Source organism: Sceloporus occidentalis, unplaced genomic scaffold (genome assembly GCF_023333645.1).
Source record: "Sceloporus occidentalis isolate IW3139 unplaced genomic scaffold, rSceOcc1.0.p SCAF_144, whole genome shotgun sequence".
Classification (NCBI taxonomy): domain Eukaryota; kingdom Metazoa; phylum Chordata; class Lepidosauria; order Squamata; family Phrynosomatidae; genus Sceloporus; species Sceloporus occidentalis.
In genome coordinates, this window is record NW_028317124.1 from 794,205 (window position 1) to 938,383 (window position 144,179).

General features: G+C 41.0%; 1 protein-coding gene across 1 annotated transcript; it reads left to right on the forward strand.

Annotated features, from left to right (window-relative positions):
- Positions 1-2,901: 2,901 nt before the first annotated feature.
- LOC149280877 (phosphatidylinositol 3-kinase catalytic subunit type 3) lies at positions 2,902-92,298 on the forward strand. Its single transcript, XM_089499984.1, has 26 exons — positions 2,902-2,969; positions 4,897-5,085; positions 5,690-5,833; positions 8,466-8,595; positions 12,223-12,249; positions 15,434-15,520; positions 16,309-16,404; positions 19,935-20,006; positions 20,134-20,238; positions 20,901-20,993; positions 21,778-21,963; positions 26,135-26,283; positions 27,254-27,338; positions 27,635-27,702; positions 28,291-28,396; positions 30,362-30,478; positions 30,808-30,939; positions 31,833-31,961; positions 32,206-32,275; positions 32,782-32,846; positions 33,782-33,866; positions 34,570-34,644; positions 43,701-43,869; positions 49,156-49,246; positions 61,133-61,258; positions 92,227-92,298. The coding sequence occupies exons 1-26, from the start codon at positions 2,902-2,904 to the stop codon at positions 92,296-92,298; spliced, it is 2,736 nt and encodes a 911-aa protein (XP_089356110.1).
- The last annotated feature ends 51,881 nt before the right edge of the window (positions 92,299-144,179 follow it).

Sequence of the window (144,179 nt, forward strand, 5' to 3'; positions counted from 1 at the left end):
AAGGGCACCCGTTCCTGTCCCAGAGTGTCCCCTAGGTCACTCCAGTGTCCCGGTAGAGGCCCCTCTTACTACCTCTACGTGTTTTCCTTGTTCCCCGAGTGCCCCTGGCCCGATCAGCAGGGCTTTCCTTCCATGCAACCGCCCTGGCCTGGCAGCTGCCCCAGACTCAGTTCCCAAGACTAGGGAGCAAGAGTCTCCAGGTGCCCCTGTTACCCTGGTGAGGGGGATAGCCATGTGCCCCCGGCTGAGCTGGGACCGTCCTCCAATTCACAGAGGACTACTGACTATCCTTTTGGGCGACCAGGGCCCTGGCCCACCTTCTCTGGATGCTTCTGACAAAGGGGGCCATGAACTAAGGCCTGCACCTTTTGAACTTTGTCTACTCGGACAGCCTGCAGCAGACCCGTGTGGATCTGCCTGGTCTGCCGGACCGTTGGTCAAGGGGGAGATCTGTGACAGGGCCAGGCTAGCTGGCTCATGTGTCATATGAAGTTTAGCCGGGTCACGGAGCGCTTTTGTGTCCGGTTCCGTATACCGTGACCCGGTGATATATTATATTGTGTATTATTGTGTGACCAGCCCAGGGACTGATGTGGCTTCAGCTCCAGCCTTCAAGGAGACAATCCTATAATCTGGCTGGGGCTCTTAATCAGCCAGCACAGCCCTGTCTGCCCAGACGGCACCCGCACTACAGGGGGGATAACACAGGTGGGGGAACCCATTGTATTCTGTAATCCCCTCACCTGATACATCCCCTGTATACTAATGGGATTTGTGATGGGATGTGGCTGATGGGATTGGGGGTTGGGTTCGGTACACATTGCATTGAGATTGTATATAAGTTCTGTGTGTTTGTAATAAAGAGAGTTCTTCTTGGTTTGCTACGAATGGTGGTCTGGATGATCCGTGGATAGCTGAGTGCTATCCATATGAGGGACTGACTGGTGATTCCTCAGCCCTCAAACAGGGGTACCCAGCCTTGGGTACGGTGACCCTGTAACACAACCGATTTCACAAAGTCACGTGTTCCACCTTCTCAGGGCTTGCGGCTAACTGCCTTCTCTCTCACCAAATGCCTCCAGAGGGAATGCTGTGCAGCCTTGCAGTGTAGGTTATTTACACACACCTGATAGAATCTGTTAACCCTTATGATACCGCAAATAAAGAGCACCCTAACTGCTACTCAAATAAAGAGTACCCCCACGTATACTTACCTCCCTTCACCTCCAGTGCTGTCTCTGTAAACTCGGCAGGCAGTGGTCTTATGAGACCCTGTGCGCATGAGCGGAAACACACCCATTGATTTCAAGGAAAGCAATTCCCTACCACTGATTGGCTGCTTCTCCTCGGACCACAGAGCAGGAGAGCATCTGCAGCTTCTACCCATGCACTTTTTAGGATTTAATATTCATTCTTCTTTAGTGACCCTGTAAAATTTCCCTTTAACCGCACACCCTGACATCAATGGCGATAATGGCCATGGCTAAAGCATGATGCCGTTATTTGCCCATTTTTCATGTTTCTCCATATTTTCTGCAACCAGGAAGAAAATATTGCAATACTTTGGGAAATGGTGTGTGATGTCGTTACTATTTCAGGACACACATACTCATAACGTCAATGACAACGGGGTGGATTATCACATTTATTGTGAACTGGGAATTCTAGAATTATTTCTCTTTTACATAATAAAATGAAATCAATGAACGCTCAGCATTCAAATACGGACAAACTTTACTAGTTTAAATTATGAAGTTTATCAAGAAAATGATTTATGTTAAAAGTAAGTTTGTACAGTCAAGGAATTTAATAAAAATGAACCTTGGACTCCTACTTTATTTTGCGTGCTTTTGGGAAGTTTTGGGCTCCGGCTACCCGGAGCCTACCCTCGCGGGACACGGCCAGGACCACCGGCTACCCGGAGCCTACCCTCGCGGGACACGGCCAGGACCACCGGCTACCCGGAGCCTACCCTCGCGGGACACGGCCAGGACCACCGGCTACCCGGAGCCTACCCTCGCGGGACACGGCCAGGACCACCGGCTACCCGGAGCCTACCCTCGCGGGACACGGCCAGGACCACCGGCTCACGCCGTTAGGGCGGACCCACTGACACAGCACATTTAATCATTTAAGGGGGGCATGTCAGGACCCCACTTCCGTAACGGAAATTTTCAAGGGTCAACCTGGAGAAGTGGTGCTTCTCAGAGTCTCCGGGTCAAAGCCAGAGAGCTCCCAGGTATCCACACATATCATTCGTGGTCCACTTGCCATAAAGTGCTTAAGGATCGAAACGAGTATCCTTTGCATTTTTTTTTTCTCAAATGCATTACTCATCACAAATAATTATAAATAGCCCACAAAGCCACATAACCGACTGTGTAGTATATATACGATTCATGGAGGCGGGAATCTTTCCAGCCAAAACAAGACCACCGCAAACGTTCTTATGATGGCGTTTGCCAGTCACAATATGGCGTCGATCATCACCCTGTTCTGAAACACACACGCAAGACTCCATATTAATAATGTCTGTTTCCGTTTACCAACCACTTACGCGAAGTCATTTCGCAAGACCGTCTCTTATCCTTGGTATCTTGGAAAGCGGCGCCTAAAAATACTTTTACCGGTGACACGTTTTATGTCTCTAGTGTCTGGCGCTCATCATAAATCTACGCCGAAGACAAAAGCCCATGTGGGCGGGGTTAGCTCAATATGTGGTGCGTCGTTGCGTCGCTCTTGTTGTCGCTATGGCTACATACTCAGCGAGAGCCAATCGGGAGAGTTCTTCCGGGTCGCGCTCTGACCCTGCGTTGTTGTTATACCGACAGATGCCGGAAGTTTGGGCTCAGCATCCTGCGCTCGCTGACAGCTCCCTGACGCCTCGTCTCGGACACCGACATGGGGGAGGCGGACCGGTTTTTCTATGTGTACAGCTGTGACCTGGACATCAGCGTGCAGCTGAAGATGTGAGTCGGGGGACGCTCTAAATCGCCAACCCTTACCCGCTAAGCCTCCGTGCTCTGTTCAGGCAGTCCCTCTTTTCCAGAAGCTCAGAGTGTTTGCTGGTTATGAGGGCATCACAGCCCTAAAAGCCTCAATACCATAATAACACCTGATCAGCCTGATTTAGGTGGAAGATAAAAATAGGTCTCTGCTTATGAATTTTGGTAGCTGGTGGGGGGTGAATTCTGTAGCCCAGGAAGTGGGCACTCAGCACATTAAAGAGACAGTTTCCTGCTCCTGAGAGTCCCTCTAAGGAATAATACATATTAAAGAGAGCACTTCATGAAATAATATAAACATTATTACTTATTTCTGCCCTGGGGTCTGACTGGCTGCTTGAGGCAGCATTGAAATCAATGGGAACTGCTTCCAACGCATGCGCGCCGGGGTCTGAATGGACCCCCCTGCCTGCAGCGTTTGCCGAGCTGACGGGGGTAAGTATATCGTGCGTTAGGAGATGTGTTCGCAGGGGTTATCAATGTAAAGGGACCGTGTAGCTGTCGTATGCGTTAAAGTTCATATGATGGCTGAACTGTGCCTTTAACAAATTCTCATCCTCGCTTAGTGAATAGTCTCCTCTGTCTTCTCTTTGCCGACAAGTGGGGGGAAAAACACCCCGCAGGGCCAAATTACGTCACATGACTTTTATTCATGTCTGAAAGGACGGCGATCATTATATGTTTATTATACTCTGGAGAGCGTTCAGAGGAGGGCTACCAACATGGTAAGGAGGATAAAAATGATCAGGAAAATCTAGGTTTGGATCTAGGAGCCATTTTTTTTTAAATTTTTTTTTATTATTATTATTATTACTCCCAATCATGTTTTTATTTTCATATATTTAAAAGTTTCGTTCGTATCTCCCGTCTCTCTTTAAAGGTGATGCTTCACCATCGTATGTCCCTTTAATATATAAATGTATAGCATGTATATCGTTAAAAAAAAAAAAATACATCCTGTTCTAAAGATAATAAAGATGTCACAAAATATGTGTAATCAATAGAAAAAGTGAAAATTTCATTTAAAAAAAAAAATGTATAAATAAATTGGTTAAAAAACACATTAATCCATTAAAATATCTGGTAAATCAAGTTACTAATTAATTGATGAATATTAATTGTACCAAACATACATTTACACTCTAACACCGTACGGTTAAAGACACTAATGCATATACATGCTAATGCCATACACTCACTCACACACACACACTCACACTCACTCAAACACTAAATGCTGAAATACACTCACACACTCACACTGTATGCTGACATACACTCACACACTCACACTGTATGCTGACATACACTCACACACACTCTCTAACATTATATGCTGACATACACTCATACTCCCAGGTGCCAGGTAGTGATTTCTAGTTGCCATGGTGACCTGGCGCCCGGAATTTCTCGAGCTCTGGTCTGGGGGATTATTAATTCGTCCGGCTTGGGGGAGAGAAGGGTTATAAAGGGCCAACCATAGCAAGCTTCTCCGATGAGCTTGCCTTGTATTATGTGTTATTCAACGAGACCTTGAAGGCTCTCACCAATAAACTATGAGTATGCATCATCGTTTAACAACAGCGGATTGTGCAATGCGATGACATCATAGGTAAAATAAGTTCAGGTCTTGTCTGAATTGACCTACAGAGAGTAGATGTTGGGAACATACATGGTGACGTTATATGTAACAAAACGTCATTCAGTCTTAGTCTTTTCCCCAAAGTTTAATGGAAGCTGTCGGCCAATCAGGAGGCATCTGGGGATGTAGTTAAAGGCACGTGAATTAACCACGCGTTGGCTCGATTTCAATCTGCTTCTAACACAGCAGGCTCTCGCATGTTGTGAACTCTGCTAAATGCAAGCACTCTGTCTGCTTTTATGTTTGCAGAGGAAGCTTAGAGGGAAAACGAGAACAGAAGAGCTACAAGGCGGTGCTGGAAGATCCGATGCTGAAGTTCTCGGGGCTGTACCAGGAGGCCTGCTCGGACCTGTACGTTACCTGCCAGGTGTTTGCCGAAGGAAAGCCGCTGGCGCTGCCCGTGAGGACGTCTTATAAAGCATTCAGCACCAGGTGGAAGTAAGTGCGCTCCCTCCGTCCTGACGGAGCGTAGCAATCATTGTCATAGGGGGTCACTCCTGGGGGGTCCGGGCGACCCGGCGACCCCCCCCCCCCCCCGCTTCTTTGGAACGTTTTGTCATGGAGGTTTGTTTTATTGCTGATAATGAGAATGCACAGGATGTTTTTAACCTCTTATTGACCGCAAATGACAAGGAGCCTTTAACAGTATGAGTATGAGGCTCTACAACGCTAAAAGCCCCCAAAAGAGCAGGGGATTAAATTTGTCGAATACCTTTTAAAACGTTAAGGTTCAATAATTCATAAAGCATAGAACAACGTGTAGTTATCGAGGTTAGATGTATACTTTTTTTTTTATTGCCATATGACTGGAAGGACGATGTATGTATATAATATTTGTCGCAGAAGATTGTTTTTATAGTAACTCTAGAATTTATTTGGATGTTTTACGTACGTTCTCACCTATCATCCTTGAGAAGCTCTCGGCAATCGGAGCGCGGCATTAATGAGGTCTCGTGCCACGCAGGGTATGCTGTAATCCACTGAAATATTTATGCCACAAATGACACGTTTATCCAACGTTTTTCCTTTTAATCATTTGCAGTTGGAACGAATGGCTGAAGCTTCCTGTGAAATATGCAGATTTACCAAGAGGGGCCCAAGTAGCGTTAACAATATGGGACGTGTACGGGCCGGGGAAGGCCGTTCCGGTCGGTGGGACTACCGTGTCTTTATTTGGAAAATACGGGTAAGTCCATTTTGAACGTAATTGCACAATGAAAGGGTTAACTATCGGTGCCCAAAAGCGGGACTGGCCCTGGAGTCTTGAGGTTGAATGTACCAACGAGACTAAGGACTGATCGGGGGTTAAGTCATTGGTAAAATCGCAGTCTAGATGGGCGGAATGGGTCTTATCTGCCAAGAAACTTTGTTTATACAGGAAGGGACTGCCCTGTATAATGTATAGTTAGATCAGTGAGATCCTTCAAGGTCTCCTCACCCATTGAATTATACATTACCCGGGGGCAGCTCAGCCCTTCCCACTGGAGAAACTCTGCTAGTGTCGGCCCTTCATAATTAATAATAAAGCGAGAGAGAGAAACCACTACGCTCCCTTTAATGCGTTGCTCCAAGATCATTGCCTCATTTGCCTCATTCAGCAAAAATCAAAAAGCTTCTTTGTGCGTTTTTTTTTATATGTTTTTAAAAATGAGACGATAAAAAAGGCAGATCCCTTTAACAAGAGAATTGGGTTAATGGTTGTCTCAATGAAGCAGAAGCTTTGAACCTCCACGCTGGTGTTTATTTTTTGTAAGAAGACCGTTATTATTGTTATTTATTATTATTATTTTATCTATAAAAATCCTTTGTAATCTGCGGACTTGTGACATATAGCTGTATATAATTCAAGGGGAGGTAAAGTTATTTGTCAATAAGGAAGGAACACGCCGTCTATAATAAGCACGCACGTTAAACCAAGAAATATATCATTTTATTTCAAATCCGCCCCATCCGGCCCCCATCTAGTCACCCATTTTTCCTGCTGTGAAGACTCAAACCTTAATCAGTCTTTATTCTTGTCTTAGATTCTGGAGCCGTTTGCCTATCCCATGCATGTTTAAATTCTATTACTGTATTAGCCTCTACCACTTCTGCTGGGAGGCTGTTCCAATTATCTACCGCCCTCTCAGTAAAGTAATCAATGTTCAATTGATGTTGATATCATTAAAACGACAGTGAAGTTAGCAAAATGTAGAAACGACGGCTGCTTCTTGGAATATGCTGCCTGGATGTTTAAGAGATGATTGTATAACCCAGGAAAAATAATGGAAGAAAAATGTAAAGAAACCCTTTAAAGCTTTAAAGGTTTGGGGTCGCTTACAAAGTTCCTTTTGACTACTGTAGCTGGAAACGGCTGATTTTTAATGGAAACTTTAATTATAGTCATACAGAGAACCTTTATCACTCCCATCACTGCTGTGTTCCAATGGCCCTTTATCACTCCCATCACTCCTGTGTTCCAGTGGCCCTTTATCACTCCTGTGCTCCAATGGCCCTTTATCACCCCCATCACTCCTGTGCTCCAATGGCCCTTTATCACTCCCATCACTCCTGTGCTCCAATGGCCCTTTATCACTCCTATCACTCCTGTGTTCCAATGGCCCTTTATCACTCCCATCCCTCCTGTGTTCCAATGGCCCTTTATCACTCCCATCACTCCTGTGTTCCAATGGCACGTTGTGTTCGCTGATCCAAGTTTAAGTTTAAAAGGCTAATTGATAGTTAGAAACCCTTTTGTAATTATGTTACAGCCAGAAATGTCCTTGTTTTCCATAAAAACAGCTGAGTGACCCCAAACTTGTGAATGACATATATTGCATACACATACTCTATGTAAATATAAGGATTAACAGATATTTAATTGTGCAAAGCGTGAACAGTGGTCTTGTCGGTGCTTCCTGCATTTATTTTTGGGATTATTAATGCATAAAGATGGATTGTCTTATTTGTTGCTGAAACTATGATTGTGGTCACTAGAGGGCGCTCACAAGCCACACACTGCCCTCCGTTACAGGGCTCTTTCTGTTAAAACTGGCATATTTTGTCATTTGGCCGATTGGATCTGTAGCTGCCAAACATCATCTAAAGCTGCGAAAAGCACGATGTGGGAAGCGGTGATCCCTGCACTGTCGGTGAAAGAGACCGACGACTGATTACGGTTTGAGTCTTTACAGCAGGGAAAACGGCCGACTAGGCGGCCAAAAGTCTGATCTCCCGGCAGATTCTATGTTTCTGTCGGTGATACCTTTATGGGACCAACACCGAGACCGCGTTATCTAGGAACCTTCCGGCTTCATCCTGCTTCCGTGAAAACAACAACAAAACACTGACATCGTTTTTTCCAGTATTAATCTCATTTGGCCCGATCTGTCTGCCGGGGATGGGCGGCTTCCTGGCTTTTACTCTGTTAGGCTCTGATTTGTGGATGAGAGCTGTACAATATGACAACTTTCGGTGTTTCTGCTTTTAATCAGTCCCGTAGCGGAAGCAAACACACATACTAAGCCCTTTTAAACCATGTTAAAAAAACAAATAATACATTTCCAATCCGTGTAGAGTCGGTCAGAGGTCTATACCTTGCCATAAATTTAAGGATTAACACGAGCGCCACTTTCTGCATTCCCTATGATTAAAATGATTTCTTATATATTTAAAATTGTTGGGAGTACCTCCATGTTTTGGGTAAAAACCCTATGAAGTGGGGACCCCTTGTCTTGGCTTTATAGGCACCCCTAGGGACTGGGCTTTAACAAACCTCGCTTTAGGTTGATATTAAAGCGTCGTACAAACTCATACAATCATGTATGTTGTGTTTTCAGGATGTTTCGCCAGGGAATGCATGATCTTAAAGTGTGGCCCAACGTTGAAGCAGATGGGTCAGAGCCAACAAAGACTCCGGGCCGGACAAGCAGCACCTTCTCTGAAGACCAGATGAGCCGACTGGCCAAGGTACAAAAAGATTTGAATAGATATGGACTAATTCAAATAAAATCTAACTCTTTAATGTATCACTAAGTATTTGATTCTTTACGGACCTGTACCTGATACCTTGATACTTTGAGCGCTTTGACGACAAAAGTCCTGGGGAAATATGATGATTTGTAGAGCATAACGGCTTAAGGTAGATCCAACAATGTCTTCAAACATGGAGATCTTTGAAGTAGAGGCGGAAGCCCAGAAAGGAAGAAAAGGAAAGCTGTGGATACATGGGTTGGGTGGTGGCAGAGGTGGAACTGAAGGACTCTGCTTGGTGGTGGTGGTGATGATGATGATGATGGTGGTGGTGGTAGTGTTTGGGTGTCAGGCAGACTATGCTGGTGAAGAGTGGAGGGCAGTACAAGGTATGGGATGGAATAAACAAGAGTTGAAGACGGTGTCTCGTGAGATGAGTGCCCAGATAGCGACTATTGGCGCCCAGAGTAGGACGGAGGTAAGAGTGTTTTGGGACACTCCCAGATAAGATTTCCAGTTCCAAATAATGTCATTTCTAGATTATGTATGAAATTAACACCCCCCCCCCCTTCAAAGGGAGCTTCCTGCATTTCTGAATATACTAACAAATATTTTATGCGGGGTTAAGTGGTCCCCTCCCCCTTTTTATACATTTTTCTTTCCTAAATGTAATTGTACCCACAGACCCACTACACTTCCGAGAGATGATACCCTTTCGACTTTTCTATTGCATCATGGAATATAATTAAATGTTTTATGACGGAAATCTAATTATGTGCGGCTGTCGGCCGGCTGGTTTCCTGGACAGCAGGTCTATAATTCAGCGACGTGTTTACATCCGATTTCCGTGGCTGGAACGGCGGTCAGTTGGCATATAAGGAATGAAAAGGATGTTGTTTTCCAATAAAGTATGATGTAATGTTACCTCAGAATGCATCTGATGCGCAAGCAGGATATTTCTAAAAGAACTATTTGAGTGAATCCATCTGTTTTCCAATTGATGTATTCAGCAGTTTAGTATATTAAATATACCAATGTATATTGTATAATGTAAATATACCATTTACAGCAAAACAGCACATATATACTAGACTTGTGAATTTGTTTTCGGGCGAACATGAAAACGAACGCGAAGGGTGCGTTTTTGTCGTTCAACCCGAATACCGAACATGGTGGCGACAAAATGTATGCAAAGACAGACAACATGAAGAATCTTCCTGTTTGTCTTTGTTTACTAATCTCCCTGGTCCCTTCCCCATCTAGCCCACCTTATCTACGCAGCATCGCAGGGGTTAACGGAAGCGGAAATCCATAGGATCGCTTGAGGAGTTAAAGGTCTGTGCGAGCGACTCTATTGGCCGTTCGTACGGACCTTTAACTCCCGGAGCGGGGAGACCAATGGACTCCCCAGGCCAAGTTCCCGCGCCAGAAGTCAGAGGTCCGTACGAGCAACTCTATTGGTCGCAAGCAGGGGGCTCAGCTGCACTTCATTGGCTGATGGCAGAGGAGGCCCCTGCCGGCGACCAATAGAGTTGCCTGTACGGACCTTTTAAAATCCCGACGCCAAAGCTGCTGCGTACCGCATTAACCCCTTCTAAAAAAAACAAACACGAAGAATGTACACAAATATTCACCTGAACCCGAAAACAGGAACGGGTGAATATTCGTGGAATAAGAAGATTTGTTTTCCACATGAAGACGAACAACAAGATGAACACGAAGAGCTGGCCGGTGCCCCTTTTGCCTTCATTCTTGGTGGCAGACTTTCTACAAGGTGCTGGAAACATTCCTCAGAGATTTTGGTCCGTATGGACGTGATGGCGTCACGCCGTCGCCACAGATTTGTCGGCTGCACATCCATGATACGAATCTCCCGCCCCCCCACATCCCCTGTTGGATTGAGATCCGGTGACTGCAGAGGCCGTTGGAGTTCAGTGAACTCATCGTCACGTCCAAGAAACCAGTTTGAGATGATGGCTTCTGAAACTCTCAGACCAGCCCATCTGGCACCAACAGCCACCATGCCACGTTCAAAGTCGCTTAAATCCCCTTTCTTCCCCATTCTGATGCTCGGTTTGTCTAAATGCATTGAGTTGCTGCCATGTGACGTAACGACCTAAACAGAAAGCCAATAGACAAATGAATAATATGTCACGTTTTAATAATGCTGTCACATCGGACCCCGCTTATTGAACCCCACCACCGCCAATTTATTTCCAATGATCCTTTAAAATCAATTTCAAAAGCACTGGAATTCTTTTTTTTTTTTTCATGGCTGTAGCTAACTTGTTTTCAGAACGCTAGATCTTTGAATGGTCTTGATTTTTTATTTTTTTTTTTAAATAAATACAACACCCAGTATCTCACATTATATTGCAATTAGCATATTTTTCTTTGTAATTTTTATTTTTTTTATTTGGGTTTATTGGAGAAAAAACCATCGAGGAGACGGCTTGATGCTATAAGTATGTCTGCCGTTTGTGTCTCTGGGTTATAATACCCATAAAGCCAGGCCTAGCTTCCATGTTTTAGCTGCCGGTTCGCCATCTCATTACAAACGACCTCTGTATGTGGCTTCTGATTAAAAAAGATTTATTGGTACCAAAGGCAGGGCCTTGTAGGTAGGAGGAAGCCGCTCTGCTTCCATCCAATATACGACGTTACAATCTCTCATAAATGCATAAATGCGGCTTCTTTAATAACGGTTTGGGAAAATGATTAAGCCAGTGCCGGACCTGGGATCTAAAAACTAAAACTAAATATTTCCTAAAACTAGATGGCTCAGGGAATCTAGTCAGGGCCATGTTGGCCCGTCCCATGCAGCTGATTCCACACCTAGATCACCCCCCTCTCTCTTTGTAGGGCAGGGTCGTTCAGGGGCTGCCATAATGATCAGATCACTCCTATTGGCCAGGAGTGATCTGATCGTCATCAGCCCACTTTGATTGGTTCTGCAGCAGTTATTAAACTCACAGCATTTGACCTGGAAGCACCCTGGACTTTCAGGTCAGTGCTGTTTTTAAAAAAAATAAAATATATATTTTAACTCTTTCAATGCTGATGCTCCCTTGAAGCACAGCATTGACTGATATTAAGTCCCCACCAGCTTGTGGGGGACTAATATTAACCCCTGCAATGCTGCGATGGGGGTCATACACAATCGTGCCTTTAAAGGGGTTAACACTCCACGATTGCTCTTAATTGAGCAATCAGGAAGCAAGGGAGGGGTTGGGGAACCCTTTCTCCCTGTCCCTGAAGCTGCCTCTGGCAGCTGGGACACAATCTCCTGTAGACCGGAGATTGCAGGGAGGAGTGGGGGCTTGTGGGGGCTCATTTTTACTGTTGCTGGTCTCCCTGGTCTTTTTTTTTTCCCACATAATTCTAATAATTTAATTCTATTAAGAGGGATGTACTTTTTTTCTCATACAGGGTGTTAGTTGTGCGACCCTGTAACAAACACCTGAAATCATTTGTAATATTGTAGTCTGGCTCAATATGGACTGAGTTAATAAGATATTACCTTTTTTTTTTTTTTTTTTCCTTTGAGCCATTTTTTTTATAATAATTCTTGCGAGGCTTACTAACCGAAGTGATCATTGGTTAATAAACTCCTTTTTAATACAGGAGCCCGACAAGGAACGGCTAGAAGAAGTAAGTAACGAACCAAAGCCCTTACTGCATGTCTGTGGGCTCTACCTGTCACTGGGTGATATCTTGAAATCCGTAGCCCTGATTTAGCTATACATTGTACAGGGCTAGCTCCGGCATTCCCGATTTAGGGAATAACCAGTGCCGTGTGTCCTGAGATATGAACTGGAAGGAACAGCCATCTTGTATGTTAACATTTAAGCTAGAAAAGTTTGAAGAGCCACAAAGTATAACTGCTGGAGGAGAACAATAATAAGAATAAAATAAAGAATAAACATTATTTATACTGTACTGTAGGAGATCTATATGGGTCAACTAAACTATATAGAGGTGTCGGCTATTACCCCGGCAAAAGAAACTCGTAAATACTAGTTTATTTCAAATTTATTTTTCTGGACATATCTATACTACAAAGAAAAAAAAAATAGTTAAATTTTATTAAATAGTTTGCTTCTTGAATAAAAAGGTTTTTTTGTGAAACCTGTAATTTTAACAATTTTAATCTTGAGTGTTTTTAATATATTCATATCATATATAGATATATGAAACGCAAAGATTTTCATTCAAGATGGCTGCCACCTGAGGCAGTTATTAAAAATATTTTTTTACGTGTGAAAAGGGAAATTCCATCAATGTACTTGTAGTGGTGATAGAAGCCACTTTAAAAAAACAAACAAAAAAAATAATTCAAAATTTGGTTTTACATTTTTATTTTTAAGAAAATTTAAATTGAAAATTAAATTTTGGTGTATTCTCTCCCTTAATTCCCTAATATTATCTACTAATTTGACACTCTAGCCCATTTTGCCCATAGATGGTGCTTTTGTCTGGTGAAGGGTATTTAAAAACAAAAAAACATTTTTAAGAAAATGCGCTGCTTAACATTTTTCTCTTGAATACTGATGAGAACTATTTTTTTTTATATTAATTAAACAAGAGCTTTTATAACCTCCAAAAAGTGATTATTTTTTTTATACCTAAAATGAAACATTGCTTTGATATGAGCTCTGAGGCTTTGACCCCGTGCATGCAGTAGCGTTTGGTGTGTTGGGTTTGTTCTTGCTCCGAACCGTGTGTGTAGTTTGCCGTTTTGGCCTTAACGTTTTATGGAATTTTGGCCTGGATGAAGCCGCTTAAAAGGTACGCGTGCATGTATTTCATTGTTTGTTTAAGTGGAAGAGAAAAAAATATGGAAAAAAAATTTCCAGTGTTTTTCCGCATTTACTGCCATGTTCTAAAGGTTGAACCACATTTTTCATTATTTCCCTTGATTTTTAACTACCATTTGCCAGTGGTGCAATCTATTCCTTACCTGACGCTTAAAGGGTTAATTTTCTCCACCTGATTTTTCAGCACATTCTCTTATCCACATAGTAACATGGAATTTGCCTGCCATTTTTTCCTGCTGTAAAGGCTCAAACCTTAACGGCTTGATCCACAGGTACATCCACCGATAAAGTGACATGATGGTCCTTATGACGTAGCTGTATGTCCTGATTTATATATATATATATATATATATTTTTTGTATTTTTTTTTTTGCAGAGGGGTTATCTCCCTGTCTAATAACAGCCTGAACTCTCCCATGTTAGCAGAAGCTGGTATTACTGGCTTACTGCCGACAGGTCAGTTGTAACAATGCTTGGTACGAGCACTAGAACACCTCTACGATGTGAATGCCTTATTGTGTGATCAGGCATTCCCCTCTGGTAAATGTGGATACTGACGCCAGCCGGATCTCTCATTGCAATCTGCAATGTAGAGCTGGGGAGCCCTGCTTTGCTGATCAGTGTGTGATCCATACCGGGCATATCAGAGAGAGAGAGGGGGAAAAAAAAACCACAAAACAAAAAAATGAATTATTAATTAAAAAAAGAAGAAAATTGAAAAGAAAAAATATTTGAAACCCAGTGAAGGTACCTTGACACCACAGGCATCCATAACATGTTGTTGTTTTTTTTTGTTTTTTTTTAAAAAGTGATGCAACTCTTGAGAACATTAAAAATAGTATCTGTGGTGTTACTGTTATCACACGCTGTGTATTCTTGTTATTCTAGAACTACATTTTAATATAGGGTTTGTTTTTTTTTAAACCTAGTTTAATGGGTTTGATTGGATATAAAATGAAGGAAAAGCCTATCACGTAAATCAAACATTTTGTTAATTTCTTATTTATTTTTTGTTATTAGGTTCCAAAATTCCGATTTTATTTTGCACATGTAAACCAATCCGATTTTCTTCCTAAACATGTTATCATTATTACATGCGCAAAACCAGGCGGTTAAACCTTAAAGAAAACTGGTGTTTTGTTTTTTTTATTATTATTTTTAGTGATTAGTCCGTTGCTTAAGAGCATCGCGCCAACAAAGTATACTCTAAAAGTATGTACGCCTGTGTTTTTGGCTTCTTTTGGATGTGTATGATTGTATAAAAGAATAGTTAGAGGGTTATTCTCTCTAGCTGCCTCATGGATTATTTACCATATTGCTCCATTGTCACAATCCTAATAGCAAGTCTCACTTTACAGCCTGCTGTTCACTGGGCGGGGCCTGAGTGCTGAGTGACAGCATGACCTGATAAAACACCCCCGAGGAGCTGATGTCTTGTTATCTCTTGATTTTTCTCTGTGGAATCTGCCCCTTTTCTTTCTTTTTCTCTTGCCCCTAGCAACACCTGCCCCTAGTTACCAGAACAAAGCAAGTTCAGTATGTCTGAAGCACTGAGACATAAAGCAAGGCAAATGTGCTGTGCTGTTGTGTCGTGGGGGGGGGGTCCATAACATTTCCTAAATGGCAGTAAAGTATTATTATTAGATTTTGTTACTAGGAAAGGTTACACATTATTATATCAAACGTTATTGAAAATGAATATTTCATTGTTTTGGAGTTACCGTCTCTTTAAAGAGAGAGAATCATGGATTCACTGCCCCTCCCTCAGGGATGAATTTATACTAATGTTGTTGTTTATAATAATTTCATCGTCTCTGCAATCACCTGGGAAAAAACGAAAAGTGTTTTGTTTTTTTTTTCTAGTCCTGAAAAATATTAATAAACTACTAATGTGCCTGGAGCATGGCTTTTTGGGTTTGGTGTTCTGAAACGGTGTTCAATTCCCAAAAACGATTTCATCATTGTTTTGTTGCAGATATTAATATAAGTGCTTGTTTCTTGTCTAATTGTTCTTGCAGCTTACCAAGGCTCATCGTCAGGGGCACATGGTGAAAGTGGATTGGCTGGATAGATTAACTTTTCGAGAGATCGAGATGATCAATGAGGTTAGTATCCAAAAATCCGTTCTCTCTTCTCTTTTTTTCCTCTCTTTATCTCTTTCTTCTCCTTTTTTTTTCTTTCTCTCTTCTCTCCTCTTTTTCTTTCTCTCTTCTCTCCTCTCTTTATTTCTCTTCCCTTCTCTCCTCTCTTTATTTCTCTTCCCTTCTCTCCTCTTTTTCTTTCTCTCTTCTCTCCTCTCTTTTTCTCTCTTCCTCTTTCTCTTCTCTCCTCTTTCTTTTTCTTTCTCTCTTCTTTCTTTTTCTCCTCCCTCTCTCATTTAGTAATTACTATTACTAACTATGACTGTACAAAACTCCTATATAAATAACCCTCAATATATATATATATATATATATATATATATATATATATATATATATATATATATATATATATATATATACATACATACATACATACACAATATTATTAGTAAGTATTATTTAGTGCTCATTAATTATCTTTTCCTTCGGTTGATTTTTTAACTGTTAACAATGTGACCTGCTATTCCATCTGAGATCTCCCTGTTTGTGACTTGGCTTTATCCCTTTACCCTCGCTGATGGAGAAGCAATTATTACCATGAATAGAAATATTTGGAGGCTGAAGTAAATAAGGATCTGCGTCGCTTTACCAAGAGAAGTAGCGATCTACCACGTTGACTCCCCACAATGTATAAATCATTTATGGAAATATCTAGAGTTAGGAGGCAAACCGCGCATGGGGTAATACCCACGTTCGTGTTAGACGCACGTCTTGGACGCCTCGATTAACGGATCCACTTTTCTTTCTAGAGCGAGAAGCGCAGTTCTAATTTCATGTACCTGATGGTGGAGTTTCCTTGTGTGAAATCTGATGAAAAGGAGTATGGCATAGTTTACTACGAGAAGGTAAGTAATGAGTTAATGTGGTTTGTAGAGGCCATTGAAACGTTACATCTATGGGCAGATGAGACATTTGGCCCATCTCATCTTCCCATTTTCCATAACCCTTGGATGTCTGTCCTTATAAATAACATTATATAAAACATTATATGTGCTGTTATTTTTATTTTATTATTATTTTTATTTATTATTATCCCAAGTAGTAGTAATTAATAAACACATTCACATAAATAAATAAATATATATATATATATATATATGTGTATGTATGTATGTGTATAATTACCGAGCTTTATTTATGAAAGTAAAAACTTTATAAAAAGTTATAGATCTACTTTTAAGTATGCTTATGTCCCTTTTTAAAGAGCTGTCAAGTAGTGTTTAGAATGGGTTCCTCGCTATAAACCCGTTTTCTCATTTGATACTGTCATGGTAGAGTGGATTTATTTCATGCCGGGTTCCAATAAGGCGCTAGAAGATAAGTGAGCGTGTCTTAGATTTCTGCGTGTGAGCAGAATTTTGACTTCGCTGATAAATCATACGCCAAGAGGGAAGCTCTGCTTACACGGATCGACTTGGTTCTAAATGGGGGGGGGTTTCTGAAACAGCTTGAAATGCCTTTTCTTTAAAAAAAATGTTTTGCTTATCTTGTCCCCTTCAGGTAGATTTTTCTGCACCCCCCCCCGCTGTTTGCATTAATATGATGATGTTTAGTCTACATTGGGAAGAATGTGATTATCAACAAAGATGCACAAAAAGATCCTCAAACCCCCCCCCTCTAATTATCATTTGTATTATTCACTTAACCCTGTTAATTGGCTTCTCAAGTCATTTTAACCCTTTTATAACCAACTGCAGCTTCGTTCCCACTTGTGTTGAACGCCCAGACCCTTCCTAGGGGTCATTCGTGTAAAATTGGGTTTGGTTCATGATTGATAGCCGGGAATACTTGATTTACCACGTGACCAAAACAAGGAGGAGGCTTAGAAACTAAAACCACATTTATTAATAATTATTGATTCATCTTTTTTATTATGACCGTACGGTACCCAGTTTGTAGGCTTTTTGTTACTTGAAGCAGAAGAGAAGTAAACTTGCAGGGTGTCCCTTTTTTCTTTGTGATGATTATTATTGTTTTATGTAGCGCCATCATATTCCGTAGTGCTGTACATTTAATAAATCCAACCGGGCTTTGGACGCTAAGGTATGGCTAGCTGAAGCCCGATAATTAATTCTGGAAGCGATATCCGTGATGTATTGGGATACGTTCTAACGCCCCCGAGTTTAGGTGCCCAGGAAGACCGATAAAACCGCACTAAATCATTATTTCTCCCGTATAACACATTTTCTTTTTGTCCCGTTTTGTTTTCAAATCTCATTCACGTTTTTTTTGCACGTACCGATCTTTGAAACATCGCTACCCCTCCCTAAACGAATCTTTCTCGTATTATGATGTCTACAAACTGAAGAAGTCCTTTTATCATTAATAAGAAACGTGCGCCCGATATAATAGTCAAAGCTCCAGGGTTCTCCATCAGCCACCCCCCCCCCCCCACCGTCGGCCCTCCGCTTTCATTTTTGTTTAGTAACAAATCGTTTGCGGGTGACGCGATGGAGAGAATACTCTGGGACAGTAACAATTAACCTTTGTTGACCTTCACAAGCTTACTCCTGGAAAACTTCTATCATTTATCACGGTGAGGAATAGAACGCGGTATGATTAGTCCGCCGCGATGCATTGCGAAGCGGATGAGTAACCGATACCTTCGAGAGTCCTGTAGATGTCGGTCGCTCGGTGAGGAGGTAGTTTTGTGTTTTTACAAACTGGTGTCGTCTTCTTTCTTTTTGGGTTTTTTCCTATCGGTATAAAAGTAAAATATTTTATAGTCAACTTTCCCGGAATGAGTAAGTCATTCTACTGGAAACAGGTCTCTGTTCTATCTTCAAAACACTTTCATGTATATTATTATTATTATTATTAATTGATTTGTGCTGCACCATCCTGTTCCGCAGCACCGAATATCTAAACAGCCTGCTAGCTTGACGAGAACTTGGCAACATTTTGGCAAGTAAGCTGTGTATGTTTTGGAACTTGTAGTACATGCTGAGGCGGCATCGACATCCAGTGTTGCCTCCTTCTAGCCGTAGATCCTTCTTCTGTGAAGTTCTCGGTTCTTACGTTGCAACATTGTAGCCCCGTTTCTACAGGGGGGGGGGTCGATGGGTCGTGGCCGCCAATCTTCCTGGGTCAGGAGGTTTTTCCTTGGTCCGTCCCGCCATTGACACCTGTCTGTTAACTTTAAACTCAAACAATTGTGGAACAGTGACACATCTACTGTTTAGACTTTGGAATTTCACTGTATTCGGGAAGCAGATATTTGTTTAACACCCAATGCTGTCTGAAATGGTAGATCGATGGTGTGTATCCAATAGCCCCACACAACCAGATTTTATCAATATGCAAATTCCCCCCCACACACACACACTAATTGGCTATTTGGTTCACAGATGAGGAAGAATAAAAAGCTAAAACTATATACTGAAATAAACAACTATATAAAATATTATATACTAAAATCAATAACTATATAAAATATATACTAAAATAAATAATATTAAATACTGAAATGAATAACTATATCAAATATGTACTGAAATCAATAACTATTATATACTGAAATCAATAACTATATAAAATAAATAATATTAAATACTGAAACGAATAACTATATAGAATATATACTGAAATCAATAACCATATAAAATATATACTAAAATCAATAACTACGGTATATAAAATATATACAAAAATAAATGATATGCTAAAATCAATAACTATTAAATATATACTAAAATAACAAATATTATATGCTAAAATCAATAACTACGGTATATAAAATATATACTAAAATAAATACCTATATAAAATATATACTAAAATAAATAACTAATATTATATACTAAAATAAGTAACCATATAAAATATATTCTAAAATCAATAACTATATAAAATATATACTTGATGGAAGATGAATGCTATGTGGCCGATTGAGCCGGTTTCCTTTTTCTCGGATCTGGGATAGCGTTATACGTACTCCATGCGAGTTTCAATGCTCTCTGTGTTAATCACTAGAAAGGGGGTGACTGAAAACATCTATACATCATGCCTGAACCCCTTTCCTTCCACACACTGGCTTCTTATGCTGGCATTTCTCATCTTGCTTTTTGAATGCCTTCTGTACTATGTTTAACCCTTTGAAGTAATGTCGGCGCGTAGATTGTGTAATTGCTCTATATGCTTGCCGAGGTGTGCACGCTGAAGATCTCTTTACTTGTAGCGGTGTATGGGGTAATCGCAACCAGCCGAGCGACGGTCTGGTTATAAATGATACACGGGTGCCAGCGGGCTATTTTCAATGTCCTGTCGAAATATATTCCCCCGACCCATCCATTGCTTTTATAAAGGCTACGACGCCAAGGAGGGGCATTAACTTATTAAGGGAAATAATAATAAATACATTCTTATTATCTTGCAGGATGGTGATGAATCCACCCACATTTCTACCAGCGCAGAGATTGTCCGAGTTCCCGACCCACAAATGTCTATGGTAAGCCCCCCCCCCTTTTGTCCTCCTTTTTTCCCCCTATTTCTCTTTTCTTTTTCCTCTTCAAAATATAGCTTGAACTGCAGATACCATTATGGAGGTTAAATTTGGCTGCTGTTCTACTTTCCAGGAAAACCTAGTAGAGAGTAAACATCACAAGTTGGCCAGGAGTCTGAGAAGTGGTCCTTCCGATCACGACCTGAAGCCTAATGCTGCGACCAGAGACCAGCTCAATGTAAGCCACGAAGGAACCCAGTCCGCTGTCAGGTGCCATGATTACGGGGTTTTCTTTAGAACGAGTTCTCAAGGCGAGTGTCCAAGATAAACGCTCCTTTGGTGGTGATTGTGAAGCTTCCCTCTTGAGTTTGAGGGCAAAATATTAAGCAAAGAACCCTTAGTAGATCCGCCATTGAATTCTTTCCTTGGAAGGTTTGATCACATAGAGTCTGCTCAGATACATTTTACTTTAGTCATCACAACGGATGGGATGTTCGGTCTGGTCGTCACACTTGTCCATCGCCAACAATGGCCAGAAAGTCGCACTTTCTTTCCCGGAGCAGCTCTAGTGAGAAGAGGTTTCCTTGATGATACATCGCATGGCCGCTCGAGTTATCACAACTGAGAGTTGAGTTTCTGCTCCTAGGCTTCACTATATATCATAGAAGGTCCATCTCTAGTGACCTTCTGCTGCATGGAGAGCTTGGCTGACCCTGTGTAATGTATAGTTAAATTGGTGGGATTTTTTCGAAGTCTCCTTAGACATTGAATTATGCATTATACAGGGCCTGCCTGCTCTGCTCTTCTCTTCTCTCTGGAGGAACTTGCTAGTGTTGGCCAAGGGAACTAAAATCCTAACTCTACGTCTCAACGACACGTCTTATTTTTGTTCTCCTTAAGATAATCGTCGGCTACCCGCCGACCAAGCAGCTGACGTCCGAGGAGCAAGACTTGGTGTGGAAGTTCCGATACTATCTGACCAACCAGGAAAAGGTGAGAATCCTTAATGATCTTATCTTTGAACGTGTAAGTGTTATGCCGAGACGCTAGCAGATGAAGCGCGTCCCAGGCATCCCCTGTAGGTCCACTGCGGAGCGATCTTCATATTCACAGAGGGTTAGGAGCCCAGGCGGCCACTTAATGAGAAGTCATGTAGGAGGCAGGTTCCGTTTCCATTACGACCTGATGTGTAATATAACCGGGCGTTGGGTATTGTGACCATAAGGAGAACCCGAATTAATGGCCGCTTTGTCTTATCTTTAAAGGGACGGTCCGCCAGCGGGGTATTCTGGGCCGCAGATCCAGAGGCTGGCAGCAGGGAGTCAGACGCCGTACATTCTGCTCCCTGTAGCACGACTGGTCGATGGGAAAGTAGATTATGAGCTTTCAAGGCTACCTAGATCTCTCCTTCAAGTATAATAATTGTGGAACTGCTTTCCAGCAGAAGTGGTAGAGGGTAATACAGTAAGGGTATTAAGCAAGCATGGGATAGACCTACGGCTCCTGAATCTAAGACAAGACCAACGAAACAAGCCGACTAGATGCGGGGGCCGGTTGGGCTCCATGTTCCTAGGTAGTGGCGAATGCTTGCAATGCTTTAGAATTTCGTTAAGCCATAAAAATACCATCTTTACCAAATTTGCCCTTTTTTTCTTTCATATTTGTTTAATGTTGAGACATTAACCCCCTACTAGTGATTAGAGATTTTTTTTTTTTTACAGAAAAATGTATTCTAGGCCTAACGCTTACTTTTTTTTTTTTCCTCCCCGTGCATTAGGCTTTAACAAAGTTCCTGAAATGCGTCAACTGGGATCTACCCCAAGAGGCCAAGCAAGCTCTGGAGCTGTTGGGAAAATGGAAGCCGATGGATGTTGAAGACTCTCTGGAGCTTCTTTCTTCTCACTTCACCAACCCCACCGTGCGCCGTTACGCCGTAGCTAGGCTCCAGCAAGCAGATGATGAAGTAAGACCCCATGTTCCATGTTCCTGCTAATAAGTCCCTGCGTGCAGCTTGTCCCTCTTGCTGATTGGCCGCTTACTTTTTTAAATGTTTTATTTAAATCTTTGTAATGTTTTATGGTTGATACAGGATGCAGGAGATAGGAGACTTTGTATGAGTGGCCAAAGTGCCCAAAACCTCGTAACGAGTGGGCGGAGATCTGCAGAATCTGTGAAAAATAGCTTAAATTTTAATATAAAAAGGGAGAGAGGAGGTAAAAAAAACAAACATTTAAATAGATAAAGGGACTTAAAGTACAGGAGCGAAGTTTATTTCAGAGGAGAAATGTTACTATAAGAGGCTATAATCTAAAATTCAGAGGCTTAGATGGAATGTAAGGGGGTTTTATGGAGAGGGTGGTAGATGAAAGGAACAGCCTCCCAGCAGAAGTGGTAGAGGGTAATACAGTTGAGGGGATTAAACACACATGGGATCGGCATATGGCTCCTGAATCTAAGACGAGACCAACGACTGATTGAGGTTTGAGTCTTTACAGCAGGAGAAACGGGCAGACTGGACGGGGGGCCGGATGGGGCCAATCTGCCGGCAGACTCTGTGTTTCCGTGTTTTAATTTGAATTTGCAGGTTAATAATAATCTGCTCGCTGGTCTGGCGCCGCGGGGCGTTAGGATGAGAGAGTATGGGCAGATCTGTGACCTCTCTGGATAATCTGATAGAAGTTCCGTTACTCGCTGGGAGAATATATCGATCGGGGGCGCGGGGGTCTCGCCGCTCAGCGCCCCGGCTTGCAAGTGGCCGTCAAGATTCAATTTATTTGTTACGTTTTGCTGTGACCTTTCGAGCTCCGGATCGCACGGCCGTCTCGTCAGAACCAAAGGCCATTTCTCTGAGTGAAACTCGGGGCCGAATAGCCGAAAGAAAATTGAAGATGTTCTATTTAAATAGGAGACGGAAAACACTCAATGGAGTCTTTGTGTTTCTATAATAAGACAGGGATCCCCCCTCCCCATTTTCTTTCAATCGAATGGCACTTGGATTGACCTACAAGTATTTTTTATATGCAAGGATTTTTATTTTTTTATTTTAACTACAGTTAAATCATTCAATTATTTTTATTTTTTATAAAAAAAAATTTTTTTACCGCTAATTTATTTATTTTTTGCAAATATTACCTTATTAAATATAAAGTTTGTACGCTCGTTATCTAAATGTTTTTAATTATAGAAAAAAAAATCCTTTTCTTAGAAGCTGTAGAGCTTGTTGTGACCAAAACTACACATAGGGGGCAAGGACCTGACAGCGCATGTAGGATCGCATAACGACCTTAGAAACCTTCTCATAGTGAGTAGTAAGGTCCGTGTCTCTAAAAACCCTTCCAGCGGTTCTCCCTTACTTTGATCTCTGGAGACGAGTCTCTTCCTGGCTCCTAAATGAACATGTAATCGGTTATACATACATGAGTGATGACGGGTGATGCTTCTGCAGTAATTAAGTGTATAAACATTTAGTATATGATTGCAGAGTGGGTGGTAGATAAGTGGATCGGCCTCCCAGCAGAACGGGTAGAAGGAAATGTGATAAATCGCCACCCGCCAGATAACACTAAATGATGATAAACGTCTGGATGCGTCCAGTCCTTCCTCCTCTGTCTCCCGGGTCGAGGACTTGAAGCGCGGTCCGTCTCCCGTCTCCCGTCTCCGGTAGATCATCTGTATTCTGTCCGTTGCTCTCGCTCTGCGTGTATCGATTCCGTGGATGTATTTGCAGTCATAGATCTCGTTCTATTAGCGTCGGCTTGTTATGGATTTTTCCGGTACATGTATTTAATTGCATTCCTTCTCGTTTAAAGGTTGACTCATTGCGGACGCCTCTACTTATATATAATTACCCTTTTTTATTATTATTTATTTTTTTATTTTTTTTCACGTAAACGGTCATTTTATCCCCGCGATGAGCAGCCATATTAGAAGAATTATAAGAATCTGTCCGCCAAACTACCTGGCAGTAAAAGTAGATTAAATGTCATTGTCGTCGCCGACACTCGATTGTCTCTAACGCCATGGAGCACTCAACATTGACGATGAAAAGGCCAGACACGCAAGGAAGGGAATACCGCGATAAGCGGCTCGTTCTGTCCGTGTCCCCGACGGACAGTCAGGGTGAGGATTCTGGTTAAGTGGTGGCTCGATAAGTCTGGGGAACAGACGTATGGTGGGCCCCAGAGGACAATGCAATCAAGACAAGATGGCCGCCTCTTCACCGCATGAACGGAGATGAGAACGCGGAGCCGTGATGGAAAGGAGCCACGTCTTACGTCTCCCGCCATGGAGAATGACTCTGATCGCCATCGCGGCCCGGTCATAGCTGGCTGCAGACCTTTGTATTTATTGAGCTAGCCAGTTGCTTTAACGGACTAAGAGATGTCCACCAGACTACTCTAAGAGGGCAGATATGGCAGACAGAACCAGAGAGATAACGTATGCATTAGAGGAATGCGAGAGGAGATAAATGCAGCTTTATAAATATCTTAAAGAAGACTTTTGGGATCTGGTAACGCAATATTCCAGTTTGGAACAGCAGTTTGAGCATCTACCACTGGCTACTTCATGAGACGTAGTGGCCACCAGGATCCCTAACCTGATACTGGAGAATTATAGACCTGTAAGCACAAAAAAAAAAGACAAGGTTACAAGAATACTGTCGCTATTTTACATAACGAAATAAAATGCCATACAACTTCTGGTTCTACACAATAATCAATGCCAGGGTTCGTATGAAGGTTCTCATGAGGTTACATACAATAATGGGGCACAATATCAGGGCCACCTCCCCAAACCGCTCATATAAGCGGAGAGAACCTCTAATCGTGCGCTCGGGATGTAACACACGATGCACTGGAATCTTCTGAGGGTAAGAGGCTGGCGGACGCCGTTAAATGGTCTCTTTTGTGGAGCCCTGGAGGTTCCATGACTGTTTTAGTTGTAATTCATCTTTTTTGCCTGGTGGTGGCAGCAGAGTTCTCATAGCTGGATAACAAGCTACAGAAGACCTTCTATCCACTTATGTGTTTTTTTTTTTTTCCTTTTCTTTCCCCGTCTTGTGGGAATACACTTGGTTTCGGGCTGAGACAAATCTGCTTTTCGAGAGTTTGGAGGCAAACTTCAAAAGCCACAAAACTTTTTGGGCTTGAGATCGGACCCTTGGGCTTGGCCTGCTGGGGCGATCTCTGATCCCTGATCACGATGTCAGCTATTTTGTAACCTAAGGACTGTAATTTGTATTATGCTGCTTTCCGTTGGATATCGTTTGGTATATCTTTTCTGTAATTTTGTGCCTTACTTTGCAATAAAGCGATAAACACGTTTCCATGGCAACGTACCGTATAAGAGGTATATTTATTCACTTTGACGGTTTACATCATTTAGGACAAGACTATATTTAGCGTCGTGGGTGGGAGAAATATTATCGCTTATCACAGGTACTCGCTCCAGATTGCCTGCTAAAGCAAGAGACGCGTGACTGCCACGGGCAGACGGAGCAACATGGAACCTGCCGTCAGATCGGCCCCATTCGGCCCCCGTCTAGTCTGTCCGCTTTTCCTGCTGTAAAGGCTCGAACCTTAATCAGTCGTTGGTCTCGTCTTAGATTCAGGAGCTGTGTGCCTGCCCCATGCATGTATTAACCTCTATCACTTCTGCTGGGAGGCTGTTCCACTTATCTACCCCCCTCTCAGTAAAATAAAACCTACTTCAATTCCATCTCAGCCTCTGACCCTCTGTTGTTATGTCCTGTCTACCCATTGTACAGCGCTGCTGAATCTGATGGCGCTATATAAAGCAATAAATAATAATATAAAAGCTCAGAGGTGCCTTCTTCAGATAACTTCCAGGGATCTGATGTCACAAACTTCTCCAGTCTCTCGTCTCTTGGACTAATGTGTCGATATCAGGCCAGCAGGGACGTGGATGGGAAGTAGAAGCTCGCAAAGGGTTTTACCTGCCCAACTAAAGCACAAGAGAAAATTAATAGAAATGTAAAACATTTTTATAGAAAAATAATACTTAAAAAAAAAATGGATTTTCTAAAAATACTTTTAAATCAATCATGGAAAATGCTTATTATTTATTATTGTTAATAATAATAATATTGTTATTTTATTATTTTTTTTCTCCAGGATTTGCTGATGTACTTGTTGCAGTTGGTTCAGGCTCTAAAGTATGAGAACTTTGATGACATAAAAAGTGGTCTGGAGCCGACAAAAAAGGACAGCCAGGGCCTGATGGTGGACAGCACGTCCGGCGCAAACCCCACAGATATGGACAGGTACGTTTCCGCCGAGAGAGAACAAAGATTTATTTTGTTTTCTTGGACTAATGCCTCGTCTTATGACGTAACTCGGCAGTGGCGGGACCGGTCGAAGTCTTGACGTTATGTTTGGCTACTAAGGGGCTTGCAAAGTATCATAAGATTGTCCTAATGTATTGGTTTGTCTTCGTCTTTTTTTTTTGTGCCAGATCCTGACCCTTCACCCCCACCAGTTTTTTTTTTTTATTACCAGTATCAGAAAAATACAATTTAAAAAAATTTTTTTTGTAACTTTGCCCCGTAATATAATATTTTCAGGCAGCTGCATATCAGCCGTTTGTACGAGTTCTCGCTCTGTTATCTGTGCCCAGTCTATGTTTGTACAGGAACAGTAAATGTATGTAGGGAGAAAATATAACCCTTTGTAGCCATGTTCTCATTTAAAAACATTGCAAGCATTTGCCATCATAGATACATCTATATTAAATACAAATACACGCATATCTTCTTACAGAGGCCATTTATCACTCCCATCACTCCTGTGTCCCAATGGCCCTTTATCACTTCTATCACTCCTGTGTCCCGATGGCCCTTTGTCACTCCCATCACTTCTGTGTTCCAATGGCCCTTTATCACTCCCATCACTCCTGTGTTCCAATGGCCCTTTATCACTCCCATCACTCCTGTGTTCCAATGGCCCTTTATCACTCCCATCACTTCTGTGTCCCAATGGCCCTTTATCACTCCCATCACTCCTGTGTTCCAATGGCCCTTTATCACTCCTGTGTTCCAATAGCACACTGTGTTCGCTAACCCGTTTAAGTTTAAAAGGCGTATTGATGATTAGAAAACCCTTTTGTAATTATGTTACAGCCAGAAATGTCATCGTTCCTGTGAAAACAGCTGAACGAACAGTAGTGTTTATGTATCTGTTTGTATGTATATATATATACCGTATATAATAATGTGTTATTTATCTTTTTAACAGTTCACAGATCGTAACTAGTAATCTCCCGGCTTCCCCTGCGCCCACATCTAAAGCCAAGGATGGATTAGAAGCGGAGAACCTAGAAGTAAGTTACAGCTCAGGTCTCATTACTGTTGGTTCTGAACACCGTTTAATTTTTAAAGCCATTCCCTGCTGTTTCTATACGCATTATCGGGGCTTTTAGGGCTGTAGAACCCTGCGATCCCCTCATACCCAGCAAACATTCTGACCTCCTAGAAAAGAGGGGCTTCGGGGGAGGAAAAGAGGGGTGCAGGGATTTGGGACCTAAAAATGAAAGGACTCGCCAAACTAAACAGGGACACTTGGAAGCTATTGACTATATTGAATTGAACGCATGTAAGTATTTTCTGTGTTTTCCAGCAGGACCTCTGCACCTTCTTGATTACAAGAGCCTGTAAGAACTCGACGCTGGCCAACTATTTATACTGGTTCGTATAACGGACTCAGGCGGGGGGGGGGGGGGGGGGTAATGGTTTTGCGCGGTTCCTCTACATCCGTCTTATCGCTGTATACAGGGAGCTTTCGGATCGGGGTGGGGTCCGCGTCCCATAAAATGTTTAGTTCTCCTGAGGCGCCTCCGGATGTAAAACGGGAGAAGGTCGGCCTCTGAAATGTATCACAAAGCTTTTATGCGCCCCGAGACTCCTTCACGATTTGCAAGGTTAGTAGATAAGTGGAACAGCCGCATCCGGCCCCCATGGACAGAATAGACCGGGATTGCTGTTACGCTGCCGCCTGTCCTATGCTTTATATCTAAATATCCGCCAAGCCGTTACGTTGAATGACCAATAAAAAGGTTGAGTAATTGGTGGTATCGCTATAGTGATGGCGGAAGCCTAGACGGTGCCAGTTGTCATTCATATAGCGCCATCCTATTCTACAGCGCTGTACAGTGGGTAGACGGGACGTGGCAAGCAGGGCATCACGCGAGGAAACCAAAAGCGGCCCCTGCTCTATCCTAAACGAGCTGGATCCCTCTTCTCTCTTAACCCGCGTGTGTCTTTACGTCGTTTAAGGTACGTGATAGTGGAATGTGAAGACCAGGACACCCAGCAGAGGGATCCAAAGACCCACGAGATGTATCTGAACGTCATGAGACGCTTTAGCCAGGCGCTTCTAAAGGTAACGACAGCCTTTCAGTAACCGCGCTCATCGGTAACCGCGCCCATCGGCTTCTCCGACTCGCAGACCCCGAGTAAGCCGTGCTTCACCTGGAGCCCCCGAGTTAAACCCCGAGAGAGAGAGTTCTCTGGTATGATTGAATATATATGCGAAATGTTTGTTGTCGTCCTCACTGGAGAGGATGTGGTACACAAAGAGCTCTGTCTCATTCTTATTTTCACTGGTAGGTAAGTGGAGGAGCCTCCCAGCAGAAGTGGTAGAGGGTAATACAGCGAGGGTATTAAACATGCATGGGATAAACATACGGCTCCTGAATCTAAGACGAGACCAGCGACTGATTAAGGTTTGAGTCTTTACAGCAGGAGAAACGGGCGACTAGACGGGGGCGGGATGGGTCTGATTTTATATTGTTGTTTTTTGTTTCGGGCCCCCCCCCTCGCCCCGTAATGTGTGGTTTTTATGCTCTTTGGGTTCTTACATTCCGTTTTACCAGAACAGAGCTCACCAAAGCGTCAAATAGCCTCTTCTTTCTAAATTATCCTATGGCATTATTTTAAATGGATTCCTTCCCGGATAGCGGGGGCCGCCGGTTCCACCCGCCAACTCGATGTCACAAAATGAATATTGAAATGAAACGCACAGCTCGGCGGACGTGCCGGATCTCTGCGTTGCTGTTGGTTTACTCCGTGTATCATCCAAAGTTGAAGCAGATCTGTGACTTTTCCGACATCCTAGATCTTTGCATAACGTAAATCCAAGCATCGCTTTATACATATCTGAAATAATCAGAGGCTTAGATACAATGTAAGGAAGTTTTACTTTACTGAGAGGGTGGTAGATACACGGAACAGCCTCCCTGCGAAGGTGGTAGAGGTTAATACAGTGAGGGGAGTAGGAGGAGAATGGAGAGAACTTCAGTGCAGGATATTGAATGGATATTGATAGCTTTTATTTAAAACAATGCATCTCCGAAGCATCGCGTACTGAGTATGTTCTTTGACAACAATGAAGTAGCAGGCATGTCACCAAAAAACAATCCTTTGGGACCGGTGACGTACCCGGTCACTGGCTGTAACATAATTACAAAAGTTCTTTCTAACAATCAATTAGCCTTTTAAAGTTAAACTTGGATCAGTGAACACAACGTGCCATTGGAACACAGGAGTTATGGGAGTGATAAAGGGCCGTTGGCACACAGGAGTGATGGGAGTGATAAAGGGCCGTTGGCACACAGGAGTGATGGGAGTGATAAAGGGCCATTGGAACACGGGAGTGATAAAGGGCCGTTGGAACACAGGAGTGATGGGAGTGATAAAGGGCCATTGGAACACGGGAGTGATAAAGGGCCGTTGGAACACAGGAGTGATGGGAGTGATAAAGGGCCGTTGGCACACAGGAGTGATGGGAGTGATAAAGGGCCGTTGGCACACAGGAGTGATGGGAGTGATAAAGGGCCATTGGAACATGGGAGTGATAAAGGGCCGTTGGAACACAGGAGTGATGGGAGTGATAAAGGGCCGTTGGCACACAGGAGTGATGGGAGTGATAAAGGGCCGTTGGCACACAGGAGTGATGGGAGTGATAAAGGGCCATTGGAACACAGGAGTGATAAAGGGCCATTGGAACACGGGAGTGATGGGAGTGATAAAGGGCCATTGGAACACGGGAGTGATGGGAGTGATAAAGGGCCATTGGAACATGGGAGTGATAAAGGGCCATTGGAACACGGGAGTGATGGGAGTGGTGAAGTGTACGCCTATGAACAGATTCCATAAAAAATTTTACTTTAATGGAAAAAGTCTGCTTTTCGTTCAAAAACAAGGGTTTGACCCCAAACCTTTCAGTGGTAGTGTGTGAATGAATGTACCAATTATACTATACCGTGGTTGCGAAAGGGATTGATGTCTGTACGCATTAAGGGGAAAAGGCTTATTGATGTCTTCCGCTCTCTGTTCCCCGGCTCAGGGTGATAAGTCGGTCCGAGTGATGCGCTCGCTGCTGGCGACCCAGCAGACGTTCGTAGACAGACTGGTCCATCTGATGAAAGCGGTGCAGCGAGAAAGTGGGAACCGCAAGAAAAAGGTGAGTGTTTGCTCCCGCTCCCCCGCCTGCTCTGTTTGTTTCATCGCATCGGTGTCTGTCGGATTGCAGCAAGATAATAATTATAGTCAGACAGATAATTATAGTATTATTTCTGTATATAAAAATATTTTTTTTAAATTATTATTTTTATTTTATTTATTATTCTATTTTGGGGGGGATTTATTATATCCCCCCCCCCCGGGATAAGTAAGTGATTTATGCAAAGAATAAACCATTTAAATCAGCGCATGACCGTATATGTTTCTACGATGTTAGATTTAATTCTGGGAGATTTATTGGGTTAAACTTTTTGCGCCAATCGTTTACAGAACGAGCGTCTCCAGGCTTTGCTGGCAGATAATGAGAAGATGAACCTGTCGGAGATCGAACCCATCCCTCTGCCGCTCGAGCCTCAGGTGAAGATCCGAGGAATCATCCCCGAGAAAGCCACCCTGTTTAAGGTATAGATTATATACTGAATAAAAAAACTGCTGCTCTGTGTTTAATTTTATTTTTTAAATAAAGTTTTTCCTTGTTCAGCATGCGTTTATTTAACGGGAAAGTTAATAGTTTCAGCTTTTCTTTTTTCCCCCCTCAATACTGAAATCGTAAGTTTTTGGCCCGTTTCTGTAAGTAAGTCTTGTATGGTGCCAGCGCATGCACGCATCACTTTGGCTGCCCCCTGGGCCAGAATAAGCTCCATAAACTCATTCTGAAGCCGCGAAACCGTCAACCCATCCATCTCCGACGAGCCGCAGTTTATTTTAGGCGACCGGTTCGCTTTAATAACCCAACGGAGCTCAATTTAAACGGACTGCCGCTGAACGCGCGTCGGCGGAGAGGCTCATCGGGCCAGACAGGATTAGTCTGAAGGCATCCGGGTTCAGACCCGCGCAGAATGTGTAATGAACGCCGCCGACGCAGCGAGAATTTCCATCCACATCCGTCTGCCGTGCACACAAAAAATAAGCTAATCAGGCTCGGCGGACTGCGACTCCCATCATGCTGCACCCGTGTACGCTCAGCTGCAGGGGAAGCCGGATATGGGCCAACGAAACTGCTCTAAACTACAATTCCCATCATGCTGAGCAACTTTTTAACCCCCACCTCTGTCCCAGCACCTCCCCCCCTTTCTGATTCTCTGCCCCATGAACTGGGGTAATAATAAAATACTTTTTTATTATTTTTTTTATTATTATTTTTTTTTTTTAAAGCTCCCGAGCGGGACCCTCTTCCCGTGTGAGTGGGTTTTGGTTATCGTCCGGTGACATGTTGTCGGTTGGAAGGATATTGTTTGTTTTCTCGGCTGTTAACGGGATTTGATGCATCTCCCGCTTCGTTTTTGCTCCTTTAGAGCGCGCTTATGCCTGCAAAGTTATTCTTCAAAACTGAAGACGGAGGGAAGTACCCCGTTATCTTCAAAAATGGCGATGATTTGCGTCAAGACCAACTGATCCTTCAAATCATTTCATTAATGGATAAGGTAATAAATATTAAGAGGTGGAATGCGTGGCCCTCGCTGAGATGCCGTGGCTGCAAATCTATTTCTCGCTTTCTCATTCTCTCACTCTCTCATTCTCTCACTCTCTCACTCTCATTCTCTCACTCTCTCACTCTCTCTATCACTACTCTCTCTCTCTACAAGTTTATTGTGCACTTTCCTCCGCCGATAATGATTTTTGACATTTTTTTCAAATCCATAATATATATATTTTGTTTTTTTACAGCTGTTACGCAAAGAAAACCTGGATTTAAAGTTAACGCCGTACAAGGTTCTGGCTACGAGCACAAAGCATGGTAATTTTTTATTATTATTATTTGTTTGTGCGTTTTATGTATTTTTTGGAGCATTTTTCTTACACAAACTTTTCGTTAACTCTTTAAGTGCCAGTTGGGTCTGGTCGTAGCCACATTTAAAACTGGCACGATGCCAGTTTGGGGCACCAAGGGTTAAAAGCTGATCTTACACCCTGCCTCATTGATGTGAGGTTGGAAGGGGGGTGCTGTGGTTGGCGGGTGCTCTTCTTTTTTTTTATTTTTTGGCCCCTGTGGTGAAGACGGCCCAGGCAGGAGGAAGTATCCGGGGTTGTCCTTGGATGGAGACCAAATGTCTGCGGGTTTGGCCGGGAAAGCTTAGCCTTCCTTATCTCCAGAACTATATTCTGCGTGAGCTGTCGCTCCGGGGTAGATGGTCGGCGCCGCAATTTCTTCTTGTTGTGGACGGCAGCGTGATGGACGGGCCGGGGCGCTCGGGAAGCCGCGTGCCGAGATCTCTGACACACGCCGCGTCGTTTCTCTTGCAGGGTTCATGCAGTTCATTCAGTCGGTTCCGGTGGCCGAAGTCCTCGCCACCGAGGGCAGCATACAGGTAACTTCTGTGTGCTTTTACATTGTATGCGTGTTACTTTTCCTTTTTGTGCTGTAATCGCTGTAATGTGTGTGTGTGTGAGTATGTATGTATGCGTGTGTGAGTATGTATGTATGCATGTGTGTGTCAGTATGTATGTATGCGTGTGTGTGTCAGTATGTATGTATGTATGAGTGTGTGTGTGAGTATGTGTGTGTGTGTGTGTGTGTGTGTGTCTGTATGTATGTGTGTGTGTGTCGGTGTGTGTGTGTGAGTATGTATGCGTGTGTGTGTGTGTCGGTATGTGTGTGTGTCGGTATGTATGTATATGTGTGTGTGTGTCAGTGTGTCTGTATGTGTGCGTGCGTGTGTGTGTGAGTATGTATACGTGTGTCGGTATGTATGTGTGTGTGTCTGTGTGTGTGTCAGTATGTATGTATGTATGTATGCGTGTGTGTGTGTGTCGGTATGTGTGTGTGTGAGTATGTATGTATGCGTGTGTGTCGGTGTGTGTATGTATGCGTGTGTGTGTCTCTGTGTGTGTGTGTCAGTATGTATGCGAGTAAGTGAGTGTGTGTGTGTGTGTGTATGTATGTGTTGGTCTGTATGTAAGTATGTGTGTATGCATGTGAGTGTGTATGTGTCTGTATGCGTGTAAGTAAGTGTGTGTATACATGTGTTGGTATGTATGTGTGTTGAAAACTGCCCTGCGCTGCCCCGGGGTGGGCACTGAGATGAAGGTTTTGAGGTCTGCAACTTGGCTTCATGCAGAAAATTGGAAAGTCAGACGGTGGCCGTCCGTGCCGTGCTCAACGAGGAAAAATATCACCGTTTAGTATAAACCGCCATTTACCGGTAAAGGAAGCAGCATTCCCGTATTTTATTATTTTTCGTTTCTTTACACCTTCTCACAATCCCTATTCTATCTGGGGTTTTTTTTTTTAAATTTGTTTTAGAACTTTTTTAGAAAGTATTCACCGAGCGAGAAGGGGCCGTACGGGATAAGCGCCGAGGTTATGGACACGTACGTAAAAAGCTGCGGTAAGTACACGGGGTCCGGCTGTACATGAAGGGGTTTTAATGCTGTAGATGAAGCGCCTCTCGTTTCCAAACTCTCCACTTTCTTACATCGTGGATTTCACGTGAGCCCCAGAACTTTCCTTACGGGGGCTTCATTAACGTGATAGGACCATCAACATGTTTAAATCTAACGTGTCTTTCTACAGGATACTTACTAACGGGAATATTATAATATTTGACTCAAACGCCTGTGTGCTGCCATTTTGGAAGACTTTAGGGGGGGGTTGGCTTCTGCCCGCGTGACTTCACAGCACTTCCACCTCGCTTTATGACCGTGGGTGTTTTAGCAGATAAACCCGATGTAATGTAGGAAACGGAGAAGGGAGCGAGCCGCTTACAGACCGGGGAATGCTTTTAAACGCGTCGGTCGCTGGCTGTAGACGCCACCCTCCTCCTAATGAAAGCCGGACCACCAGGCAGGATGCGAGAGAACGCGCTTTATTGTTTATGCAATTACATTCACCAGGGGAGGAAAAAGTGACAAACACAGGAAAAGTTTCACATCATTAACACACAACGCAATGGCAAGGAATTACGCTGATGGCACCAGTGACATAGAAATGGAAGTTAAAGGGTTAAAGCGTTATAACTGTAACCAACAAAACCAATCCGCTGTCATTTATACCTAAAAACACGCTCACCGCCGTCCGCTTTGTCGTTGCAGCCGGTTACTGCGTCATCACCTACATCCTGGGAGTTGGCGACCGGCATCTGGACAATCTCCTGCTCACCAAAACAGGTCTGCTATCCGTTCATCGAGTGCATGCATGCATGCATGCGCGGAGCCGATTAACATTGCGGAAACGATGCGGCCTCGGCGCGCTGCTGTTAACACTTGCCATCCCTTGGCGTCTCTCCTTCCATGGGTTTGGGGCAAAAACTTTTAAAAAGCCCTTTTTTGTTTCCCTGTGAACAACACCCCCCCCCCCTCCGTTACTGCTTCTGGGTCACATGACAATTAAGCATTCCCTGTAGAATTGTGAATAAGGCAACATTTTACGCGATGAAACATTTTTCCCCCCCATGAAAGGCTCGCGCCTTCGGCAGCTTGGGAGTGATGTCTTCAACGCGTCGTTTAGCTACCAAGGTGTTGCGTTCAGTCAAGTAGGCGGAATGTATAAAGTTTGTAGAGGGCCGTTTCGGTGTCCACTTGGTCTTCATGAATTAAAGGGGGGTTTTTTTAGGGTAGGGGCTCCACGTGTCCCCAGGAAGAGCTCCCACGGTCACAGTTTACGATTTTAATAATGTATTCTCCAGTTTATGTCTACATTATAAAGGGCTGATTCCAGGGGGTACCTCCTGCAGGACAGCCCTGTACAATGGATGGTTATATTGGCAAGCCAGCCCCGTACAATGGATAGTTATATTGGTGAGCCAGCCCCATACAATGGAAAGTTCTATTGGCGAGCCAGTCCCATACAATGGATAGCTATATTGGGGAGCCAGCCCCGTACAATGGATAGTTATATTGGTGAGCCAGCCCCATACAATGGAAAGTTATATTGGCGAGCCAGCCACCTTCAGTGGATAGTTATATTGGGGAGCCAGCCCCGTACAATGGATAGTTATATTATTTCCATGTAATGTAGTTTTTGGATTATAAAATGGGTGATAAATGCCATTTATTCCACCTGTTGTCATGTAGAACAGCGATGGGACTATAATCCGGATATTGTGACGCAACCTATTCAGGGGTCCTGGCTGCACTATCCCGGGGAGCCACTAGAGGGCAGTCGAAGCCCACTCATGTAGATCGTTACCTGCGTGTTGTTTTCTGGCCGCTCCAGATTCCAAAAAAAAATCAGTTTTTTCTCTTTGAAGTGTAACGTTCTGGCCGCGGAATTAACGTCTTACTGAACACAGAGCTAGGATTAAAAATGGCTTTAGTGAGATAGCCGGCATCGAGTATCGCTGTATAAATAGGATCACGTTTAATGTGCTTTCGCCTCCCCGTTTTCCCCATTAGCAAAGTGTCTGCTATCGGTAACGATGACCGCATCTTTTTATGCGGGTCGTAGATCTGATCGAGTCTTTGGCCCTCCGTACGTCTCGCGAATGGAAACTCGCACATCTTTCCGTCCGTCTTGGTTCCTGTTTCCATATACTTTAGCAATCGCTGTTGGCGGGCTTCATTACGCTGTTTTGTTTTACAAATATGGACTTTATTTTGGTTTGTTTAAATCATTTTAATTTTCAATATCTTTGGGGGCTTTCGACATCGTTCAAACATCCACATATATTTTTTTTTTCTTTTTTCGGGCTCATAATAAATATTAACCAAGCTGAGTGTTGCGTAATAAATACATCTCTTGCATCATCTGATGGCGCCACGTTGGTCTCCATTGGCCCGTAGCAGTTGCTAGCATGGTGTCATTAGCATACCTTGGATCATCTCTATCTCTTAACCGTTGTGGACTATTAACATGACCATTCAAAAGTTTGGGGTCACTCTGTTGTCATAGAAAACAAGGACATTTCTGACATAATTTGCAAAAGGGTTTTCTAACCATCAATTAGCCTTTTAAACTTAAACACAACGTGCCAATGGAACACAGGAGTGATGGGAGTGATAAAGGGCCAATGGAACACAGGAGTGATGGGAGTGATAAAGGGCCAATGGAACACAGGAGTGATGGGAGTGATAAAGGGCCAATGGAACACAGAAGTGATGGGAGTGATAAAGGGCCAATGGAACACAGGAGTGATGGGAGTGATAAAGGGCCAATGGAACACGGGAGTGATGGGAGTGATAAAGGGCCATTGCAACACAGGAGTGATGGGAGTGATAAAGGGCCATTGCAACACAGGAGAGATAAAGGGCCATTGGAACACAGGAGTGATGGGAGTGATAAAGGCATAAGAAGAGATTCTGTTAAAAATATTTTTTTGTTTTGTTTAAAGTGACCCCAAACTTTTGAATGTTCATAGTTCATAGTGTATCCTGTAGAAGTAATGGTAGGCAAATCCCAAGACTAAGGCTCTGAGAAATGTGGCTGCTAATGGCCGTGGCCGCTTAAATGTGGTCTAGAATTGGGTTGCAGTAGAAGTTACTTGTGCATATCAAAATTTAGCTGCAGTCCCTCATGTACTTTGCTTTCATACCTACATATACCCCGATGTCATCCGGTGAAACGAATGAATGAAGATATTTCTGCTAAATAATGTCATTGTAGAAATTTCATTATATTTTACATTTCCCTAAATGTCCAAAATACTGAATTCACAGATGAGTAACAATGTTTCTGCACGGTGAAGATTTATAAGATTTTTTTAATGAAATATTTTTAATAAAATAAGTAATATGTATGTATATGTATGTGTGTGTATATATAATTTATTTATTTAGAAAATATTTATAATCATTTAACAATTGCATCAGCTGGCCTTTAATAAGCTAGTCAACCCCCCCTCCCCCCAAATTTAGGATAAACCCTGAGTTTTTTCTGGATTGATGGACAGAATTATTGCACGGGAAGGATAAAAATGAATATGGACCGAAGCTCTCCGGCCCTTTTTCCTATACAATGCATTTTAGAGTCCATTTTTTTGGTAGACTCTAATAGCTGAAGGATATCTGCACGGATTTACGTGCAAAAAAATGCCCTGGAGTGAATTCTGCTTCATTTAACTCCTCCCCCTGCTGCCTCTCCTGAAACCAGGGAGCGTACCTAAGTATGCATCGTGCACATGCTCAGTAACGCTCCCATCCTAGTTAATAGAGCATGTGGGAGGAGTCTACATGTTAGTAGAGGCAGCCGAGGGAGGAGATAAATGAGACGGAAGTCTTATCGTCCAACACCGATAAATAATGTACCCTCCAATTACAAAATTAACATAGAATTACGGGGACAAGGAAGATTCTGAGGGTCCACGTAGATATTTTATATTTTAAGTAGGGATCATAAGTTTTTGGGTCTTGAGTGAGGTGGACTAGACCTACATTCGTCATCTCAACCAACCTTCTCCGGCCTCTAATACGTCCCGGTGAATAAGCAGCGGGGAGAGCGCTTCGTTTCGTTAAGTAGATAAGGACCATTCAGCCCGTCTAGTCTTGGCCGTATTTAAAGTGCGGTGTCCCTGATCCCGAATGGGTTCCTTCAGTGTTTCCTCGGAATCCTCCTTGTCCCCCGTAATTCTATGTTAATTATGTGATCGAAGCGTACGTTATTTATCGGTGTTACCTCCTCCCTCGGCTGGCTCTACTAAGAGCACGAAGTGTTAATATTGAGGCTCCTCTCAGGTCGGGCCAAAGATCCCTTCGAAAACCACAGAGACACAAATGAGTTCTGGCCGTTCTGAGATAAATTGCCTCCTTCTGGTCACGCAGGGGCCCTCTTTCTTTACTTTGTTTTTTTTCTTTATTAACATCCGAGGCCCTAAATCATGCGCGAGTCGCCGTGCTTTACAAAGCATACAAAGGGAATAGATGACTACCCTGTAGACATAACATAGAGGCTGCAGGCAGATCAGACCCGTTGTGGACCTTCCTTGGTCTCGTCTTACATTCAGGAGCCATACGTCTATCCCATGCGTGTTTAAATCCCCTCGCTGTATTGCCCTCCACCACTTCTGCTGGGAGGCTGTTCCACTCATCTACCACCCTATTAAATGTTCCTTAATGCAGATGTTGGGTCCATTTCGGTGACCAGAGAAACAATTACCAAATCTGTACCGACTTGCACCCGATTATCTGCTTATTGTGCAGAAATACAAAGGTCTATGTCTGCTAAGTTGTGGGGAATGGGTAATACCCTCCCAGCAGAGATGGTAGAGGGTAATACAGTGATAGAATTTAAACATTACGGGATAGGCATATGGCTTCTGAATCTGAGACTGGACCAAGGACCCAGATTCAAGAGCCATATTAAAATTCCTTCTGCTGGGAGGCTGTTCCACTTATCTACCACCATCCCAGAAAAACTTATGTCCATACAGTGGGTATTTATCCTGTGTTTATCACGGGATGTAGAAGTACACATAGCTCTCCACCAAGACAGACCGTCGTTAAGACACTGAGTCATTCCGTGACTCAACTATAGCTTTATAATTAAATTATTTCTCAGAGGAAGGTTGGCCAGGACTTCTGCTAGATTTATCGAGGATGACGAGGCAGTCTGCATGGAATATCACTAGCAGTTCCCAAACGCTGCCTTTTTTTAAAAAATATATAAATAATCGGGCATATTTTTGCCTGATTTTAACTAAAATGTCTCTCAGATGCCGTCTTATAGGTCATGGTTCCACCAGCAATCCTGGATGATGGGTGAGGCTTGTAACCAAAAAAACCCATTATGGAAAGTTCAAAGTTCTAAAACTTCATTAGACGTTGTTTGGCGGAGTTTGTCTGTAGATATTACATGTAGATTTGAATTTATTCGTAACTTCCCATCTGTAGCTCTTCAAGGTCTGTTTAATCATGTCGTAGCTCGACTGGTTTCACAACAGAACCCTCGAGAACGCAATAAACCGTTTCCACAAGTGCTGGTCTGGTAGGCAGAAGCATAGTCAAGACGAGGACAAATTCATGGTCCTGGTGGCCGACGAGATGACCGTCACAAGCAAGAGGTCAACGCAGGCAGCAATGAGGAATCATACAATGAACTAAGCAGGGTCCTACAAGGCAGATCAAAAGAGCCACCTGCTAGCCCAGCAAGCAACTTTAAGCAGTAGAGAGAATTCCAAATAGAGACTTGCTTGGGTTCCATTATACAAGGAAAAAGAGGTCATCTTCGGCAGCCATCTTGGATGAGGCAACAGTTTATGACTAGGGGGACACCTGCTGGTTGGAGGTGCAAATAGCATGCATTTCTTACACATGTTAGACAGAGCCTCACATGGCTGGTGTTGGGAAGAATTGGGACTGAGAACCAAATCCTATAAGTGGCTCCTGACTCGGCGTGAATTTGTTTGGAGATTGTAAATACTTTTATTGTTGTTATTATTTTTCAGTTAATTTTGAATAATTTATTGGCAGCCTAGCAATGAATGGAAACAGAGAATTTTACAAGATTGTTAGAAAAACAAAGGATTTTATGTTTTCCTGATCAAATGTGTTTGTTTATACCGGGAAACCGAAGCACGTGTGCCTCGTGTAAGAGAGACTTCCACGGACATATTTCCAGCGGGTAGCAAAAGCCAGATTTAATTCGCTTTCGTGTTAAACCCAAATTTTACTTTTTACTTCCTAAATATTGATTTTTATTTTGAATCCCTGGGATTTTGAGCCTTGGCATTTCTATATTTATGTAAAGTAAACACAGATGTTCATAGATTGGATCTGAGCGCTGGTAATGTGCTGCTCTTTGTTTGTTAAATATGCCTGATTTTCACGTCATTGCAGCCGCTCGGTAAATTGAGATTGAGAGCAGACATAATGTGTCCCTCTTTTAAACACGTGAGTACAGGCTGTACGTGACAAAATGAGTATATTACTGTATACAGCGCTGGGGGGTTATATTACTGTATACAGCGCTGGTGGTTATTACTGTATACAGCTCTGGGGGTTATATTACTGTATACAGCGCTGGGGGTTATATTACAGTATACAGCACTGGGGGTTATATTACTGTATACAGCGCTGGTGGTTATATTACTGTATACAGTGCTGGGGGTTATATTACTGTATACAGCGCTGGGGGTTATATTACTGTATACAGCGCTGGGGGGTTATATTACTGTATACAGCGCTGGGGTTATATTACTGTATACAGCGCTGGGGGTTATATTACTGTATACAGCGCTGGGGGTTATATTACTGTATACAGCGCTGGGGGTTATATTACTGTATACAGCGCTGGTGGTTATTACTGTATACAGCGCTGGGGGGTTATATTACTGTATACAGCGCTGGTGGTTATTACTGTATACAGCTCTGGGGGTTATATTACTGTATATAGCGCTGGGGGTTATATTACAGTATACAGCACTGGGGGTTATATTACAGTATACAGCACTGGGGGTTATATTACTGTATACAGCGCTGGGGGTTATATTACTGTATACAGCGCTGGGGGGTTATATTACTGTATACAGCGCTGGGGGTTATATTACTGTATACAGCGCTGGGGGTTATATTACTGTATACAGTGCTGGGGGGGTTATTACTGTATACAGCGCTGGGGGGTTATATTACTGTATACAGCGCCGGGGGGTTATATTACTGTATACAGAACTGGGGGTTATATTACTGTATACAGCGCTGGGGGTTATATTACTGTATACAGTGCTGGGGGGTATATTACTGTATACAGTGCTGGGGGGTTATATTACTGTATACAGTGCTGGGGGTTATATTACTGTATACAGCGCTGGAGGGGTATATTACTGTATACAGTGCTACAGAATCTGCTGTCGCTATATATATACATGTAGTGTGAGAGGGAGTGAGTGTTAGTGAATATGATTAAGTGTATGTAAGTGTAAATATGTGTAAACATGTGTATGTATGTGAGTGTGTCAGTGGGCACATGGCAAATTGCCCCTGGGGCAGAAGGTGTCAGCCCTCCCCTGTATACAGTGCTGGGGGGTATTACTGTACACAGCACTGGGGTTAATGGTTAAGCAGTAAAATATTTTTTTGCATGGGACTTCTTTCTTTTAGAGATTCGCTATTAAAAAGCAGAGTCGCTTATCTACTCAGTGTCCTGGTCGCCTACAGTACGTGCGCGGGCAGCCACCATCATGTTTCTTCCATTTTATATATATATATATTATATATATCTATATATATTTATTTTTTAACTGAATCTTTCGAGATTCCGATAATAATATTAACAAACTGTTAAAATTATTTAAAAATAATGAATAATGATAAATGCTTTCCTGTTTATTTCCCGCAAGTCCTTAAATACAGATTGTGTTATCGCGTCCCGTGAAGCCCTTTCCTTTATCTTTGTTGGAAAATGGCTGAAAGTGCACATTGGAATGTATCCCATCCTCCCGGAGAGATACGGCATGAATTATAAAGCGAGATGTCTTGTTTGATAAGCGTCTCCCTCTCCGTCAACACCTTTTGCTTATAAAGAGAACTCCCGTGACTCCCGACCTCTGTAGTCTCGCCCGTCTAAAGCTGATGACGGTGGCTTTTGAAAATGCTGACAGTGACCGCTCGGAGAGAAAGCTGGCCGACTCCAAAATCTGCTGTCCATATAATAAATCTATCTACGGCATCTTCGCCATGGGTTAAACGTTCTTTATGCTTTCCCTCCTGGTCACATTAACCCCTTAAGGACAATGGGCGGTCCCTAAACCCATTGAAAACAATGCATTTAGATTTGTCATTAAGGGGTTAAATAATTACTTGTTTGGGTACGCTAAGAATGTGGTGGATAAATGGCAAAAAAAAAAGAAAAAGTATATGAACCCTTTTGGAATTAATGGGTTTTCTGCATTAATTGTTCATAAAATGTGATCTGATCTACGTCACAGGTATACACCGACACAATGTGCTTCGGCTAATAACACTCGGACAATGATAATCGTTCACGTCTTTATTGAACACATCCATTAAACATTCACACCCTTGGATTTAATAACTGGTCGAACCTCCTTGGGGCAGCAATAACCTCAAACAGGCTCTTCCAGTAGCTGCGGATCTGACCTGCACAGCGTTCAGGAGTAGTCTTGGGCCGTTCCTCCGTACAGAACTGCTTAAACTCTGCCATATTCCTAGGACGTCTGGTGTGAACGGCTCTCTTGAGCTCATTCCACAGCATCTCTAATGGGTTAAGGTCGGGGCACATTGTCCTGCTGCATCACCCAACTTCTACTGAGCTTCAGCAGGTGGAAACCCACCCTGACATTATCCTGTATGATATCTTCATAAACTTGGGAATTCATTGTCCCTTCCATGATGGCAAGCTGTCGGGGCCCCAAAGCAACCCCAAATCATGATGATGCTTCCACTGTTGTTTTTATGTAGGTATGCGGTGCCGTTTTTACACCATACATAGTGTTGCGTGTACTTCCCGAACAATTAAACCTTTGTTTCATCAGACCACAGAACTATTTCCCAGTAGCGTTGCGAAAGGGACAAGGTGCTCTTTGGCAAGCATCAGATGAACGGCAATGGGAGAGCAGCGGCTTCCCCCGTGGTCTCCTGCCATGGACTCCATGCCTGATCAATATTTTGCTTATGGTAGACTCATGAACAGAGATATTAACCAGGGATTCCTTCAAGACTTTAGCTGTTACTCTTTTTTTTTTTTTTTTTTTTTTACCTCATTGAGCATTCACCATCCTTGGAATCATCTTGGCTGGGCGCCCACTTCGAAATAAATCTTCTCCCTTTATACAAATCAACAATTCTTGATCTTCTGAGATTTCTTTGTGAGGCATGGTTCACATCAGCAGATGCTTCTTGAGAACAGCAGACTCAAAATGTTTGAGTGGTTTTTCTTTTAGGCCAATGTAGCTCTTAAACTCGCCTCCAATTCCATTTCATTGATTGGACTCCAGGTTTGCTAAATCCTGACTCCAATTAGCTTTTGTTGAAGTGATTAGACGGGGGGGCTCACATACTTTTCCAAACCCACATTGAATGTTTGAATGATGTATTTAATATTGACAAGAACAATACAATATATATATATATGAACCTCTTTGCATGCCGTATTATATAAAATCCATTTATATTAAGACGTTATTGATCCGTTAATCACTATGGGTCTGAGTGCGTTAGTCCACTATGGACGTCTTTACCATGAAGTTGTTTAATATCTGGTTCTGGTTCCGCCGAATGTCCGTTGGAAGACCTTTTCAGAATTCTAACCCTGAGCTCCCCCTCCATGTTTGCAGGAAAGCTCTTCCACATCGATTTTGGATACATTCTTGGAAGAGACCCCAAGCCTCTGCCTCCCCCCATGAAGCTGAACAAAGAAATGGTGGAAGGAATGGGAGGAACCCAAAGCGAGCAGTACCAAGCGTTCCGCAAGCAGTGTTACACCGCTTTCCTGCACCTGCGCAGGTACAGTACCTTGTGAGAGATTAAAGCCCATTGTGTGTGTTTCCCAGTTGTAGATGGTAACTGGCCAAATGGCTAGCACATGTATATGTCTGTCTGTCTGTCTATAGCCCTTAAAGCCCCAAACGGCTTCACAAATGAAACTGTGTAAATAAAATATTATTATTCTTCTAAAATGTTACATAAATAGTTCTTTAAGTCCAGTACGTCACATTAAATAGTCCTAATAAAGCCCCACCCCTAGTCACGCTGTTACCGCAACCCCCCCCCAATATAACTGTACTGTTCAAAAGTTTGGGGTCACTCAGCTATTTTCGTGGAAAACAAGGACATTTCTGGTTGTAACATAATTTGAAAAAGGGTTTCTAACTATCAATTAGCCTTTTAAACTTAAACTTGGATCAGCGAACACAACGTGCCATTGGAACACAGGAGTGATGGGAGTGATACAGGGCCATTGGAACACAGGAGTGATGGGAGTGATAAAGGGCTATAGGAATACAGGAGTGATGGGAGTGATAAAGGGCCATTGGGACACAGGAGTGATAAAGGGCTATAGGAATACAGGAGTGATGGGAATGATAAAGGGCCATTGGAACACAGGAGTGATAAAGGGCTATAGCAAGGGTGTCCAAGTTGTTTCTGCAGTGGGCCACTTCATCAGAATTGTATCCGTGCGAGGGCCGCACTCATTTTTCACTGAGAGAAAATATGGCCTTTAATAAAATATGCAGATTAAAATAAAGTAAAATGACGCAAAACCTTTACTTTTCCTCTCACTGATTTCTGGGATTTCTGGGCCTAAAAATTCAGGATTCTGGATAAGTAAAAATAAAATAGTTCTATTTATTTTAGGGATGCACTAAAATGAAAATTCTGGACCAAAACCGAAAATTCAGGGTTCACTTAGCCGAAACTGAAAGTGCCCCCCCACACACACACTTTTAATAAAAGTAAGTCACCCACCAAAATTGTACAAAAAATTATATATTATGATTGTTAACAGCAATCTCAGGCATACCCAGATTCCAGCATGTACTGGTTGGCTGGGCATTGTATTTTTTTGTCCAATTTTAGTGTGTAACCAACGATAAATTAACGATATGACTTGGCATGATAGGAGTGTGATTGCTAACAGCACACACACTCTTTTTATACCTAGGCAACCAGTGAATGCTGGAACCTAGGCATGATGGGACTGTGATTGCTGTTAACAGATTGCTGTTAGCAATCACACTCCTATCATCCCAAGTCAGCCAATACATGCTGGTGCAGACCCCATACTGCTGGCATCATCAATACACAAGGGGGGCAGCTAGCCAGGTTTCAGCATGTACTGGCTGACTTGGGATGATAGGAGTGTGATTGCTAATAGCAATCTGTTAACAGCAATCACAGTCCCATCATGCCTAGGTTCCAGCACTTACACATCCATGCTATCACACACACACAAATTCATTCATTCACAGATTCATTCCCTCAATCAGACATACTCATTCACACAACCTCCCCCACCCCCTTACCTGCTCTACAGCTCTCGATGCCGCTCACAGACTTCAGCAGGGGGCGCGGCCTCCCTCGTTCTCCCCACAGAGGAGGCAGGACTGGAGCAGAGAACAAGTAAGCAGCAGGGCTCTTGTGATCCTGGCTGCCGATCTCACGCATGTTGGACGCCCCTGGGCTATAGGAATACAGGAGTGATGGGAGTGATAAAGGGCCATTGGGACACAGGAGTGATGGGAGTGATAAAGGGCCATTGGGACACAGGAGTGATGGGAGCGATAAAGGGCCATTGGAACACAGGAGTGATGGGAGTGATAAAGGGCTGTAGGAACACAGGAGTGATAAAGGGCCATTGGAACACAGGAGTGATGGGAGTGATAAAAAGCCTCTGGAACACAGGAGTGATGGGAGTGATAAAGGGCCATTGGAACACAGGAGTGATGGGAGTGATAAAGGGCCTCTGGAACACAGGAGTGATGGGAGTGATAAAGGGCCGTTGGAACACAGGAGTGATGGGAGTGATAAAGGGCCTCTGTACTCCTATGAAGAGATTCCATAAAAATTCAGCCGTTTCCAGGTACAATAGTCATTTACAGCATTAACCCCGTCTGCGCTGGATTTCTGATCCATTTCATGTTATTTTAATGGACAAAATTTGCTGCTCTTTCGAAAGCAAAGGAAATTTCTAAATGACCCCAAACTTTTGAACAGTAAGGTGCAACTGGCCCCTTTTTAGATGTTGGAAGGTATGGTAAGAGGATGAGCAGGGTTCCTGTACACAATATAGCACAGTTTTATAGCGTCGTTTGCTGCTTCTCCAGCTCCGTTTTGGGTTTGCACACGGTGTTTAATCGCCTGCACAACTCGATGGCTCCAAAATATCTCAAAATAACATCCGCCGGGTTGACAGCGTGTGACCCGTACAGTGCAGAGCCAAACCGTGGAGAACCGTAATTATTTGTCACATTAATCCTCCCAGAAACCATGTTTTCATTTCACCTTCTCAACGGCAACAGACGCTTAAACCTCTTCCGGAACTAATTAATACCAACATCACAATACTTTGCCCGCGTCTTAAACTTTTATGTTCCGTGTTTATTTATCGTACAGGCTGTGTTTGCATATTGGCTTTATGCTTCAAGAACCCGGGAATATATAATTAAACTTAAATGATCTGTAATTCAATGACAGTCTTTTTTTTATTATTTTATTTTTTATTTATTTATTTTTTCCTCCCCTTGAAATGGCAAAGATGTATCGTAACTATGGAAATGCTGGAAGGTGCTTTGTCTTATTAAAAGTGGAGGTACTAATATACTGTCAGCTGTAATGGATTAGGAGCTTCTTAAAAGACTAGGAAGGAAGAGATGTTATTAATCAGAAGGACAAACAGGACCCTACTTTCAAAGTGATGATGATGATGTCGGAATTAACTTGTCTCGCTTAGATGTCGGATATCGGTCACATTTGGCCTAGAAAATGATGATAATTTATGACATAATACTAAGTCGTGAATGATTATTCAATGCCAAAGGTTTACCAGGTTGGCGGCTCATCTGAATTACGTGATGTCAAGCTCACTTTCCATGGGTGGGGGGGCAGTGATGACCTCAAATTTTAGCCGTATTTAACAAACCAGGAAGAATAAAGTACTGGAGCTCAACTCCGGCCCCGCAAATAAACAGGAGGGGTAAAAAGGGGCGATGAGCATCTGTGGAACGTAGCTCCTAACACCGTCAACTAGAATGATGAGGGCGATAGTCGCTCAACCCATGAAAGCAGCTACCGTCGGCGCTTAAAGGGTGTCATATCCGTGCCAATGGGTATTTTCTAATTAAAAAATGATTATTTTAAATTTTAAACTCTGCAAGAAAACTCTTTTTTAATGATTGGCCTGGCGTGGGTTATGGGCCCCTTAAGAACCTTCGGGGGAAAAAAATCCCACATTATATGAAATCCTTTTAATACGTTTAAAAACTCATCACCATCATTTTATGGTCCTGTAATTACAGCACGAACGGTGAAATAATTAGCTTTGTGCCCTTTAAGCATAGTAGATGACGGCCGTAAGAAGAACACTGCATACTTTAATTAACTTAATCATTAATATTATTCCTCGCCGATACTTAATAAAGCTCTTTAATTTTCTCCCCATTTGGAGGACTTGCAACCTCATGAAGTCATGTACTCTGAGAGGTATCAAGGGCCTCGTCTCGGCCAAAGAACATAATGTGTTATTTTTGATAATGTTACCCGAGCTGTTATTGCTTCTAGGTCCTTCCCGAACATATAATTTCAGCGGTCTCGCGCGGTCTTTATTTTAGCCTCCTTGATAGGCATAAAAATCTATCCTTGTCTTGTGTAAAGTGCTTTTTGTAAGTATAGGCTTGTTGGTGGTCACTTTGCTTGGAACTGTCACCTAAACGGCGTTTAAGGTAACGGGTAACACCGCCAGTTGGTGACACGGAGACTACAGATCAACGATTGGGTGTGCGGGACACAGACATGCTTTTTGTGGGCACTGACAAGCTGTTTGGGGGCAAAGATGGCACAGTCAAACTGTTTGGGGGCACAGGCAAACTGTTTGGGGGCACAATACAGAGTGTTTGGGAACAACGATGGCACTGACAAGCTGGGGACACAATACAGGCTGTGCCATCGTAGTCCCCAAACACCCTGTATTGTGCCCCCAAACAGTTTGCCTGTGCCCCCAAACAGTTTGACTGTGCCATCTTTGCCCCCAAACAGCTTGTCAGCTGGGGGCACAATACAAGCTGTTTGGGGACAACGATGGCACAGACAAACTGTTTTGGGGCTACAATAGCACTGATAAGCTGTTTGGGGGCAAACGTGGCACTCACATGCTGTTTGGGGGGCAAAGTCGGCACTGTGGGACATGTTGCTTGGAGAAGTCAGGGGGACCCGGGGCAATTTTTACACCGGGACCCTGTGGTTTCTAGGTACGCCCCTGGCAGCAGGCGTTGGCAAAGCATATGTATAGGTTAGTGGTAGCAGCATTGCTGATATAAACAGGCAGGGTGTGCGGTCCAAGTAGTTCTTATCCTGTCGATTTGAACACTTTATGGCCTTTGTCGGTTTTATGGGCAAACGCGCTTCACTTTTTTAAATTCCAGTCGCAATTTAATTATCAGCCTCTAGCGCCGGGCGGGAATAAAGTGTGACGAGTGACAACTCGTCCGCCGATACAAAGTTTCTCAAACAGCTTTATAATGAAAGAGATTAGCTCGAAGATTGTAGAAATCCCCCGAAGCTTTCCGCTGCCATGGAAACAAGGGGAGTATAAAAGGGGATTTACAATAATTGTATTCCTTTAAGACGTCTGTCTCCTGGATTCCGCACAGTTGGCTGGACGGAGTCATCACGATGCAAAACCTGTCGCTTTATGGCACATTCTTTGTTATTTTGCTTAGAAAGAGAGACTTTGCCTGCAAAATAATGAATGGTTTGAATTTGGATCGTATGTGAAGCGCTGACAACGCCTAGGGGCTGCAGTCCCACTGAATCAGCTCCTTGGTAAGCAGGATAGCCATGAAAAATTAGAGAGACTCGCCAAACTTTGGGGGTCCTTGGCATAGCGGTGGGCTATCGCTTCGATCTATGGCCATAAAGTTTGATGGAACCCCTGAGATTCTGTAGGGTTCTTCATATCGCGGCCTCTTACGAGAACAAAATAAATGTATTTTTGGTAAAATGTTCCATAAAGCTGAACAAATACTTTTATCGTCTTCCTGTTTTGTTTTTTTTTTGTTGTTTTTTTTTTTTTAGGTATTCAAATTTGATCTTAAACCTTTTCTCTCTCATGGTGGACGCCAACATCCCAGATATCGCCCTGGAGCCGGACAAGACGGTCAAAAAGGTAAGATCAGTGGGGATCTGGGTTTTAAAAAAGTAAATAAATCTGTACGTTAACCAATGGTAAAACAAAAAAAGGGATATATATATATATTTATTTATTAATTTAAAAAAAAAAATAATATGTAAAAATAGGTGCCCAATCATCATGTGACCCTCCTGCTAGAAATATACCTTAAAAAAAAAAAAAAAAACTTTCTTGCCTCCAATTCAAAATATAACATTTCAAATAACATTTGAAAACACATGAATCTGGAATATTGTTCTACTGAAGGGATGTGTTGAACTTAAATCAGGGAGGGGGGGTTATAATGGGACCTAATTTTTACAAGAAATTCTCAGTAAGATTGCAAAAATGTGTTGTTTTTTTTTTTGTTTGTTTTTTTTTAAATTACGGGAACAAAGATAATGGCAACAAAACAGTAAACCCCCCATGTCACAGAAGGGTTAATATCGCCGTTTGGGTGAGAGGCCGGGGAAGGCGCGTTTCTCGCAAGCAGATGGGTTCAGGTTAGACGTTAGAAAGGATTCTATATTAAAAAAAAAAAAAATTCTTGGTTTACCTAAAAGTTTGTGACTTTTACTAACGATGAACCGGAGAGGAAACGTCTCGTTCCGTCAGACTGATCCGGACCGGAGCGATCCCCGCCGCTTCATTGCTGCAGTAAAAAGAAAGAGTCATTAGAGTCAAGAGACATAATCACACTTTGCTTTAATCCATCTTTATCTTCATAAACATAGAACCCGCCGGCAGATCGGCCCCCATCCGGCCCCCGTCTAGTCTACCAGTTTCTCCTGCTGTAAAGACTCAAACCTTAATCAGTCGTTGGTCTCGTCTTAGATTCAGGAGCCGTATGCCTATCCCATGCATGTTTAATACCCTCACTGTATTACCCTCTACCACTTCTGCTGGGAGGCTGTTCCACTTATCTAGCACCCTCTCGTAAAGTAAAACCCCCTTAGTTTACATCTAAGCCTCTGCCCTGTTAGTTTTTAGTCTATGAAATATGTAATGTTTCTATCCTATTCCCCTCTCTCTCTTTACTCTCTCCTCCAAGTCGTACATGTTGAGTCCTTCTTAGTCGGAAACTGTCTTGTCATTTTTCTAAATGCCCAATCTGAGCTCTAAAAATGAAGTGTTGTCCATAAACTGGTGTGAACCTGACCTATCTTCTGCCGAGATTGTGTCTTCTGACATGAAACTGGGGAGGAAAAAGGAGGTGGGCAAGTGAGTAAGTGGAATGTACGATACGCAAAGTCTTCAGACTTAAAAGATGAAGGCCGAGTACAATATGTGTCCGGCTTTGGAACTGTTAAACTTGGCAGGGTATTTCTCGCGCATAATAACCCAGCACAGGGAGGATGTTGGCAAGGAGCAGAAGAACAGATATTGCCTGCGTCTGAGTTTTCCATGATGTAAATTGAGTCCAAGTCTGAAATAAAGGCAACATGGAAGGGGCAGATCTTTGTAAGTTCAGTCCATGCGCTGTGAGGACTACCTGTATAGGGTGCGGGCAAATAATATGAGGAATGGGAGATGTAGGTTTTTGGAGCGCGGGAATCGGTAATTCGGGACATGGAGCTACAGATGACAAGGGAGATGCTGATGGAAAGGGGAGACCGGGTGATGTAAGATTAGTTGGACCCGGCTTATCTTGGATAGGTTGAGCTTGGTAGTCTTTATGTCTTACTAGCTAGGTCAGCGATTGGTGTACGAGAGAGAAATGGGGTTATACAGGAGATAGATGGAGGGGGATGCAGTGAGTGGTTAGAGAAGGGAGATTGGGGGATGGAGAGGAGAGCGTGGGGAATGAAGGCGATGGATGGAGGAAAACGAGGGACGATGGAAATCAGATGAGATACTCGTTGGGGAAACAGATAGAGAAATTCAGGAAATGGTGGAGGGAAGTGAATGAGGAAGCAGGAGCTGAATAGAGGAATGAGTTGGGAACATTCCTCGCGGATGCAGAAATCAATCTAACCAACCATCTAAGATTAGGGGGTGGGATGAGGAGGAGATCTAACCAACGTTCTAATATTTGGGGTGGGATGAGGAGGAGATCTAACCGAACATTAGATTTGTATTCTAAGGCTTTAAAGTTTCTTAAAAACTTATCTGAAAGTGGGATATCCTCACCGTATTTAAAGGCTGAATCTAAGAAGAGACCAACCACTGATTAAGGTCTGAGTCTTTAAAGCAGGAGAAACGAGCAGACTAGACGGGGGGGCCGAATGGGGGCCGATCTGCCAGCAGATTCTATATTTCTGTGTGACCAGCGGCGGGTGGCAAGCTTGAGATATTAAAGCATTTCTGTCCGCTTAGCACCTGCATTTCTAACAAGGCACGGTACTTGCTCCCTTGGGTTCGATTGAATTTCTTTTTACACCCTCTATGAACCTTTAACCTCCTTGCCGTTCTTATAGCTGCCTAATCACCCTCAGCCATTGATGGATATTCCCCTGGCTGGCAAGCAACACCACCGTCTTAACCCCGACTGGCCGTTCTATGCCCGCTGTGACATCATAAATCAAGCCATTACCTTTTACCTAAAATATTGCTTATTAGATGTGCTAATACCTGTAGAACTTACACCTCTGCGGAATCGATTGGCTGTTGGTTTAACCCTCTGAGCACTGGAGGGGTTATCTATTCATACCGGGAAACAGTCAGGGAGTGTCTGTGTTCTGCTATTCATGATATCTGAGCATCCCGATTGGTGCTTTTCTGGCTGCTATGACACAGCTGCAACCCCTGCTTGGCAACAGGTGACTATTCAGAATCTGTACCTGCTGACAAGTCACGTTTTCCGTTCAGTAGAACCAATTGGTTCCCACTGTTAGCGAGAGACTCTTTGCGATGGGGAATTAAAATGTTAAATACCCAGCGCCTGTATTTGGTTTAAAGGGACAGTCTAATGTCTCTAAAACGCCTTCTATAGAATAATGCACATTAAGGTACCCTGTGAGGACTTTAACCCCCTTAACGACCAGTGACGTGCCAGGCCTCAGGACAAATAGTAGAATCTATTTAGCATTTTTTTTGACGAGTAAAAGATTTTTCAAGCGAGGAAAAAGTGGTTTTGTTTTTTTGTTTTTTTTAATTTTTCATCTTTTTTTTTTTTTTATTATTGGAAATTTAGATGATATGATCAAAAAAAATAAAAAATGGCATCGGAAGAAAGCCCTTCTTGACCTGAAAACAATATATATAACTTGGGTGTGGGTTCACTAAATGGAAAAGGAGAAAATTACTGCTAAACACGAGCGCCGCAAAAGTGTTAAAACAGCCATTGTCACGAAAAGGGGTACAAAAAAACCAAAAAAGCCCTGTCCTTAAGCGGTTAATATACATTCTTCAAAAACATACATTGCTTCGGTTTAAGTGAAAGCTTCACGAGGGTCTCGGCAGATCCCCTGTCTGTAGATAAGGTTCCCCGAGCCAGCGCAAGTCTCACTGCACGGTAAATAGCCGGGGTAAGTAGAAGGGGCAAATGTGTTTGCCAAGGGGCAAATGTATTTGCCAAGGGGGGGGGGGCACCATGAGAATTTAAAGGGACCACACGGCTATCCTGTGCAGTATTCTGTATATGATGGCTGGAGCGCCCCGTTAATGTGTGTAAGGGCCACGCCGTGATATTATTGAAAGGATAAATACATAACGAGTGTTTTCCCCTCTTAAAGATCCCGACGCGTTCAGAGTCATTTAACCCGATGCCGCTATACCTCGCCGCTACATGAAACCAGGTCGCTTTCAAGCTCAAAAATTGATTTTCTTTTTCTCCAAGGCTTTAAACAAAAAATCTATACATATTTCAAGAAAGTCAAATTAGCTAAAGATCTGTTTGGATTGACCTGTAAAATGAAATGGCACGATAAGTGCGAGTTAGGTCAATAGCCGGGACAGCCGTGATCCTGTATTTCGGTTAACGTGTGTGTGTGTGTGTGTGTGTGTGTATATATATATAATATACCAATACCAATTGTGGCCTTTAGGCACAATCTCTCATCACCCTCAACAATCCACTTTTCTGGAAGAACAGAGGCTCACTTATTGTTTTATACAAATTTCCTTTATATTTATAATTAGTATAAGTTTGATTGTATACTGTAAGTATATAGATATATATTTATATATACATATAATAAAGCAATCCTCCCTTTTGAAATTAAAAACCCAGAATAAAAGAGAGAACCTGCATTAAGGGAACATCTACCTTTTTTTTTTTTAAATTACTGTTATCAAATTAAAACGGTTTTTGCCCTGTAATATAATGTTTTCAGGCAGCTGCATATTAGCCATTTGTATGATTTCTCGCTCTGTTATCTGATCCCCGATCTACTAAACCCCCCGACTCCTTATCATACTGCCTGTGGGAAACAATAGAATGTCTCAGTCTTAATCACCCAGTCGGAGGAGCTGACTTTATTAGCATCGCCATAAAGCATCAGCTCAGTGTGGTGTTTGACCTGGGAAAGTCACCCAAAATATCACATGACTGATAACAATGACGGCTCCAGATCGGTAGATAAAGAGTTTATTGGAGCAATATAAGATTTGGGGTTTTTGTCAGCGCAGACCAACATTACCGTTATATTACAGTATACAGCGCTGGGGGTTATATTACAGTATACAGCGCTGGGGGTTATATTACAGTATACAGCGCTGGGGGTTATATTACTGTATACAGCGCTGGGGGGTTATATTACTGTATACAGCGCTGGGGGTTATATTACAGTATACAGCGCTGGGGGTTATATTACTGTATACAGCGCTGGGGGGGTTATATTACTGTATACAGTGCTGGGGGTTATATTACTGTATACAGCGCTGGGGGGTTATATTACTGTATACAGCGCTGGGGGGGGTTTATATTACTGTATACATTCGGAAGGGCGAACCTCAGGGAGCTTCTTGTTCAGAAGAGCTGAACCGACCTTTTATAATGCATAGCTAAATCATTAAGGAGAAGAATATCCCAGCTTAGACCTTCCAGCAGGAGATGGTCAGTTTTTGCACTTATTTTGGGTTGACCCCAGTAAACTGAGCTGGACCCATACAATGAATGATTAAACTAGGGAGTCAACTCAAGAAATCGCCCCACATTATAAGAGTGTTGTTTTTTGTTTTTTTTTATATTTAGTTAGATATGTTTGCTGGCATTTCAACCATTTAAAGGATGTTCCCCTTTAAATATAATTTGTTTCTTATGAAACGTTGGGAGTGAGTATTTCCATGGATGAAGGTGGAGGTGTCCCACCAAAGCCGTGTCTGCTAACCCTAGGATAAGCGTCCCTCAATACAGCTTGCGAGGGGCCAAGAGTTTTTGTCATACTGGCCAAAACAACCCCCCCTCCGCACATTTTAGCGGACACCTTTGTTGGAGTGTGTGGCCTGAGACGGAGCTGTTTCGGAACATGACATCTTATCGTAGCGTTCCCCTTCAACAGATGGTGAGGTGGCCCACATGGGACCTGTGATTGAGGTCCGTGTTGGACACATATAGATATCCATCAATTTTTCAGCTTAATGGGATGGTCAGAAAAGGTTCTCTGAAGTCCTCGACCTGCCGAGGGTCACCACTGGGCGCACAGTGCCCAAAAATGACAACTGTCTCGCCCAACGAGACAACGAGAAGATAAGCACCACTATAGAAGCCGGTGGTTAAAACTAGCAATGGCACCACGAACAGAAACGGTTAATCTCTGTCACCACGGAAGATAAAATTTTCATTGAAAAGATGGAAAAAAAATAAATTTCTATTTGTATAAAATGAATAAAATTAAAATGTGTTTATTTTTTTTCCCCACTCTACAATTTAATCTCAACACATTTCTTAATATTACCGGTATTAATAATATTGGCTTCATTTCGCCTTTCCTCTGTTTCTTCATTTTAACTTTGTGATGCGTTCACCGGGGGGGATCCTACATCGCCATTAAAATTCCCGCAGCATCTATTAAAATTATTGTATCATGAAGAAAATGAAACTAATTTTATGTGTTTTAATGGACTGAGCCAAGACAGATCAAATATCCTCACTTTGCAATAATTACACGATTCAGGAAGACATATAGTTATTTAATAAATGTTTTGGTGAGGGCGACGAGGGTCTATTAACGTAAAATGCAGGCTGGTTAATGATTTAGATTATACGGCGAAAGTTAAGGCACCTTTTTTAACGGATCCATTTAAAAAGCACCATTGTGTCTGTTTTTTATTTCACGTTTCATGTTTTTTTAATGAAATATTGAAGGTGCTTTTTCTTTCTCTGAAGCAAAGTCAATTGTTTCTATTAGAAATTAAAATACCTTCCCTCTTTCTCATTAAGTGTATCAGCATTTTTTTTCAAACATATTCATTTACATAAGAAATTATTTTTGGTTAATTTCTTATTTTGTTTAGTTGTTTTTTTTTTTAATATTCACAGTTTTACAGGTATTAAATTATATGCAGCTAGTATAAATGGGGGGAAAAACACAAAATAAATAAAATAAAATAAAAAATATATATATATAGTATTTATAACCTCTTAACCTGCCCAGGATTGGAAACTCATGTTCCCGTATAACTTTTTTTTTTAACCCCTACCTAACCCTATCTTATTATTGACTTACCCCCACCACATTAACTACCAAATAAATAATATAATAAAATAACCCTATTCTAAAACCAGATAGTGACTCGGCCTTAGTGGCACGTTATCCTCCCATTATATTATTAAATGGATCTCTAAGGGTTCTCCAATTCCCTTATAAATAAGCATTTTTTTTTACTTGTTTTACGAGAATGTGCTCGTTAGTCAAACTTTAATACCTTTTTATTGGGCCGCCAATGAAAAAAGGATATAAATCACGCTTCGGAATCTTGGAGTTCTCTTCCAAGATGAGTCTTCTGGAGAGCCGGAAGTGGAGAACTTAAAGCTTCAGTGCTCCCTAAAAAGCATAAAGTCTCCTTCAGGAGTTTCCCCCTCTTGGGAATCCGTAAACTCCTATTATGGCGGCTTGTGGAAGCCATCAAGATAGGTTTGCTGCTCTCTTCGAAGAGTCTGAAAGACTTTGAGGTTCTGTTTTGTCACATTGACCTTCAGGAACGAAGCATTAGATCCATTTCCTTCAGCTCACTTATTATTTAGCAGCTCTCTCGGAAAGACTCCTTCTGCCTAATGCTTTTATGTGAAATCCAGTCGCTAACAATGCGTTAGTGTATCGTCCCTCCCTGTTTATTTGTCATCCTAGGACATTTAACCTTCTTCCTACTCTATCTATCTGAAATGTGTTCAGGAGACGGGACATTTTAATGCGCCCTCGTCATTTAAAGCCATTAAAAATTAGCTTCTGCGACATCAATTGAAGAAAAAAAGAAAAGAAACATTAAGATGAAAGGCCAGGAAATGATTATCTCTCTCCTATAACTCAATGATACAGAGAACTTCGGTCTTCTGTCTCTCCAGATTCGGTATTCTAAAGTTTCTTAATCTTTGTTCTTTCCTTACTCTTGATGGTCATCATCGAAATATTCAGAGAACATCTCATTCTGGAACGAAATGAGATAGCTTCTGATGGTCTTCATATAGAGACTTATCCACCAGCTTGATAGACCACGCGGTTTGATGGTGCGGTGCCTGACTAATGTAGAAAAAAAGGAAATCCTCACTAATATAACTTAAATTTTAATGCTAGGTGCTAAAAACCTAATGCAATGTAGAGATAATGTCCAAAGCAGTCCTTCCCTGTATTCTATTCTAAATAGACTTCCAAGAATATGGCTATAAAGCCCTAATCGCCAAACCCTATGTACCGATAACAGATAGAATGTCCCCGAATAACCCTACTATAAGAGAACAATGACAAAATCAGATGGGTCAATACATCTAGCTAGTGCTGCCGTATCCTCGTAGATAAGAAATTAAATTGTGCCCGACCCACACTTCCCCGATCACAATGGTCTCGTCGGGGGACCATGCATCCTTACGGTATCTATGTAGCAATAGGGCCTCGTCTGTAGGTTTGGTAATATATAAATGAAGCAGATACTCAGGTTTTAGCAGCTTCCCATCCCTTCCTCTTCTTAAAGATAATATATGTTCAATATTCAGTCGGGCCAGGCTTTGGAATGCTGGCTAGGGTTTTCAGCCACAAAGAGGGGTCAATTAACTAAAAAGGAGGGTTTTGTTTCTTCGTTATACGTTATGAGAGCGACAACTCCATCGACCTTCTGCTGCAAGAAGAGCTTGGCTGGATAATGTATAGTTAAATCAGTGAGTCTCCTTACACATTGAATTATACATTATACAGGGTCTGCTCAGTCCTTCACGCTGGATCATACCAGTGTTGGCCCTTCATAATAGTGAAGCAAGGGAGCTGGAACCACAACTCTCCGGCAAACTCTCCTTTTTAGTGAAGAAACCTCATTCTCGCGATCAAGACCTAATTCTAGCCAGTAAAAGTCCTATGTTGCCTAATTAGACTATTACAGCTCCTTTGTTTGGTGTTGGATGAGTTGCTGGGTGCAACGCTTTGCTTCCTCCTTACATTTTGGGTTAGCCTAGCTCAATTCTTTGCTTATTTATGTCTGTCCAGGTGGAAAAGCTCAGAATTAAACCCTGCTGGTATACATCGCCCACCGCTTGTTAACCTACTAATGTCCGTCGAGCCAGAAGAGCTGTTTCACCCAGAAATATTAAAGCGTTGATTGTTCCTTTAAGGGACGTCTCAATAATTCTTTGACCACAAATTTACAACAAATAATTTTCTATCATATTAAATATCTCTAATGTTGGTTTTAAGGGTCAGGTTTAAAAAAAAAGTTTGCCTGTGTGGATTTTTTCCCCCCATCAACTTCCTTCAATTTAATGTCCTTTACAGCAACAAACATCTATATTTTCTTAATACATATTTTACCTTTAATTCAGAGTAGACTTGGAGACCATCGACGTACATCTATGGCAGGGGGTTGTCTGCGGTCATGGGTTATCTTTGTGAAAGCAGGGAAAGGCTGTGGCAGTGGAGCGGACAGTCGAAACGTGCGCCTTCTGATATTGGAGAAGTGCTTTTATTTAGGGGGAGTGGTTAGGGGTGGAGCTTTATCAAGGTTTTTATGTGACCTGTTGATGGCTATTTGTGTAAATGAGGGGGGCATTTAGGAGAATAAAGGTTTTTATTCACACAGTTTGATTTATAAAGCTGTTTCTATACACATCGGGGCTTTTAGGGCTGTAGAACCCTGCGATACACTCATACCCGGCAAACATTCTGACCTCCTAGAAAAGAGGGGCATCAAGGGAGGACAGTGGGAAAGAGGGGGTTTGGAGCTTGAAGAGGGACTGTCGCTCTTAAAGAGGGACACTTGGGATGTAGTCAAGCGTGCGTCAACTCTACTCGCATGAGAGACGTGATGAAGGCCATAAAGGTATTCATTGAGCCAGACCAGCGATGGGTTTCTGTTACTAGCACGATACTTCTGTTTTATATCAGGTGTTATTTGGTTGTGCGCCGTTTACGGAACGGACCCATAACGCTCCCTCGTTGGTTCTTAGCGAGATTGCTTCCTTTGTCTCCCGCCGCCTGAGATGAATGTGCCGGGAAGATAACACGTAAGCAGGGAATTGCAGGAGAAAATCGAGCCGGACCGTACATTTTTAATCTGAAAAAGAACATTGATTCCCCGTAACTCCCCCTCGCAGTTCGCTGAGGACACGGCGAATCTGGAGCTGCACAATATCGGCTCCTAACAGCAGGCGCGTTCCACCTCGCTGCTAATCCGCTAGGGATACACAAGCTACTGAATTATTTGGCCATTAATAACTATAATTTTTTTTTTTTTAAGTAATTTTACTGCAAATATGGCCCTTATTCCTTGATTTTTTTATATATATAAAGGCATATAGAGCAAAGTTTGATAAATGGTAAGTGCCCCATTGGTTGCTATGGTGATAGAGACCCTTTAAAAAGTATTTATACGTGCGTGTTGAAATAAATGTTCTTGCATTGAACATTTGATGTGACATAAAAATAACACTGGGCTTTAGGAAATATTATTGGTTGGTCATTGTCTTAATTGTCATTCATTTTTGGCTATTTTTTTCTTTTTTCGTTTTTTTTTTTTTCCATTTAATCATCAAAGTAAAAGGAAAACGCGCAATAATAGCTGAGTCATTTTTACCTAAATTATTCATCTAATTGGAACATTTAATTACAGATCATTATTCTTCAGACCCGGATCTAAAATATTAGAGGAAAAATGCTTTTATAGACAAAAAAAAAAGCATGTTTTAATAATGAATGCTGTGTGATGTTCAGAATCACAAAAACAACCAAAATGCTAAGAAATATTTTTTTGTATTATTTGTTCTTAGGATCGAAAGGCAGAAAGGGCTCTGTCACGTCACATCAGATCCACACGCCGCATTAATCCTTAGGTTTAACAAAATAATCCGCAAATCTCGGCTATTTACCTGCACATTAAAATTAAATTATTTTTTTATTTCAGTTACCGCTCTGGTGCAGAAATAATAGAAGAATTTAATTATTTATCGAATATGTATTTTTAATTTAAAATATTTTGTACTTATCCCCTTCAAAGAGTCAACTTGTGAGATAATGTATGTAAATGTGTGTGTATATCTATATTTTAATTTTTTTTCATATATCTATATATATACATATATATATATATATATATATATATATATATATATATATAAAATATACTTTTTTCCTTTTTTTTAATTGAGAATTTAAAACAACATATATGAATGTATAATTCAAGCGCATATACCTATCTGTTTTTTATTCATATATATCACATACACATTTTAAGACGAAAATTTTTTTTCTCCTCTAGCCAGTTTATTTCCTATAATCCAAATGGAAGATCTCACTTTACAGCCTGCTGTTCATCGTAACATTTGCCACAACCTATTCTAGTGTTTTGCTGTCTCCTAATTTAAACGATGGAGGGATGAGGGTGCTGGTTATCCAGAGCTTCTCTGTAATATGTAAAATCCAGAGCCCTCTTTTTTTTTTTTTTTTTTTTTTTTTTTTTTTGTCCCTGGCAGTGCCCACTTTGTATCTTTGTTATTCGGAACAGAGACACAAAGGGAGGTGGAAGTGCTGTGCTGTTATGTTGGCAGGTGGGGGCGGACACTTCCTGCACCAAAATGGCAGCACCCGTGAAAGTGTGTAAAGCAAAGTATTATTTTATTGAATAAACTGAGAAGTTAAAAATAAAGCCAAATTTAGTAAACCTATATAATATTTCATCTGTGGTGCATTATTACTAGTGTCTTATTGAACCAATAGGCACTGTATTATTTAACCCATTAATTGCCTGAGAGATCAGTAAAGCTTTGCCGTGCACAGGCCAACCCCCTCACAATAACCACAATCATTTCTTCTAACGCTATACGGTTTTATGGCAGATAAGACCCACTCGGCTGTCAAGACTCAAACCTTAATCAGTTCTTTTTGTCTTTGATACAAGAGCCATATGCCATTCCCTCACTGTATTATTCTCTACTACTGGGAGGCTGTTCCACTAATCCACCACCCTCTTAGCAAAGTAAAAACTTCCTGTACTTTGTTAAATCACTTTAAGTATTTAAATGTTTCCATCCCATCTCGCTTTCTCTCTCTCTCTCTCTCGCTCTCTCTCTTGCTCTCTCTCTCTCTCTCTCCCATCCCCTTGCTCTCTCTCTCCCATCCCCTTGCTCTCTCTCTCCCATCCCCTTGCTCTCTCTTCCCCACTCCCTCTCCTCCCTCCTCTCCATAGAGCATTTAGTGATTCAACATTGGACATAAGAGAATTTTAGCTCCTATTACCCTGCGTCTCTCTGCTGTCCGATGCCCGTTCGCTGTTCCTTACATGCCATTTTTCTTTTCCTCTCCCCAGGTGCAGGATAAATTTAGGTTAGACCTGTCTGACGAGGAGGCCGTTCATTACATGCAGACTCTCATCGACGACAGTGTCAACGCGCTCTTCGCAGCTGTGGTTGAACAAATACATAAGTTTGCGCAGGTAAGAAGAATGCCCTTTACAGACAATTTCTCGAGACGATATGTTTTTTGTTTTTTTTTCCTTTCTAATTTGGTTTTGGTTCTGGGACTGACCTTTAGTTACCGTTGACAGAGACAGATTGGTGGGTTTGGGAAGCTCTACAGACCCATCTTGCCTTTCTATGGAAACAAACAAAAAAAACCCATTACAAAGCGTTGATAAAACTTGGAACCCGTACACGTGCATTTTCTAGTTCTGTTTTGTTGTTTCTATACACATTATTGTGACTCTTAGAGATGTAGAACCCTGCGATACCCTCATACCCAGCAAACATTCTCAGCTCCTAGGAAAGAAGGGCATCAGGGGAGGAGAGAGGGGCATCAGGGGAGGAGAGAGGGGCATAAGGGTTTTGGTCCCAATAGGGCAATAGCTCAGGGGTGACACCACTTCTGATCTGTCTCCCTTGGAAGTACACTATATGGACAAAAGTATTGGGACACCTGACCATTAAACCACCAAGGATTTTTATGAGAATTCTCAGTACGTAGACATTAATAAGTCGTTGGATTTCTGATCCATTTCATGTTATTGTACTGGACAATCTTCTTTCAAAAACAAGGGAATTTCCAAGTTACTCTAAACTTTTGAATGGTTGTGTGTGTATAAATGTATATGTGACTATTAGTAATATCTAAGTATATATATATATATATATATATATATATATATATATATATATAATGTATGCGTTTATTTGGTGTCTAGAGCTGTAAATGTAGCATTTGAGTAAGATGACAGATCTGCTTTATTAAAACTCGAGGGACGGATCAGCAGTAGCTGCTCAGTGGGGATCATGATCCATTTGGGGAGATCCACTAATCCCCATCGTGACACATGGGCCACCTTGTTTTTTGAGCTCTTCCAGTACAACCTCGCCCTCAACACCCGCTATTTCTTCCCACCTCTGCCCACACCACTCAACAAAGGTGCTATGGTTTATTTGCTTATCACTCTAGAGGATCGTCTTACTGTTTGAGTAGAACAGCAGCTTTAAGTTGAATAACCAGGAATTCTTGCAAAGAGTTATTTATGGTTGTGCCTGGTTTTACGTCTGTACTGATAGCAATAAATGATATCAAACTACCTGTTTATAATAAATTCGGCTGTGTTTGTGACTCTGCATTCATTTAGGTGGCGATAAAACACTTGTTTTTGGATCCGAATACATAAGCAGCAAATATAACTTTAGAGGGAACTTCCCTTAAGTGATCAGAATTTTTGTTTATTCGGCTTTTTTTTATTTTTTTATTTAATGATTTTTCTAGTCATTATTAACAGCGGAAAACAGACTTCATTAATACATAATTAAAATCCAAAACACCATACAATTTATTCCTGTTTAATTAGACTAAATGTAGGTTTTTATAATCAAGAGTTGTCAACAGTCATTATTCAGATTGTAGCTCCAAATGATTTATTTCCCAAAGCAGGGCTACTTTTTTAATGTGGAATTGAGAGAAACCGCATTAGTTGCTTTAAAGTAGAACGCTTTGCAAACAAAAAAGACTTATTAAACTCCTTTGAGAACATAATATTTTTTTTGTTAATCAAGGCTGCCTCAGAAAATATCACCAGATAAGTGCTGCATCTTGTTAAAAGAAGTAGAAATAACTTATCTGACATTTTATTTTTTCTCCTCAAAGCTCCTGGTCGCCTAAAAACTGCACTAAAAGGTTAATTTAGATACTGGAGATGCTTAGCAATAGAGTCTTATCAACTTTTCCAGAACTCCTCCTCTGTGGATTACATCACAGCAGCCTGACCGCCTAAAGCCACTCCCAGTCCCCTTTAAACTAATAGAAGTTCAAGTAAAGGCAGCCCGAGGAGAGCAGAGCAGAGGGAACCGATTTTAGGGATGGAAAAAACTAGAAAAAAATATGAAATCATTTTAAAACAGGAATGTTTTTTTTTTTACATAGCTATAACGAATTTAAAATGAAGATTTTCATATTGCGCACATTCGTTTTTTGTTTCTTTCATCCAATGTTGCCTTCGTTTCTTCGTAATTCTGACAAAAGGACGAAACGGTAACGTTTGGCACGAAAACGATTGCGCAAGTTTAGTTGTAACCTCAAATACGTGGGGACGAGATGGCAACTTAACCCATGCCATGGGGCAGCAAGATGGCGGCCCCCACATACATATTTACAATCCTAATCATTTTGTGTTTCTTTTAATCTGCATTATCACCCATTGCTGCGGCTCTCCGCTCAGCCTAGTGTTTTGAGACGGAGATACGCGGCTTTCTGAAGTGTGGTCTCGCCAGCTTTTTGTTTCCTGTTAAAGTATTTTCTAAACAAGCCATTAATCATTACACGATCGCGGTCATCACTTCTCCACGTCTGACTGTTTCATTTCTCTAACCGCGGTGTTAGAATAATGAATTCCTCCTTTTTTTCGTTTTCAGGCATCAAATTACTTCTGGATCTTCTGCTTCTACCTTATCCTCAATCCTAAACTCTACGGGGCCCTCGTCAGGCCAGCGGGTTTATCCCGTACCTCTTTAGGGCCAAACTGGAACTAAAAACCAGTCCTGGCAATAATTAACCCTTACTGACGCAAACTCGGGTGACCGTTCAATCATATAGATCACGCTCAGCCTAACACACACTACTTTAATATGCCTTCTTCTATAGTGGGGCTGTCAGGAGCACCAAAACCATCCCTAGAATGTTTTGTCAAAGTGGAACAGCACCTTTAAAATGAAATTCTCTCCATATGGTCTCCCTTTTTAATACAATTACCACTTAAAATTGTTTTAAAAAATGGGTTTCCTAATCACCCAAAACTAATAGTATTATTAACCCCTTAATGACAAAGCCCGTACATGTATGGGCTCAAAGTGTATTGTTTTCAATGGGTTTAGGGACCGCCCATTGTCCTTAAGGGGTTAACTTATGGCAACATTATAAAATGAAACACTTTTAAGCTTATTTGACACAATCCCCTAAAAACACATTTCTAAAATAGAAAAAAAATAGCATGAAAGAAAATTTTAAAAACTAACTTTAATAAAAATCGTTTTAAAACCGTTCTATTCTTCAGCCCTGTCCATAATGCCTATTTACATGTTTGCCAGCACCCTGCGCGAATGGGCAAGTAGACTTTGAATTCCCATCTCGCTCCCCTTTTTATAATTATTCTTCAGACATTCTCGGAGAATTGGCAAACGCTTTCCTGCAGATTTCCCGATGCCGGTACGCGCGAAACTGCAGCATAAGATATAATGCGGCCGGAAAAATCGCAATCAAAAGAACAAACGCTTGGTGGAGCAGCTACTTGGTGCGTGACAAATCTCTTTAAACATATGCTTTGGTGACTATCATACAGCAGAATGGAGATATACCGGTCACAGAACTTGCCGGCAGATCGGCCCCCATTTAGTCTGCCTGTATCTCCTGCTGTAAAGACTCAAACCTTAATCAGTCGTTGGTCTCGTCTTAGATTCGGAAGCCGTGTGTCTATCCCACGCATGTGTAATACCCTCACTGTATTACCCTCTACTACTTCTGTAGGGAGGCTGCTCTACTTATCTACTACCCTCTCACGTTTCCTTCCATTCCGTATAAGCTTCTGACCCTCTAACTAGATTATGGCCTCCTCTTTTAACATTTCTCCTCTTTTGGAATAAACATCCCTCCTGTACTTTGTTAGAAACATTAAAATACCTAAAGGGATTTATCGCAGGTACACACACTACCGTTCAAAGGTTTGGGGTCAAACCTTTGTTTTTTAAAGAAAAGCTAAGTTTGTCCATTAAAATAACATGAAATAGATCAGAAATCCAGCGCAGACAGGGTTAATGCTGTAAATGACTATTGTAGCTGGAAACGGCAGATTTTGTAATGAAATATCTTCATAGGCGTACAGAGGCTCTTTATCACTCCCATCACTCCTGTGTTCCAATGGCCCTTTATCACTCCCATCACTCCTGGGTTCCAATGGCCCTTTGTCACTCCCATCACTCCTGTGTTCCAATGGCCCTTTATCACTCTCATCACTCCTGTGTTCCAATGGCCCTTTATCACTCCCTTCACTCCTGTGTTCCAATGGCCCTTTATCACTCCCATCACTCCTGTGTTCCAATGGCCCTTTATCACTCCTGTCTTCACTGATCCAAGTTTAAGTTTTTAAAAGGCTTATTGATTGATTGCAATTATTTTACAGCCAGAAATTTCCTTGTTTTCCATAAAAACAAGTGACCTCAAACTTTTGAACGCTAGTGTGTGTGTGTGTATATATATATATATATATATATATATATTCTACAGCAGTATTCCTTTAAATAAATTCTGTTATGAGAATTGTAATTGTTCTGAACTTTGTGCAGACTTTAGAATTTACTTTACAGAAATTTCCAGTGATGGATTTTTTTCTGATCTATTGGTTTTTCTTCTGACGGATAAATACCATAAAGCCGTCGGTTAAGGAAAAATGAAATTTAGAGAGACAGATTTCATATTGTAGCTTTTTTTGCAGTCACTTTGATATCCTGATATTTTGAAGGGTACAAAGGTCTCCTGCTGCCCAAGAGACTAAGACGTGGTTCATGACTTTCGAAATTGGACAAATAATGTATGTTCTGTCCCATTAATGTTCGCCTAACAGTAACAGCAACATAAAAGGTCTTATTAAAATACCATAATTCTTATTGCAACACAGAATCGGCTGCTCTATGGGGACACGCAGGTTCTAAGGTATATATTTAGTGACAACACAGAAAATGTTAACAGTCGTTAAGACATCAAATGCTTTTGATGTTATCTAAACCAATAAATATCAGTCGTATGAAAAAGAAAGTGTACCCTCTATGGTTATCCCAAGCACACCAATCTACAACAGAAAAAGAAAAGTAACAACGGCCCCGTCAAAGTCCAGCCCTCAACCCGACAGAATAGCTGTTGAATCATAAGGTGTACTTTCACACCCGGCTTCTCCATTTTGGCTTTATTTTGTTGAATAAATCAGACACAGTGTAAGATGCATGTGGTGGTGTTCATCTGAGGTTGCATTTACCTAATTTGTAGATGTGCTAAGGAACACATGATTGTTATTATGTCCTGATATATAAAACCATAGAATTCAAAGAGAATGTACTTTCTTTTTCACACAACTGTATATTCTTTTTGTTTACACCAGTTAAAAAAAACATTTAACCAACTTAATGGGCACTTGTGGAAGAGACACGAGATGATGGTTAAAATTTTCTTTTGATAATATCCCAAAAAAGAAACTGCTCTGCAGTATCCTTTCATATTTCACACTAAATACGTTGCCCTTTATTATTTATTGATCTATAAAGCGTCATCATATTCCACAGCGCTGTACAATGGGTACATAACAAGTTGTGTATCACATAATAATTTACGGGAAAAAAGTCACGAAAGGCCCTGCTCAATCAAAGAATCTAGACTCATGCCTAGAGCCAGGACCAGACTGGGGATAACTAAACAGTCTTGGCACATTAAGGCCAAGCTCAGTTCATATGAGGTTCATCAAGCCACCAAACGGCTCGCCTACCACTACTCAGCTAATGATATCACTAGACTGCTGTTAGCTCTTTCCATGCAGTGACAATTGTCTGGTGATGGATATTTGGTTTAAGGCACAAGAGTATCCCAGAGAGAAGGCGTTGAATTGCTTGAGAGCCTCTTTTGGGTTGAAATGTGGTGCAGTCCTACTGATTCAGCCCCTTGGTAAGCAGGATAGCCATGAAATATTAGATGGGGCTCGCCAAACTTGGGTTACTTTGACGTAGTGGCGGGCAAAGCAATATATGGCCATAAAGTGTGACGGAATGCCCGCTTTGTTTAGAAATGAGATTAGGCAGAATTTAGTAAGAACAGTGTTGGCTTCCATGGGATGCCCTCCCTTTTAGGGATGCAGGTTGGCGGTCCCGCTGACGTTTGGTAGGGGGGCTAATCACAGACATCGAAAAATGCTTCGTTTGGAGGGAGACTGGGTCGTGCAACCTCTACCGCGGCCCTGAGTTTTCCACGGAGACCCAGAGAACCTGGTGTCTCCGACGAAACCCAGAAGGTTCCCAGCTAGGAGTATTAGACGTTGGAGATGAGCCACCTGGTACTTATCCACATTGCAATTCTGACCCAAAATTTTGTTGTTTTTTTGTCCACAATTTTGAGGTCCAAGACCTTTTTCATTTAAAAAATATACATTTCAATCTTTTTGAAAAAGTAGAGCAGGTGGGGGTTTTTGTTACGAGGACACCGGCGTAATTTGTCATCCTCTTGGCTCCCACTTTTGCCAGAACCTAGACGATTTGTTGGAAAGGACTTGGTAGCAGCTGAAAAGCAAAGTTTCCAAAGACCTGCTTTATGAGATAAAAACTTCAGAACATTTTGAGAGCCTCTTGCAGAAATAGGCTTAGTCTGATGTTCTTTTATGTTCCAGAAGCTTACAGTAGGTCAGATTATTAATAGCGCGGGTCTTCTCGCATAACTCTTCCCATGAAAACTCTCCACGAAGCCTTCAAATAAGTTAACCCACTGCTTGCAAATTTATTTTTTTTTTTTTTATTTTTTTTTTTTTAGGGCTGTTAAATAACCTTATTCAAGTATGATTTGGTTTGGGATTGTAGTAATGTATGTTACCGAGTCTTGGATAAAATGTAAATAGAGAGTATGGTAGATAAGTGGAACAACCTCCCAGCAGAAGCGGGAGAGGTTAATACAGTGGTGGGGGGGGATTTAAACAGCCATTGGATAGGCATATGGCTCCTGAATCTAAGATGGCGTCAAGGACTGGTTAAAGTTTGAGTCTTCACAGCGGGAAACATGGGCCAAATGGGGCCGATCTGTCTTTACGTAGCTCTTGTTAAAAACCTAAAAAAAAAAGGGATTTAATGTCAGCGGTACATCAAACTGCTAACTGACCTGTATATTATATATAAGTCACTGCAGCGATAACAAATATCCCCCTGTGGAAACTTTTCCCCCAGCTGTAGAAGAAGCTTTAGGTGAGTGTCAAAGAACCATTGGGGGGGGTTCTTAAAGGGACACTCAAGCCATCAAATGCACATTAATACTGTTCTCCCTTGTGAATGGAATTCTTTAGAACCCCCCCATATTAATTTGTAACTGCCATACGTGTGGTAAGCGATCCCATTCGTTTCATTGGGAGCACATTCTTGTCATTAATTGGCTGATTGAGGCAGCCAATCAGGGGACCAAATCGTCAGAACGCAGAGAAGTAGGTTTCTAAAAGATAAATATTTTTCAGGCTCCGAGAATATATTTTTAATACTTTAAAATGCATTATTTCTTTAAAGGGCTGCTTGGGACAGCGGAGTGTCTCTTTAACCCCTTAATGACAAAGCCCGTACATGTACGCGTTCAAAATGCATTGATTTCAATGGGTTTAGGGACCGCCCATTGTCCTTAAGGGTTAAAGACCAGGTCAAGTCATGGGGGGGGGTAACATGCATGTTCCTTTAACCCCTTAAGGACCGGGCTCATTTTTCGTTTTGTACCCTGTGGGACCGAGGCTGTTTTGACACTTTTGTGGTGCTTGTGTTCAGCTGTAATTTTCTCCTCACCCATTTAGTGTACCCACATAAGTTATATATTGTTTTTTTCAGGACAAGATGGGCTTTCTTCAGATACCATTATTTTGATCGTATCATCTTATTTACTATAAAAAAAATAAAAAAAACATGGTGAAAAATTGAAAAAAAAACACATTTTATGACTTTTATTTGAAAAATCTTTTACTCACCTAAAAAAGCAAGTAAAAAAACTAGCTAAATAGATTCTACTACTTGTCCTGAGTTTAGAAATACCCAATGTTTTTATGTTTTTTTGCTGTTTTTTGTAAGTTATAGGGCAATAAGTACAAGCAGCGTTTTATGATTTCCAAATCTTTTTTAACAAATCTGGTCAGTCTGCCTCCATCTCCTCTTTGGAACATCTTTGAAGCCGGTTAACTCAATTTAACCCATTCAAACCATATATTTTTGAAAACTAGACACCCCAGGGTATTCCAAATGCTGTTATTTTAACCCTTTCCATGCACCAATTATACAACTACACTTTGTCAAACTTTGTAATAGTAATTTTTTTTATTTTTTTTTCCACACAAATTGTACTTTAGTTATAGATATACAGGTGCTGGTATATGTCACTGTCAAACAACACCCCAATATGTGTTCAGCAACATCTCCTGAGTACAGCGATACCCCACATGCATGGGTTTGTCAGATTGTTTGGCTGGTAAAAGGCTACTTTTGGGGCATGCGTAATTCAGGTGGTCATTTGGTCATTGTGCCTCCCTCTCCTCTTTGGAATATCTTTGAAGCCGGTTAACTCAATTTAACCCATTCAAACCATATATTTTTTAAAACTAGACACCCCAGGGTATTCCAAATGCTGTTATTTTAACCCTTTCCATGCACCAATTATAGAACTACACTTTGTCAAACTTTGTAATAGTATTTTTTTTTTTTTTTCACACAAATTGTACTTTAGTTATAGATATACAGGTCCTGGTATATGCCACTGTCAAACAACACGCCAATGTGTGTTCAGGAACATCTCCTGAGTGCAGTGATACCCGACATGCATGGGTTTGTCGGGTTGTTTCAGATTTAAAATGCCACATTTGGGAAGTGCGCTTATTTTCTCCATTTTGGTCAGTCTGTACCTATGCCCTATTTGAGCTAGGCCACTCCAATTTACCCCATCAGCCATTTTTTTTATATATTAGACACCCCTTGGGTATTTGAAGTGCTTTTATTTTAACTCTTTGTTGAGATTTTTGAGAATTTTTAGCACTTGCTCAAAATAATAAACTTTATTTTTTAATTTTATTTTATTTTTTTAATACTTTTTTTATATTTTTTTTTACACATTTTGCTGGTACTGGATGGTTCATCTAGTGACATCACTGCATAATTATTTTTAAATGTTAGCACATTTTTTTTTTAATTTTTTTTTCCATTTTTTATTTATTTTTAATTTTTTTTAATATTTTACTAATCACATAGTGATTAGAAAGCTGGGCTCCATTGACTTGCATGGTTGAATGCAGTACCTGTATTCAACCAGCAAGTGGAGCCAGTTCTCTAGAGGGTCTGGAGACCCTGTAGCGAACTTTTTCGTCTTTATTGTTTTATTTCCCGGGCCGCCGCCATCTTGCTTGATGGCGAAGATCACCGGCAGCGGCGGCTGTGACCGCTCTCCGGAGCGGTCACAGCCCACCCAGAGATAAGTGTTTGGTGTCGCTGGATGCCTCCTGATCGAGGCATTCCAGCGACACCATTTAAGTTTAGGAGGCGATCGTTGATCGCCTCCTAAACGCTTTTAAAACGGGCGTCCGCCGCCATACAATGTATGGTGGCTGTTGACGCCCCGGGGAGGGGCCAGACATGGCCCCCGATGCCGATCTCGGCCTTGCTGAATGCCTCGACATCGAGGCATTGCAGCAAGGCCGTTTAAGCGAAGAAAGTGATCCTTGATCACTTTCTAAGCTTATTTAATTTTTTGACGGTTCAGGACCGTCAAAGGTCATTTAGTGACCTTCTTGTTATGACGGTCCTGAACCGGCAAAGGTCGCGAAGGGGTTAATAGAATGTATTTACTTATTTTGGTGTCCCAGCCATGGTGCTTTTATCTATTTTAATACATGAAATATGGATCAGCTTGGATAAATATTACACCCCAATCTTTATATATAAAAATCGGCTTTTAATTTATATATTTTTCTCCATTGATCATATACAGCGTGACGAATCGTGTTTTTCGGCAAAGCTTCCCCCCCCCCCCCACTTGGCTTTTAGGTCGAAAGAATGGAATTTCTCATCAGGAAATCTCCACCTGTCAGCCGGCCGGACACAAAAGTCTGTCCCGGAGAGATAAAAGGGCTTTGCGTGCTCCATTGTGTGATGGGATTTCTTATATGTCATTGTTTTAAATGAATTTCCAATACAACAAAAGAAGAAGAAGAAAAAAAAAAAAGTAAAATCTCCCAGAATGTAAATTGTACGTAAAATTTAATTTTAAAAATGTCTATTGAAAAGGTCAGTAAATGGGTTTTCCACGCAGGCTTACTTTTTTTTTTTTCTTTTTTTCAATGGAGAGCAGAAGTAACTTTAAAAGCTATTTATGTATTTAATGGATTATCATTTTCTGTCTCTTTGCAGTACTGGAGAAGATAGATGCTCCTTATTTCCCGCTCGATGGCGAAAAACATCGCAGAACTGGGGAAAAAAGAAAAGAAAGACAATTCCCATTAAGAACTTAGAGAAAAGAGACCCATTGTGCTCGATGGGGGGTCTCCGAGAGATTTTCTTGGAAGATATAATGATTTTCTCCCCCTTCTCTCGACCGTACTTCAGCCACGTGTATCTTCTGGGCGCGTGACCCTGTGTACCCTAACGTACGGTTTGATCACGGCGCCATGCTTTATTTATTTAGTACATACAGGAGCTCTTTGCAAACGTTGGCATAAAGTACACTCAATCTGAATGAATGCTTGGGGGGGCGTAATGAATGACCCCGAACCTCCGTGTCTTCTAACGATACAACCGACCCCCTTAGCTCGAGGAGTGTTACGGTATCAAAAAGTATGAAACGCGGAGATCGCTTATGTTTTCATGTGAACCATTAAATATTAAGAGGCTGAAGTCATAAACCTGGATATTGCGATGGGTTTTGTAAGCAGGAAAAATGTTCTTTGCCGTGTAGGAAATCTTCAGTTACCGAAAACAACAGCCACAATTTTTCTCTCATTTTTTTTTTCCATCTGTTTTTCTTTTTTTTATATATATATATATATATATATTTATTTTTTTTTAAAGATATCTCAAGCATATTCACATTCATGACCCACCTGCTAACATACAGAACATTCTTCTTCTGCTAAAAAGAAAAAAACCTAAAATACCTAAAATAGAGCACTTCGTTTGACTTTTTGTCATTTATGTTTAGGAAACTATAATATTGTGATTTCTTAAAAAAACTTTTTTTTTTTTTAATTTTTTTTCTATTTTTGATTTTCTGGCCGTACTTCTATTTTTAGGCGGATTTCTATCTACATACCAAATATTTGAAGACTTCACTTTAACCCCTCGTTTCGCTTCTATGTAAATGTAACTCCACATTCATGGAATGGTTCTTTCTGATGAAAAAGATAAACGGAGCGAGAAGATCTCGGCAAACAAACCCACGCGTTTTACGAGAGCCCAAAGCATGTAATATCCTATGTGAGAGCGTATATTATCAAACTATTTTACTACCAGAGGCCTGTGCATCTGATGGGATTTATAGAGAAGGAATAATGCGAACAGTCACTGGTTTGTCACAGGTTGTTTTTTGAGGGGGGGGGGGGGTCAGATTATCAGATTATAGATGAGAATTCCAGAACAAACTCCTTAAATCTCAGATTTGTGCGTATGGCTGTGGGTGTAATTCGTTCTCGTATATACGAGCAAGAAAAAAAACATCTTGTTTGTGAACAGATTCTTCAATAAATACACCGAACACGTATTTGACAAAAAAAATCAATATCGAACAAAACTATTCTTTAAGTAAATATGTAAATTAAGCTGATTTACCTAAAACGTAACATCCATAGCACTTGGTGGATCATAAAAAAGCATATACTCTTAACATATATTACATCCCATTGTACAGCGCTGCAGAATATGATGGCGCTATATAAAACAATAAATAATAATAATTACGCGACTTCTACCATAAAGACTTTTTTTTTTTCTTTTCTACACTCTCAATATACTCCTCGTTATTCCCTATTACTAAAGCGATCCGGCAGGTATACATGCAAAGTCACATGATTTGTATAAAAAATATTTCTATATTTCAGTAAAAAAAAATAATAATTTCTGGGTTAAACCCTTTTCTGAGAATTCGGAGAGCAAGCAGAAGGTGACCCACTCGCCACCCACTTCACCTCCTCAACCCTCTAATTTAAGGCTATTTCCTTGCAAACCCAAAGAAAATGGGGAGGTCCAGGCATTATCCATGCCTGGACCTCCCCATTTTCTTTGGGTTTGCAAGGAAATAGCCTTAAATTAGAGGGTTGAGGAGGTGAAGTGGGTGGCGAGTGGGTCACCCCAAATTTTACCGTTTTTCATTTTTTTCTTCATTGTCCTTATACGACTTGCCACGCCGATTGTGTTACTTTTATTTATCTGCTTTAGAGTACCTCATCTTTATTTTTTATAGAAATAAACATGATAACCAGAACTCGGGGAGAAATTGGACAAGAGACAATCGGGTCTAAACATTGAATAAATGGTAAAATCAGATTTTTATGTAATTTGCACCCGGACTTTCTGGAAATCACCAATTTTAGCAACGTACCTCCTTAAATTTTAAAAATCCAGTTTTCCTTTTTAGGCATTCCACGGCCGTCTCTTAAATGTACCAGTGGGTTTTTGTTTTGGTTTTTTTTTCGATTAAAAACTATTAATTCTGGATTAGTTAACAAAATTCCTGTGATTGATCTCCCTTAGCAAGGAACGCAGAAGGTATTTCATTCCTTTTGCTTCCCCCCTGCACTGCGTGCGTGAGAACCTACAATAATAAAGCCGATCAGACCCAGAAATAGTTTTGTTTTTTGTTTTGTTTTTTTGTCCCCCGATTTCTTTCTTGTTTCGCATAAAACCATCAAAAATACTCTGAACGTTAAGGAATTTATAAGTAAATCACTGCGGGTCCATATCGGAAAATGTAACTAAATCTCATACAAAACATCTCTTCAGTCCCTATTTCTGTACGAATGCCGCCGTTTTGTATTAAAATGATGTAAATTATAGTATTTTGAAGCATAAAACGCACATTTTAAAAGTTAACAGTCTGGATTATGTTTCTCTTCCCTGTGGTCGATTATCAATATTTTATTTTTTTTCACTGAAATCCCCCATCTTCTTTAGTATTCTTCAGACGTCTGTATTAGAATTATAAGTCTGCATCTTGATCGTTAATGAATTATCATTTCAAGGTATATGTTAATGTGATGACCCCGAGATAATGTTTACAATGAAGAATTGTGTGTGATATATTTCATAGACGTTTCTATCATGAGATCTCTCCGGGTTTCACCCAGAGTCTCCGGGTACAGCTCTGTTTCTTTGGGTCGATTGACTTGTGTTTGGCCACGCCCCTTCCCTGCCCACTTCCCACCCATTTGCTATTAAGGCGCATTTTAATGAATTAATAAGTCCCATCGGAGTGTTTTAGTTGAGTGTGTTTAACCAGAGGGGGGGCAGCAAAAATCACAATACACAAAATGAAGGGTAACATTGACATGTGGAGAACTACTAGTACAGGAGGGGGAGGGGGGCTGACAATTTTTTCAGCCTAATAATCTGTTCTAGAGCATAAATGTTCATTTCTGATGATTAAAAATATTCATTTTTCCCCAATGTCATTCAAACATTTGTTTCTGGGCAGGGATCTCTGTATCCGTACAATGGGTAGGCATGACTTCGAAGGTTAAAACTCTGCTTCTGGTAGTAAAGCATTACAGATGATATTGAATGACGATTAAGAAGATCCACGACAATTATACTTAAGACAAATGGAATCCTTTCTGGCAAGGACGCCAAAAGAGGGGATTTTAGACTGGAATCTTCAGACTACTCAGGAACATACATTTCTTACAAGCGTCATTAAAAGAAGCCAAGAGGGTATGATGAGGTATGTAAATATACACTACTAGTCAAAGGCTTTGGCTCACTTAGAAATGTCCTTGTTTTTGAAAGAAAAAGCACATTTTGTCCATTAAAATAACAAATGGATCAGAAATCCAGCGCAGACGGGGTTAATGTTGACTATTGTAGCTGGAAATGGCTGATTTTTATTGGAATCGCTTCATAGCCGTGCAGAGGCTCCCATCACTCCTGTGTTCCAACGGCCCTTTATCACTCCCATCACTCCTGTGTTCCAATGGCCCTTTATCACTCTCATCACTCCTGGGTTCCAATGGCCCTTTATCACTCCCATCACTCCTGGGTTCCAATGGCCCTTTATCACTCCCATCACGCCTGGGTTCCAATGGCCCTTTATCACTCCCATCACTCCTGTGTTCCAACGGCCCTTTATCACTCCCCTCACTCCTGTGTTCCAATGGCCCTTTATCACTCTCATCACTCCTGGGTTCCAATGGCCCTTTATCACTCCCATCACTCCTGTGTTCCAACGGCCCTTTATCACTCCCATCACGCCTGGGTTCCAGTGGCCCTTTATCACTCCCATCACTCCTGGGTTCCAATGGCCCTTTATCACTCCCATCACTCCTGGGTTCCAATGGCCCTTTATCACTCCCATCACTCCTTTGTTCCGACGGCCCTTTATCACTCCCATCACTCCTGTGTTCCAATGGCCCTTTATCACTCTCATCACTCCTGTGTTCCAACGGCCCTTTATCACTCCCATCACTCCTGGGTTCCAAAGGCCCTTTATCACTCCCATCACGCCTGGGTTCCAACGGCCCTTTATCACTCCCATCACTCCTGGGTTCCAATGGCCCTTTATCACTCCCATCACTCCTGTGTCCCAATGGCCCTTTATCACTCCCATCACTCCTGTGTTTCAATGGCACTTTCTGTTCGCTGATCCAAATTTAAGTTTAAAAGGCTGATTGACGGTCAGAAAACCCCTTACAGCCAGAAATTTCCTTGTTTTCAGCTGAGTGACCCCAAACTTTTGAACGGTAGTGTATGTAGATCAGGCTGTAATAGACTGACCCTCGCAATAAGAAAATGGTAACTTAGTAAATGTATTTGACATTTTGAAACTGTTTTTACAGCACGGCATTGATTTGATCCGAGCACAGATGTCCCACCAGCTTTCAACGCAAGATGTGCAAAAATCCAATTAACATGCAGGTTGCAGCTTTGGGGGTTATCGTGAAATTATCCTCCGGAGGAACAACCTAATTAAAAAGGTTTTGCCATTCCATCAAATAACCGAGATCTCCGTACTGATCTCTAATGCAGATCCCGGGTCTGAACTGTGAGTGCCTGCGGTGACGCCACCTGCAGCAGTCGGCTCTACGCGGCTTCCCGTTCACATCTGCGAGACCTCCGCTGGCTCGGCTTTTAAATAGACAGTAAAATCCCGTTGACCCATCGCCCAAAATAATTCTTGGAATAGATCAGAAAAGCATAAAAAAGTTTTTTTGTTTTTAACGGATACAATGTAGAAGTGGGACATTTCCGATAAAGGGTTTGAAGGATCTCCCATCCTACATTTGATGTATTCCAGAACGTGGATGGATGGCCTACCTCTGATTATTTAACTGCTGGCGCCCAAAGCAGGACGCCAGATGGGGCAGAAGCAAGTCCAATCGCAAATAAAAATCTTACTGGTCTTTGTGGCCACCTAAAGATCTATTGAATCAGAGGGTCGAGATATGACACCGTATTGTACGGCCACTTTAAGCTGGTTGAAATTGAGGTCCGTATCAATCGATTCTCTCCACGCCCCATAATCAACACTCCATGATGATGTTACAAGGCATGTCATTATATAACAAGTCACGTTAGGCTCCTGCTCATGGAAGAGGGAAGAGGCTGTCATCAGGAAGCCTTTCTACATGTTTGTGTATTTATTCCCATCTATGACTCTTTTTATTATGTGGCCAGATGAATAATGTATTACTTTTTTGCCCTGAAGGTGCATGATCTATCTGACACCCAGGAGCCCTCTCCTCTCTTCTGTTATTGGGGCTTAAGGAGAGGACAATACGTACAGCATGGAAGAAAGAGAGAGAGAGAAACATTTATTTAAAGGGATTCAGCAAAGTATAGGAGGGAAGTTTATTTCAAAGGAGGAGAAATGTTGGAACAAGAGGTCATAGCTAGAGGGTCAGAGGTGTAGATGAAGTGTAAGGATATTTTACTTTAATGGCGGTAGATAGGGATAGACATAAGTCTCCTGAATTTAAGACGAGACCAACGGCTGATTAAGGTTTGAGTCTTTACAGCAGGAGAAACGGGCAACGGGTTCTTGGTTTCTATTAGTGCCAAATTTTGGACACTTTCCTAGGAGCCCCGTCGGACAATTAGTCTCCCTGTTGCAGCCCGGCAGCTCTGAATTAGATTTCTAGAGATCAAAGGTGTCTTTTGAAGCCAGACCTCTGTAATTATTCTCCTGGGTATGGCAGCTCACTGTACCAATGAGACAAATGACCCCACGGTTATGGAAGGTCTGGAGGAGCCGCTGTCCTTTGGTCAGAGCTTGGACAGTGACCCCCCCCCCCACAAAATCACAGCTACTTTTACAAACATATTTTAGGTGTAACTGGCAAAAATGAGATAACCGACCGCCAACTTTTTGAAAGATCTGGAATCTTTTTTTTATTTATCTGCTGGAGAACGCGTTTTCGGAGAGGAAGGCGATCTGCTTGTCGTGTATCTAGTTGTCTTCGTAATGGATTTTAGTCGTTTGTTTTTTTATTGCACATCTCGACTTGCCTGTTTTAATTCTTCCTTTCCACTTAACATCCATAAACATAAATCAAAAAAAGAGGGTGTTCGTACTTATAAACTGCAAAGCAGCAACCATTAAGTGTTTAATTAAAATTCCACCGTATAAATATGATTGTAAATAATTTACCCTTTCCCTTCAGTAAGCCTATAATGCAATTTTAATGCAGCCCCTTGGGAAAGTATTTTTTTCTCTCTCTCCGATATGCAATTTCTTCCCTGTCAGATCTACATCTCATGCTTTTTCGTTAATATTCAGGGGCTCTGTAGACGTTAGGAGTAACCGGTTTAACCATCAATAAGTAAAGGGCTTTTAGGTTTCCTCTGAATCAGTGCTAGATTTTTGGCGGACCGGAAGAGCTGTGCTTGCAGAATTTCTAGGACATGCGTAGAAAATAGAGACAATTTAAAAAGTCAATTACTTAAGAGGCGGCAGCTCCAGAGCTGCAACTCAACCCTTTCTTTACACGGCCTGAAATTTCAGACCACTGATTGGCTGTCGGGGCATGGGCGTAACTAGAAATCACAAGGGTGAAAAGTACCTGGGCCCCCCATTTCATCAAGCAGCATATCCCACGGTGTCATCTTTGACCCCAAATAGTTTGTGAGCACCACATTAGCCCCCAAACAGCTTATCAAAACAATCTTAACCACCAATTAGCTTATCAGCGCCATATTTGCCCCCAAACTGGTTGTCAGTGCTATCTTTGACCCTAACCAACTTGTCAGTGGCCCCAAACAGCTGATCTGTGCCATCTTTTCCCACCAGCCAGCTTGTCCGTGCCTCCAAACAGCTTGTCTATGCCATCTTTGCCACTAAACAGCTTGTCAGTGCCCCTTAACAGCTTGCGTGTTTCACTGCCCACACCGCTTTCCTGCAGGACTGGTGGTCTCTTCCTCTGTGCTGTGTGCAGACTGATCCAGCATGCAGGAAGTGGATGTGATGTCACTTCCTGCACACTGGATCCGTCAGACATAGCATGCAGGGAGAAAGTGTGATAGATCATCAGATCAGACAGAGAAGTGGTTGCCCGGGACCCCTAAAGTGTCAGGCCCGGTCGACCCCTACAGCCAAGATTGTTACAATTTTGTGGTGGAGGGGGCATGAAGTGCATGTGATGACTGGAGCGTCCCCTTATTACCTATCCATTAAAGTGTATAATTTTCAAATGATGAAGTGTGATCATATGGAAGGGATTTTAGAACCATAGACCAAAATCTAAAGCTAGAGGGTCAGAGTTTTAGATGTAAGGAGGTTTCACTTTATGGAGATGGTGGTAGACAGCTGGAACAGCCCCCAGTAGAAGTGGTAAAGGTGGTGAGGGTATTAAACATGCATGGGATAGACATACAGCTCCTGGATCTAAGACGAGACCAACGACTGATTAACGTTTGAGTCTTTACAGCAGGTGAAACGGGCGACTAGACGGGGGCCGAATGGGTCTGATCTCCTATCAAGTTCTATGTTTCTATGATGACAAAAACAATTTTAAGAACCTTAACGTCAATTGTGGGAAAAATGTCCTGCAATGTATATTTTTGATGATCTCTACTTCTTAAGGTTTCTTTAAATCAGAAAGTGAAGCTTTTGTTTCACCAGATCCTCGTGGAGTGATTTCTGCTGCTTTATTTATGTCGGATAAAAACATTTCAGACTGTAGCGGATAAAACCATCCACTTTTGTTCATTTCACTCCCGTAAATACCCTTATTCCCTGGTTCTTACCAATGCACTTGTTAAATGATCTCGGCTCGCTTGTCTCCATTTCCAAACCGCACTTCACTGACGTACCAGTCGCCCTCCAACACAACCATTACTTTTTACTAAGATAGTTGTGTTTGATGTGTATTTCCAATACTGTGTTTATTCATTTGGATTTTTCTGGCAGAAACTACCTATTTTAACCCCCCCCCCCCAAAAAAAAAATTAGGAGAACTTTACCCAAAGCAGCAACAACACAGATCTCTGGACCAGTCACAGGAGATAAGAGGATATCCCCAACCAGCAGGACTATCCCATGGGAAATTAGACAGTTAGTCTCAACGGTATCATTTCCAATTAAAGGGAACACAATTAAAGTTCCACGTCAGTGTAAGCGTGTACAACTACCCAGTATGGGACACTTTGCAGATAACTTCTCTGCCCCGTTATTTCTCATTTGTTTGAAGAAAAAAAGGCTACAAATGAGAAAAGAATGTTGCAACTGGACCTGGTTTTAGTTGTATTTATCAAACCATTCGAATGTGTTATATATACATAAGACACGGAGCCAAGGAAGTCTTATGTTTGTGAAATACCAATGAGAGTTATGCCTTTAGGAAGCTTTTTGTGTCAAGAAGCTATTCATTTCTTCTTTCTTTCTAATTTTCTTCTTTGGACGCGATCCATATACGTATTAAGAAACGGATAAAAGACACCATCAGCGTAAACTACTGCCTCGAAGGCAATCTGGGAGGCAGTCGTTTACACTGACGGCGTCTTTTATCCCTTTCTTAATACGTATTCAGGAAAGTAGAACGTACCCCTTATTTGTTTAATAGCCGAGCCATTTGCTGTCCTATTAGTTCTTCAAATCCCAGAGAGGTCTTTATATCTCGACGTGCTCTCAAGGTTGTCATTATCTTTTATTTATAAAGTTAAACCGTTATTTAGAGGGGGGAAAAGAAATCATTGTTACTTAATGGATCAAATGGTTAAGTTCTACCTTTAAAATTTAAAAAATAAAATAATAATAATAATAAAATTGATAATAAAATTAAGCACAATGAACCGGTGGAATGAATGCAGCACAAGGGCCATTGAGTGTTTATTGTGGCCCTTAGCATTAAAAAAAAAAAGATTGATTGGAAAGGAATGGATTTAATAATAAATATTCTGTTAAAGCGGCATATTGCACGATTTGTAAATGGACATAATGAATGGGGTTTATCTATTGACCAGTGAGTTGTTGGTGAGTTGAAATGGGTCCAATTTATCATTATGAATGGAAAAGCGGAGAATCCTCCTACTAGGAGGACCAGATTGACCCTGTTCATTCCAGGAGATAAGGCTTGTATATGCATCACGTAGGGTTAGCATGGTCTTCTGCTAGAAGAAACGTGTCAAGTTTGGCCCCCCCATGGTTAAGTCAGATAAAATGTTTCTTCTCAATTCAGCCTCATTTAATAAGCCCCATAACCCCATTTTGAAATGTGTCTTCTACCCATCTTCTGTTCGATTAATTGGCCTCCTAAGATTCTCTGGAATATGTTTCCTACTGTTGGTGTCAGATTTCAATCACATCTCTATATGTGGAAGAGAATGATCGGTAGACTTGGGTCTTTAATTCTCGTAGGTTTGAACCTACTACCTTTGGAGGTCATGCACCTGCCCATTTTGCCACCGAGAGGCTCAGTGGGCACTTGGATCTTAGTCTTCCTAGGACGAGTTGTTCAACTTTTTGAAGCATCAAGCCTCCGTTCATTGAGAAACATTTTCCTAGTTTGCTAAATCTTTCAAAGAGGAGGACTAAACCAGCAACAGGCAGCCATCTTTAATCTAAGTCTTATTTTGACATCTTGCGGTACTTTAAGTTGCCCCTGTCACTTTGTAGAGGGCAACTTTTCAACTATGTATTGGGCTAATTCCCTCTTGTCTATCATGTAGTGATGACACGGATGTGGAATATTACGGCGTAGGCAAGTGTGGTGGGAATGTCCTTGACACTTTCTGAGGAAGACAAAACGTGAGAACGGCCAGTCCACAGCAAACCCCCTGCACTCCCATGGCTGTGAACGCTTCGACAGCCAATCACAAGCAAGGATAGAGTTAAATGACAAAGGCATACATACTTTTTAGTTTATATTCAGTGGTTAGTGTGGTGGGGGGTTAGTTTCTGGGGAATTCGATTAGGTATGGGTTAAAAGAAAAAAAAAAACCTAAAAGAAAATTTAGAAAATGTATATTAAATAGGAAAATAGGGTGGTTTCCACGTCAGTACAAGTTAAAATATATATTTTTGGTATTTTTTCCCATTTATACTAGCTGTATATCATTTATATTTGTAATAAATTATATTTATAAAAATAATTTCTTACGTATTCATATTTATGAATATGGTTTTTTAAAAAAAGCCCTACTTGACCTGAAAAAATGTATAATTTGTGTGGGCTCGATTGTGATTAATATTTTAAAAGGTAAAACACTTTTAATGCGTATAAAAGAACATATATCTGATAGTTTGGTAATAGCCATAGCAACTCACTCAAAAATGATCCTTTTTTTTTTTTTTTTTTTTTTTTTTTTTTAACCTTTTGAGTGCCACAGTGCTTTTCAGTTAAATAGACCCTGGAGTGATGGATGTGGTATAGACGTGCACGGTATAGATGTGCACCAATATGGAACAAAAAAATTATAGAGAGATAGAGAAAGGCAGAAAAAAGCAGCTATGATCACCAGAGGAGATCTCAGGAGAAATGCAGAAATGGAGCACTATTGGTGAAAGCTCTTAAAAGGAAAAGAAGGTGATAGTGCTGAAGAACAGTACAACACAAAAGGGGCAGATGCAATAAAAGAGCGATTTAGTACAATAATAAATATACAAGTGTTAAAATATAATGTATGAAAACAAATACACCCTAGTGTGGCACAGGAGCCCTGATGCGTTTCGCCGCCAGGCTTCCTCAGAGGGTCCCAGCTCGCAGAGTACAGGCTACTGTTGGTGTGTGAAATAGACCCTGGAGGCCAGGCCAACTCTTTGTAGTTTGGCTATTGTGTACAATGTTTCAACAATTTCTATTGTCACAAAGAGAATGTTAAGTCGATGTCTTAATATGTTAAAGTCTTCATGATAATTGGAAACCAAGCTTAAGGACCACATCCCACCAAGCCCAAAACCTGATATGATATTAGAACTTTACCTTTGGCATTGTTCTTCATCAGTTGGCTCCATTCATATCTGCTTCAGGAACCTGTAGTTCGAATTCTATTTTGTTAGCAATCTTTATGCCTGGAGACTCGGAGTGAAGCGTTGCCTCTTCGGGTCTCCAGGTCGCGGGAGCATCTTGGAGACATGACCCACTTCCCCTCCTACCAGCGGACCCCCAACTGATATCAGTAGACTCACCCAACCACTACCCGAACCGGGAGTGCTCCCGGTAGCTGGAGCATGGATGTTTCCAGGTATGGCCACTGGAGATGGGTCCCCTTACTACGAGGGACCCTAAAACCCTAAAGCTGCCCCTGGTGGCAATTAGTTTCAGTTTATAGAGGCATCTCCTGCTACTTGTACTCAGTGTGACTGCGCTTTACATGGGCTTTTTGGAATTATCAGTAACTCTAAAGGAGAATGCATGCGTGAAAGGTCACTTGGCTTATTAAAGCCAAGCGCTTATTCTAAAAGTCATATTTTTTCACCCGACACAAAAGCATGACATTCCCGCAGTTTACGGTTAGGTATTGCATTGTATTCCGCCCCCCCCCAAAGTACCTACAATTTCATCATTTAATGGCTGAGTTAACCGGAGATGTTAAAATTCAATAGGGTGACCTTGAGATAATGAAATTGTTTAATTATGACATTGATTTCGACAAATTTGCTGAGATGAGAAGACTCTGCTATTAATCCACGAGGTAATAATGATGCTTATTTCTGTTTGTGCTCTGAGCTGTTTGTTGATTACGAATTAAAATTTAATGTAAAAGGGGGTGGGCTCTGATAGCGCTCGCCGCGTAACGTATTCATTCTCCGTGACATAATTCAGTCCGCTAAAATCTCCGCTCATTGTCATTTGATTTGTGGTTCGTCGAAACCCTTCTATGCGGCTGAACTCACAAGAATTTATTTTTTTTAATTAAAAATTAACTCATGAAAATCTTTTCCATCCACACGCTGCCTAAAGCAGCTTTTTGGGTTAAACAGACCCCGCAGTGCTTTGAATTACTCAAAACACCGGACTTTAACCCCTGCAGACACAGACTGGTCATCTGGCACACCAGGCGAATGCCCGATGGGCCGCTGGCTAATAGTCCTCCATAATTAACCTGATCAGGTGCTGCACCGGGTGGCTGCTCGCTGGGTTTGCCCGGCCAGGGGCTGTTTGAGTATAAGAGAATAACGTGTGTGTGCATGAAACACATCATACCTCCAGGCAAGGTGAGTTGTCAATAATAGAGTGGGGTGTGATAGAGTGTGTTTTAATGTAAGTGTGTTTTATGTGTGCGTTAATGTGATTGTTTATGTGTTAGTGAGTGTGTATGCCTGTTTGTTAGCGTGAGTGTGTGTGTGTTCTCGTGTGTGTTACTGGGGCAGAGAGAAGGTGCTGGGGGGTCTCTCAGCTGTACCTGCCGCCATTGGGGCAGGAAGTGCCAGACCTCCAAAGTCTCAATCTTTGGATACCAATTCCCATTCAAGGAGCCAATTTGCTCTCTGGACAAGGGGTCTCCCTAACTGGCCCATTGAGAGCTCTGGCACCCAGTAGGGGGCCCTGAGCCGGACCTGCCTCTCTAACCCAAATTACCTACAGTGTCTGCTATCTGACCATAAATATATAAATCATTGTGTGAGGGTCCCCCCCCCCCAACCCAATACACTATGTACCATACTGGGTGTATATAATAGGACTGAGCCTGGGGGACTTGTTTGATGGTGCAGAGAAGACTGTCTAAACAGCTGATAGCAGAAAAAAGGAATTGCTACAGCTTGGAGCGGGGTATTGTAAGAGATGTACACCAGAAGCTCATTTTCTCTTATTTCTTGGGAATATGTTATTATTATTATTATTATTATATTTTTTTACTGGTAGTAAACACTCAAGCGAAAATATGTTTCCTCTAAAGAACTATTTATAAACATAAGGTTATGCATCTGAAAATAACAGTAGGTTGTTTAATTACCGTAGTCGGTGGAAAAGTTTTTGAGAGTAAATTAGGTAAAATAATAAAACCTTATGCAAAATATTATCTTAATGGAAAAAATTGTTTAGCAGATACATCCTAAAGGTGCTCTTTCTAGATGTCATTTTTATTGCGAGTTCTTATCTGCAGCACGTTATTATTGAAACAAAAATCTTAAATGGTGTTTTTGGAATTTACTGAGGGGGTGGTGGTAGATAAGTGGAACGGCCTCCCAGCAGAAGTGGTAGAGGGTAATACAGTGAAGGTATTAAACATGCATGGGATAGACATACGGCTCCTGAATCTAAGACGAGACCAACGACTGATTAAGGATTTGAGTCTTTACAGCAGGAAAAATTGGTGACTAGACGGGGGCCGAATGGGGCCGATCTGCCGTCACATTCTTAATGTCTCTATTTAATAGATGGGCATTATCTAAAAAATACTAAGCAGCCGTCTTGTAGGAAGATGGTTTTAAATTCTTTTATGTGGATTAAGAAAGCTGAACCAGAAAGGGTTAAACCTCATTGCGCTCTTCTAGTGTTTTCTCACCAACAGTGAAGATATGAAACTTGAACGCATTTGTTTAAATACCCCCAAAAAAGTGCCTTGTGGAAAAAAAGGCACGTCAATCTGGGCTCAGTTATTACATTTTCAGCAGTGAATGGGTTCTGCTTTAAAAAGTTCTATTTTCCGAAATCTAGTTCAGGGTAGCTGTGATGGATACACAACACCAATAATATATAATAATAATAATCTTATAATATGCTATGTTATCGAATGAATATAAACCAAATGAAATCAACAAATCACCATTCCTGCCAGGAACTTCATGTAAAAGTAGCGTAAGGCTAGATTGCAAGCTCACAGGTCCAGTTCTCAACTCCTAATGTGTCTGTATGTATTAATGTATATTTGTTACATGTGTTAACTGCCCCACTGAAATTGACACCTGTTTAATTTGTTGCCGCTTAATAAATAAAACATATAATAATAAAAATAATAATAATAATCATAATATAACAATATTATAATATTGTTATATATAAATATATAATAGTCAATAGGTGGAAGCAAAGCATTTCTGAAACATCCTATGGATACTGACCTCTAAAGGACCAATGCCAGTGTTGCTTTATGATAATTCATTTTGACGTTGGAGAGATCTTGTTGAATTTATAGCTTAACCCCAGACTTGGAGAGCTTTCACTCAAAGACGAGACCCTTTTAGCCTTTAGTACATCAGGATCACAGGCTCGATTAGGGTAGAATTCTAAAACTATGCACGACATGCTAAAAAATACAGCTATTTCTATTAAACCCATGCTTCATTTTAATGGCACGTCTTGTCACGTCAAGTAGACCTCCATTATACTTCTGTTTAGTTTTTATTCCCTTGTTAAAGACGCGCACTGAGAGATTTCACTCCAATTTAATAAATATTGGATTGGAAACTGATGCTGATCAATATGATATTGACAAGAATCAGATTTGAGTGGAATCCATGAATTCAGTGTAGAAAGAATAACATTTACATGAGAATCATTGGCGAACGTCGAAGTTTGCAGATCCCGACCCTACGCTTGATCTGATTTTGATTATAAAAGATTAAATCCTTCCGAATCGTGTTACGGGAAAATATGTGCAGAAACAACTTGGTAGTGAGAAAATATGATTTAAAACGAGGAACTTCAGTATGAATCTTGACCCAATATTAACGTATAAGTTGTTATCAAACATGCAAGGCGACTTCCATCATCAATGGACCTACGTATAAAATTTGCATAAGTCAACGCGTCTGATGGCTATTCGGCCATAAAGTGCGGCCGGGAGTTTTTCTGTGTCCTAATGATACTTTTCCTTGGGCTTCTGGCCAGTCTTGGTTGGCCCATATCATTTTGTGTAGTTTTGGGAGATGTTATTTAATAAGAAAAATGGATATTATCATATTAACCCAAGAGAAAATGGGAGTCTTTGGTTGAATTAAGAGAGTCCTTTGAGGTCTCAAAAGCTTATTTAATCTTTATGGGGGGGGGGGTTCTGAGTTGGCCCAATAGGAGGTAATGTTTAAAACATGTGAGAAAGTGCCAAAAACCAAATCTAATACTTTAGGGAGAGTTCCAGTTTCAACTCCCACATTTGACTATTCATTATGAAGGGCCAACACTGATAGGTATCTCCAGTAAAAAGGGCTGAGCTGGCCCTGTACAAACCAAAATTCAATGTGTGAGGAGACTGGAATAATCTGATCTAACTATACATTGTACAGGGCCAGCCAAGGTCTTCCTGCAGCAGAAAATCAATGGGGTTGGCTCTTCATAATGAACATTGAAGTCAGGGAGCCGAAAGACAGCTCTTTTATTTCAAATATTTCAAGATAATCATTGGACCAGAACCAATCTGATTCTCGTTGACCATCCTTCTTATCGATAGAGCAAGGTAGTTTACTTATCCACGGGTGGACAGATGGAGTTACACTGGAGTTATGGAGTTATTCTCTCTAGCTTTATTTTTCTCCTTTTTATTCTCTTCCCTCTACTGCTGCTCTCCATTCCATCACAATAACCCCACTATATTCAGAAGCCATCTCTTTCTACCACCTTTGGTATCTTCGGGGCCATTGACTTCTGCAAGTGGCTTTCCCTTCGTTGCCTTCATTTGCTATAATCTCCGGGTTCTTGTCTGAAGATGTTTACAATAGAGTCAACACTCCATGGGCCTTAGCGTACCGGTGAAGAGCCGTCTGATTAAAAGCAGGTCCGTTCTTATTTATAGAGAACAATGACTTGTAAATCCTACATCGGGCTCCGAGAGTACTTGTCTGCAAACACTAAGAACAATTATCATCCGTCTTTTGGAGGGAGAGACAAAGTCGTGCATTTGCAATCTGCATACAAACACTAAATTGTCCTCTTAATGATGATGGTGCCGACTCGCCGTCCAGCTTTATTTTAACTTGTCGAGTCTTGGCTGGAAAAAGCTGGGAGAAAACATAAGAAGCAAATGTGCCAGTGATATTTTTTAAAACATGAGTTGTTGTCACCCAAAAAACAATGTATATTTACGGTATAATTCTTTTACGCAGACCTAAAAAATCCCAACACTGTGTTATATTTGGTACGGCAGCTTTACATAATATTTTTTTTATAGAAAATCTTATTGCATTGTTTAGATGTTAATTTTTTTAGGGTAAATTTTCCCATAGAACCCCAGAGAGAAATGGTAGATACGAGGTTTGGGGAGAAGTTGATTCACCCATTGCAGACCCACAACTACAGATTGAAAACAAATGGGTTATGGAAAGATATGGAATTTACTGCCCACAGAGGCTGCAGTATCAGATCCAATACATGCCTTATATATGCATGGGCTGCAGATTATATATTATGAGGAATATGCAGGGATATAACGGGTTATAAAGACGGGATCAGTTATGCGGCCGGAGAGTATATAATATATAATGTGAGGAATATGCAGGGATATAACGGGTTATAAGGACGGGATTAGTTATACGGCCGGAGAGTATATAATATATAATATGAGGAATATGCAGGGATATAACGGGTTATAAGGACGGGATTAGTTATACGGGCTGGAGAATATATAATATATAATATGAGGAATATACAGGATATTACGGGTTATAAGGACGGGATTAGTTAAACGGCCGGAGAGTATATAATATATAATATGAGGAATATACAGGATATAACGGGTTATAAGGACGGGATTAGCTATACGGCCGGAGAGTATATAATATATAATATGAGGAATATACAGGATATAACGGGTTATAAGGACGGGATTAGTTATACGGGTAGGAGAGTATATAATATATATAATATGAGGAATATACAGTGATATAACGGGTTATAAGGACGGGATTAGTTATACGGGCCGGAGAGTATATAATATATATAATATGAGGAATATACAGTGATATAACGGGTTATAAGGACGGGATTAGTTATACGGCCAGAGAGTATATAATATATAATATGAGGAATATACAGGATATAACGGATTATAAGGACGGGATTAGCTATACGGCCGGAGAGTATATAATATATAATATGAGGAATATACAGGGATATAACGGGTTATACGGGCCGGAGAGTATATAATATATGGAATATACAGGGATATAACGGATTATAAAGACAGGATTAGTTATACGGCCGGAGAGTATATAATATATAATATGAGGAATATACAGGGATATAACGGGTTATAAGGACGGGATTACTTATACGGATGGAGAGTATATAATATATAATATGAGGAATATACAGGGATATAACGGGTTATAAGGACGGGATTAGTTATACGGAGGGAGAGTATATAATATATATAATATGAGGAATATACAGGATATAACGGGTTATAAGGACGGGATTAGTTATACTGGTAGGAGAGTATATAATATATAATACGAGGAATATACAGGGATATAACGGGTTATAAGGACGGGATTAGTTATACGGCCGGAGAGTATATAATATATAATATGAGGAATATACAGGATATAACGGGTTATAAGGACGGGATTAGTTATACGGGTAGGAGAGTATATAATATATAATATGAGGAATATACAGGATATAACGGGTTATAAGGACGGGATTAGTTATACGGCCGGAGAGTATATAATATATAATATGAGGAATATACAGGGATATAACGGGTTATAAGGACGGGATTAGTTATACGGCCGGAGAGTATATAATATATAATATGAGGAATATACAGGATATAACGGGTTATAAGGACGGGATTAGTTATACGGGTAGGAGAGTATATAATATATAAAAGAGGATGATGATACACTTTGTTTTTCTGGGAATATGTATATGAGGTTGTCCTATATTTTTTCATTGTTGTTAAGCTTATCAAAACTTGTGTTGGGGTACGTGCCATAGGCGGGAGAGGAAAGGGTCAGGTGTTGGCAGCATGGCCAAAGAGACCCCTCGCTTTGCTTAACTGCATAACATTGGGATGTACTCACAGGATAGGTGTAACGGAGGTTCTTGATGCTACAGCACAGACCTCCATTGATTTTATAGCAAAAGACAGCTCCATGGGACAGTGTCTGAAAATTGGGACTATAGCTATTACGACTCTGCACTCTTCGCCTTGTTACATTGGAAGTTTCATTTCATTCCTGAAGCCCTTGGAAATTTTCAAAGATTTTGTGACCTCGAAACATTCCTTTATTTCCTGCAGCCCCGATCACAGCCCTCCGTAACATTCTCTTCATGAGTTTTTATTATTTTTGGTTTATGTCCTTAGGTGAGTCTTATAATCGTTTATTGCCTCCGTTTTTATGTTGGTCAAGGTCACAAAGAACCAGCTTTTCTGATTTCTCCTGGTATTTGGACTGAGGGGACTAATGGGATGTGTGACATTTCTCACCCAGTTATGATTTTAATTGGCCAATATAACTGCCGAATCTCCCTTTGTGAGAGATGTTCCAAGGTCCCAATAACTTAGATCAAGTCGTGATACTTGTTATTTCCTTTCAGGCTTATTATTGGGGAGTTTATGGTTTATCTGATTTATTTACCTTATACTAATAATACAAAATACACTAAATGACCACAAATATGTGAACACCTGACTATCACAGAAATATATGAACTTGTTGGACATTCCATTCCATAAACATGCACATTAATATGGGATTGGGCCCCATCTTTGTGGCTGTTATAGTCTTCACTCTTCTTGGAAGGCGTTCGACAACAATTTAGAGTGTATCTGTGGGAAGTTGTAGGGTCAGGGCACTTGAGTTCCTTCACATCACACTCATTAAACTACTTATGGCTTTATTGTCCTTGCTTTGTGCGCTGGGGCACAGTCATGCTGGAACTGGGGAAAAAGGGTCTTCCCCAAAATGTTCCCACAAAGTTGGAAGCAGAGCATTGTCCAAAATGTCTTGGTAGGCTGAAGCATTAACATTACCCTTCACTGGAAGTCAGAGGCCCAAACCATGAAAAACAGCCCAAGAGTTTCTGCACCAAACTCTACAGCAGGCACTATGTGTTCCGTTAGGTAGCGTTCTCTTGGCGTCCACCAAACCCAGACTCCTCCATCAGAGTGATTCATCATTCCAGAGAACACGGTTCCACTGCTCCATTCCAGTGGCCGTGTGCTTTACACCTTTACAGCTGATGCTTGGCATTGTGCATAGTGATCTTTGGCTTGTGTGCAGCTGCTCAGCCATGGTAATCAATTTCATGAAGCTTCCAGTGCTTTGTGCTGATGTTACTTTCAGAGGCTCCAGTACCTCAGGTGAAAATTGGTGATGCGCATGTGGGAGGGCTTAGGTTGGCAGCCTAAATGTCCAATCATATTTTTATTAACACAAAAAAACATTTAAGAGATAATTTAGCTACCTCAAAAAATCCATATATACTCCATTATTATTATACATGTACCATGTATCACTAATCAGTGCTTCCCCAATACGTGTTGATGAGGACCCCTTGTTTAGGTCCGACGCTTTGGAATAAGTAGCAATTTGTTATAAAGTATAAGTTGTTCATTTAAAAATCATTTTGTTCTGGGTAGAATCAGCATGTGAGAATGTAATTGCAACGTAGTCAGAGATGATTATCCTCCCAGGATCAGGTTTAGTAAACACTTGATCTTCTACGTAAGGAGCTGGATTGGTTTTAAGTGGCTTCTTGGATAAGTTTGAATCAGTAGATGTTGAAGCAAACCCTTGAAGAAGTTACATTAAAAGATTCCTTCTACTTCAGAGAGTTTGTGAGATACACGGGCACGTTTGTATTGTTTTATTCTAACTGAGTTTACTTTGATGGTACCTGAAAAATCAGAAAAGATCAAAAGATAAGAACAGTTCTCGACCAATTACGTTATAGACCACTTAGTGGTGCTTCAGATTTATAATTATGGGAAATATATATACACCTTACTCTATATGCGCAAAAGTATACCTTTTTAATTTGGTCCTGGAGACAACAGCTGTCCAAGGAAAACCTGGAGGCTTTTTGGTGGACCACCATTCAAGGAGAAACATTGTAGTCACAAAAGAATTCAACATTTCAGAGGTCCCTTCAGTGTCTGAACTTCTTTGGGGTCTTGGAAAGCCCAATGATATCAGTGAGCGGGGGCCGATGTAATCGATAGGCTGGGCCGACGCCATCGGTGAGCGGGACTGATGATGTCAATGGACGGGGCCGTGACATTGCGGGCAGGGCTAGCTAGTATTTATATGGGGATTGGAAGGGGGAAAATGCCACGGGCAGGGAATAGGACACCCAGAGATTTCAGTCCGTGACCCGGAGAAGCTGCACTTCACCCAGACAGTTCCCGGTTATGCGTTGTTGACCCGCTCAAAGGCACAACAAAATTTTTTTAATTTACTGTAAATGAATCAGTTTTTCATATAAAAATTCATGTACTGATGGAAATGCCAACTGCAATTCAACTATGTAAAGCAAATGTATTTTTTCCCCCCTTTTTTTATGTAAACTCTCCGGGCGCTCCGACCAAAGAAAATCAGGTTAACAAATAACTTGGTCGGAATTTTCCTCTGGCTTAATCATTTTGTTTTTGTGTTTCTCAGGAACAAGCGCGAGATCCAGCTGCTTGCACTTCGCCTCCAATAGAAAACAGCTTGAAACGACCCTCTAGCTAAATGTCAGGCTTTTGGCAAAGTGGAAGCAGACTGTCTTTATTGGTTTATATCACAACGCTCTAAAATTTGGCGGAAGAAAAAAAAGCTTCATCTAGTTATTACCCTCCAAAAAAAATATATATATTTTCATTTAACATCAATCAACTATAGAAAATAATAATTAGCTGGAGAGAATAGGGCAGTTTTCTACCAATAACAAACAGCATTTTCTAGGTATATCAAAACAGGGATAGAAACTGTTTTCCATTTTGTTTTTTGCTAAATTGTTCTACTTTTTCACGGAAAACAACATTTCTCCCCAATTTACTATTAATGCAATAGGAATTTTCAAGTGGGGGCAGGGAGAAAAGGTTTAAAGCCCCCCCCCCTCGTTACTACATAGCTGCTAACAGTACCCAATTAACCAGGAAAACGAAAAATATTTTTCGTTTGGTAAATAAAGCATATCACAAAACATACATCAGCAGACATTTACACTACTGGTTGTGTCACATTGGCTGCAATGAGCTTCTGATGTGGCAATGTTTTCCTTGGCTTTATTAGATATCCGTCTAATAGTTCCTTTATTTAAAAAAAAATAAAAAAATATCTACAAAACGGTTACATCATCTGAAGAATAAAAAGGCAAAAATGATTGGTTGTTGAAATAAATGAAGCTGATGATGCTGGAATATTTAATGGATACAATTCGCCTTTAATTACAGTTTGGTAAGCGACATCGTTTGTAATTGTATCATTAATTATTCTAAGAAATGTTTTACCCCTGGCTGTGATGCTTTTTCAGGTTTCATTTTTGCACAGTTAAGTAGATTTGCAGAAAATCTGTATGCATATTAATCCACCAATGGATTTGACAGAATAATATATTATTCCTTGCAACCCTCTTACCAAGTCCAGTTCCATAAATAAGGAAGCATAGCGTCTAATTCTACTCAAAAAACAAGATACAGGAAAAAATTACTAGCCATGGTATCGATAATATACATTTAATTCAAGTTATTCGAAAACATTTCCACTAATTATGCAATAGCTATAATTATGTCACTCTAAATAAAGCAAACTATACATTTTTGTATTGCATTATGTGTATTAATAATAATGGATTTATTTTATTTAGCCATGCAGAAATATATTTTGTGCCTTTTCTTTCCTTATTTAGATTCTCATATAATTATCCGAAAATTATAAATCTAGTTTTGTTTACTTTTCATTTGCATTCTACAGTAGTGTTTAAATTAATTTATTAATATACATTATAAAATGTATTTATTTTATAATAAATAAATACTAAAAAAAATGTAAAAAATTATCTCGCTTTATGGCCCGTACCAGTATAATCAACTTAAAAATAATCAACTGAAATTTGATAAACGTACAAAAAAAAAAAAAAATTGAGCAGGGGTGAAAGCAGGAGTTGGACAAGTAAGCTTCACAAGTCTTGTCTCTTTATAGGGGGTCCCATAACTTAGAAGTAGCCCTTAGCAGTTGCTTAACTTTTCCGACGGTAGCGACGCTCTTGTCTACATACTTCCCACTTCTTGGTCCACTTAGGCCTACTTACTCCTAGCCTGACCTCACTGCCACCGATAGGGATATAGAGCCGGAGGGAGAGGACCTTCTGGTTAGTATACCTGGCGTATTCTCAGGTTTTCTGTACAGTATGTCTCTATGGTCAAGGGCAAATTATTTCCCTATTGCATGAAGTTGCCCCCTAACATGTCCTACAGACCCCTCTACTAGCTCAGTGCCCTCGGCAGCCTCCTAGGACCTAGTAGGACCTGCCCTATCTACATGATAAAACCATATAGTTGTATAATGGCGGACCCAGTCTTTTCTTACACTGTGTTTGGAGCCTATGCCTAGAAGAATATAAGCTCTTTATTAAGAACAGAAAAAGTAATATAACTTTCCATAAAATTAAGAGCATAAATGTACAAAATTCCAACGAGACAAGGCATATAGCGCCTTGTACATTTCCTCTAGTGGGAACAGGCTTTCCTACTGATAATATTACATTTCTTTTACATAAATATGTTCCTATGAAAAGAAGAGAAAAAGTAATACTTGACTTAATTACTTTCAGACTGAGAGAACTGGCATTTCTCCATAGCAATTAAATATCAGAATCTCCTAATCTCTAAAGTCGCACAAAAAAAAAAAAATAAAATAAAATAAAATCATAAATAGGTTATGGGTTCATGTAGGTTATTTACTAGTTTTAATAAATTTGTGTCTCACAACGGCTTTTCCAGAGGCGTTCCGTTAAGCCGTTAAATTTTATTACAATATTTGATTTCCTGTGCAAGAGAAAAAAAAAAAAACACACAATAAAACCATAATAAAAAAGTTGAAGCCTTTAAACAAATAATAACTACATAGTTCTTACTCAAGTTGTTAAGTTTAATTAATTATTAACCATATGTTAGCATTTTTATCATAGCGGAAAATAACGTGTGTGGCAATATTGAGACTATAATTCGTAGCCTACGGCACCGAACGGAGACGATTAGAGAAATCTGACACATATTAGGACAAAAAAAATAACACTTTACTATTTCTCCCTGTGGCCAAAAATCATGTTTTTACTGGAATATCTCTTGACGGTCATATTATTCATAATGTTCATATTTTTATTTAAATAGTTTAGTCTGTTGGCGCTTTTTGTATTTATGTTCATTTTATCATAGACTTCCGTTTTCTTTTTTGAATTTGCTTTCTTAAATTAGATCTTGAATTTGAGAATAAGTGCCTTCTTTTTTATTTTTTTATTTTTTTTTTTTACATTGATTTGAAATTGACTATCAAATCTGCATCATTCAATACCCTTTGGACCCCCATGTATACGTTATTTCGCATTCAACTCGGAAAGGAATGAATGATGGAGGTTCCGACGGGTGGGGAAAAAAAAAAATCCATGTTGCTTTGGTGGAAATAAATCAGTCTGCCCCGGTATAAATAGCATACGGTCGTAAATTCTGCCGTCGGAGCTAATTGATCTTTATATTGAATGGGTAAGGTGTGCGGTTTTAATGGTCGCACCTCTTGCGACATAACACATTTAGGTGCGGCAAAGTTAACTTACCAAGAAGAAATGAGTTTCTGATGCATAGAGAAAATGAACTAAGTAATTGAATGCCTTGGAATGATTTATTGCTATGGGGACTCGGCAGAAAAGTTATAGTCGTGGGTTTTTAAATCAATAATTTAACAGAGCCATTTCTTCCCAAAATTGTTTTTAGGGAAATTCAAATAGTTACCGTCAGGCCAGTGAGATGACTAAATGGTATTATATTGGGTAATCCAGACGCAAGGGAAGGGTTGTCTTCAGCTTGATGGCGTTAATTGCTCGGGAGAGGAGTCCAATTTTCAAGCAGAAATATAAATGAAGCAGAACTCTCCCTTTCATTGACGCACATAAAGATGGTGGGTATGTTTGATGAAAGCTAATTAGGAGAACCTAGAAAAGTCTAGAACATTTATGATTTTTAATTGCTTGTGCTGGCGGCTGATAGAATATCAGTAAATATTAATCTGGTTGCCAGCGTCCGAATATCATCCCTCAATGGTATGGTGGTAAATTTTCAATAAAATATCATCATTTGTTGATCTGATGGTCAGTGTCTACTCAGGTTGTCCAACGCAGGGATCCGCCAGGAAAGAAGAGGGTCTAGCTGTGGATTATTAAAGATAAACCACAGCAAAGTCTCCTCATCAGCCCTATATATGCCTCAGAGACCCATTACACCTTGACCTCCGACGGTCGTACCTATGCTAGTCATAGCGTATCCCGTCCTAGCGCATTTATTACTATTGTTCCTGTGTTTGACCTCAACTGTCCTGTTTTCTGGCTCCCTGCCCTCGGCTCTGATATCTCAACTACCCTGATCTCCTGCTTCCTAGCCTCGGTTCTGATACATTGATGAATCTGAACGTCGGCTCCATGTCTACGGCTTGTCTTGACTATCCTGCTTGTACACCCTTTTGTTTCTCCCCAGTCTTGGAGGATCATCAGAAAGTCTCACAGCTGCTCGAACCCAAGGCTCAAGCAGAAGAGGAACTGGTTGAAAAGTAAAGAACTCTTCTGAGACTGACGGACAATCTGTTATGGGGACACAGTGTCCTACCACGCACCAGCGTCTCCTCTGGAGACTTTAATGGGAATTTTTTCCAGGTACACTTAATTGTCATGTGACCCCCCCCCACAGCATGTACTGATAGCTTGTTGCCATAGAACCTGAAAACATTCTGTATTGTTTTATATGATTAAAACTTCAGAAGAAGGAATAATTGGACAGATCTCTTAAAGTTTATTTAAGTTTGTTTAAGATACCATTGAGCACCAACAATGACTTTATTATTCTTTTTATTCAACCTACAAGATGGCGCCTCTAACCACATTATTTTTATGATTTTATTTATCAAAATTGCACAAAATATGCAAAAAAGGAACCTCTAACTACTTTTTGCTTTTTAATAGACATTGATTATTCACAGTAATAATTACACGTTTCCTTCAGAGCTGCTGCCACGCAAACAATATATATGAAAGACCTTATTAGCTTTTATTTGGAGCATCATCTATATTATTGCATCGCTATGTGGTCTCCGTCTACATTGAAAGCCAGTTTTGAGACGTGTATAAAAAGTAATTCTTGACCAAAGTTAAAAACGTACTTTCGTCGCAATATCAGCCAATGGAATGTTACTGCTTTTAAAAAAAAATAATTAAAAAATGGTTGCTATGGTAACAACACCATAGATTCGCAATTCCCATTGTGTTCCATGCATTGTAACCTCCGTAGGCAACGTAACATATGTATAGCTCACTTTTAATCCTCTTTATATCATCGATGACCTGTAACAGAAAAAAAATTGAAATCCACTAAACTTCACTACGCGGAGAACCATAATAGCAATAAACTTCAATGTCTCCCACTGTACTACTCAGAAAGATATAACTCAGCTGGCAGCGAGCAGTCGGGTGATATTAGTAAGACGTTATCACAATAATATCTTTAAATGTACAGTATCACTGAAAGGCTAAGGTGATTTACAGAGAAAACGAGGGATTTTATGCCTTTTCGTACTGTTAGACAAATACTGTTCGCCACGCCAATCCGCAGTACAACCATAAAAGACAATAGAAGGAATGAGAAATTGCTCTATTCTTTGTGCGTTTACAGAACCCTGGGTATTAAAGGGTTATGATACTGGATATATTAAAAAAGTATTATCAGTTTCCTTAATAGTACATTTATTACCCTAAATAATCGAATAGAATGGTGTTTATAGAGTAAACTAACGAGCGCCCTCTCTTTGTTTATTTACGTTATCTCTCCCCTGTTACGTTGCTGATGGTTGCTGATTGGTTCAGGCAGTCTTTGTCAAAGGGTGAGAACTTCAGGACGGGAAGTTGAATAGATAATTCTGTCCCGACCCATAATATAACATCACCAAAATGTCACACTGATCGGGAAAAAAAGTTTTAGGAAGGTTTGATTAATAAATGTTTTGATTGTGTGCCACATTTTGCCACAGATCTCAGCTTTTTATGCAATAAAATAGTCCCTTACATTGAAAAACTTATTAAAAAAAACAGAAAAAAACTTAAAAGCTTATTTATAGATTTTTAGAAAATAATTTTAGGTATGCTAAATAACTGTGAAGGCAACTTTAAAATATCAAAGCCATTTTACCCCTTTATATACCCTCGTTGCGACTAATACCCTCCTTTTTCCATGTACTGGGTCCCGTAGCCTGTTTGACTGACCCCGATGATAATGTCAGGTGTGAGACTAAACCAAGCTGGGAGGAGAGAATGCACTGGAAGCAGATGAAGCCACCAATGGATACCATGTAATGCCCCCTAACTAATGTTAATAACTAACTGTTAGTAACCAACCAGGAGAACTAGTCAGTAAGTTAAACCTAGTTACTGGCATATTATTAATTACTCTTTTTTGTGTCTAACTGGTGTTCCCACAATTGCAATATGCGGCAATCAGGCTCCTAGGTGTCCCACTGCAAAAGCCCAGTGACCTCCTCAACTGGCCCATTTACACCATGGTGGCTGTGCTGAGCTTTTACAGCCAACATACGCTGTTAAGTCACAGAGCGCTGGGATATGACATCATACGCTGCACTGGGTCAGGCATAGAGCAATACACCTCTGCTCCTACCGTCGGAGCAGAATGAGAAGACATGCACTGACCGAGTTATCTACCGGACCGCAACCAAGATTTTACCTAATCCCACAGAGAAGCCCATGGGAATGCTTTACAAAACAAACTGTGACAGCAAAGCTTTCTAAAAAATACATTAAGACTTAAAGAGAGGTGTTATATTTGACAAATAACGGTATGATTCTATCTTCCCATCATCTTTATTGACTTATTATATTAAATCCTCAATTCAGAAGCCACAGTCGCTCTACCAATACGAAAGGAGTGAGCTGTAAACGCTTTTGGATTAAGGCCCACAAACTGATGAAACCTTATAATGAGATAAAAAGCTACCATATCGGTGAATCAAAAGATTAGTCAAATGCTTGAGGTCAGAACTCGGTGGGGGTGGGGGTGGGGGAGGGGATACTCACAAAAACTTGCAGATTAAGGATTCTGTTTTTGTTTTTTTTGCAAGTGTTAGCATTCGAGAATCGAGTCTGGTCAGTCATGTTAGCCATGATAACTAATGATCTGACCAGCTTCTCCTGTGGCTAAATCTTGGGATGTATAAGAAGTGACGTGCTCACTTAGGGTTGACATAGATACGCAATGAGCTCATCAGCAGTCATGTGTCGACAGTGTTGAAACCACTGGGAATGGCCGTAGGGTTGTCCATGCTATTTATTCCATGTAAAATGCACACGTCTTCTGGAAAAATAAAACAGTTGATATGGCAACCCTAAGCTCAATCTTTATGGCACTCAACCCTGATCCGGAGGTCCTGCCCACAGGAGCGCTGATCACTGATTACTGCAGTTTTTCTGAAGTAATACTGCTGTTTTTTGGACATGAAAAAACTGCAATACTGCGCTTTTAGTGCAGTATTACTGCACATTTACTGCACTTTTACTGCATTTGTACTTCACTGTACTGCAGTTTTACTGCACATTTACTGCACTTTTTTTATATTGCAAACCTACAGTTGTACTTCAATGTACTGCAGCTTTATTGCATTTGTACTTCCGTACAAAAATAACTGCAGTACAACTGCAGTACAGTGAAGTACAAATGCAGTACAACTGCAGTAAAAGTGCAGTAATACTGCGGTAAAAGTGCAGTATTGCAGTTTTTTCATGTCCAAAAAACAGCAGTATTACTTCAGAAAAACTGCAGTAATTTTTTCGTAAGGGTGAAGGCACTACAGGCTTCCTTTCGACAAATATTTTTTTAAGTATGTGTTGGATGTTGGACGGGGTTTCCTGACCTCATGACCCATGTTTTCTGATCCGTGAAGAAACGTGTCCTCCTAACCCTGCTTTAGATTTCTTGAAACGATGAAACAAATCAGGCATAGTGAAAATATTTTGACAGTTCTGATTTGGCTAATACCGTAGAAGCCCCCATGCGGGGTTGGTCGCCTGCCCACAGCAAAACACGGAGGTGGGCTTTGAACAAAGTATCTTAACTATCAGAGGGACGTCGTCAATGTAATGATTTAGCAGCTGGAACAAATGAATGCTTACGCATAATACACACATATTTCCGTTACCGTGGAAACATGCTCAGCAACAAAGAAACCTTGACCTTTGCCAATCTGTTGTATATCTTTACAAAGGCACAATAATTCCCTCTCACATAAAACACTTTCAACTTCACATTTTATGTTGCCATAGTCTACGCCGTCTTGTTAAAATGTTTATAAAGATCAAAACTCAATTTTGTTATGATTGATTATGATGGACCAAAAAAATATGGAAAAAGATAGTTTTGGTTTAAAAAAAAGCAGCCATTTTGGGTCTAAAACTTATTTATAGAATGTTCCATTAGGTCCCATGAACTTTTCCACATGCGCAACGCATGCGTGGATCCTACAAACTTCTATACTCCTTTGTGTCATACAGTTCTAAAGGATCTGCACACAATAGTTGTGTCGGCGAGACCGGACTGGCAATCGCGAGTCAGCCCTGGCACATAGGTGCAGACGATAGCTGGATATGCTAGGCCACGGGCCACGTAGCATAAGGCTGGGCATATCCCAGAGCTTTGCCGCACGCTACAGCACCCAATCTACCCCTGGAGAAGCAGATTGGGTGAATATGGTGCCTGGATTGCCCTGTGAACCCGATGGCCAATCCGTGGCTGGTTGTCGGTTTGTGAGCGATGCCGTACGAGTCTCCTTGTCCATACACGGCAGCTTCTCCGGTGGTGCGAGTGTCACCAAAATATTTGAGCCATTTGAACGAATAATGTACTTCTTTTATTTATCTACTTTTTGGGATTGTTTATTTGTTTTGTTCTGTGTTTGTCATTCATGTGATAATTTCGGGATTTTTTTTTTTCCCCGGCAATGTAATCTAAATGAAAAGACATCCAATTTCAGTGCTCTTTTCACACCATTTGGCAGTTCCTCCGTGTTCTGAGCAGACAGAGGCGTCAGATATTACTTTGCTTCTCCATATTAATGACAGCGCGACTGTTCTGCTAAAGGAGAGAAACGCGACCTTGACAGACTCTATGAAATAAAGCTACTAATTGAGCATCTGGCACCGGGATCCCACCCCTTCTGTGAATATCACTAGGCAGGAATATAAAAAAATTTCCATAAGCACGAGGAGAGATTTGTATTAAAACGACAGAAGCCGCGTGACGTTCGGAGAATACAATGTCCTCTCTCAGTGCCTGCAGCCGGCCCTCTGGTCTACTCCTCTGCTTCGTTAATATTCTCGGAGACTCTCTTCGTCCTCGTGCTCCAATTCTCACCTTTCCCTCTCTTTGTCCTTTTGACTTTGGGGTTCTCAGATCCACCATCCATTGCAGTCTTCAGCGATCTCTTTCCCACTCAAGGTTTGGGGGTATCAGGATTTTTTTTTTTATTTATTAAAAAAGAAAAATATAATATCATAAATCATAAAGCACCAGCGTCCCTCCGTCGGAAATGTCATGTTACCAAGGTGTTGTCATGTCCTACCTATTGTTGATAACTATGCTAATTAACTGCTTAAAATACAGAAACCACCTATTTACCCAGCCTTTTCTATGCTATTTGTGCACCCCTTCTTTATGTCTGTCCCTTTCTTTATTTGTACCCCCAGCCCTAGACCCCCTTCTATCTTCTCAGACCCTCGCTAGAGTTCTTCCTCACTTAGAGACATCTCAGTCTTCTCTTGCTAACGCTCTTTTACAGTCACATGGGTTTATATACTAATTTGCAAATGTTCAGTGACCAGGAACATGAAACATTTAATCTTAGTAAAGTATGAATACAGAAATTTTGTGTTTCCGTTTCGAAATTCTCAGCTGTTGTCTGGTTTCAAGCAATTCTTGTTCCAGACATGAATTTTGTCCTACTAAAAAACATTATTTCTTTTGGGTGTGACATGTTGACCAAGTTTACATGCATATCTTATGTAAAACCACAATACTTCTCACTAGGCACACCCTCAGTCTTCTGCCAAAAAACATGACATCTTAGAGTTACATTTTTTGTTGGGAATCCAATCAGTTTGTGAAATGGAAATGGAAACGCCTTTATTTTAATGAAGAAGTGTCAGATTTGAGATAAAACCATTACTAAATCCAGGACTCAAAACCATCAATTACGTGTGCTGGTATTGTTTCTATTTTTTATTTTCTTTAAAAATATCTTTTTATTTCTATTTTCAGTTTTAAATTTGCTTCATTTCCTGTCCTCTTTCAATAACGATAGAATTCTACTGTCATCCCAAACAGGAAGTTGAAATCCACTTCCTGGTCTCTCTCTTTACTGTTTTAGCAATTCCTCTGTAAATCAGCTCAACGGAAAATTGCAAAGGAATTTTAGACAAAGTGAAAATGGAAAAACAATTAATATGTTATGTATGGGTGTCGGGATTATAATTATGAATTATCTAGATTGCCCATTTAAGTTATTGGTTGTTGTTTGTCAGACCCGGAGACACTGCTCTGTCTCCCTCCACTCAGGTGTAGCAGTAGGGAGGGGAACAGGCACTTAGTGTGGGAGGGGATCAGGTGCTAGGGGTGGATGTCTCATTACCTGCCCCTATATAATCCCCACAAGCCTCTACCCCAGTGCTTCTTTGTTAAGCTTCAGTGTTGCTTATAACCTCTCTATATTACTTGAATCCCTGGTATCCTGAACTTTTGGCTTTCGTCTCCTGTTTATGCTGTCTGCTGCCTGCCTTGACCTTTGGACCGTGACCCCGACTATTCTCTTGGATTTGCCCCTCTTTGTACTGCATTGCTGGACTTTGTGTAGTGGTGCCTCCGCATCCCCCCACCTGACATTGTTATAATTTAAGTGTGACCTCATACATCCCTCCTTCACTAAACCTTGTCCAAAAAAATAAATTCACGTGCTAAATTTTACCAATATTTCTATTATTTCAAATAAAGAAATATCTCTCTGGAAAAGACACTAGTATGGCTAATTAATAAGACTGCAATTCCCATTATTGGCTATAGTTGGACAAGGATGACCGCTGGTTACCCCATCTCTGATTGTAACAAGATAAAATCATAGCGGTTATAAATAACCTATTCACAAATCAATTTTTACGACTACAAAAACAGATAATAAAAAATATATGTTATGAGAGGGTGCAGCAATATCTTCCAGTCTTCCACGCGCATTGATTTTCCAAGAAGATAATTATTGTAGTTATTCTCCTGGATGCTCTCATTAACAACGCATTGATTCTTTTCTTCATTGTAGTCTGAAATATCCCACAAAAATATCACTGGCAAATTCATAGTCTGGACAGAAGAGATAAAAGAAGAAATTAAGACATATATTGTAACTCTTCCTCCCATTTTTTGCCAAGAAGGGCCAATAAAAGACAAAGACAAAAGGACTGCCCTTTACTTTCGAAAGGTCAGAGATCGGCGCTTTCTTTTATTTTTTTTTTTCATGGAAATACAGTCTGAATTAATTGAAATAACGAGAGTTACATTACCCTTTACTGTTTATCTCTGCGGGATACTTAAAGATTCCTGCTACCACTTGGTGTATGTATGTATATATATATATATATATATATATATATATACACACATACATATACAAGCATATAAATACATAACAAACACACTACTTTTCACTAAGATACACTGCTGACATAAAACATGACATCATAAAAGATGATACTAGTGATGACGTGTGACAACATAAATAAAAGCATTAATCTCATATTAAATGGTTGGGAGGTTTTTTTAGCGATCAACAAAGTCAGAGGTGTTCCCTTGTTCACCTTCTGTTTAAATCAAATTTTTTATACAATGAGGAACATTCTCCTTTTCAAATATGCGGTCAATGGCGGACTTTGAGGTTTCGGGGGTGACAAGATTTAAAATCTTTTCACACCAGGAAGTCTGCTAGTCTTTACCAGTTTACAACCTATCATCCCACAAGAGGGGCTCTGGGTAGCAAGGGCCAAACACCCTGATGGGAGGTATGAGACCCCCCAACTACTCTGGGCTCTTAAACATTTGCTCCATGTGCTTCAAGGTTAACCTAGCTCTGGAAAGGGGTCCCCCATCCAGGTTGCCTTAAATTAGTTTGGAGGGGCAAGTTTAATAAAAAGGTATTACAACACAGGCAGCCGTCATTGTAAAGTAATAACATGCTAATACGTTGTTTTAGTGGTGTTTGCATTCATTTCCTTTATCCCTTTAATTTCTAAAAATTGTATTTTTAGAAAAATAAAAAATAAATATTTTGTTAAGTGTCAAGTATATTTTCTTCTTCCCATTGATGAATATTGTTAATGGTTATGTTAAAACCAGAACAAATAATATTACTTTTGATAGTATGGTAATGTACCATAATGTACCTTGTGTAGGACGAGCTTCTGGGTTTTCGGCGTGCCGCTAGCTTTAAGAAGCACCTCTTTTAACGTGTTGCCCATCATTTTCTACTCAGCAGAGACGGAGAGGGTTTCTCAGCTTTGGGAAGATTGCTTAAGCTAAAATTCTCTTCATTCAATCACTTTGGTGGCAAGATTAATTTGCTTCCTGAAGACTCCATCTTCTTTTGGACCAATACAGCTATTGTATTATAGGACCCTCCAACATGTCTTCTGCCTCATGAAATCTACATGAATTTGGCAATACATTACTTAGAATTCCAAACGGTCTCACTTGATGTCAGACACACTTTTCTCCAACATTTTGTCCAGAACTTTGGCATTATTTATTTTTTTGTTTTGTATTATTTCTCCTGTTTGCATCGCTTATCTTTTTGCAAATCAAAGTTCTGCTTGTCCAATAATGTTCTCCAGACAAGTCTAACATCTTAACCATTACTCTATGCCTTTCACTCGGAGAGTAATGTGTGCTCCTATGGAACAGAGGTTACTCAAAGTGAACCCCAACATCTGTAGGATGAGCTTGTCTGGCCCTGTATAATGTACAGTTAAATACCATTCTTCAAAGTCCCCTCACCCATTGAATTATAGATTATACAGGTATAGCTAAGCCCTTTACTCTGGAGAAATGTTCTATTGTTGGCCTTCATAATGAACAGTGAAGTGAGGACGCTGAAACTAGACTTGTGCATTCGTCTTCGGGCGAACATGGAAACGAACACGAAGAGTGCGTTTTCGTGTTCGTTCCGAAGACACGCCGAAGAGAAGACGGTGGCGGTAAAACGTAGGCGAAGACGAAGACACACACCACGAAGATCTTCGTGATTGTCTTCGTCTTCGTCTACCATTCTCCCCCCCTCTTCTAACTTACCTTGTCTTCGCGGCTTCGTGGCAGTTCCCGGAAGTGGAAATCCGCAGGTTCGCCGTCACGGGTTACAGGGCAGTGCGAATGAGCTTATTGGTCGCCTACAGGGACCTTCTCTGGCATCAACCAATTGGTTGATGCCAGAGGAAGACCCTGCAGGTGACCAATAGGCTCACTCGCACGGTCTTTGTAACCCCTGCCAGCGAACCTATGGAAATCCATAGGTTAAAGGGCCGTGCAAGTGACCAATAGGCTCACTTGCACGGCCCCTTAACCCTTTAAAAAATAAAGTTAACCCCTAACTAATTGAACAGGGAGGGAGACCAGTGGGATCTGCCGGGTAAGTTGCAGCATTGAGGTTTTAAAACCCCAATGCTGCAACTTACCCTACCGATGCCACTGATCTCCCTCCCTGTTCAATTAGCTAAATGTCCATACGAGCGACTTTATTGTTCGCTCGTACAGACATTTTATTAATTGAACAAGGAGGGAGACCAGTGGGATGTGCAGGGTAAGTTACAGCACCAGGAGCCTAAAAGTCTGTACGAGCGACCAACAGAGTCGCTTGTACAGACTTTTAAAATCCCAATGCTGCAACTTACCCGGCAGATCCCACTGGTCTCCCTGTTCTATCAGTTAATAAATGATAGAACAGGGAGACCAGCGGGATCTGCCGGACAATTACGGCACCAGGAGTTTAACAGTCTGAACGAGCGACCCTATTGGTCACCAGCAGGGGGCTCGTCTGCCATTGGTTGATGGCAGACGAGCCCCCTGCTGACGACCAATAGAGTTGCTCATACGGACATTTAAACTCCTGGCGCCAGAGCGGCTTTAACCCCGTTTTAACCCCTTAACCGGGGAAAACGAAGAAAACCCGAACACGAAGAATGTCCGCGAATATTCGCCCGAAGAGAAGACAGGACCAGGCGAATATTCGCGGAATACGAAGTTTTTTTTTTTGCCGAAGACGAGCACGAAGACGAACACGAAGAGCCCCCTGGTGCCCAAGTCTAGCTGAAACTGCATTTCTCCTGCAATTTCCCCAATGTGTTGTATAATGGCCCAAAAATCTGGTGACCCTCTTTTAGAAAATCACCCCTGGAACCTTCCCACCTCATAATCATACCGGGGAACTCTCCGGGTTTGACCACCTCTCCGTTTCTCCAGGAAAACACCATAATCCTCCGGGTCATGGGAGCGGGGTCTTGACAGGCTGTGCTCCCCGCCCATGTCTCCTTTTAAATGGGGGTATTTCCGATGATGTCAGCAGGAACGCCTATTGACATTAACGGGGAGGCCCCCCCGACGTCAACGGGCCAGCCCACTGTCGTCAGCGGGACCGCCACTGACATCAGAGGGACCACCCTCTGGCATCAGTGGGCAGTCCTGGCCGCGTCCCGCAAGGGTGGGCTCCGGGTAGCCCGGAAGTTTCCAGGTATGCTTTTAATTCACGTAGAAAATTAAGCTTGGCTCTCGCTCGGTGCCTTCATAAATATGTGATTTTTTTCCTCTAATGTGAACATAAAAAAAGACATTTTACAAGTAAAATCTGATATCTTGTTTTCCACTAAAACCGCATTGAAAGTTTTATCTCATCAAAATGTTTCCGTGCGGGGAAAAAAAGAAGATATAATGCAGCACAATAGTGAGCTGTTCAGACACTACCATGGAAACCGTCTGATAGATCTAACCAGTCTTCATGAGAAGAATTGGTTTCCAATGTGACAGTAAAATATTTAACTTCCATTCTCTGTTATTTTCGTCATTATTTTCTGCCCTGTATATACAGGAGGCTTCCGAGTGATTTGCCTCAGATAAAAGAAAAACATACCAATTAGATATATTTTTGCCCGTTCTGCATCATATTACAGCATCGCAAAGCAAAGTGAGCAAAAAAAGGCAAATACAAATAAGATAACCTTTAACGAGACTCGTTGGCAATGTTGTGTTTTTGGGAATCTTTCAATATTAACCCTTTAATAGCCTAAAAGATTCGATTGTGGTGATCTAATGGCTCCCTGTAAAGCCATAACTTGTCGGGAGGTAAAGCTATTCAGAAAGAAATCACCTGTATTCAAGCAGTGATTTCAGATGTGATCTAGCAGCAAGAAAAGCACCAGCTGGGATGCTCAGATATCATTAATTTAGCGTTTAATAGGAAGGAGTAAGCGCAAGACTGCATGATTCACCCTGAGATTAGGATAAAAAATAACCTGAATACTTAGTGTGATGGGAGTGGGCATGCACATGTTGGGACACCTGTGTTGGGGGTGTGGCAAAAGACTGGGAGGGCTGGGGCCACACCCCAGAAGTCGAAGTCACCAACGCCATTAAGCAAGGGGCCTCTGTGGGAGCTGCAAAGGAGGTCTGTGGTGCGATAACATGTACCTCCATTGGTTTCTTCACCTCCCTGGGCCAGTCAGGGGACAACATCAAAGAATCTCCCCAACCGGCCTATGCGTCCCACTGCCAGAGGGGCAGTGGTGCAGCTACCTTGGACCGTTCGACAAACCCGGACTGTCCCAAGACTGTTGGTAGGCATGCCCTTTGATAGGGTGATGGGAGTGTGAGTGCAGGTGGGTCAGGGTTCCTGTTTCAGTTCCCCCTGAATAATAAGTAGAGAGCAAGCACTCCTGCTGCTGACCGTTCTTCGCTATAGTATAACATGGAGGTGGTCGGTTCCCCTCTCATTGATCGCTGTTCTCCATGAGTTACATGAACTACGCCTCGGAAGCATACCTGAGAACTCTCCGGGTTTGACCTGGAGAACTCCAGGAGAAGCACTGCTTCTCTGGTTGTCCGGGTCAACACCTGAATCCTCCAGGTCGTGGAAGCGGGGTCCTGACACGTCCCGCTCCCCGCCCATATGCTAATGGTGTTTGTCCACCTTCTATATCACAAAAATGTAGGAGGCAGTATAAATCAGCTTTTAATCATTAAGGCTTCTCCAACCTTCTATCTTAGTCACGTTGGCCGTCCTAAAATATTCTGGTAAGATCTTGAACGGTTCTGTGCTGTCAGGTTTCTACAGAGAACACACAGCAGGGGTTGCCTTGTAGACACATGCGGCAGGACTTGGCATTAAACATAAAACTAATCAGCTGGCAAAAAAATAAAAAAGAACCTCTTATAATGGGGGGTGATCAGCCTTACATTGAACCGACACTCAAAATAGGCCATGTTGGGTACGACGGCACCTCTGGTGTCATTTTAATTTAACGAAATAACATCAAAAAATGGCTCGGCTTTCAAGTCTCACAGCTGGAATTCGCATCTGAAACCGGTCTCAATTACTGAATATATACTTTAGAGAAAAAGACTGTGCGGTGAGAGCAGTTCTGTTTATTAGCGAAGGATGTCTGAGCGCGTTGTTACTGGGTAACAATTCTTCAACTGGAAGCCCGAAGCAATAAATGAAGTAGAGTGATCGCATTTTTACGATTGTGATTCAAAGACGGGTATGGGAGGGTGGTAGATAAATGCAAAAGCCTCCCATCAGAGGCGGTAGAGGCTAATACATGTATGGGATGGACATAAAGCTATCCTGAATCTACAACGAAATCATGGAGTCCTACACCCAGAAAAATGGGCAGACTAGATGAACCGAATGTATATGTCAAGATCCGACATATTTCCATTTGACATTCCGCAAATGGAAAATTGATAATATTAATAAAAACTGCGCACTGCACATACTTCCAAATGTCTTCTTCTTGGGGGCTCTGGATGATGGGGGCCTCCATTGCGCTATTACAATAAGGGACGGGGTTCATATTTGAAAATGACCTCAAAGTTCACAATAAATGGAATGGAAAAAAAAACATTAACATATGGTACAGAAGGAGAAGAGGGAGCTGTCCTTTTGAGCTCCCGATCTATGTCCCGATAATTCTGCTGACACGCATGTACATATTCACCCTCTCTATTATACCATATCTACAAAATATTTTTTCCAAAGTGCATGCCCCTCATTGAAACCCAGATCGCAAGACGAAAACTACTGGTGACCAAAAAGAACCCAAAGGCTTGTCTGAAAAAAACACTTTGATGACCCCCCAAGAATTTTAGGATTTTATTCTGTGGACTGAGGAGTCAAAAAGGGGACTTTTTGGAAGATGTGGGTTCCTTTACATATGACTAAAGCCAACACATCATTCCACAATAAGAACGTCATACACGATGGTGGTCGAGTGATGGTCTGGTGCTGCTTCATGACCCAGGTGACTTGCCATATTTAATGGAACCAGGAATTCGGTTCCTGACCTAAAAGTCACGTGCAGTTGGGTTAAGCAGCAGGACGATGATCCAAAGCACACAAGCAAGTTTTGGAGTGGCATGGTAATCCAATTGAAATGCCATGGCATGACCTTGAAAAGCCAGTTCATGCTTGAAAACCCCCAATGTGGCTGAATTAAAACAATAATGCCAAGAAGAGTGCGCCATAACTTCTTCACATGGACATAAAAGACTAAATGCCAGTTATCGGAAACAACCTTCCCGCTAAGGCTTGCACAACCAGTTAACTAGTTTATTTTGGGGAAGCTCACGGGAGGTCATGACCATGGAGAATCTGATGAAGAAAGAATACAGAAGAACAAGAAGTTGAGGAAGCAGAACTGCAAGGCATGGAGATAGCGACACGGAAGTGGCGGCGGAGAAGGTAGGGAGACATTCCGAGACAGCATGAGAGTAAATGAGCGTGTGAATGAAAATGTGACAGAGCATGAAAGATCATGAGAGAGTGAGTAAAGGTTAATGGCGAATTTTGTTTTTGAATGTAACCCCCCCCCCGATTTTCTTCCAAAATGAATGGTTACAAACAAAATTATTTAGGCCAAATGGGCCAAAAATGATTTTTTTCTATCATAATTGTTTTTGGTCCAAGTCTATTTATTATCTTTTATTTATATAGAGCCAACAATGTTATACAGAGCTGTAGTGGTTTTTCCCAAGCTGCCTGTGTTGACATACTATTTTTGTGGGTGCCAATTTTACATATTTTTTTTTTACTAGCAACACAAAAAAAAAACGATTTCGGAAAATGTACCTTGATATTTTGGCTTTACTTCTATAATTTTGTCACTAGTCTGTTTAACGACTTCACATCAATTTTAGGTAGGAATAAGCCTATAATGATTTCTTTTATAAAGTGAATGTATGTGTAAGCAAATCATCAGCTGTATTTCATTACACATAATTCCCACCCAGAGGCATTTTGTAATAACTGCTTCCCGTACATAGACATTGTTTTCCATACTGTTCATATTTAAGCACAACTTTAAATAGTACGATTTTATCACGTTAGTTCCAGGGGTAATTTGATTATTTTTTATTTCTTTTTTATTTATTTATTTGTGTTTATTGCAGAGAACTCTTTTAAACTAGTCTAATTGATTCTTTCAACAAGGTACCTTGAATAATAGACCAGACAGTAAATATAGCCATCTAAATTTCAGTAGCGCATTTGACACAAATACATTTCAATGTATGGGTTTTGACCTGGAGATTGCTGGGTGAAGCATCGCTTCTCTGGTTCTCCGGGTCAAGACCCGAATCCTCCGAGTCGCGGGAGCGTGGTCTTTCCTTTTAAATGGGGGTGTTTCTCGCTGCCGTCAGCGGGAATGCCCCTAATGTCACCAGGAACGCCCCTGACGTCGGTGGGAACTCCCAATAGCATGAGGGGGACCTCCCACTGACGCCAGTAGGAACTCCCACCGACGTCATGGGACCGCAGGCCGCGTCCCGCAAGGGAAGGCTCTGGGTAGCCGGAGCCCAGAAGTTCCCAGGTATGGTTACAAGATAAATATGTTTGTTTCCTTCACAGGAAGGTGTCATTAACTGTGATTTATACTGGAATCAAGTCTTTCAAATATATTTATTAGTAATATTACAAAAAATCTTAAAGGTAATGTATGTCTTTTCATCAAAATGCAGCAGGTTAGACATTCCTGGAAGAATAAGCCAAATGGCTAATGGTTTAACCCCCTTAATGACAAAGCCCATACATGTACGGGCTCAAAAAATGCATTGTTTTCAATGGGTTTAGGGACCGCCCATTGTCCTTAAGGGGTTAAGTGTATCAGAAGAATGGTTAAATGTGCGACCTCATCTAGAGTGTCGCAAAGCATTCTATCTACTTTGCCATGACTGATGTTCCCTCGATGACCGGGCCAGGCCCACTCAACCAATATGACTACCCAAAAAATTAACACGACACCAAGAGTGGAGTTGAGGACATAAAAGGATGCCCAAACCTAGAACAGAGGCTCCGAACACCACCAGCACATCCCAAAATATATGGTGTTTAGTAGACTTGGGCACCAGGGGGCTCTTCGTGTTCGTCTTCGTGCTCGTTTTCGGGGGGGGGGAAATCTTCGTATTCTGCGAATATTCGCCCGTTCCCGTCTTCTCTTCGGGCGAATATTCGTGGACATTCTTCGTGTTCGGTTTTTCTTCGTTTCCTCGGTTAAGGGGTTAATACGGGGTTAACGCAGCTCTGTACGTATGAGCAATTCTATTGGTCGTCAGCAGGGGGCTCGTCTGCCATTGGTTGATGGCAGACGAGCCCCCTGCTGGCGACCAATAGGGTCGCTCGTACAGACTGTTAACTCCTGGTGCCGTAACTTACCTGGCACATCCCACTGACCTCCCTCCCTGTTCAATTAGTTAAATGTCCGTACGAGCGACCAATACGGACATTTAACTAATTGAACAGGGAGGGAGACCAGTGGGATGAGCCTATTGGTCACCTGCAGGGTCTTCCTCTGGCATCAACCAATTGGTTGATGCCAGAGGAGGTCCCTGTAGGCGACCAATAGGCTCATTCGCACTGCCCTGTAACCCGTGACGGCGAACCTGCGGATTTCCACTTCCGGGAACTGCCGCGATGCCGCGAAGACAAGGTAAGTTAGAAGGGGGGGGGGGGGGTAGACGAAGACGATCACGAAGATCTTCGTTGTGTATGTCTTCGTCTTCGCCTACGTTTTACCGCAGCTGTCTTCTCTTCGGCGTGTCTTCGGAACGAACACGAAAACGCACTCTTCGTGTTCGTTACCATGTTCGTCCGAAGACGAATGCACAAGTCTAGTGTTTAGTCTACTGTCCCTGACAGCCCTACTAAATAAGAATGTATATTAACGTACTTTATTTTTAAAAAAGATCACTTAAGTAAAAGCTGCAGGTGCCAGCAGGTGCCAACCCACGGCCGGGCAAAGGGGCAAATGCATATGGTGGAAAGTCTGCAGTATCTCCCTATGCATTTGAAAGGAGGACATCATGGGAATTTAAAGGGGCCTCTCAGCTTTCATATGCATTAAAGTTCTTTTTTTTTATTATATAGCGGCAGATTTTTTTGTTTTTCCTTTGCGGAGGAAAAGGTGTTTGCAATCATACTTTGCTTATGTTGCCAAGTGAACGTTGCTAAATAAATATTGTTCTTTACCCAGAAAATACGACGCCAGCTGTCTAGCAGAAGCGGGAACATGTGTCACATAGACTTCTGCTGTCTATAAGCATGGCACGGAGAGAATCACACGGAGGAAAAAAATATATATTTTATTCAGCTCTGTTACTTAAGATTTCTCTGAACCTATCTATCCACTTACCTGTCTGTCCACACGTCTGTCTCATCACCTTATCTGCCTGTCTCTGTAAACGTCTCTCTCTGCCTCTCCGCATCTCAGTCAGTCCACCTGCCCATCAACGAGCTTGTTTCTCATTTTGTCTCTCATTATATATCTGTTTATCATGTGTCTGTCTCTTTCTCCTTAACCATCCATGTGTCTGTTCATCACGCTGTCTACTGCTCTGTCTGTCTCTGTACATTCCTATTCTGTCACCTGTAGGGATGCTAAAAAGACATACGGCTTACCCATCAGTTTCACCAAGATCTTCATATTGAAAACAAATGACGCTCTTAGAATAAAATCACTTTTCCATAATTGTTGCCCGGTGGTGATGGAGGTGGTGGTGGTGGTGGGGGGGCTAAATCAATGATTCCAACTAAAACGATTCATTTAAATAATGATCATATAACCCCCCCAAAAAAAATAGATCATAATAAGACGTAGCCTTGGTATAGCACTTGCTTTACTTTGACAATATTTGTTGAAATAGTTTTAAAATCACAAAGCTAAAATGTGTTCTTTTAGTATAAAGTCCCTGCCAGCCTCACCAAAAATGAACGCGGATTAAGGACTGAAGATTGAACAGATTAAAGAGAAGAAAAAGGAGAAGATATCGGATGATGAAGAAGACACCAAAGAAGATACAGAAGAGGAAATGGTCGGCAGAGAAGGTAGGGAAACATTGAGAGAGCGTGAGAGAGTGAACGAAAATGAGAGTGTGGGGTTGTATGGACCCACGAATTTGGGACGAAGATTTTGAGGTTTTGGCTTAGTTTTTGTCCACTTCGCGGTGCGTCTGGCCTCATTTTCGGGGCTTCGTACGAATCCCCCAATTTACCCAAATTCTGTAATTTTGCAATTTGGACGAATTTGAATATACAGTCTATAATGTCCATGTTGATGTTCACATTTCTATGCCATGTCACGCCATGGATAGACAAAATAATAATTTCTATAACAGAATATCTGTTCAATTCCTTGGCCTCATCTGATCCACCATATGCACTGGGAAAGGAAAAACATACAGGCTAGATGGGCCGAATGGTTCTCATGCGCTGTCACTTTCGATGTTCCTATGTTTTGTAGTATTAGGCTGCTTGTCGACACATGCCGTCATGCTGTGCCAATGTCTCTACAGAGGCCTGTTGAAATATTCGAGGGAAGCTTGGAAAAAAAAATAATCAAATATTAGTCCATACATAGGTAGGGTTATGGGCAGGGGAGGGCTGGCAGCCTAAGGCCTGGGGGGCAAGTCTAGTCAACTGGCCCGTTGCACCATCAAAGCGGCTGCGAGCGACATTGAAAGCGGCCGTCGTGCGGCAGTCACACCACCAGCGCCTAATGAAATTAAAGTGGCCGGCGTGCACGCACCGCATGCCTCAGCTCTTCATCCCACCACTTTTAAGACGTGGGAAGAGGAGCTGAGGCATGGCCATTGGGTCTGACAGCCGCATGATGCAGGGGGGTACCTAGAGTATTTGGCACCTGTGGCAGACCCTGTATGTGGCACCCCCCCCCCCCACACACACACTTTAAAACTGCATAGTTTCTATGGTTAGGCAAACATTGACAGGGGTACAGCATATTTGTTATCATTATATGCTTAGGGATTACGCGGTACCACCGTCAATGTGTGCCTATAGATTGAGCCAGACACTGACAACCCCTATCACTATATACTAAGCCAAACATTGATGTGGTGTAGGCTTACCACTTTAGTGACTGGCATAGTATATAGTAGGGATGCAACGAAATGAAAGTTCTGGACTGAAACTAAAAATTCAGCATTCACTTGGCCAAAACTGAAAAAAAAACACAAAAAAAACCTTTAAAATACTTTATTAAAAGTAACACCAAAATTAGACAAAAAAATCAACAACAATATTAACATATATATATATATATATATATACACATATATATAACAACAATCACAATCCTATCATGCCCAGGTTCTAGCATGTGCTGGCTGACTTAGCATGATAGGAGTGTGATTGCTGTTTGCAATTATATATATATATATATATATTAATACTGTCATTGAATTATTCTGTCCAATAAAAGTGTTAACACACCGAAGTTGGACCAAAAAATAATTTATAACAGCAATCACACTCCTATCATGCCTAGGCAGCCACTACATGCTGGAATCTGGGCATGAAAGGAATGTGATTACGGACTCCCTATGCCAAGCTATCCCCCAACACTTACACATCCATGCTATCTGAAACCCTCATTCACAAACATTCAGCATAACAACCATCACTCTCACACACTTACATTCAGCATAACACCCATAACTCTCACACACTTACATTCAGCATAACACCCATCACTCTCACACACTTACATTCAGCATAACACCCATCACTCTCACACACTTACTAATCCACTCTTTCCTACCTTTTCTTCTTTCACTCTCACTTTTCCTCCTCCTCCTCTTCTTCTTCTTCCTGTCCTTCCGGTGCACTGAGCGCGGAAGACGGTGGGCGTGGCTTCAATGTTGTGCCGCGCGCATCGTTTCTGAAGGCGTGCCGGCATGGTGGCACCCCTCAGATGAGCGGCAGCCGGGGCGGACCGCCCCCCTCCCCCCCACGCCAGGTACGCATGACAGCCGCATTCAATCCTGCTCGCGGCCGCTTAGTTTTTAACTTTGCGGCCGCAGCCGCATTGAATGCTCGTCAGTCCGGCCCACCGGCCCGGATTTAGGGCGGCCTGGGGGGCAATTGCCCCCCTGCCCCCCGGCCCAGTCCGCCCCTGGTTATGGGATAAGATGCCATATCCCGCAGCTTAGAACTAGGTATAGTGTCATCAAGGTAAATGCATTGCAGCCCTGGTCATTAAGGGGTTAAAAATAATTGCATACTTCTGATGACCTGGACTATTCTAAGAATTTTTATCTTTGAATTTTAATCTATATTTTTTCTTTTTAATCCAATAATGCCCATAACATAAAGGACAAAAAAACCCCCAAAAAACAGGTATCCTCCAGTAAATGATTTCTTCATCGACACGCTAAAAGGAAAAATTGATGACAGGGCAAAAAAATGAATAAAAGAGGGTTATTTTATATGCAAAGCTCAATTATTTGAAATGGCCTTTATTTGAGCAAATATGTTCGCATCTGCAAGTTAAACAATGTAAGGGTGAAACTCTTGTCAAGAGAACTAATGAGTTTAGGATTGATTTCTGTCTTCGGTGAGGTTGCAAACACTTTTGACACGTATGATTTATAGGTCACTCTACGGGGTCTCTTCATAAGAGGAACGCTTTACGCTTGTGGATAGACAAGGTTTCGAACGTTCCCGGCGGAGTGTGCAGATGGTAAAAGAGACGGTAATCTATCAGAACATCCTTCATTGTCTCTGGTGAGTCGGGAATAAAACAAACTTTTGGAAATAAGAAGGACCAAATGTCTCGGAGAAGAATTTTCTTGACCTTCAATAAGTAGAATTCTATATATAAGAACGTGTTAAGATTAAAAGATGAACTTGTTTTTTTGTTAGCCATTATAACCCAAGAATAGATTAAGAAGCTGGAGATCCAAAAAGCAATTTATCTACATGAAACCCACCGACTCTAAGCATGATTTGTTAAAGTAGGTTGGATCAATTTTCTGTTTAATGGTGGATCTGTCGCTTTCTTAAATCTTACATTCTACATTTCAATATCTCCATATAAATGATATTTACAGATTTAAATGTATTGAAAAAAACCCGACATTTTATGCTTTTACAATGTGAGCAGCCATCTTTGTTTTCAGAATCTGCATAAGTATTCCTCCCCATTAGGCTATATCTCCAATTCCTAAGCCACTGATGGTCTATCTTTTTTTAAAAAAATCTCTAGGTGGCCCTAGCACTTTAAGGCCGTTTAGTGCCGCCGACAACTTGCTACTGTTTTATGCTCACGTAGCGCACTCTGCAGCACCTGATCTGCCACTGGAACGGCCAATCAGGTCAGTGGGTGGAGCTGTCGGCCAGCGGCCCACCGGTTGTGGCAGATGGTCAGTCCGGGCCGGAACGCTACGAACCAATAATATGTCCTCTGTTTTGGTAATATCCAAGCCAGTCCTCGTGGCACAACAATAGTCAAGGATTTAAGGATCATCCCGTTGGGTGCCATAGGGATGTCTATAAGACATGCATCATTCTTATGCCCAGACTATTAGGTTAGTAACCGTAGCTTTATAAAACCCTGGGAATTATAGAAAAAATGAAGAAAAAGCCATTACTGGCTTAACATTTCCAGAAGAGGACGCTTCGATGGGTTGACTGTTCCTTTACGCCATATTACTAAACTCCTATAACAAAACAAAAAAACAACACAATTTCTCACCCCAACTAGTAAAAGCTATAATAATAACCCCAATGTTAAAAGAAATAGGAGGAAAATAATATTACTCATTCTTGTTCTTCAGTGAACATTTCTACTTTTCCAAGCATAAAAAAAACCAACATTAACAAAAAAGAAAAATGCTGTTGCCAATTTCATTGACTGAAACATTAATCACATAAAACAGCTCCACATTTTCTCCGGGAGACAATAGAACCGCTTAACATAATAATTATATAGAAATAAAAACAAATTGCGGATGATACAAAATAACCGGTTAAATCTTACATTTGTTTTATTTTTTTTTATTGTCGTAACCATAGAGAAATATATTTTTATATATATATATATATATATATATATATGTCAAACTGGAAAATGTTGTATTATTACTTTTGATGATTTATACAACTGATTAAATAATTCTCATGCAAATCAATTGATAATCCATATTTCATTTGTAACCAGGTCAACCACTGATTTGTAAAGTAGTGCCAATCCCTTTTACTTTAAACAAATCTCAAGGGCTGGACAGCCAGATTTGAGAATAATCAAACAAGTATTTTTGGAGTAGCTCCTGAAGTGGATCCTTCTAGAAGGACTTCTAGGAGAGCATCAAAATGGACATTGCTGTGAGTTCTCCAATCTTTTAACTGCTTTCCTCATGGATCTTGGTCCCATGAGGCAACAAAAAGAGTAGGAGGTTATGACAGGGTCATTTTTAGGTAAAACATACTTACCCCATTTAAATGTCCCTCTTTTGAGAACTTCTATATGTTGATGGTGGCACACCATCATCCTATATTTAAATGGAGCACCCACCTACTCCTCTTCTACAAAATTAAAAAATATAATAATATGTATATTATGAATTATAACCAATGAGAGGTTTCTGCTGGATTTCCAAGTGGGAGGTTTCACTAAATGTAGGAAAATCATGACGTATCTGGGAATCCTACAGCAGGTATAAAATGCAACGGTTTGCGTCGGTTTCAGAAACCAAACAAACCCGGGCTCTCACTGAATTGGAGTAAAAGTAAATCAGGTGCCAATCCTCTGATACATACAACAAAAGTGAACCTTGTAAAAGTTATAGAACCAAAGTATCCAAACAACAGGTGGTTAGGTGGACTTGTTACACTCAGCGTGTGGAAGCAGAATCCTTCAGCTGAGATTGATGTACACCAGAAGAAGACATATATTCTTGGAACCAAAGTAGAGCTTTTCGCCATCAAACCAATACCCCGTCAGGTTGAGCCCTTGGATTTGAGGGGCCATGGGATTTACTTATGATCCACCTAGAATTGCCGGTACCTCCCTCGATCTGGTAGTTGGGTAGAGGTTGAATAGTTGGCCGAGCCAAAAAGTTGGGTTAGGAGAAATCAGATAATTGAATGCTAAAGTGACAGTCAGGACGCCAGAAATCTGAAGCAGCGGGAAACACAGGCAGGGTCACAACTGGAACTAGACAAACATCAATGCAGTGGCCACAACGGCAAAGGCAGTGTATGCTGACTATGTCAAGGCCTAAAAACATTGAACAGCTGGATCTGATACTTTGTGAGATCCCTTAGCTAGAATTCAGCACAAAGACCCTTGATCTAAACAAACCACAACAAAAGTCTCTTTTGGCAAGTCAACAATGACTTCCAACCTAGGGTTCAGGGTTGAACTCAGAACCAGAAACCATGACATTTGTACAGGTGTCCACCTACAGTATATAATATAACCGTTAGCAAACAAGTAGACAGATTAGACAATCAAAAAGTTGGCTTCTGGATTAGCTGGGATTTTTTTGTCAACAACACAACTCAACGGAACCCAAGCGCTTAACCATGCTTGCGACTTTCCAAGACGTTACAAATGCATTGGGTACTTAATCTCACCCAGCTGAAAATAAAACCAGAGCTGATTAGCTCTTTCTCATGATCCACTAACATTTTTATGCATGCTACTTTATTCAGGATCAAATCACTTAAAATGTCATTGCCCAGAAATTAACGGCCAAATTACTGTACATGCATTTATTACGGTAACTTAGATTGGTGGTTGGAAGATGTAAGACCACAAATGTAACATCTCGTATGCTAGCAGAGCAGAATTTCGAGAACATTTTCACATTTTAAGAGTATTTTTGAGCCGCATGCAATTAATCTGCACTTAAATTATAACCACTTCTACTTACTTTTATCCAATGAGTTGTATTAAATAGGAGCTAAAAACATCTGGTTCCGCCACTCAGTATAAACAGAGTCATTTTCACTGTTAATAATTATTATTTCAGTTTCATTGCATTGAATGATAATCTGAAAAGTATATTGTGTGTAAACCTGAAGAAAGAACAATGATTAATGCTCCTCGTGTCTTTGTCCATAAACCATGGATGGTAAAATCTGGCGATTCAAAATGTTCACTACGTGTAGAATTGCTTTAATTCCACTTTGTATAACAGAATCCCATTGAAACCAAACAGAATCACCAGCAAGCCGTACAGAAACTATTGTTATTAACATTTCCTTAAAATATAGTCGTTTAAGATAAGCAAGAGCAACAAGGCACACACATGTTTAAGAAGAGAAACAACAACTGAAAACTAAGCCTTGTTTGATATCCGTCTGTTGTTAAGTAAACAGTACCCAGGGCCGGACTGGTGATGGGCCCTGGCACACCTGATGGTGTGTGTGCGACGACTGGATATGCGTGGCTACACTTTTATACTTAAGTAGCGTGTGGTCGGTTTATCCATCAAGTGGCCGCACACTGCAGGGTGAGTACCGGGTGCTTTTGGCCAGTGGTGCGCTGGGGGTTTGCCTGGTGTGGCAGATGGCCAGTCTAGGCCTGAAAGTACCTTTATCAAGGGCAGGATCTGACATTGGCTACATTGTGGCCTCCTACAGTGAAATCCAGAGCCTCCGCTAAGAAGAGATCAGGGTACTCGTGGCAGTGCAAATGACTACTGTAGCTGGAAACGGCTGATTTTTAATGGAATCTCTTCATAGGAGTACAGAGCCCCTTTATCACTCCCATCACTCCTGTGTTCCAATGGCCCTTTATCACTCCCATCACTCCTGTGTTCCAATGGCCCTTTATCACTCTCATCACTCCTGGGTTCCAATGGCCCTTTATCACTCCCATCACTCCTGTGTTCCAATGGCCCTTTATCACTCCCATCACTCCTGTACTCCAATGGCCCTTTATCACTCCCATCACTCCTGTGTTCCAATGGCCCTTTATCACTCCCATCACTCCTGGCTTCCAATGGCCCTTTATCACTCCCATCACTCCTGTGTTCCAACGGCCCTTTATCACTCTCATCACTCCTGGGTTCCAATGGCCCTTTATCACTCCCATTACTCCTGTACTCCAATGGCCCTTTATCACTCCCATCACTCCTGTGTTCCAATGGCCCTTTATCACTCCCATCACTCCTGTGTTCCAATGGCACGTTGTGTTCGCTGATCCAAGTTTAAGTATAAAAGGATAATTGATGGGTAGAATCTCTTTTGTAATTATGTTACAGCCAGAAATGTCCTTGTTTTCCATGAAAACAGCTGAGTGACCCCAAACCTTTGAACGGTAGTTGTGACTGAGCTGCCTTATTGTGGAGGCTGATGGATCTCAACAATTGCCTTTTCACCGACTCTGATTAACAATTATATAACGTATAATCCCCAAATCTTTACCAGCAATAACTTTGTAATAATGTAAAGCTTTTTGGGGAATGCAAACTGCGTCAGAAAAAGAAAGAAGGGGTGGGTTATTGCCATGGAAACTGGAAAAAAAATCCGGTTCCAGCAAACCTGCAGATAACGCTTTTAAAACAAAACAAAAAAATGTAATGTTTCACGATGCTACTTAAATGAAAGTTCATTAGCCCTACTCGTCGGATTCTTCATTCGTTGAAATTATCCATTTCTCATTTAACTATCTCTTTCTAGGTTTGTGTAAGTCAGAGTTGCTTAAATGACATTTTTAGGAAAGGTAGGCTGCTAAGACACCAGCTTGGAGCGGTTTCCAAGTGCCCCTAGGTAGCTATTGTAACAATTGTTGTGACGAGTGCCACATATAGATTCAAGTTACATATACGTCAGTTTTATTTATAATAACTTCGGTAAAATAAATATAGTATACATAAAATCAGATTACAACCTCCTAAAATATTGTCATCTACGACAGTTTATTCGGATACCCTAACGCGTTTCGCCATAAGGCTTCATCAGAGGGTAGATGATGGATAGTGTAGCGTAACCGTATCTGCTTGAGGTGTTGCATTCCCTCGATGGAAGGAAGTAGTAAAACCTGTATTTTGGGTATTTGTTCTTTTTTTTAGATATATCATAGAGATGAATGATTGTTTCTGTTACTCCGGGAGAAAGTAGTCTGGTAGCAATTAGATTAGATTTTTTTCTTGGAGGTGTTCAGGGATAGATTGTGTGCTCCAAAACGATGCGTGTAAGGACTAGGTAGTAATATGAACAATACCCAGTCGATTATTGGGATTATTCCCCAGCATGCATTTATCATTCCCTATCTACTGACATATAATTTGCTGGCACATTGGCCCCATTCGGCCCCGTCTAGTCTGCCCGTTTCTCCTGCTGTAAAGACTCAAACCTTAATCAGTCGTTGGTCTCGTCTTAGATTCAGGCGCCGTTTGTCTATCCCATGCATGTTTAATATCCTCGCCGTATTACCCTCTACCACCTCTGCTGGGAGGCTGTTCCACGTATCTACCTACCACCCTCAGTGGTACTCAGTAAAGTAAAACTTCCTTACATTCCACTGACCCTCTAGTTTTAGATTTTAGCCTCTTGGTCGAACATTTTTGCTTCCTTGAAATAAACTCCCGGCCTTTTTCTATCACATCTGCCCCTTTCTCTTCTTTCCTCCAAGGTATGCTATAAATGAATGATTTTATGTCTCTCGAATCTTTAAAATGCATTTAAAAAACAGTCCAAGAATCTAAAAAAAAGGAGTTTACATGGATGTTTGGTCTCTCGTGGTGTGTTTTATTTCTTTCGGATTAAAGTCTACACTTCTCTTTTTTCCTTATCAATCAGTCTAACATTCTTCGCAACCTTTAACTACAGCTCGTACCAATTAAGGTAAAAGGTGAAACCAATTGAGAGGTAAAATCAATCGAAGCCTCATTAATAACGCATGATATGGCCGGGTACAAAATTGCATGGTGTATCGTTATCGACTCAAGTTTGAAAACCTCCACACAAGAAAATTACCAGACTCTAAGGAAACACTTTAGCTTTATCCAACAAGACACGAGAGAGAGAGCGAGAGAGATGGAAGAGAGAGAGAGAGAAAGATTGAGGAGAGAGAGAAGAGAGACTGCTGTGTAATGGGGTAGGAAAGGGCGAGCCATGCATTTTTTTATTATAAAATATTCAGAAACCTTAGGATCAGTCCTGTAGCCAGAGGAGCTGCGCAGCTTAGCGGAACAGGCCTTGACAGAGCTAGGAGGAGGGCTCTAGGGGTTTTTAATGGTTATGATTGGTAGTAGTTTTGATGGGTGGGGTTTTAGTGAGAGGTATAAATGGGGGGACATTTTAGATCCTGTCACAATTAATTTGAGCAACTTACCTTTTTTTGTCCCACCCTCCCTCTGTTTTTCGGTTTTCCTTTCGGCTTCGCTTGGTCACAGCGGCGGGGCTGGATTGGTTAGGTGGGGGGTAGAATGGGGATGTTTTGGTTGGTTATGGTTGTCTGGTTGGTATGGTTGGTTCGTTTGGTAGGTTTCGAGCTGGTCTGTGGCTCAGAACCTGGGGTGGTAGGGGTATCTCGGTATGCCCCTACTGTTGGTTTGGTGTTAGTGTGCACCTCACTGGTATAGTGAGGTTTATATGTTATAATTTGGGGGGTCATTGTCTATGTGTTGATATGTGGGGAATGTGTGAAGGTTATATTGTGTTATTTTTGTGGACAATGACTTATTGTTTGGAATGTTATATATATGGTAATATATATTTATTCTGTTATGGTTTATAATAAAGCTGTGGACAATTATTTTCCATCATATCTGTGTGGTCTCCATTATTTGGGTTCACAGCGGGGTAAATGTTTGGTGTTCCTTCACAAGCCCTATCTCGACGATGCACCTGTCATGCTATTTTTTATGTAAGTATAGAGTAATTATTAAATATGTATATTAAATAGTAAAGTGTTTGTAACATAGCAACCTAAAAGTCCATCAAGTTCAACCCTTCCTGCTTTTGATCCAAAAGAAGGCAAAAAAAAACCCCAATTAAAGTATTTTTCAATTATTTTTTTGATACTTAGGAGGGAAAGATTCCTTCTTGACTCCAAAAGGCAATCAGATTTCTCCGTGGATCTAAAATATTAATGTGTATTCTATCATTTTAATTTTTTTTTTAATATCCAGACCCTTTTTGAAGGCATCCGTTGAACCTCAGTGTCAACTGAGCAGCACACGCCTCTAGTGTCTCAAAGAGAACTGGAGAAAGTATGGAAACAAATGGTAGGGTGCGCTAGAAATTACACCAAACACTTTAAAAAACAATAAATATATTCTGTTAACTTGTGTTAATGATAGAAAAATATCCAATGCACTTGCCAATGTGTATAACAAAGTCCGAACATACCGGTGTATCAGAATGGGCATCTTGGCATAGCTTTTAATGACGTACTGGTATGTCCTAAGGCGTTAAAGGGACAAACCTGTGTCCCAGGGAGCCCCTACACAAAACAATCCATGTGAAGGTACTTCCATATGTATTGTTCAAATCGGGGAAAAAAAGGACAAAGATACTTACCTTAGGAAGAAGCAGCAGAGCTGCAGTTGCCTTCCTTCTTTGTGGTCCAATGATGTGAAATCAATGGGAATGTTTTCATCACATCGACTGTTTGGACCCCCTGCCTGCAGTTCGCTAAGTTAACATAGCTGCTAGAAAACCCAAACCTGAGAATATTAATAAGGCGCATAGAAACAAAGGGAATTGCTCAATTTTCTGCCTGACTTTTGACACGGAATTCCTACACAGTTCACAGGAATTGACAATTGCCTCCACTCCCATCCTTCATCATATTTTATACTGTTGCGTATGTGAACGTATAGTTCACTTATCCGGTTTAATAAGATTGTTAGGGAGTTCTGAGCATTTAATTTGACACCTTTCTCTTCCGATATTGTCTCCGCAAGCTTATTTTCTAAGAATCCGACAATATTAGAGAGTTTCATAAAATCAATCCCTGTCTTCGCTTTCATCTCACTGAAAATGTACTTAAATTTCACCGAGAAACTGAATTTCTCAAACTCTTGCCTCCATACATACAAATTTTTAATAAACACATTAAATAAACCACGTATGAAAATTTCACACAGAATTTCATATATAAATGTCGTTATATCTGAAAATCAGTTCAAGAATTCCATTTCCCGGGCAGAGATTTTGTATTTCGAAAAAGCAAAACATAGTAAACCTTTTTTATTGATTGAGATTGTCGATTTTAAACTACTAGAACTCTGTACGCCACATTTCCATACTTTCCTTGGTATAATCTGAAAATACAGAAAATGAAATGTAAAAAATGAGCACGGAATTTATATACTTTTTCGATTCACAATTCGAGATCTGCTTTTGGGTGTCAATGAATTCTGACAAAAAAACCATGAGAACGGAACTTATTCACTTTTGGGATTCACACTTTGAGAGAAATGTTGGGTTTCAGTGAATTCTAATGAAATAATAAAAAAAATAATACAAGAGAACGGAATTTATTCACTTTTTCGATTCACATTTCTAGACCTGATTTGGGGTTTCAACGAATTCCAATGATCTTCTGATTTCGCAGCTGTAATTGGCAAGTAAAAACTTATAGAAAAATTAATTAGAAACTTTAGTGAGTTTACAAATTACAATTTACAAAAGGGAGGGGTTATCTAGCAGTTTTCTAACGCATTTTTCCCTTTTTTCCATGTAAAAAGTTTGTCAAAATAATATGTTTACTCTTTCGTCATGCTGGTAAGTGAAAATTTGTTGACATTTGTTCTACACCTTATTTAGAACGGTTTTCATTTAGTGCCCTACTTAAATCGAATCACATCTTAAAGTTCAAAAGAGAAGGACGTGAAACATTTTTAATACATCGGTAGACCTCTAAAGTTGTTAATGTCATAAAATGAAACTCTATATGGGAAGCAATAAAAATGCATCAAAAAGCTGACTTTTCCTGTTTTCAGAACAGAAGCACAAAAAGCCAAAATAATTTAAAGGGATATAAGTCATTTGCTTGTTATATCTAGATTTATCATGACAAAGAGGTGCAGAATCATAGGTTTCAATTTGCCCTGGAAATCCTTGATGGTTGGAGTTTGTGACTCAGCACTCTCTTGGTCCAATTCCTACCTCTTGGATCATTCCTTTGGGGTCTCCTCTTGGAACTTCCTCTCTGTTGGTGTGCCTCAGTGTTCAATTTACTCTTCTCTATCTATACCTACTCTTTTGGAAAACTATTCCTTGGGATTCTAGTATCACTTCTATGATGATGACAACCTAATTCACCTTACTTCTCTTGACTCCTCTCGTATCCAAGAAGCGCCATCCAATATACATACCTGGGAACTTCTCGGCTCAGGCTACCTGGAGCCTTCCCTTGTGGGACCCGGCCAGGACTGCACACTGACGTCAGCGGGCGGTCCCGCTGACGTCGGGGGAGTTCCCGCTGATGTCGATGGGCGGTCCTACCTTCTTAACTTCTAAACATAACCCTTGTTACAAGCACTGTCGTCTTCTCCTTTCCATCCCATTGTGTTCTAACGTGTCTCAATCCAATTGTAATTTTGTAATATTGTCGATTTTGACATCATTGTTAGTTTTCACTCTCCCCTATTGTAATAGCGCTACAGAATTTGCTTGTTTCTCTATAAATAAAATATAATGTAGGACAACTTGTGTCCACCCTGTAAACCTTTAGCCATACATTAAAAGCCCATTGCGTATGTGTCGTAGAATATTCCATTGTGTTAACATGGCCACGCCATTGGGGCAATTGGCACATATTTTATCTATACTCAAGACTAAGAGAAATGGATAAGGTTTGATGGTAGCCTCGCCCACTGTGGCCCTTTCAGCTGGGGCCCCTCTTATTTTATGTTTTAATAATGTACCTTAACACTTGTGGGGGCCATTGTTGCTCTGAAAGCCTGAGGATTTCTCATTCATGTTAAGGAACACAGAATAGGATCGGCTAGGATATAGGATCACCTAGACAGCATTAGACCGAGACAGGGCTTTTTTTTTTTTAAATTAAAAAAAAAGTAATAAAAAAATATAATAATCACAAACATTTAAATATTTGCAAATTAGTACCTACAATGTACAGTATATACAACAGAAAGCTACATTCCATTACCTGGGGCTATATATAAATATAAATGTGGTTATACTTAATGTTGATGTTTTCATTTTGCGAAACCAAATTATGGTAAATGTACAAAATGTATGAAATAGAAATATAGAGTAATAGAATAAATTAACATATAAATAAAAAGTGAAGAGAAAATAATCTCAATATTGCAGCCCAAATGTAAACTCACGGAGTAAAAGATATGTATAGTATGTGCAGACTGAGAGGCAAGGTTCCATCCCATGGGGAAGGTTGGTCTCGAAGACCAGTAACAGATGGATGTTGTGTCTTCCAGGGGTCCCTCCTTAGAATTCGAATCCCTCTATCCACTCTTTTACGGAAGCTCAAAATTTTTGTTGGGTTTAGGTGAATCAGTGTTCTCCAGCCCTATAAGTCACAGGAATGTATATAGAAACAGCAACAAATGGTGTTTTATGGAGCATTCCGAGCATAGGCATGGGGGGTCTGAACAGACTGTGGGGAGATTCTGTTGCAAGAGGGACGACGCAAAATTTAAAGGGACCCCACAGCTATCATATCTGACAGATGAGCATACCTGGGGACTTGTGGGCTCCGGCTACCTGGAGCCTACCCTTGTGGGACACGGCCAGGACGGCCGACTGACGTCAGTGGGAGGTCCGCTGATGTTGGTGGGCTTTTCCACAGATGCTGGTAGGCGTTCCCAATGATGTCAGTGGACGGTCCCATTGACATCAGTAGGAAACACCCCCATTTAAAGAGAAAATAGGGGGGGAGGGGGCACGTCAGGATCTCGTGACCCGGATGATGTGGGTGTCAACCCGGAGAACCAGAGAAGCAGCACTTATCCAGGAATTCCCTCGGCCAACCCGGAAAGTTCCCAGGTATGCAGATGAGGGACATCCTTTCCTCTCACACAGTTTTCCCGCTCCCAGCATCTTGGCTTGTGTTCGGCTAGAGCGCCAACTCACCCATCAGTTCCATGGGGTCTAAGGAGACCTCCTACACGCTGGTCCACAAAGTGTTCTCATTGATTTCAACAGGGGTGCTTTCCTGCCTTTGATTGGCTGCTTCAAGTAGCCAAAACTGGCCTAAAAACCAGTCCACAGATCCTCTTAAAGGTTAGTGGGTTTCACTTGTTTCCCCTAAAGTAAAGAATGTATATTAAAGTACATTGGTGAGACCACATGAGTCAGTGAACTTTAAATAGCAATTCATAGGATAATCGGATAAAAAGTCTTGGCAAAGCCCCAATTCATGTCATACTGATGATAAACATAAATTGTTATCGGATTAAAATGATGTCCTCGTTTGGTGTACTCCTCTGTTATTTAGAACTTACTGAAATATGATTTGTTTTAAAAATAATTTGAAAGATGTCATAATATGGGTTCTGTCCAAGATGAGTTCTTTGAATCGCTGAAAATGAGAAGTTTTGACAAATAGGTTGGAAACGCTGTCTTCTGGAAAGCGCTGATAACCAGAAGGATTTATTCAAACATATTATTGCTTGTAATTAGATTTCTCAGAGGGGCTGAAAACTAAATATGATCCACTTAGCAAATCAGCTTTATTTACTGGTTTTTAGACATAAATCATTTTAGGCAACTTTGAGCTGGCTGCTAATAGAGCTGTAAAAATATTGATTATCAATAAATAAAATACTCACTTATTATTATTTATTGTTTTACATAGCACCATCATATTCTGTAGAGCTGTACAATGGGTAGACAGGACATAACAAGTAATATATAACATAACAATTTGGTTTACAGAAACAAGAGTTGAGGGTCCTGCTCAAACGAGCTTCTAATCTACATACTTAGCGGATAAGGGACACTGTATTGTTTAAGGACCAAGGTAGGCCTCGGTAGAATATTGAAAGAGAACATTAAAGGTTAACTGACACCATTTTTGGATACAGCCTGTAGAAAACAATAGAATGGCTCAGTCTTAACCACCTAGCCGGACGCTGACTAATGAAAGTCTATGAAGTGACGGACTTCATTAGCATTGCCATAAAGCATCAGCTTAGTGTGGTGTTTGAGCTGGGAAAGTCACCTAAAATATCACATAAAGGGAGTTTATTGGAGCAAAATGAGATAAAACCAGTATACAGTGCTGGGGGGTATTACTGTATATAGCGCTGGGGGTATTACTGTATACTGGGGATTATTTATAGTATGCAGCAGTGGGGTTTATGCTTAAAAAATATATTTTTTTTAAATAATCCAACAAGCTACTTTATGGCTCAATTTTAGCAATACTGTAGATTTCAAAAACATGACATAATATGACTTAAATAAAACTGAACGCATTATTGATAGCTTCTAGAGATACAAAGAGAAGGCTGAAGAAGGTATCTGCATTATCCAACACAACAAACAGATACACTGACACTCTAGCTTGGTGAGATAGACGCCATGCCTTCATGGTGATCATTTGTCAACTTTTTTGACCTTCACAGACACAATCAGTCATAAAGTGGAGATCTGGTGGTTAATATCTCAGATTTAGTGATGCTGTGAATTAATATTTTATTGCAAAATGTAGAAATGGCTGAAATATGCACATATTTGTCTTCAAACTAATGATCTTTTTTGCAGCTTGAGACAATAGACCTATAAATCACAGGATAATCAAATTCACCATGTGGAGTATATATATATACCGGTATATATATATATATCACCGAAAGTGCCGTCAGTTTGCCCTAAGTTGAGCTGTTGTCGTCAGAGAAGGTAGGGAAACATTTAGAGCGTGAGAGAGAGAGACTGAACAAGAGTGTAAGAGAGAGAGACTGAACAAGAGTGTAAGAGTGTGAGGGAGTGAGTGAGTGAGAGTGAATGCGGGCACCGAGCAACGAATGCATTGCTCACTCCTTTCATGTAAAGTGGATACAGCCATCATATGCGCTTCGATACATATGATAACTGAGTGGCCCCTTTAAATTTTCTTGGATCTGTAGGATCTCCTCATGCGCATTTGCCCATTTCCCCACCTCCTAGCAATTTGCTGCTCTAGACATGCGCTTGGCCGGACACATCTCCAGCCATATGTTTATACCTGGTGCCTCTCCGTTCCAGCATTCGATGGACGATCTATCCTGCCAAGCTTCATCAAGCTCTGGAGCTGCAGCTTGTCCCTGGAGTGTCTGTCATTCTGATGAGAGTGCAGTGTGTGTTGGGCTAAGAGTGAAACATGTCCTTGAGTGTTCCTTTGAGCCTACAAAAGAGTGGCAAAGCTTGGTCGGTGTGGTGGCATATTCGTCAAGGGGATTGGGGTTAGGATCCCAATGAAGCCACAATGCAATTTGAGGCTTGTAGATCTGAGGCTTGCAGATCTGTTTTGTATACCCTGCCTGGCAACGCTCCAATTAATTTTGTACATAGAGGGTTCTTGGGTTTTTTATGACCAAGATCAAAGACGTATACAATGTACATGCATACCTTGTAAGGATCGGCATAGCTTCACGTGCTTAACCTTAACCTGCCACACGGGTCGTATGAATGCTCACAGCGCTTATCATTTATACTACTAACTACTTAAAACTAGAAGGCTTTCTACATCGCCCAGTTTGATGGTCCACATGTAACAAAACGATGAGAACTAGGTTCAGGTTCAAGACATTCACTCCGCAGCGTAGTTAGAACAGTAGACAACTGTCTCCAACCATTAGCATAAAGGAACTCCAGAAGATAAGTTTCATCGAGACATATGTTCCATGTTACGCCCTTCAAAAGAGGTTTTCGGATGATCCTACCTGTCAGCCATGGAAAGGAAGGAATGGGCATCCTATCCTAGAAATGCAGATAGAGGGCAAGCATGAAACTTCAGTATTTTTTTTTTTTTTTGTGGTGATGTAAATTATATGCATGATTGGGTTCTTTTTTTTTTTTTTCTTTCAAATCCGATGAGGCGTCAAGATATTGTCTCGTATATTGCCGTTATCATCCCCTTGAGAATATTTATCAAGGACAAAAGTTGAATTGAAACAAAATACCAGAAAAGGCCAAATCAAGTGACAGATGGGATGAAAATTATTCAAGACAAAATTCTTATCTCAATGCAATAAAAAAAATGTCTAGGAAAAAATGAGTTATTTGTAAAACAAAGAACACACACACACACATATATATATATATAGATAGATATAGAAAGATATAGATATATAATAAGTAACAGATCAATAGTAATTAAATCTTGTAATTAAATATCTGTAATAGTGATTACATTTAATAGTGAATCTTGTAGGATTACAAAGGTTTGCGGTACCAAGGGGTATTACGAAAAAATTAATTGCAACATATATCATATGAAGTAGTAAAAGTGACTTTGAAATTTAAATATTGACATTATTAACTAATCTTCTAGATTGTGAGCAGGACCCTCCTTACCTTTTGTTTTAATGAAATGATTAATTTTATTAATATATTATTTTTATTATTATTTTATTTTAAATATTTATTTTTATTAAATATTAATTAAATAATATTCATCTTAAATTCATTATTATTTTATTTTTAAATATTATTTTATTATAAGATAGGGCTAAAAATGATTGAATAAATATTAATTATGATTATATTATATTACTATTATAAGTTTTAATTAAAAAATAGTCATTTGCATTGAATATAAGGTACCGGCTCTAGCCCCTTCAGCAGATAATTCTAGCGGCGGATGACAACTCAAAAGTAAATCACGGGGAAGATAAATGCATCACAAATTATAGGGGTCGTGAATTTTTCTGTCAAGTCAGGTATTGGCCGCAGGAGAAGACAATATACTGTGAAATGGAAGTTGTGACAAGCAAGTCTGATTGATTTGTAAAGTTGTGGGTTTCATTTTAACGGGAAGAATATTTATTCACAATTCAGTCCCAAGAAATGCTGATATGATCTTTTTTTCAAAGTTAGTAAAAAAATACCCTTTAAAATAAAGCGTCGCATTAAAAAGACTTCGATATATTGGTCCATTTCTTTTTTGTAAGGCTCCCAAGAAATGCTGAATTTGGATATACTTGTTCTAAAATTTACATTTAAAGCTACAGCCAAAATATACGCTATATATATAAAAAGTATATATATATATATATATATATATATATATATATATAAATAAAGTGCTGAGGATTTAATATATAGAATCAAAAAAGCTATCCAGCCTTACCTGGCACTATGTAATTGGCCCCTTAGTTACTAAATCAGCCAGATCGGCTTTGGTGCCAGGATTTAAAGGTCCATAAGAGTGACTCTACTTGTTTTCCAGCAGGGGGCTTGTCTGGCATCAACCAATGAAGAGTCTGAGCAGCTGCCCTTTCCCATTCATTTTAAGTGTGAATAGGAAAGAGCAGCTGCTCTTCATTGGTTGATGCCAGACGAGTCTCTACTGGCGACCAATAGAGTCGCTCTTACGGACCTTTAAATCCTGGCACCTTGTCTCTGTGTGTACTCTGTGCTTACAGCTATGCGCTGTGATACGACGTCATAAAAAACACACATACCCCCAATATGTTTGTTGGGAGTGTCCCTTATGGGGAGGGATGGTGCTGACAGGAGAAGAGTGGGTCTGGAGGCATAAGAAGCAGGAGCAGGACTAACCCACCCTAGCCGAAGACACCCACTTTACCTGAAGAAGCGCCTATCTGCACTGAGCGTTGCGTGGAGCCCAGATAGGAACTGCAAATAGAGAATGGCCAGAGACCTCTTTTGCTTCTTCACCTCCCTGGACCAGTCAATGGAGATCGGAGGATCTACTCAACCGGCCCATGATCCAAAAACTGGACAGTGGGCCAGCCACACAAGACAATGGGAAAATCTAGATAAATATTGTATTATTGAGCACTAGTGCACCCCAGAAGGAATGACTCCAACTTAGCCTGGGGAGGCACCCAAAACATGATCTGCCCCTGGTTTGGTGGCAAAGGGGACGCACCACCTGACTCTTCGTCCTCCCACACCAGAATACATTCAGAAACAACTAATTTAAAAATCATTTTAATGACAAAAAGTTAAAACAAAAATGCAATGCTCCTTTTTTGCCCGGTATACCATCTCACAGGTGCACATCGACATGTAGACTTAATGCTATAATTAATCAGAGTATTGATTTCAGTTTTTTGTTGTTATCTAATCACTTCTTCTCTTCCAATGCATTTAATTCAATTACATGCTTGCAATATTAATCAGCTTCATTTCTGGATGTTCTGTTTTCTATTTATTTTTTTTGCTCGTATGCTGTTTTATTATCTGCATTAAATACTAAATGGCTGTCACAATTTCACAAGTTTTTATTTTATCTGCAATGATCTCTCATACCCTCATATCTTACAGCAGTGGAGTGGCAGGTGTAAGAAAGAGGGAGCAGACACAGCTTGACACCCCTTCGTAAAATACACACTAGCAAACACACACATGCACACTAACACACACATCTACACTATAACACACACTCCTACTTAAACGTACTCCATCACACAACTCCCGATTGGGGCTGCAGTCCACGTGGGCTTGTTTCCAAGTAAGACCTAGGAATTTGTAGGGTCGACTCACCAGGTGATTGCATATAGGATGCAGATGTTTCACACCTTGCAATTAAGCGAGACAATAAGGCACCAAAGTTAACCCTTTGAAATCAGCAAGGTTATGGAGACAGGCAGCAAAGAGACAAACCAGGTAAAAACCAGGGGTTACAGCAGGAGATGAGGGATTCAGGGTTGGATCAGATGCAACATGAACATTATACCTGTAAGAGAGGGAGATGGTTGAGATTATTACAGATTGCCAGCTAAATGGTTGGATGAAAGCATGAAGACCAGGTATGGGCGCCTGGATTGTCCAGTGTACCTCTTATCTGTCCACTTGGAGTCCAGCTGAGATGAGGCCACTACAGCTCCATCTCCAAACAAGAAATGAGAGACGATATCACGAACGAACATTCTGACAATTTTGTGAGGACTTATCCTTGGAGTTTGCCTATTCCGAGGGGCAAGATGAATCTGGGAGAGAAAGACTTCTATTAAGGCCTATGTAGTGTTAGACCGATGATAGCATGTTCTATAACTAAGTGTATTTTGAAAGCTGGACTGTAGGAGCCGCTGTGGAAGTTGTTATATGTTTTTACTTGTTAACTTGTAGCTCTGCTAAAAACAGGAAGTAGTATCTGTCACGGTCTATTCCTGAAATCCAAAAAAATGTAAAAACAAATTTGAAGGCGACATTTGGTAGGAGCCAAGGTCATCTGACATTTGGAAAAGTATTAATAATAGGTTTGGTAAACACAAGACATTATTTCCAAGTCATACGCGCCACCATTTTGATAAATGGAACCTCCATAAAGAATCTTGGTATTTTATATGCTCATCGCTTATTAAATTTCACAGAAGGGGATGCTTTGAACTGTATTACCAGCCTAAATCTGGAGACGTGAAGTGTCTTGAGTCCTTTCCTTATCATTTTCAAGTGTTCTTCACTGTAAAAGTGTTCTTTAAATCAGTATTTTTTTTATAACTAAGTATCAAGCTGTTAGGAATAATAGCCCTTACGCCACACAAGTTATAAAGCAGATCTGTCGTTTTTGTCCCTGTTAACTTCTACTTAGCGTCTTGGAACATAACAAGAAAACACAGCAGGATCTGCTTTATCTCTTGTGCTGAATGTGGCCTATTTTACTTTGTAAAACCATCTTTGAGAAGCGAAATTAGATACAAAAGTGTCTAAAGTTGCTTAATAGGAACACAAGACAGCCGCACAGAACTTTTATTCTTAAAATGCTATGAAGTATTTACAGTCATCAAAAAATATTCCTATATATACAGTGAAGGAAATAATTATTTGATCCCCTGCTGATTTTGTACGTTTGCCTGCTGACAAAGACATGATCAGTCTATAATTTTAATGGTAGGTTTATTTTAACAGTGAGAGACAGAAAAAGAACAAAAAAATCCCCAATAACGCATTTCAAATAAGTTATTGTTACGTCGGATCAGGCACCACAGGTGATGGACCCACAATGCAGGAATGGCGAGTAAATCCGATAAACAAGCCGGGATCGAGGCAGGCAGCACAGGAGTGTAGTCAAAAAACCATAGCCAAGGTCAGAACGGGCAGCACAGGATCGTAGTCTAAGAACAATAGCCAAGGTCGGGACGGGCAGCACAGGATCGTAGTCAAAGAACAATAGCCAAGGTCTGGTACACATAAATAGCAATCAAAAAGGCACAAGCGAAACAAACACCCCGAGAACAATGATTTGGACTCGTTGAACGGGCAAGGAAACACAGGACCAGGAAGTTTAAATAGGACCAATGGCGGGAGAGCAGGTACGATGACGTCATCGCGACTGGCGCAAGAGAAGCGTCGTCGCGATGGCAACAAAACAAAACAAACCCTCCTGCCTGTGGTACCTCCGCGAATGACGCGGAAGCGCCACACAGGCAGGAGAGTAAAGGAGACAGCCACCGTGGACATGCAGCGCGGCAGCTAACCACAATGTCCTCTCTGCCTGTGCTGCCGCCGCGAGCGACGCGGTGGCGCCACACAGGCAGAAGCGGTACTGGTCGGGTGCCGCGAGCATGTAGCGGCGGATCGTCTCTCCGATCGCCGCTGACATGTTGCGGCAGCCCGATCAGGACTGTCAGTGGCAGGGAGGCATGCCTGCTCGACACACACGCCCCCTCGTGTGCGCGCCGCATGCACGGCAACACAAGAGGAGGACGGGCGCGAGGAACGCCGAGCGACCCCAGCCGGACAGGTAGGCATGACAGTTATAAATTGATTAGCATTTTACTCAGTAAAATAAAAATTTGACTCCTGTGCAAAACATGACTTAGTAGTTGGTGGCAAAACCCTTGTTGGCAATCACAGACGTTTCTTGTAGTTGGCCACCAGGTTTGCACACATCTCAGGAGGGATCCTCTCCAAGTCATTAAGGTTTCGAGGCAACTCGAACCTTTCAGCTCCCTCCACAGATTTTCTATGGGATTAACATCTAGAGACTGATACATACATCTATGACACTATCTCTCTCGCTCCTTCTCTATACCTTATGTTTTTCTACACCCCATTCCCTTAAGATTGTACGTTGGCAAGCAGGGTGCTGGGTTGTATAGCTAGTGGCATCGGAAACCAGAAATGGGGAGGTGGTAATGTCACAGATCTCTAGTAAGACCTCATGAAGACTACCGTATACAGTTCTGGAAACCCTACCTCCAGAAGGATATACAGTTGCAGGAAAAAGAATGCGCCCCTTTTGGAATTAACAGGATTTCTGCATCATTAAATTTGATTTGCTCTTCAACCGAGTTACAACAATAGACAAACATTGTCTCCTCAACTAACAACACACAACTATAAGTTTACACGCCGTGTAAACGTTTACAGTGTCGGGTAAAGAAAAGCATGCAAACCCTTCGCTTTAATAACCGCTTGACCCTCCACTTGGCAGCAGTAACCTCTACCAGACGTTTCTTGTCATTGTGGATAGAAACTGTACAACGGTCAGGATGAATATCAGCTCTGCCACCGATCCGAGTATCCATGCGATAAATCTCGTAAACAAAATATGTCTCTAGCAACGTCAAAAATTGACGAACAAAAAGCTAAAGGTAGTCGAAGAAAATGTCTTATGCTAAGATCTGCGATAGTAATTGACTTTATATTACAGTGACGTTGTTTTTACTTTGTAAAGATCATGGGCCAAAAACTATCATCTCTAGGTTTTTAAGACGTTTATCAGAACATACAATAAAAGCTGCAAATGTTGAAGATGTAGCCACTTTCAAATTATGTTGTTTTCCGGTAAAAGTCGGGTCTTGTTTTCTGGATTCATCAAAAATGAGCATTTTCTTACGGAATAAAACCTAAATGGGAACTGCACATGGGTAATTAAGAGAAGTGGGATATGAAAAAGGAATACAACATGAACATTTAATTGCTTTTCAACAGTTAATTAGAGAACAGTAGACTGGAGATAAGAGAGGTCACGGAGGAAATACTTTTAATAAAATATAACCCCCACCCCCAAAAAGCTTTGAATAGCTTTTTTAAATTATTCATTACAAATTTTCATGCTTCGCTATAACTTTCTTGAGAAATCCACACAATATTGTGAATTTCCAAACAGCAGAAGAATTTAAATATCCTTTTTCCTTTATTTTTAAAGCCTTTTTAAGCTTTCTATTGTCAGATAATAATTGTGTTTTTTTGTTCATCAGTGTAGTTGATTTTGAGACATTTCGTTTAACCCCTTAAGGACAATGGGCGGTCCCTAAACCCATTGAAAACAATGCATTTTGAGCCCATACATGTACAGGCTTTGTCATTAAGGGGTTAAATAATTTACCCCCTGAGAAACTTTAAGAAAAATGTTCTTTCTCTTCTTGTCACCCCATGGCTGCAAAGGCTGCCTGAGCCAATCAACAATGATCAGCAGCTTAACAATAGGAGAGAGATAACTAATTGTATCTTGCAGATATTAAGAACAGGAATTTAAGATGGCTACTTTTGTGGTGTAAGCAACCAGTTGGCTTATAATACATATATTTTCCATAATATTATCTGTAAACAGGGCAGGAATGGACACAGGAGGGACAGGGACAGAGAGGGGACTGGGGCAGGACTGCCGCCTCTCTAACCTCAATAGCCACCTTACAGGCAATCAGCTTCAGCGTACCGTGAGATGGCCACATGGAAGCTCCAATGGGGTTCTATGCTGGTGTTACATTAATTTTACAGCTCCATAGGCCGATCAGTGGAGACCAGAAGATCTCCCCAACCAGCCCATGACCCCACTACCCACTCTCTAGTGCCTAAAGACTATACCATGGAGCCCATCCAGAGGTATGTCTGGTGGGCAGAAGCACCTATGAGAAACAAAGCCATATTTGAAGAACAAATCACTGACACTCAAATCCAAACCTCCAAAAAAGATACATTATATAAACATAAGGACCTGTATATTGGCAGAAGAACGCTCGAATCTCCTTTTTCAAAGGGTAAGCGAAAGCAACTACCAACATTTTTTTTTTGAGAGTTTTCATTTGGTCTCTGTGTCTCATTTACATTCAAAACTCTGTAGATTTAACCATATTTTATACATCCTAAACCTCGTTTCCCTTGATAAATTATTTTGCAATCTTCCCGGCTGCCAAAATAAACCATTAGCCAAAGTTGTCTGAAGATCAGGTACATCTGAATGCAAGAGTAATGGCTCATTTTTCAATATGACATGACAGTTCCAGATATCCAGAAGGAGCTGTTACATTTTGAAGACACATCATTGTATTTTATCAAATCGTAATAACCAAGCGTTTATTCACAACCCTGCGCGATCAGTATATTTTTTACAGCAACTCCAACCGAATGTGTTTGCGAAGCGGTTTAAATAGTCCTAATATTTGTCATTGCGCATATTTTCTTGGCCAATGTGCAGAATTTGTAATTATTAACACCTGTATCCACATAACGTGCATTAGCCCTACACCTGCTGCTAATCCATCTGCGAAAATGTACCGAGCGCAGATGATTTCAAATACTAAGAAAATAAGAGCAATATTACCGCTATCCGTCTATCCGATTCTCTATCCAGTTTAATCATGATATGGAATTTAAATGTAACTTTACAGTCTGTAAGCTCCAAAGCCACTTATTCCAACTCTTCATATACTTTATATTGTTTATTATTTAGTTTAGTACTGTTTTTTACCTCCTATAAGGATCGTGGCACAGCTCCTCGGTCTCAATTTATGTCACCTTACATGATTGGCAGGTCCTCCTCTCCTGAATATGAATGTTCTTGTGCGTTTCCTCTAATGTCACATGACCTCTAATGAGGGCATATTAATCACATTTCTCATTTTGCCTTGCAAGCAGCTCGTTCTGAGTCTGGGTGTCCGGATTCCTGACCATTTGTGTTTAGACTTGGCTATTCCTTGACTATGCGTTTCGCTTTATCCCTGGTACTGCGCCTTGACTTTGATTACCGTTAACCTGACCTCGATTTGTGCTTTGAGTACTATATTCGCTACTCGTACTTCTAGCTTCCTTACTGATCTACTGTTGCCTTGTTGTCGACCTTGACCATGGTTCGGCTTCTTCAAAGAGGGTCCAATGTGTTTACTACGGTGTTTAACGCTGATCTTTTCTACGTGTTAAACAGAATCTCAAGTGGTGCGTCTTTTCGGGAAACAATTTCTTTCAATTATGTCCCAAGCAAACGAAGAGGAATGTGAAGTTTATTTCAGAGTAATTGTGTCTGAACAAACAAAAAAAAAACAAACAAAAACGTTTTAATGAATAAAACTCTTTAGTCTACCAATATATACAAAAGAAACATAATTTCAGGAATATTAAACATTAGCATAAATCATTTATATATATGAATTTCCATTGTTGTCTCGCCTGGAAAAAATTTCGGAACCATGTTGAAATTTAGCGAAAATAAAAGCCATGAGCCGTGTTAAGATTGCAGCACGTACCCCATGGAGCTATACAATCTAGTCTTCGTAATGAAGTTATATTGCTCGTAGCAGAATATCCAAATTCGCAGATTTCTGCTGAGAAGCAATGAAATCTAAAAATGTGAAATATGTATTTACACAGCGTTATGCTCAATATTTAGGTCATATGCCTTCATCTGTTATGACAGCAGTAATTATATGTTGCCTATCTAATATATTGTCTTGAAAAAAATAAATAACCTAGTTACATCCCTTTTGTCTCAGAAACAGAAATAATAGGAACAGTTGATATTATTTTTTGTATGTATAATATTTAGCACAGTTTGACTTCTTACCCTGCACTTTAACTAGCATCCTGAGATACTGCGTTACATTTTGGAGCAAAATGTTTGATTTTTTTATGGCGTTTGGAGAAATACTGGAAACCCACCATAATCTCAACGCCAGGTATAGAAACCCACCACATTCTCAACAACAGGTCTGGCCATGCATGGGTGGCCATACTGTCTAAGTCACCACAGATGCCCTATTGTGCTAGCAAGTGCGTGCAGGAGGTGGCGTTGGAGACATAGTTCGTCTATGGTGGTAGAAACCAGGACCGTTCTTGTGGCCATGGGAGGTGAGGCTTTTGAGTGACCTGTCATAGAGTTTCTGTATATTGAACTGGTGCTTCCTCTATAGAGGAATGGAGAATCTCTATTTTTTTCTTTCTGGAGTAAGTTATGAAAGCAAGTCTTCTTCACTGATGCCCTTCGTTCATGCTATCTTATGGCAGAGAGCATCTTCAGCTCCAAACCTCCCAACATGTTCTCCGCTAGTGTCACCGTTGAAGCTTGAACCCTCCCAGCACCCATCTGGCACAATGGAATGGTTGCCTTCTGAGCAAGCTAATTTGCCACAAAGCTAGAATTGAAAGGGCCAAATTGTGTTAAAATAAGGAACATTTAGTAAAAGCGGTGAAGACCGGGGACTGATTCAATTAACAGAATGGAAATTACAAAAATATCATACAAACGACTGTTCCTTTCAACTTAAATGGCGAAAAGGAGGGTTGCCTGAAGCCATCGCAGCTGCTATAGATGAAACCGTACATCCCACGCTTGGTAAAAATATAATGAACTGCCAAGTGTACTTACGGATCACATTGACCAAGGTTATCTCCTAGATATGATAGAAACCTTTAAACTTATGAAAGGATTTAACAAGATACAAGAGGGAGATATATTTGAGGAGAAGTATCAGAACAAGAAGCCATAGAACTGTAGCCAAAGGTTAGAGGCTTAGATGCAATGTAAAAAAGGATCTCTTCTCTGAGAAGATGGTAGATAAGTAGAACAGTGGTGGAAGAGGTTAAGCTACTAAAGGAATTTAAGCCTTCATGGGATAGACATAAGGCTATCCTAAATTTAAAAGTATGTCTAGATTGGCCAAATGGTTTTTACCTACGGTATGTTGATTCCTTACTCTGATGTGTGGCTCCTTGGACCTCCTTCTACAATGTAACTGGTGGGCTCCAGACAAAATCATGCGCGCTCCTCTTGAAGATACCAATGGTTGGATTTCTTTTTTTGGTTCATTGATTATTATTAAGCCTTTGGAAACCAATGTAGGCTTTCTTACCTGACTATCAACCTCAACCAGTCTTTCTGACTTCGATGCCTTGACCTAAAAGCTTGTCTGGCTGACCTGTGCTGAACTTTTTTATTTATAAGTCTATCCAAAGCGTAATCCAGTTTCCAAAGCTGATCCCATCTGTGATGCACAAATATGATTAATATTTAATACATTTTTGATAATTTCTTGGGGTTTTTTTTCTACTGTTCTTTAGAAATCATATTTTGGAGAAAATTGGCATTTCATTATATGTTCACTAATATAATTCCTAACTTATTTAAAAATCTTATTTACCAAGTTTTGATTAATTTTCATTTAATGAGCAATTCCCATCCTGTATTAATAATACAAAAATAAAATCAAAGAATGCTTTCTCTCTGCAGGTTAGCAGGAAATTGAAAATGTTTAGCCACTTTTTTGGGGGGGGAATTCAAGGATTCTAAAGAAAAATTCTACTGTGTGGTATTTCGCCACATCTCCCATGATACGTTCCCGTAAATGTTTATCAGAAAAGGACAATTAACCTGAAAAAAGAGAGATCAATTAACATGCAAATAAGCAACTAATGCCAGCTTTGGCGAAAGAAGCCGGATCGACCACAAACTAATTAGTCAAGAAATAGTGCGAAATAATTGTAAAACACGCACCTTCCTATTCTACTCTTAGGTGTTTTTTCAAGACATATATATATATATGCTCTTGTGATGATTTACATTTTTATGGCTTCGACTGCCCATAAACAAATATTTTTTTTACCTTTAAGCATTTTGTTTTTTACACCCAACATAACGTTTGATTTCAATATACCAATAGTTTGCTAAAGACAAGTTTCGGATTATAATAATCCCAAAATGGGATTGGGATGGGATTGTTATATATAGAAAAAAAATATAAATTATTATCATTGTCCTTACAATAACTGTTACTATTTACCGTATTGGCTCGAATATAGGCCGCACTTTCCCCCCCCACTTTAAGTCTTTAAAGTGGGGATGCGGCCTATATTCGGGGTCTAGCGGCCCGGGGTCGCGTCCCGGGCGCCGGGCAGGCAGCGGGGTTAGGATACAGATCCCCCGCAGCGGTGCAGGGGACCCGTATCCTACTCTCTGATACGCTCGGACAGCCTCCCCTGCCAGCACTTTCCATGGGGGGGGGGCCAGCACGGGAGGTTGTCTAAGCGCATCGTGCGGGCGGTCACCGGCCGCACGATGCGTTTTACCTCTGCCCCCAAGACTTACCAGAGCAGACTCCCGGGTGTTGTATACGCGTATTGCGTAGATATCCCCCGCCGGCCCCGCAAGACAACCGGGAGTCTGCTCTGGTAAGTCGGGGGGGGGGGGCTTGCAGAGTAGCAGCATATCTCGGGGGGGGAGGACAGTGGCAGCATATCTCGGGGGGGGGCAGTGGCAGCATATCTCGGGGGGGAGGAGGAGGACAGTGGCAGCATATCTCGGGGCGGAGGACAGTGGCAGCATATCTCGGGGGGGGGAGACAGAGTGGCAGCATGTTTTTTTGGTTCTAAACTTTTTCTTTAAAAAAGCACCAAACTTTTAGGGTGAGGCCTATATACGGGGGCGGCCTATATCCGAGCCAATACGGTATTTTTTACACTGGATATATGAGAAGTAATTAAGCAATAAAAGAGAAATAATCATATCATTATATACCCATTTTATACACTTGCCATAGTTTGCCAAATAATGCTTCATTTCTTTAGTAATTTTATTAAAACAGGCTATAATATATCTTTGGGCCCCAAATCCCCGTGTCCCTCTTTCCTCTCTTTATGTCCCTCTTTCCTCCTCTTCTCCTTCTCTTCTCCCCTGATGTCCCTCTTTCCTCCTCGCTGCCCCTCTCTCCTCCCCTGATGCCCCTCTTTCCTCCCCTGATGCCCCTCTTTCCTCCCCTTTTCCCTCTCTCCTCCCCCGATGTCTCTCTTTCCTCCTCTGATGCCTCTCTCTCCTTCCCTGATGCCCCTCTTTTCAAGGAGCTTAGAATGTTTGCTGGGTGTGAGGGGATCGCAGGGTTCTACAGCCCTAACAGCCCCAATAATGTGTATAGAAATTGCAAGAATAGCTTTATAAATTATAAATAAAACATTTTCTTCTTAATCTAAATGCCTTACATAGTTACATAAATAGATATTAATCGGGCCCCAACAAGATCAGGGTGAAGTCTCCCCCCATCTGTATAAGAAGGTTGGTTCCACAATGTGAACATGTCGTAGAATCTGATACTCAGTCCAAACTTCCTAAATATTTTGCACCATAAATCCATTGATGACAACCAGCAATTTACCTACAGTATAAGTACGGCTCTTATGATCCATGTTGTTATGTTTTTAGCCTGTTATAATTTAGAGCACAAACCTTCTCGTTTTTTATTTATCCCACATAATAGCTTTCTGGTATTTATTCATTTTTGTTTAATATTAAAAAAAATATATATAATAAGTTATGAATTAATTGGTGTCAAGTTAGCGTTCTCCTGTCCTGGCGTTTTTTTTTTCCCCTTTCCCTACCCGTATATATTGCTTGTTTTCATCATCCAAAATATCTACTTTAATAATATAATTACAATTATTACAGACTCGCTCTAGGACCTGAAAAAATAGTAATAATAATAATTCACATTAGACAAGTCCTAAGAATAACCCTAAACTAAAAGATAAGATACCAAAAATATGACAGAACCAAGTTGCTTACCTGTAGCAGGTAGAAAGCGGAGGAACCGGGTGGGGAAGGTTAAATACAAGGAACAGAGAAGGCACAGGCATGCAGGCGTGTCATTAAATGTCATTATTTTAATAAACAGTTAATCATTTTTTGTCTTTTAGGGTATATTCCCTTTTATTATGTTGTAATTTTTGTTAGCGCACAAATTGTTTGCTTTATCATAGATCGCTCCCTAACCGCGCTTCCGCAAAGCACTTTACAGCCGCAATAAACGCTACCTTTTTCTGCCGGAGTTATGTGAGCGAAGGGAGACACAGACGTGCTTCTCCGAACAGTGGGATGAGAGCCAGAAGCAATTTAATCACCTTTATCAGTGATTACAACTGCTTCTCAACATGGAAATATCAAAGTGTTTAAAAAATGCAAGTATTTCTTAAAAAATACAAAGTGACCCATAATCCGCCGACTCTCAATATAAGCAAATGCCCTAAATGTCCTAAAATTATCTCGTAAATTATACCCGTAGTGACTGAATATACCACCCAGGCCAAAAACAAACGCTTAGTATATCTGCCAAAATAATTTAATATGTGACCTCATAAATAAGAGTCCACCTCATTTACTTCCCTCCTCCAATGCCTGTTTTTAGTAGGCTGCACTGTGCATGCGCACTTGTACGTTAGCATAACAAATAAAATATTAAAATATACGTTTCTTTCCAAATTATTGTGGGTTTTTTTAAAGCACTTTTAATATAATGTTGGATCTGATATATATATATATATATATATATATATATGTATATAAAACGAATCATAATGCATCCTAACTAGCCAAATTTGACTTTATCGCCAATGTTACACTGATACATGCAATATAGTCATGCATATACACATATATGTATATAGTTTATTTATATGTT

What these genes read in the sequence shown, in the direction of transcription:
- LOC149280877 (XM_089499984.1), top strand. Translation starts at nt 2,902, where the DNA reads ATGGGGGAGGCGGACCGGTTTTTCTATGTGTACAGCTGTGACCTGGAC. An exon ending in AGATGAGCCGACTGGCCAAG is followed by an intron (nt 8,596 to 12,222) that starts GTACAAAAAGAT and finishes TTTTTAATACAG; the next exon opens with GAGCCCGACAAGGAACGGCT. An exon ending in CCACCGAGGGCAGCATACAG is followed by an intron (nt 32,847 to 33,781) that starts GTAACTTCTGTG and finishes AATTTGTTTTAG; the next exon opens with AACTTTTTTAGAAAGTATTC.